This window comes from Staurois parvus, unplaced genomic scaffold (assembly GCF_062004578.1).
Source record: "Staurois parvus isolate SC_StPar_1 unplaced genomic scaffold, SC_StPar_1.0 ptg000618l, whole genome shotgun sequence".
NCBI lineage: Eukaryota > Metazoa > Chordata > Amphibia > Anura > Ranidae > Staurois > Staurois parvus.
This window is the reverse complement of record NW_028318414.1, coordinates 191,006-335,184: the sequence shown is the minus strand read 5'-3', so window position 1 is coordinate 335,184 and position 144,179 is coordinate 191,006. Positions and strand designations below refer to the sequence as shown.

Sequence of the window (144,179 nt, the reverse complement as noted above, 5' to 3'; positions counted from 1 at the left end):
GATCCAACACTAAGATGTAAAGTGATACTAAAAGCTTATTTTATTCTTTTTTAATAAAAGGAATGTTATACTCTGCAAGGGCTTTGTACAGGACAGCCCCAACCCTCCTATTTCTCGGGTCCCCCTCCAACGCTTCTGGCTCTCCTTCCTTTTTAGTGCCTCCATAGCAAGCAGCTGCGCTGGTGCTTCTGGCCCCTCCCTCCTGCCTAGTGCCCCCATAGCAAGCAGATTGCTATGTGGGCACCCAAGCAGGCTTGCTCCCGAGCTGATGCTCTGTGTGTCTGTTCGCACACAGAATATAAGTGTACAATCCAAACGCACACATTCCTGTGTTAAAAATGGCTGTGTGTGTATAAGTGGGTGCTGCAGCGAACAGAATCTGCAAGGGAGAATGTCACCAGCACACCAAGGATCATCAATATGGGTCCAAGAGTTTTAATGAACGATCTCATAGTTAGAGCAAGGCAACGTGACCTGATGAAGGGGTCCTGCGAGATTCCGAAACATTGCCTTGCTGTAACTATGTGACCGTTCATTAAAACTCTTGGACCCATATTGGTGATCCTCGGTGTGCTGGTGACATTCTCATTCGCACATAGAGCCACGGCTTGACCTTGCCCCCTTTCTCATTAGCTCAGTGGCTGTGATTGATAGCTGTGGGAGCCAATGGCTACTGCTGCTGCCTCAGCCAATGAGGTGGGAGAGTGTCTCCAGACAGCCGAGGCTCTAGTGCTCTTCGCTGGATTGCGATGGGGCTCAAGTAAGTATTGGGCTGCTGCACACACAAGATTTTTTTACCTTCATGCATTGAATGCATGAAGGTAAAAAAACTTTTAGCCTTTACATCTACTTGTGTCTTTTATATCTGCCTGGAGTTCATGTAAATATAGCTCTATAATCATTAATGTGTTTATTAAATGTAATTTTGAAATGTGAGCACCTGAATTTAACATGATACCAGCCTCCTGCAGTCCATGTACAGCAAGGCTCATAGAGGGGAGGGAGAAGCAGCACAAGTAGCTAACCAGTTGTGTTTTAGCATGTTGGTAGGAGGAGAAAGCAAAGAGATGAGCTCATTGGTGTACTGTTTTTTCCTTTCAATGTCCAGTCACAGGCTAAGGGAGGGACAAGACTAGTGAGTGTTGCTTAACTGCAGCAGAGAAATATCAGGTCTCCACCTCTGCCACACAGGGCAGTGCTGTGTGGTGGAGCTGTGTAAATGTTAGGACTGGATAGAAAGAAATACAAATCCTTTCTGAGGTAAACAGTTCATCTGTGTGTTTAGCTGTTTGCTTCGAGTTTAGCTTTATAACTTTTCTGTATAGGTATGGAAATTTCCAACAGGCCAGAAGGTGTCCTTTATTTGATAATGCAAAATTAACAGGTGGCAGCACGCCAAAAGTGCCAAGTTGTAGAGCTTTTACCAACACAGCATATCCGTATAGCACCCAGCCTTCTGTTTGGGACTGATTCGTGGTTGAGCAGGGTGGGCATTTTTTGAGATGCATTAGATGTGATGATCACATTGCTGTACCTGTGCATGGCATGAATGTTAGGTGATATTTAGATTGTTTGCCTTTAATTGCCCTGTGTATTGGTGGGCAAAGTATTATCAATGCTCAGTGTAAAGTCAGTCTAGAAGTAAAAGTTCTGTAAGGGCTTTCCCACTTGGAGGATTGGGAGGGGGGTGGCAAAAACAGGCAACTGTGCTGCAGTTTTACCGTCACCCTGAATTCTAATATTACAGCCTAACAGGGATGTACACATGCTTCTATGGGCAGTGATATTTTGCAACTGTGGCAATTTTATCTAAGGTTGACAGGCAATGTAAAATTGCTGTTCAGGGAGGCCTATTGCTGCCTCCAGATACCTATTTTGTTGCTATACTGCCCCCTGAAAAGCGGTCCACTGCAGATCAGTTTTCAGAGGGCAGTAAGCCTTACCACCAGAGTGAACCCAAACTGGCGAGAAAGAGGAGGCATTCACTGAGGAGAGGCATTCAGTGCTTTCATCCATTTTTAAAGACTCACTGTTCTTATAAATTATATAAGGATTTGTTAATCTATGGCCGATTTACAGATACAGAAGGACAGTTTGGCAGTTTACTAACTTTTTGTATTAAAATAAATATATAATATTTATTTTTTAATTGTTTTGAGTGATTTGATTCCTGATGAACATTTATGTGTAGTGGTATGATCTAGGCTCAGTTTACCATAACCTTTGAAGGATCTACAAAACAGTATATATTTTTTCTATAAATGTTCTTTAAAGTGTAAATCCACACTAAATGCTTGTTTTCACAATTTTTGCCTTTGTGTAGAAGGGTTAGAACCTTTTCCAGGTGTTCCTGTTGCTAACAGAGGTTCTAACTCATTCAATTGCTTTTGTAGTTGTGTCCACATTCTAGAGATTCTGCTGACTTGATGACTACACAGGAAATGATCAGAAATGTCCCCAGCTCTGGAGCATATTGTACTTGACGTGTATTATATATGTGGACACCTCATGTATTGAGTGCAGCAACATCAAGTCATGGATTGACAAGTTTCGTTAGGAGGAACTTGAAAGGCCTGACCTTAGCCCTACTGAACACCTTTGCATTGATTGAAACTCCAGTTGTGAGCAAAATCTTTTGTACATAACCACCTGACTTCACAAACACTTTTTTGGATGAATGGGTACAAATTCCCACAGACCCATTCCAAAATATTATGTTTGCTTGGTGGCTGTTAAAGTGCCGAAGGAAAAGGGAGGTCAGCTCCACATTGTTTTTGGAATGGGATGTCAGACACGGTTATTAGGGGTTACTAAACCCATAACCGTAAAACCAGTCTGTAGATGCAGTAAAGCATGCTTGTTATACTCGCTGTGGAACCTAAGGTGTTAATCTTCTGCATTGTGTAAAAAGACTGTTTGATCTTGTCTTCTCTGATCCTCCCTTTGTTAGCGTTTTTTTTTGCTGTGGGGGAGGGTCAGTGTTATCAGCACTGTCCAGACAGAGGTTCAGGGTCATGCAGCCTCATAGGACAGTCAGAGGAGAATGAAAATTCCTCCTACAAGATTAACCAGTGCTCATCCGGCAACTGATAGAAGTCACATGACTGCTTTATACTGCTAAGAAAAGGTGTTTAGCAGTTTATATTTACTAAAGTAATTGCATTTCCATGTACATTGTAGGAGACCGGATATAGTGACTGCAGAGTCCTGGGTTTAGTAACAGTTTAAGGTGCGATGATCATGTGTCCATAAACATTTGGTTTCCATAATCCCAAATTTCATAGAAGGTTGACCACATTTTTGCAGTGTTACTGTAAAAATGTTTTCCTTCAGATCGGGTTCACTTTGATTCTGGTTGTTTGAAAATGAATCTAACAGAGTGTTAAAACTGGTTTCTGATCTGATTTACTTGAAGTATCACCCATACCAGCCAGTCAGATACATGAGTTTGTTTTTGAGCATTGACAGCTTGATTCTCACATTGGTTACTGTCAGTTTCATTTTACTTTTGATGCCAGATTCATGATTTAATAAATCTGGCATAAAATAAATTTTTATTATGCATACTGAAATAATTTAAGGGTAGCTCCATTAAAGTGAACCTTCACCCCTTTTCTAATGTTCCCCTTTCCTGCCTCTTTCCCCCTTTTAATATAACACAATTGCCAAAAAAAAAAAGTAAATTCTTTTTTCTTTTTTTCCCTAAAGTCCAGGTCAGTAATCCTTGTTTAGGAAAAGATGATGTACCTGGACCCTGCACATGTGCTGGAACGCCATAGGTCACTCCAGGATCCTTTGCGTGGTTTCTGTGCAATCATGCAGTCTCATGAACTGTACCCGTGAACATCCTGGATGGCCGCTTGCAGGATGTCAGGAATGCACAGAAACGGCAGCCCACAGCGTTTCTGCATATACGCAGGGGGTCCAGTTAATGCACAGACAAGCCCTGGGGATCTGTAGAAGCCGGATCTCAATTTAAGATGGCAATGCCAAATAGTAGCAGTGTAGGGAAAGTTCCCTTATAAACAAGGCAACGCTGGACACGAGCTAGTAAGTATATTTTCCCCTACATTTAATCAGGGACACGTTTTAGGATTTAATCATTTTGAATTTTTTCATAGTAACAGTGGAGTTCTTATTTAAATTGGTAGAAGAAGGGAATCAATTTTAGTGATTTGGACACAAGTCTCCTGAACCACACTTAAGATCCAATTCACACCTGAGAGTTTTGTACCTGAATGATCCTAGTAACAAGCATCCATTAACTAAAAATAACAAAAGAAAAAACGCTCAAAAACTCCTGTACAGATAATCAAAAACATATTTTCAGATGCTCAGCTCAAGTGTGAATGCAGACTAATTTTGTGGAGTTCTCCTTTAACCTTTTACTCAAGTTGTTTGGTATTTTTAAGTAACAGTGTTTTTATATTATGTTTTTCAGCAAGCTTGCACAAATGTCTGGAGGAGGGTCATCATCAGTAACAAGATCCAAAGGCAGGGCAGCAAACATCCATGCTGCGCACTATGATCAGGTACCAGCAGAGCCCAGTGCAGCAGGCGGTAATCTCCAAACCCTGCAGGATTGTGAATTGGCTCTGAGCGCCGATCCTTTACCTCCACCTCCACTACCACTTCATCCTCCATTTGGGCCAGAGTTCTACCCAAGCGATAGTGAGGATCCAGTAGCTCCACATGAACTCAGACCTGTAAGAAGGTTTATTCCAGATTCCTGGAAAAAATTTTTTAAGGGAAAAAAAGAGACGGCATGGGAAGAACCCATATCGGAACTTAACTACATCTCTGGGGGGGCACGTTGCTCTCCTCCACGATCACCATCTCTACCTGCATCTTTAGCACATGGAAAAAATTCAGGCACAAATTCCAAGGCTGCTGGTAGCTCCTACAGAGATCCATATGGAGGTTCTGGCGGTAGCTACAACTCAAGGAAAGAGGTGGAAGCTATGATTCCTGATGACCCATATGGCTCTTTGGGTCGCCATACACAAACTGTGAAGACCTACACTGAGATGGTTGAAGAGTACAATTTGCGGTACTCTTACATGAAGTCTTGGGCTGGATTGCTCAGGATCCTGGGTGTGGTTGAACTTTTGCTTGGCGCTGGTGTTTTTGCCTGCGTGACGGCTTACATCCATAAAGACAATGAGTGGTACAACATGTTTGGCTACTCACAGCCATATTCCTACACTGCAAGTTTACAAGGGGGATACTATTATTCAGGACCCAAAACTCCTTTTGTACTTGTGGTGGCTGGTTTGGCATGGTTAGCAACTATAATTATCCTAGTCTTAGGTATGTCCATGTACTATAGGACCATCCTTCTAGATTCTCACTGGTGGCCTTTAACAGAATTTGGGATCAACATCTGTCTCTTTATATTATACATGGCTGGAGCTATTGTTTATGTGAATGATACAAACCGAGGAGGACTGTGCTACTACTCATTCTTTAACAATCCGCTATACTCTACGTTCTGCCGAGTGGAAGGAGGGCAAACAGCAGCCATCATTTTTTTGTTTGTCACCATGCTTGTCTACCTCGTTGGTGCAATTGTTTCTTTGAAGCTCTGGCGGCATGAAAGTGCTAGAAAGAGACGGGAATATCTTGAGCAGGAGGTAAGGATTATGTTTTGTACTATTGTCGGGTCATCATATATGGTTAAGGGTTTTTGTGGTGTTTTCTGATGTAAGTTGTTTGGGACACAAGGGGTTAACAGTTCTATAACCTGTGAATATCAATTGGTATACCACACATGAAGGAAAATCTAAGTTTACAATGGCTCCTTCTGTAATGTAACATAGATTGTATACCTGTATCCAGCCCCATCCCCAATCATATCCCTACCTTTCAAACAGTTAATTTCAAAGCAAAGAATAGGTCAATTCTTGCCAGTGGTTTTAAATGCTGCCTGCATACAACCAGCAGAAGCTGTCAGATTTGTACCCTTTCCATGTACAGATTTATGTGGTGTTGTTTCCCACCCCCTTTGCAGTTCTTTCAGCCTCCACTCCATTCCTAAAAGATGTTGGAGTGTGTCTGTCTAGGGGAACTTGTGCCCATTCAGCCATGGAGCAATTTGTGAGCTCAGGTACCTATGTTGGGTAAGAAGTCCTGCCTTGCATTTGGTGTTCATTCATCTCAAAGGTGTTAGTGTTTAATTAGAGTTCTGTGCAGGACACTCAAATGTGTCCACGTTAAGCTTGTCAAACCATTTCTTAATGGAGCTGGGAACAGTCATGCTGGAATTGGAAATTGCCCCAAAACTGTTTCCACAAGATTGGAAGTACACCATTGTCTCAAATAGCTTTTGTATGCTCTAGCACTAATAGTGCCCTGCACTGATGGCAACTGAACACAATTATTTTTTAGGTGTGTACACAGGTTAGGTATGATGGTCAGGTGTCCTTTGACTATATAGTGTATGTCTGTGGTGCTACCATAGACTTTGGAGCAGCATTTCACTTCATCTTTAGGTTTCCAGAGCAAAGGGTTCAAAACCACATCAGGGCACATTTACACCAGTGTGGTGCTTTAAACCCATGCACATTAATGCAATATGCATTAAGACAACCCATTCATTTTAATGTGCTATTTAACGCACCACAATGGACCAAAGATTGTGCAGGCAGCATTTTTTGCAGCACACCGCAACACACTGTAAAGCATCATTGCATGTTGCACTCTGTGGCAACACAGGTGCACTCAGAAACTATGTTGGGTTGACATTCAGAATGGATTGTACTGCAGCGCTTCGACATGTTACCCCTACCACAGTGCTATAAATGGGCCTTCTAATAGGACTGTTAGATCTGATGAGTATTATTGCTGTTTTATGCTTTTCAAATTGTATTTCTATAGCTTAAAGCACAGTCCTTTTTAGCTCTTTTATTTGTTCAGCTCTTTACTTTGTCATGAAACTATCTTTAAAGATACCATATAGTTTGTCAACCAAAGAATGTCTGACTAATCTGACATATTTTTTCTGTTTCGTAGATGAAGTCACAAGGCTCGCACATGAATCCACCAAAAGTCATGGTGAGTAATCTTTACACTCAGTAGCTGCTGTGTTGTTAATTATTTTCTTTTTATAGCGCCTATATATTCTATAAAAATAAAACCAGCTATTTAGGGTAAAGGGAAGTGTGGGAATACAAAAAACAAAGATCTATAATCCTCTCGCTGCTGCAGCTGACACTCGCAGGCTCTAAGCCCAAGAACTGTGCACTCACCTGACTGCTGATCCATCAGTTCTCTGTGCGCTCTGAGCAGAGAGCAGTGACTGTCAGTCACCGGCTCTAAGCTCTGCCCCTTCAGCACTTACTGGAGCGTCAGGCTGTGGAGGGGGTGAGAGCAGCTGGCTCAGTCTGTCAGCAGTGGGCTGGCTACCAATCAGGCATCCCGGTGGATCTCAACATTGTCGGGATCCTTCCAGAGCCTAGAGTGGCTCTGTGACGTCAGCCGACGGCAGGCTTTAGTCCACTGTTGGTTGGGTCACAGAAGAGCACAGGTAAGTGCACTCCTGTGATCCACAAGAGAAGTATGGCCAAAAAAGCTTTGGCCATACTTCTTTTTTTTTAAAGACCCATTACACCCAGAACTGATATTCCAGTTGTATTGCTGCTGTTAAGTAGTTTCATTGCCTTTCTTTCTTTGTATCTTTGTGGTTCTCTAATATGCATAGATCTGTACCTAAAATGTCTAATTCTACCTAAAGTTCCTATACACTAATATATATTTGAATTATTTGTTCATTCAAACGTTTGTATGAAAATTCTTAGAATTATATTAGATGATTTGATGAATGTCATTTGAAAATTTTGTTTGCCTTCAACAGTCAATTTTGCTATAATGTTATTTCCTGAACAAAAAACACATTCACTGTTAGAAATTTGTTTGTTCGATTTAAGATTTTGCATTCTGTCTCTTTTTGAATTTTCTTGTCACTGCTGTTGAAAATGAAAGTCAGTTCAACCCCTCTAACAATTAATAAATTGAATGTACATTCCTAAAGTTTTCAAGTGCGATTCATCTAGCGTATGGCCTTGCCTGATACATAGACTGATTATACCTGAACTACAGGTGCAAAAACTTCCATTTAAAGATATTCAGTAGCCACAGAGGATAAAAATTCACTTTGTGTACACTAAACTGCTTTGCAAATCCAGATATTGCTTTGTGAAAGTAGCAGGGACATTATCACTGTGCTGCATGTAGCCAGTGCAGAGAGCTTAGCTGTTGGAGGGTTTCAGCAGGCCCACACACTACAGCCTTCCTGCAAAACAATTCCAGAAGGGGGCGAATACAAGACCAGTCACCCTGTACAAATGGAGAAAGAAGCAATGACTCCTCTCAATACAGGAGTCTCTTGTACAGCGGTAAAGTTTTTCACTCTGGATTACTGCACAAGAATATACTGTACATGTTGTGACGGGCGCGGCGTCAGACCCCAGTCCTTCTCACCAACTTGTGACCAAAGGACTAGCCAGCCTAAAACCGCGCTGCCACTTGTGTAACAATGCCCCTCTCCGCTGCATCCTGCACAAAGATTTTCCAGCTCACTGGACCACAATCTATGTGCCAACAGCCTGAGAGTGATTGTTACTGGGTCAGGTTAATTACGCAATTAACCCTTTACACTGCCACCACCACCTTTTTACAGAGGAGGAAACTCACAAATCTTAGCAGTAACACTATGATGTTTGAATAAGCATCTGTATACACACTGTCACCACAGACAGATGTATCCAGAGGTTTTAAAACACACAGTAGTAATCTTCTGAGACAGGGATTCTTAGTTTGCATTAAAGAGCTTTAGAAACGGTTCAACACTTTTCAGAAAATAGGATTTATTACTAAAAAGGGTCAAAATGGTGCAATAAAAATATTTACAGAAAAGATGTAACCTATATACAGTATATATAAATAGAGAGAGCAATAACACAACAGAAAGATAACAAAAGTTTAAGAAGGTAGAATACTTGTAGAAGTCCTGGTTTAAACAGAATAAAAGTGTCCTGAACAAAAGGGTACCTTTTCTTCCCAAGTTGGTTTCTGATGTTAAAAGGGAGAATCTCTAAAACTCTCTCTCTCCAGGCATGACAGCCTGTTTTCTAGGAACCCAGCAGGGTGTCTCCTTAAAGCAGAGAACCAATCTCCTCATTTGGGGAGGGGTGTTTAGGTGGGGACTCGGGCTATGACCAAATTCCTCGCACATTTATACCGTGGCCAATAACCTTCACTAGGTACATGTAGCAGCCTAGCCACTGGTAGATTAATATGCAGAATGATATTCCGAACGTCCAGAAACCAAATATGACCTATCTTGCTATTCCAGATAGAACTATATGGCTTTCTACTCTCGTGTAGGTGCCACATAGGTATCAGGTGACTCGTATTAAACTGACCTATCTGAATATATGCTTTGTTTTATTGTACCTTGTTCCTGCCGGGATTTATGAAATTGTATTAAAAAGTGGTTTCAAGTGGGATGTATGTTTTACTGCCATTCTGGAATACTTTTCATGTCCAGTGACTGACTGGTTTGTAGCTTTACGACCAGGCCAAGGCATGGGTCTGACAGACATCATGGAACCAGCTAATTTGGTTTAATAATAAGGGATCCTCCTGCGCTCATGGGAATAATTGACAAAATACAGCTGCTGTCACTTAGCTGATACCAATAAGTGCAAAATAAAATTAAAAATTAGTGAAGCGCTTGTATCACATGAATACAATCATGTATCTCCATATAGTGTAATTATAAATCAAAGTGACCACTATATATAATAAATGTGTGTTGACTCCCTCTAGTGAAAAGAAAAAATAGTGTCAACCAAAATAGCTAAATAACACACATTAGGAAACTAAATATATAGTGCATAAATCAAATATAATGAACAGAATATATATACGTGAAAACAGAATATTGGCCACATACAATGGTGTCTAAATTATACATAAATGATATATGCCATAGGTGAACAAGACAATATCAAAGGTGAAAAAAATATTCCATGCATGTGACTGTGCTTTAAGCTGGAACACACACGTGATCTCCACTTCTAAGTGCAAGTACTCTCCTTCAAATGGCAGCAATGCCTGCTCACCTCCCTTCCTCGACCCACACAGGGCCTCAAAGCAGTTACCACCTCAGTGGTGTATTCCTCTGGCAGACTCCTTATTCCTCCTCCTCTCTTATGCAACTCATAAAAAGACAAGAAAGCCTTCCATAGTGTAGTAAATTTAATAGGCAAAGTTAAAAATTACAAAGTTAATTAAAGTGCGTTAAAGTGCGTTAATTAAAGTGCGTCGTGACTTCATCAGGCCTGATGAAGTCACGACGCACGTGACGCTACGCGTCGGTTTGTCTACTTCCTGGTGACGTATGTCTGGACACAGTGGCCATATTGGATTCCCCCAGGTGCATGCATATCTACCCACAGGCTGGGAAAAACGCTTTTTTATGGAAAGGAGCATGTGAGTGGAAAACTTTGTAATTTTTAACTTTGCCTATTAAATTTACTACACTATGGAAGGCTTTCTTGTCTTTTTATGAGTTGCATAAGAGAGGAGGAGGAATAAGGAGTCTGCCAGAGGAATACACCACTGAGGTGGTAACTGCTTTGAGGCCCTGTGTGGGTCGAGGAAGGGAGGTGAGCAGGCATTGCTGCCATTTGAAGGAGAGTACTTGCACTTAGAAGTGGAGATCACGTGTGTGTTCCAGCTTAAAGCACAGTCACATGCATGGAATATTTTTTTCACCTTTGATATTGTCTTGTTCACCTATGGCATATATCATTTATGTATAATTTAGACACCATTGTATGTGGCCAATATTCTGTTTTCACGTATATATATTCTGTTCATTATATTTGATTTATGCACTATATATTTAGTTTCCTAATGTGTGTTATTTAGCTATTTTGGTTGACACTATTTTTTCTTTTCACTAGAGGGAGTCAACACACATTTATTATATATAGTGGTCACTTTGATTTATAATTACACTATATGGAGATACATGATTGTAAGCTAATTTGGTTTACAACCATGAAGTGTATCCAGCTGTGCCCGATGCCCTTGTGACCCCAACATACACATCACATGCCATTCAAAAAAATGGGAGGGGGACTGATTTGGAGTGAGAATGACATTTGCAGAATATGATTCAAATTATGGTTGTCATTGTCCATATCTGTGCGCACAATTATCACACATGTCCCTTGTAATTGGAGAATATTTGCTTATCTTGGAGTTCAGCTTTACAGTATAAGTTCACCTTTTCAGAAACAAAAGGAGAACTAACGCCCTACACCTCCCCTACATCCTTGGTCCATGCTTCACTAACCTGGCGAGATGCTGGCACATGACCACTGTGACCAATTAGAATCGCTCTGATCTGTCCGAGAAGCCCTATGGAAAGAAGGAGGCAAAGAGTGAGGCTGTCAGATCCCTGGACCACTCAGGGACCAGGGTGGGGTGTAGTGTGTTCACCTTTTTAATTTTTGTGAAAAAGAGAACTTGCACTTAAAGATTTCTGGATGTATTCTTCAAAATGTGGAATACATTATTATTATTATTATTATTATACAGTATTTATAAAGCGCCAATAGTTCGCTCAGCGCTGTACATTACAAAGGGGGACAGAACATGTGACAGAACAATACCAATACAATGCAAAACATGAGGGGATTGAGGGCCCTGCTCTTTCGAGCTTACAATCTAGGAGATTGCTGTGGGGGATGGAGTGGTAGGAAGAGTGGAGGAGGTCGGCAAGTTAGCAGGGGGTGGGGTAGGCTTCCCTGAAGAGATGGGCTTTCAGGGTGCGCCTAAAAGAGAGGAGAGTAGGTGATAATCTGATAGGTTGGGGCAGGGAGTTCCAGAGGATGGGTGACACCCTGGAGAAGTCCTGGAGGCGGGCATGGGAGGAGGGGACCAGGGAACTAGAGAGAAGGAGGTCTTGTGAGGAGCGGAGTGTGCGTGCTGGGCGGTACTTGGATATTAGGTCAGTGATGTAGTTCGGGGCAGTATGGTGGACAGCTTTGTACATCAGTGTTAGGATTTTGAATTTGACCCGTTGCGCAATCGGAAGCCAGTGGAGGGATTGGCAGAGGGGGGTGGCGGAGACGGAGAGGTTGGAAAGGTGAATGAGTCTGGCAGCCATATTTAGGATCGACTGAAGCGGGGATAGCCAGCGGCGAGGCAGGCCAGTGAGGAGGGAGTTGCAGTAGTCGAGTCGTGATATGATGAGGGAGTGGATGAGCTGTTTAGTGGTTTCTGGAGTTAGGAACGTGCGTATTTTGGCGATGAGGTGGAGTCTGCGCGAGTTTGTTAAAGATTGGACTTGGGGCTGGAAGGATAGGTTGGAGTCCAGAATGACACCAAGTACTCTGGCCTGCGGGGCGGGTTTGATGGTGGCGTTGTTGGATGTGATGGAGAAGTCAATGGGGGGTGGTGTCCGGGCTGGGGGGAAGACTAACTCGGTTTTGGAGAGGTTTAGTTTAAGGAAGTGGAGCGACATCCAGTCTGTCGCTCAGCAGGTGCGTGATTCGGGCGGAGACCGAGGGGGTGAGGTGGGGGGTTGAGAGATAGATTTGTGTGTCGTCGGCATAGAGGTGGTAGTTGAAGCCGTGAGAGTGTATGAGTTGGCCAAGGGAGGAGGTGTAGATGGAGAAGAGAAGGGGCCCAAGGACAGAGCCTTGAGTGACCCCAACAGAGAGGGGGAGTGAGAGGGAGGTGTAGCATTATAGGTAACGCTGAAAGAGCGTTGTGACAGGTAGGATGAGAGCCAGGAGAGAGCAGAATCTCTGAAGCCAAGGGAGTGTAGTTTTTTGAGGAGGAGGGGGTGGTCGACTGTGTCGAAGGCCGCAGAGAGGTCAAGGAGTAGGAGCACTGAATAGTGGCCATTAGCTTTGGCGGTTAGCAGGTCGTTGGAGAGTTTGAGTAAGGCAGTTTCGGTGGAGTGTAGGGGACGGAAGCCAGACTGTAGGGGATCGAGGAGGTTGTTGTCGTTGAGGTGAGAGCATAGGCGGGTGTAGACTAGGCTCTCGAGGAGTTTAGATGTAAATGGGAGCAGGGAGATGGGTCTGAGGTTGTTCGGGTCATTGGGGTCCAGGGAGGGCTTTTTAAGTATGGGGTGATGTGTGCATGTTTCAGAGGGGAGGGGAAAGTGCCGGAGGAGAGGGAGAGATTGAAGATGTAGGTGAGGGAGCGTAGGATGGAGGGGGAGGGAGGTTGTAGGAGTTGTGAGGGGATAGGGTCGAGGGGGCAGGTGGTGAGGCGGGCATCAGAGAGGATCTTGGAGACTTCCTCGATGGTAGTAAGGTCAAAGGTGCGGAGTGTTGGGGGCGCTTCAGTATGAGGAATGTAGGGTGGGGTGGAAGAGGAGGTCAGAGCAGTGGTGGGGCCGTGAGAGAGGGGTGATGAGGGGGAAGGGGGTTGGAGGGAGTTTGAGAAGCGACGAAGTCCCTGCGGGTTATGTCGAGGGGGAGGGGGGATGAGGGGGTAGCTGTGTGAGAGGGGACGGGTTGAGAGGGCGTGTGAGTTGCGGCGATGTCCTTGCGAATTGTGTCATAAATAATTGGGGCACCCAAATTAAAAATTTATAATATGTAGAGAGAAGAGCTACAACCCTCCTTTTTTGCATTTCAAAAACCGATTTCGATATTTTCTAAGGCACTTTGTTTCTAAATCAACCCAGAAGGATCCACAAAGGTTTGGATATGTGAGTTGATTTAGAGCTTGTTAACCTTCTGAGACCCCTTACAGTTACCAGTTTAGGATGATTCATTAATAAACAATGTATCCTTCCCACCCTAGCCATATGGTGTATAGCACAGCTCACTTCATTTTCTGCTGACAGATCTTGGTGTATGGCTTATGCTGGGTTTTTCTAATATTCCCCAAAGCTCTGACAATGTCTTGTATAGCAAGTACTGAGGCTGTTGACTCAACTGTTCTGTACAATGCAAATCAAAAATCTTGTGCCTGCCAAAACAGGACAGGTGCAATCTGCATTTTGTAAAATGCACCAAGTCCGCACAAAGATAAAGGACTCTTCGTGGCAGTCTTGTCTTCAAGGAGAGCAGAACGGATAATAGCTTTTCCCATGGACAACCAGATCGGAGCACCTGGAGTAATCCATGACCGCGACTGTCAATAAATGCACACTGGCTTTGTCACCCTCTTGTGTACAGGGACACCAAACTAGAAATTAAAAATAGGAAGAGGGCGCATCAGCCTAGTGCATTACCGTATAAAACTTTTAATAAATATTGCTAAAATAATACATTATACCCACAAAGCAAGAATAATGGCAAGCATAGAGCACAATCCACACTGGATGCATGTCAGTTTGATAGGTGTAGCTGACACCTTTCAAGGGACATGCCCTCTTCCTCAGAACTCATATGTTCCAACTGCATTTTGGTTGCTTTGAATTGTACTCCTGTGAAATTTTAAAGAAACTATTTTATGGTTGCACAGATCAAGGACCAGTTGTTTCTCAAATGGCTCACATGCAGTTTATTTGGTTGTTCTGTAACAAGTTGTGTAACAGTTAAACTAAAACTGCTATATACTTTGTATAACACACCATTTGCACAAGTTCTTGGTTAGTCCAGCCTTGTGAGCAGGATATGCAAAGGAGGAATTGTGGTAATTACCTGATAAATAGGGGGATTACAGTGTGTAAGATCCCACAATGCACTACAACATGGTTGAAAAGGGAGAACTGTAAATTAAAATGAGCGAACATTTATTTGTAAAGCCTATCTTATTGGCAGCAGCTAACTCCTAAAGTGCATCAACCTTCAAAAATGTTGGTAGTTTATTGCTGATAGGATTTTCTAATCAATTATCTTTTAATAAAAAAATTTATATTTTAAGTTCTCGGTAAACATGGTGCATACAGTTGGACATTAGTACTGTTTTAATCCTGCACTGTGATGACACCAGTAAAAGGTTAAAGGGCAGTTCAAAGTGCAAAAAGTCGTCCTTAAAGTGACACTAAACTCTGGTTTAAAGAAAATGCCCAAAATGTAAAAATTATCTTTTTTGCTGAAGTGATCTAACATCCTGGTAGAGAGTGGCTATGTTCATTTTCCATGGTCCTACTGTATGTTGAAATGTAGCCATCCTCTCTTATTTGCTCCTAATATGGACTCGGGACTATGAACTATGGGATTTATAGTGTGTTTTAAGCAGTGCATGGGATCGCAAACTTGCATGCACTGCTTATGCCAAGCAAACAGACGTGCGAGGGAAAAGGAGAGGTTTGGAATTGACAGAAGATGTTACAAGGAGGCTGAAAAACACAAACAATTTAATGAATAATAGACTACAGAACCATTAAGTAGTAGATATATATGGATTATTTTGGGAGAATAGGCTATTGTTTAGTGTCACCTTTAAAGCTGGCCATATAGTTTGTTAGTTTTTCTTCATTCAGTTAGGGAGCTAAACAAACAAGATTCCTTCTTCCACACAAGGTGAGGTGAAAGGAGGAAACTTCCCCTCTGGGACATTGAATTTTTACAGTGGGACCTGCCTTGTCAGAATACACTGATCAGAGGCTGCAACTGTTGATTTAGAGACACTTTTTCCAATATGTCTCTTTTGTCCGAAGTCAATCAAATGATCAACTTCTTTTGTTGTGCAGGGATGGACACACTGATAGCAATCTGGCTGCTTCCTGCTGAGCCAGACTAATTATGATCAACATATGGACAGCTTTTATTTTTCATTTGGAAGATATATTAGCTGTTCACATTATGTGGAAGCATAATTGTTCATTATATATAGTTTTTTAATGCGGTATGGAAATCTTTTGATCCTTGTAATATGTTATGTAAATTGTTAATTTAGCTGTCCATTACTAATAAAAAAAAAAAAAGTGTTTGGAAAGTACGGAATGCTGGATAGAGTGCAAAGTGCTCTGTCCTTTGTATTCTGTATGTCCTTCCTGTTCCACATTATTATTCAGGAGCAGATTATTACTCAGAACTTGCCTAGAGTTATGCCTTTGTTTGTACCTTTCATTTGGTACTCGAGCACCTGATGTGTAGTACAGGTTTTTTTTTTTTTTTTTTTTTTTTTTTCTTACTTGTAGAGAGATGGGTCCAGACATGCTGTGCGTGGTCTGAGCTGATCATAAATTATTCATTATAATATTTTTATCAAACTAGACAAACGTGTTTTCTATCTATCTATTTTTTTAGGTTTGTTTCGCTTAGCAGCTGCCTAGTGTATTCTAAACACAATGAGGGCTCTTAGTGTAGTATAGACACTGTGAATGGTCATTTTTAAATGAACTTTTTCAAATTGATATATAGAGGACAGGATGTTGGCAGATCATGTTGAAAATATGCAACCAGTTACTTATCTATGCTAACATGAAAACCCAGTAGTATGCTCACAGGTCGAATAAGCCCAAACATGTGATTTTAAATATTCTGTGCAAATACAGGAGAAGCTGAAAGTGAAGAGCAACTATTCTGAACCAAGGTTCCATGGAATCCTAGGGTTTCTCCAGACATTACAAAGGGTTCCTTGCGATGTGGCTGATTGACCTCACATTTGATGATGCCTGCATAGTTCTCGGGCTCATTCTGACCACCTCTGTAAGTGGGGGGGGGGGGATTTTTTTTTTTTTTTATGCTGCCATCACAATATCTTAAGCTATATTTTATACTGACAGACATTCAGTATGATCGTTCTTTTTTAGTTTAGAGAACAAAAATGGTTATTCAGTAGGCTCATCTATATACCACTGATAAAATGTGTACAGTCAGGTCCATACATATTGGGACATTGACACAATTCTAACATTTTTGGCTCTGTACACCACCACAATGGATTTGAAATGAAACGAACAAGATGTGCTTTAACTGCAGACTGTCAGCTTTAATTTGAAGGTATTTACATCCAAATCAGGTGAACAGTGTAGGAATTACAACAGTTTGCATATGTGCTTCCCACTTGTTAAGGGACCAAAAGTAATGGGACAATTGGCTTCTCAGCTGTTCCATGGCCAGGTGTGTGTTATTCCCTCATTATCCCAATTACAATGAGCAGATAAAAGGTCCAGAGTTCATTTCAAGTGTGCTATTTGCATTTGGAATCTGTTGCTGTCAACTCTGAAGATGAGATCCAAAGAGCTGTCACTATCAGTGAAGCAAGTCATCATTCGGCTGAAAAAACAAACCCATCAGAAAGATAGCATAAACATTAGGCGTGGACAGAACAACTGTTTGGAACATTCTTAAAAAGAAGGAACGCATCGGTGAGCTCAGCAACACCAAAAGACCCGGAAGACCACGGAAAACAACTGTGGTTGGTGACCGAAGTTTTTTTTTTCCCTGGTGAAGAAAACACCCTTCACAACAGTTGGCCAGATCAAGAACACTCTCCAGGAGGTAGGTGTATGTGTGTCAAAGTCAACAATCAAGAGAAGACTTCACCAAAGTAATTACAGAGGGTTCACCACAAGATGTAAACCATTGGTGAGCCTCAAAAACAGGAAGGCCAGATTGTCGTTTGCCAAACGACATCTAAAAAAGCCTTCACAGTTCTGGAACAACATCCTATGGACAGATGAGACCAAGATCAACTTGTACCAGAGTGATAGGAAGAGAAGAGTATGGAGAAGGAAAGGAACTGCTCATGACCCTAAGCATACCACCTCATCAGTGAAGCATGGTGGTGGTAGTGTCATGGCGTGGGCATGTATGGCTGCCAATGGAACTGGTTCTCTTGTATTTATTGATGATGTGACTGCTGACAAAAGCAGCAGGATGAATTTCTTTAGTGTTTCGGGCAATATTGTCTGCTCATATTCAGCCAAATGCTTCAGAACTCATTGGACGCCGCTTCACAGTGCAGAAGGACAATGACCTAAAGCATACTGCAAAAGCAACCAAAGGGTTTTTTTAAGGGAAAGAAGTGGAATGTTATGCAATGGCCAAGTCAATCACCTGACCTGAATCCGATTGAGCATGCATTTCACTTGCTGAAGACAAAACTGAAGGGAAAATGCCCCAAGAACAAGCAGGAACTGAAGACAGTTGCAGTAGAGGCCTGGCAGAGCATCACCAGGGATGAACCCAGCGTCTGGTGATGTCTGTGTTCCAGACTTCAGGCTGTAATTGACTGCAAAGGATTTGCAACCAAGTATTAAAAAGTGAAAGTTTGATTTATGATTATTATTCCGTCCCATTACTTTTGGTCCCTTAACAAGTAGGAGGCACATATGCAAACTGTTGTAATTCCTACACCGTTCACCTGATTTGGATGTAAATACCCTCAAATTAAAGCTGACAGTCTGCAGTTAAAGCACATCTTGTTCATTTCATTTCAAATCCATTGTGGTGGTGTATAGAGCCAAAAATGTTAGAATTGTGTCGATGTCCCAATATTTATGAACCTGACTGTATGTAGGTGACTTGAACTGTATCACGTTGACAATACAATGAGCTGAATTTGTGGACCCTATGTGCACAGTTGATGACAGTAAATTTACTAATCTGATGGATTTTTGGCATAGCCTGTCATTGTACAGGGGAGCAATCCCTTTCACACATAAGCATACTTATAATACTCCTATCAATGCTGGATCTTCCTACCAGAAGCTGACCAGAAACCATGTAATGGCACGTAAACTGATTGTGTATAAGCATATTTAAATGTGTATATATCCATACAGTGTCTAGAAGCATATAATTCTTCATCCACTAGAATACAGGCATACAGTATGCCAACATAGCCATCTTGACCAATGGTTTTTAGATTTTTGTTTTTTTTTTGTTTACACCACTGAACACTGCTCTAAATTGGTGCTGAACTCTGCTATGTGCATGGACGTATTGGCTATAATGGTGCTGTGCTCAGTTCTGTTAAAAAAAAAAAAAATACAGATCTGTGCATTTTTTGTGCTTCTTTGCATGACCTTCTTTATAAACTTATCTTCAGTACTGTGGTAAAAACATTTTGCAATAGATGTAGTTGAACAATGCTGATTATAATCAATAAAATGTTAGGTTAAGCATGTCGGCATGCATATATGATGTATGCTCCTGCTAATCATGTAATTTATTTATTTATTTTTTTTGCGTTTTATTGCCTTTGTGCAAATAAATCTAATGTACAAGTAGAATCTACAAGTCTTTAAATGCTTTGGGTGACTGGTTGGTGTCTTGGGTAGGTGATTTTAGAGTGTGTCAGAACCTGAACATGGACTGAGCTGTAATATGAGGGATGTTATACAAAGACGGTAATGATCAGTGAACAATCCTGCAGCTTTTAGTCTGGACTGTATATACCTGGAACATGAGAATGGTAATTACTCCCAGGAATGTGTGACACATCAATGCAGGAGGAGATGGGCTTACTAAGGAATGTCATATTGTCAGTGCTAAACTTGTTCCTTCTTGTAGAGCACTTGCCTGCTGATTAGTTGGGTCTGTAACTCATGCACAACTACTTATAGGATTCCTCAGCATTCATTGCATGGTCATAAAGGGCAAGGTTCCCTGGTCACCTGATCATGATCAACCAAACCTGCAGTGTGTGTTAACACTGTTGCTCCTGGCAAACAAAAGATAGGGAAGTCTTTCAATGGTTGTCATTTATGGTGATTGATGTGTGGTGGTGTTTGTGTTTTTTTTTTTTTTTTTTTTTTTTTTAATCAGTCTGGGAAGGTAAAAAAAAAATATATGCCGAACGACATTGATGGGTTAGTATCATTACAGTAAGAAAATACTTGATATACAGTAGGACAATTCATGATCCATGTTAAAGTTAGCCTTTTGGTATTAGAATATCAGGTGGTGATGAAGCATTAGCCATGACAAAGATTAAAATGCATGTTAAACTTAGAACTTTTATCTCATTATAGATAGAATGGGAAAGGATAAGAACTACTATTGGGTTTTTACTGCTGTCCCAGGCAGGGAGATTGTAGAGAAGTCAGTCTACTGATCGACTTCTCTACAACCAACCTGTCAGGTTTTCCTTGCTCAATACTGTAGGCTATAGTCAGTATTCTGACGGCGGGAAAATCTCCCCACTATCAGCATACAAAGGCTCAGCAGAGAGGAATCCCCTATCCACCTCGAGTGTGTGGATGGTGAAATCTTTTTTTTTTTTTTTTTTTTTTTTTTTTTTTTTCATTCAGGACAGTGGTTGAACAAAAAAATGACTCTTTTTGGGTCGGTAATTTACTCTTGTAGCCTGTGCCACATTTAGGTGCATAATTGATTTGAGCCCAACTGGCCCAAAGTAAGTATATAAAGTAATCCTATTCCTGGAGTCCTTCTTTTATCCTACTTCCTCTCCTGCTGACAATGGTTTCACTAGACAGAAAATGAGAGAAAATCTGCAGCAGGAACACAAACTGAAAGAGAAAAACAACTTTCTTTCTAGTAAAACCAAAGAAAATAAATCGGCATAAGTTGAACTCTCCATAGTTCTATTTTATGAGACAAACTTTTGAGGTTATGTAGCAATGTATGTCAATCTTATAATAAATCCTCAGATTTTACCTTTTTTGTTTACTATAAAGTTTTTTGTTTTTTTTTCTATGACCCACAATCAAACACTGTATACTGTATTAGCAAAATGTAAATTAATTAGATAATTTGTACTGAAGTTGGCCATACATGGATCGAAATTTGACCAGTGCAGCAGGGACCAGACATATTTCAATCCATGTATGGGCTGGCTGGTTGTACACAAGTCAAGATTTCGATTGACTGACTTGTGTACAACCAGCCTGCTGTTTTTTTCCGGAGCGGTCACTGCCATCAGCTATAGCCGGCAACACTAATCATTGTGTTCTGCTAGCTGCTTACATCAGGAAGGAATTTTTTACTCTGCAGGAGCAAATTGGATCATGCTTTGCAGGGGGTTTTTTTTGCCTTCCTCTGGATCAACTGTGGGTATAGGATTATAACTTTTTTTTTTTTTTTTTTTTGTTATGGTTGCACTAGATGGACTTTTGTCTTTTTTCAGCCAGGCTAACTATGTAACTATACTAATGATCAGTAGTCAGCAGCGACTCCCACTTATGTGCCCACTGTGACAGCCAATCATAGTGGTCACGTGATCGGCTGATCCTTCCTACCCCTGGGCATACAGACCCTTCCGGTAAAGGTCTGTAGAAACCCTTATTATTGTGTACAGTGCATTGTGCAAAGAGTAATATTTTACACCTTTTTAATGGATTATATCACTGGATTCAATGGATTATATCCTCCCAGATCTGGACCAGGGCATCACTGAGCTTCCGGACAGTCTGAGGTGCAACCTGGTGGCGTTTGCATGGACCAAAACATGATATCCCAGAGGTGTTCTATGGGATTTAGGTTAGGCGAGCGTGGGGGCCATTCAATGATATTAATTCCTTCATCCTCCAGGAACTGCCTGCATACTCTCACTACATGATACCAGGCATTGTCATGCATCAGAAGGAACCCAGGACCCGCTGGACCAGCGTAGGGTCTGACAATGGGTTGAAGGATTTCATCCCGATACCTAATGGCAGTTGGTGCCATTGTCTAGCCTGTACAGATCTGTGCATTCCTCCATGGACAAGCCTCCCCAGACCATCACTGGCCCACCACCAAAACCGTCATGCTGAATGATGTTACAGGCAGCATAACGTTCTCCATGGCTTCTCCAGACCCTTTCACGTCTGTCACATGTGCTCAGGGTGAACCCGCTTTCATCTGTGAAAAGCACAGGGTGCCAGAGGCGACCGTGCCAATTCTGGTGTACAATGGCAAATTCCAATCGAGTTCTATGGTACCAGGCAGAGAGCACAGGGCTCACTAGAGGACATCGGGCCATCAGGCCACCCTCATGAATCCTGTTTCTGATTATTTGGTCAGAGACATTCACACCAGTGGCCTGCTGGAAGTCATTTTGTAGAACTCTGTACAAGGAGGAACAGGCTGAGCAGTGCGAAAGGAGCAGATACTGGTCCTGCTGATGGGTTAAGGACCTTCTATGGCCCTGTCCAACTCTCCTAGAGTAACTGCCTGTGTCTTGGAATCTCCTCCATGCTCTTGAGACTGTGCTGGGAGACACAGCAAACCTTCTGGCAATGGCACGTATTGATGTACCATCCTGGAGGAGTTGGACTGCCTGTGCAACCTCTGTAGTGTCCAGGTATCGCCTCATGCTACCAGTAGTGACACTGACCCTAGTCAAATGCAAAACTAGTGAAAAACAGTCAGAAAAGATGAGTAGGGAAAAAAATGCCAATGGCCTCCATCTGTAAATTCTTTCCTGTTTTGGGGGTCGCCTCATTGTTCCCCATCTAGTGCATCTGTTGTTAATTTCATTAATACAAAAGCAGCTGAAACTGATTAACAACCTCCTCTGCTAGTTAACTGACCAGATCCGTCTCCCAGGAGTTTGACTTGTTGCTATACTCTGATTAAAAAGTGTTCCTTTTATTTTTTTGAGCATTGTATATACTGCTGATTTTGTTGGTAATTTTACTTCTGATAAGCATATAGAGCTTGAAAAGCCTAGTATTGCCACCCATAAATTGTGGCTTTGAGAACCACATGTTTTTTTCCTACCTTTGCAGCAACTTTGTTTTTCTGTGGCAGAGGTGGATACAGAATCACCAGCTTGAGTAGCTACTTATGTTACACATTGTCACTGCTGCTTCTCATGTGCTGCTAACCTTTGTGGTTACATATAATTGTATTCAGCTAAATCAGATCTTGTTACTGGAGTTTCCAAGAACTGAAAGAAGCAAGAATGCTGCTTGATTCAAATCGAAAAGTTTGATTTAAAGGCCCATTGATCATCTACATCAGTGTATGTTTAGCATCTAATGGTGTTTTATTCTGTATTTTAGCGTGATGTATCTGCGGGTAATGACCATATGGTACAAGATGGCCCAGTGCAACAACGAGCTAATAAAGTTGGTGATGTGCGGCCTGAGTTGATTAGCGGATATATTCCAGCAGGACATATACCAAAGCCCATTGTCATGCCGGATTATGTGGCGTAAGTATTGTCTATTGATGGAGGCCTTTTTACTAAACCAGATTGTATGTGCCTGATGTCTTTAATTTGTGTGTTTGCATGCGCTGTCCTCTAACTGAAACATTGTTAAAATTTGTGTAAAATTAGAGCTCAAACCATATTACATCTTAGCCACATCACCAGGAATCCCTTGAAGGTGTTGTTGAGGACTAGTTAATATCTGTGCAGTTTATTTATTTACTTTTTTTTTTTTTTTTTGGTGCGTTGCATTTTGGACGTGTTTTAGGCTTGCTACCATTGGTTTTATAAAATGTGTGTTCTGATAATATAACAAAGTTGCTTCCATTTTGTTATAATACCACTAACCGATGACCATGGAATATTTAGTAGCAAGGAAATTTAACGGATGGACTTATTGCACAGGTGGCAACCTATCACGGTACCACACTTGAATTCACTGAGCTCCTGAGAGCGACCCATTCTTTCACAAATGTTTGTAGAAGCAGTTTGCATGCTTAGGTGCTTGATTTTATACGCCTGAATCCAGTGATTTGGAAGGGTGTCCCAATACTTTTGGCAATGTAGTGTATGCTATTCTATATAGGTAAATGAGCCTCTGCAGGACAAAGCAAAAGGTTTAATTAAAGCATATCATAATGGTTTAATAATGTTCTTTAACAAAAGAACTTACATTCCACATTAATAATTATGCTATCAAAATTAGAGTGTGCTGTAAATTGCCCCAAACATTGCTCTGGTTTCTTCTTGCTGGAGGGTGCCATCTTGTTGAAGCCCAGAGCAGTCCCTTCTTTACTGAAATCTCTCCCCCTCTCCTTGGTCTCAAAAATTGTCATGTTCTGTAATTAAGAGGTTTGCATTTCCAGCCTTGATTGTATGTCTTGGCTCAGCAAGAGAGGAAAGCTAACAGAAGCTTTACAGTGCTGAAGTTCATAGGCTGCTGCTGAGGGACAGAGGAGAGAATATTAAGGAGTTAAGACACTATCCATGTAAGTTTTTAACTCTTTTGTGTCTCCCTGGCAGCAGAGTTTGGCCCTGTACACACAATGAGAATATCGGACGAATGATCGTCTTTGTTTTTTTGCATGCTAGTCTCATATCGAAAGTGAAGAGGTTACTAAAGTTACCAATATTCTTGTATAACAGAATAAAATTGCGGAAGTGATGTATTGTATTTTTGGATGTAAACTGTACCGATCAAACGAAAATCATATGATCTGGTATTGTATGGGAATCATTTTCGTGCTTGACCCTTCAATTAATTTCAGATGAAAGCTGTGTACTAACAATCAGATTATCGTATGATCGATTCGAAAGCGCTATTTTTTTCCTACGTTTTTTTTGATCGTGTGTACTAGGCTTTTGTCATGACACCTCTCCTGCTTTTCTTTTCTCCCTCCCTAATCTGTGTTCCCTTGGCACAGTCTGTGTCATTCTCTACAGCAGTGAACAGAACATGGAAATGCAATTATTTTAGTAAATATAAACTGCTAAATAGCTTATCTCATCAGCAATTAGAGCAGTCTTGTGACTTCTATCAGTGTCCAGCAGAGCACTGGTTAAAGCTTGTAGGAGGAGTTTATTTTCCCCCTGATTGTCCTGTGAGGCTGCTTAACCCCTGACGCTCTGTCTGGATGGTGCTGATTGGTCCTGTGCTGATCACGTGCACTCTCCCAAGATCAAAAAAACTTTCAAGCAGTACAAACCAAACTGCGCATGGGCAGCTTGCCTCCAGTGCTCTGTTGGTAGGATTAGAGAAGACAGGATCAAACATCTTTTTTACACCATGTGGAGGATTAACCCTTTAGTTTCCATAGTGAGTATAAAAAGTATGCTTTACTGCATATACAGACTGATTTTACTTTTGCGGGTTTAGTAACACTTTAAGTATATATGGAGGAGCTTCGGCTTGGGTTATGGTGTTAGTTTACCATAGCGTTAGCCACAGGCTTACTTTAAAGATTGTTTTTACCTGACCATAGCTCCATAAAATAACTCTTCATACCTCCAAACAGTATTTGAAAATATTTATTTCCCCACTTCCCAAGAGCTCCACTGGGACCATCTATGGGTTTTACAGTTATTTCTTGGCTGTTAAAGGTGTTTTGCAGAAACATGAATTTACATACAGATTTATAGCAGAGATTGCACCCCTCTGTTTGCCTTTGTGTCTGAACCTGGGGTGTTGAGTGAGGCCTTTCTTTATTCTTGGTGTGAATAGACATGCTGCATAGGAGCTCCCACATTTTTTTTTCTGTTTTTATCCTTACCTTGTGTTGGGCTTACTGCTTTGCAACTGGATCACAAGAGGGATGACTAAGAGATAGATGGTGAGGATGCCACTTAAAGGGTAACTCCAGTTTCATTGCAGAAAAAAAGACAAGTAAAACAAAATAATATAGGGTATACAACGGCGACACAATTCATATTTAATTGAATGTTATTAAAAATGACCTCTTTGCTTTTCAGTCCGCAGTGCTGTAATTTTCTGTAAAATGCAATATTGCACCCTAGAGGTGTTTTGTACACAGATGGTGTACAGAACGCTCCTCAGAAACGTAATTTTCTGCTTTTGCAATTTGCTTACTGGTTATCCCAAAAGTCTGCACTAAGATACAAGTCAGATTTTGGGCATCCCCTGCAACAAAAATATCCTTTTTGGTGAGATATTCCCAAAAGGCAATCCCATCTACAGGGACAACCCTACCACTCTCCTCATTAGAACCTGCAAAAAAAAATCACTCCCATACAGATTCGCTCTGCACACAAATGGCTATTTCTTCAGAATAACAAAAAGGTAGGAATCTGCAGCTAAGTTTGTTAAAATCCTTGCAGTATATATAGATCATCCAACAAAAGTGCAGTTACTCTTTTCAAAGCGGCGTTCCAGTTGAAAAAAAAAAAAAGTCAGCAGCTACAAAAACTGTAGCTGCTGACTTTTAAAATGCACACACTTGCCTGTCCTCAGTCCAGCGGTGTCCTCACCATGGCTAGTTTCACCGGCCCTCTTCTCTCCCCGGCGCCATCATCTTCAGTGTGGGCACCCAGCTGTTTCAGTTTGTGGCATCACAGCCTGGTGCCCTCTGCGCATGTGTGAGAAGTGCTGCGGTTTGTGAATGGCCCCGTAGTCTTCTGGAACCTGTCGGGTGTCCCAGAAGATTACATGATGGAGAGGGAGGACAACTTCCTCTTCCGATCGCCTTAGGCGATTACAGCGGAAGTGGGAGCACGTACCTTTCAAATTCGGGTACCCGCTCCCCAAAGGTACCAATCCTTAATGGGGGAGTGGGGGACAGAGACTTAAAGCGGAACATTCCCCTTGTGGGTGTAGCTCCCCTTTAAGCTGGTGACAGATTTTTCTGCAAAATGTAGCAGTCCCAGTGTCATAGAGCACATGATAATTTTAATTTAATAATTCTCTTCGTAACCTAACAGAGAAGGTTCAGTGTATTGTAAAGGAAGTCTTTATGGAACACAATATATAAGATTCAGAGAAAGGAACCTTTCATCTGTTGTGGAAGACATGACCGCTAAAAGATGCTCTAAGCACTACAAAACGGGATAATATGGTAGCTTTGTAGACCCCTTCCTGTAACCCTGACTCAGTGGAGGACCCAGGGAACAGGTTTAGGCACAGGAATATCAAGATTGTTTGCCCTACAGAACAAATGAAAGAAAAAGGCTTCACATATGTTGAAAACAGGTTCTTTCTAGTAAGGAGTTTGCTCTAAAAAGCTTTCATTTGGTCTCTACTCGTCTGCTTCAACAGGGTAATCTGCAAAAGTCAACCTTGTGGAATTATATTGGGCTACGTTCACACCGATGACTAGGGTCATTGTGTATTGTAGCCGCAGAAATCTTTTGTTTACAGCTGCAGATGAGTGTGGCTAGGTGCAGCTTCCAGCCCTGTTCACTGTAACGACAGGTCACTGGCGGCCGCAGCTATTCAAGGCTCTTTGCAGCCAGTAATTACTTGGCGTGATCGCTGCTGGTCGCACACAAAGTGTGTCCTACAGCAATCAGCGCAAATAATTGCTGGCATTGCCAAGTGCCATGAATAGCTGCAGCCGCCGGTGATAGTGACCGAGGCTGGAAGCTGCACCTAGCCACTCATCTGCAGCTGTAAACAAAAGATTTTTGCCACTCCAATTCGCACCAGCCTTAATTATTGCTGTGAATGTAGCCTTCTATAATTCCACAAGGTTACCTTGGCTTTTGCAGATTACCCAGTTGAAGCAGAAGCGTAGAGGCCAAACTAAATCTCTGAATGTAACCTTAGGCTGACCATACATTTTTTACAATTTTCTGCCCAATTTCCTTTAGATTTATCTTCAACTATATAGTGCAGGGGCCTACTTAATTGGATACAATTGAAAGAGTTTAGGTTTGACCTCATATTATATGGTTTTTGGTAAATCTAAAGTAAAATTCTCAAGAAAATTGTATAATGTATGGCCAGCCTTACTATGACTGATGTTTTGTGTGTGTGTGGTGTGTTTTTTTTTTTTTTTTTTGTTTTACAAAAAACGGCTACATTTCGGAATGCAACATGCAACATCTGTAAAACCTATACTTCTATATCACAACACTTAAACCTATAATATCCCAGAAAAGTGATCTACCTTCACCCTTGAAGGCCAGCTTAACAATATATATGTGACTTTTCTATGAGCAGATACATCAAATTAAATGAAATAAAACCAAAAATTATAAAAATTATATATAAAAAATTATATATAAAAATTATGTCCAAAGTCCCACCGTGTCCAAAAATAAAATCAAAAAATCCCAAAAATAATCCTCACAAGTGAAACACAAAAACTTAAACTTTTTCTTCTTCTTTCATCACCAAAACCTTCTTAATACCCGCACATCCTGATATTCGTGCACCTCAAAAAGGAAAAAAAACTCGGCATAGTGTCATACCTTAAATAATAAAACACACGTGCCACTCACTGTGCAGCATGCAAAATAAACGTGTATACTCAAACCAAGTGTCAAAACACCTAAGTGAAATGACAATATGAGTGAAAGCACATTCACATAGGAAAAGCAATGCAATGTGTGAAAACCACTCCACAGATAATACTGCCAGTGTATAACACCACACCCAAAAATATATATAAAAGGTGATAACCAAAGCCCAGATCACCACTCTCCAATTCTAATAAGGATGGGTAATTACCCTAAAGCAGAAACAGCAGGGCAGATTAACCACTCTGGGTTACACTCTCCTCTCATCAATTTTCTCCAAAGACTAGGGTCACTTCCTCCACTTTTCTCCAGAAAACCAGTCACAATATAAAAGATATTCTTCTTTATTGGTAACTCACATAAAAATTCCGTGGTAACAGCTCCTCCTCACAAGCAGTGTACACATGGACAGGTTCAGGGAAACATAAACCGCATGTTCCTACTTCCAAGATGGCCGCGATCGCACTTCCGGTCAACGTCGATGCGTATGACGTCACGTGTCTCTGACGCGTTTCGTCACTTCCTTTGACTTTTTCAGAAGGGTAAGGACGTCTGCGCAACGACTCCTTATGTACCGCCCTTCATTCAGTCGCAGACATGGGTTCTGCACACTCTGAACTCATGAGTTCAGAATGCGCAGAACCCATGTCTGCGACTGAATGAAGGGCGGTACATAAGGAGTCGATGCGCAGACGTCCTTACCCTTTTGAAAAAGTCAAAGGAAGTGACGAAACGCGTCAGCAACACGTGACGTCATACGCATCGACGTTGACCGGAAGTGCGATCGCGGCCATCTTGGAAGTGGGAACATGCGGTTTATGTTTCCCTGAACCTGTCCATGTGTACACTGCTTGTGAGGAGGAGCTGTTACCACGGAATTTTTATGTGAGTTACCAATAAAGAAGAATATCTTTTATATTGTGACTGGTTTTCTGGAGAAAAGTGGAGGAAGTGACCCTAGTCTTTGGAGAAAATTGATGAGAGGAGAGTGTAACCCAGAGTGGTTAATCTGCCCTGCTGTTTCTGCTTTAGGGTAATTACCCATCCTTATTAGAATTGGAGAGTGGTGATCTGGGCTTTGGTTATCACCTTTTATATATATTTTTGGGTGTGGTGTTATACACTGGCAGTATTATCTGTGGAGTGGTTTTCACACATTGCATTGCTTTTCCTATGTGAATGTGCTTTCACTCATATTGTCATTTCACTTAGGTGTTTTGACACTTGGTTTGAGTATACACGTTTATTTTGCATGCTGCACAGTGAGTGGCACGTGTGTTTTATTATTTAAGGTATGACACTATGTCGAGTTTTTTTTCCTTTTTGAGGTGCACGAATATCAGGATGTGTGGGTATTAAGAAGGTTTTGGTGATGAAAGAAGAAGAAAAAGTTTAAGTTTTTGTGTTTCACTTGTGAGGATTATTTTTGGGATTTTTTGATTTTATTTTTGGACACGGTGGGACTTTGGACATAATTTTTATATATAATTTTTTATATATAATTTTTATAATTTTTGGTTTTATTTCATTTAATTTGATGTATCTGCTCATAGAAAAGTCACATATATATTAATCTGTAAAACCTAGACCTTTTTATGCTGTGCACACTGTATGAGCACTTTCTTAAGGGGTTCAGACATTGTCAGCCTTAAACCAATTAAGTGGAGTTCAGATGACAAGTTTTTCTGCATTCTTTGGTAGATGGATTACCCTTAATGAGGTGAACTTTCCATCAAAAGTTCTGTCTAGGAGTTTATTTTATATTAAGTGTTACAAAGTACTGATAATATTTAATAAACCTATTCTTTAACATGCTGTAAAAAAAGTTACCTGTATTGTACACTTTATAATCTACTTGCAATGTACCTGCAGTTCTGTGTCAGGATGTGCCTACTTATTATTATGATTATTATTATTCAGGATTTATAGCGCCAATAGTTTTCGCAGTGCTTTACAATATAACGGGGACAATACAATTAAAATACAGTTTGATGCAGAAGTAATTGGAGGGCCTTGCTCATGGAGCTTACAATCTAAAGGGTGGGGGAGGTGGTACAAAAGGTAATAGGTGCAGGGGATGATCTGATGGAGGTGACACAAGTACACTTCTTAGGTGGAGGTGGGGTAGACTTCCCTGAATAAATGAGTTTTTTCATGGATTGTCTAAAGATGTACCGGGTAGGAGGTAACCGGATATACTGGGGCAGGGAGTTCCAGAGGATTGGAGAGACTCTGGAGAAGTCTTGTAGGCGAGTGTGGGAAGAAGGAACCAGGGAGCTAGAGAGCAGGAGGTCTTGGGAGGATCGGAGAGGACAGTTTGGGCAATATCTGCAGATGAGGTTGGTGATGTAGCTGGGGGGTGATGATGGCCTTGTATTTTGTGGTTTAGTATTTTGAAATTTTATACATTTGGGCTAGTGGAAGCCAGTGAAGAGATTAGCAGAGAGGGGCAGCAGTCATGGATCAGTTAGTAAGGTGTATTAGTCTAGCAGCCACATTCATAATAGACTGAAGGGGGCATAGCCTGTGTAAGGGTAGGCCAGTGAGGAGGGAGTTCTAGTTGTCAAGGTTAAAAATAACTAGAGAGTGAATAAGTTGTTTAGTGGTGTTAGGCTGTCCATACATTTATACAATTTTCTTGAGAATTTTGCTTTAGATTTACCAAAAAACATATAAAATGAAGTCAAACCTAAACAACACTTTAATTGTATCCAATTAAGCACTACATAGTTGAAAGTAAATCTAAAGAAAATTGGGCAGAAAATTGTATAGTGTAGGGCCAGGGACGGATTCTGGAAATGTTGCGGAGTTTGAGGTGGCAAGATTTAGCCAGTGATTGGATGTGGGGGCTGAAGGAGAGGTCAGAATCTAGGATTACACCTAGCACCCTGGCATGTGGAGGAGGGACCAATGGTTGTGCCATTGATCTCAGTGGTAAAGTTATGGGGAGGGGATCGGGGAGGAGGAAATATAACAAGCTTGGTTTTAGAAAGATTGAGTTTGAGGAATTGGTGTGACATTCACACGTATATGTTGCTCAGTAAATTTGTGATATATAATGAGATTGAGGGGGGTTAGTTAAGAGATCTGGGTGTCATCAGCATAGAGGTGGTATTGGAAACCATGTCATCAATGCCTTTTATCTGCAATATAGCATCTCTCATACAACCATGTTCATACTTCTCTATTCAGTTGAAAACTATTGCTTCCTTCAAATCACTAATAGCACTCATCTTATTTCCTGGCATGTGAGGGCATTGGAAGATGCCATTATTTAACCTTTTCTGTGGAAAATGCTAGTTGACTGGCTGTGATGCAGATCCAGTGTTCCAGTACTTTGTGTCACTGACCTGTAACAAGCATTTTCAGACATTCTTGTCTTAATCTGACTTTGCTTGCTGCATGCTTATTCCAGTGTATGTGTAAAGTACATATTTTACACATTGATTATTTTTGGGTTGCATTATTTAATGGAAGATATCTATATTAGCCCCCGTACTCTAAATAAATACTAGAATTGTTAAATTCATATTTATTAAGCATTTTATTTCCTTGATTGCTATGGGAGACTCTAATGTTATCTCTCTGATTTCTTAATTTTCTTGTGCTGCTGCTCTTCTCATCTTGGGAGAAGAGGCTCCCTTTGGCATCATGGCCTTGCGTGCTATAGGATCTTTTTCCAGTATTTGTTTTCTGTGTACTGACACAGAGTGGGCAAATTATTTCACCCTGTTATACCATAATTATAAAGAAACCAAGGCTAGGATAAGTATTGATGTAAAGTAAGGCCTCATTTACAACTTTTTGAAAGTGCTTGCATTGATGTGTTGCCATGCCTACATAATAACAATATGATGTATATAATTATTTAAAATATCATACAACTTAGGCAAAAAAAAATCCCTTTTTCATTACAGAAAATACCAGGCAATAAAATCGGATGATGAGCGAGATCGTTATAAGGCGGTTTTTAATGACCAGTTCTCTGAGTACAAAGAACTGTCGGCTGAAGTCCAGGCTGTCCTAAAGAAATTTAGTGAACTGGATGCCATTATGAGTAAATTACCTAGGAACCCAGAGAATGAACATGTGAGTATCATACTGACTGACTACCTCCTATTTGTATAAATTTTTCTTCAGTGCCCACAATCCTCTTCACATACATATACTGATGACCTGATGTGCATATTCCTTCCAGGTATTTAAGTCACAGAATTGGCATGATGGTCAGTCCGCTATAATTTTCAGACGGACTTCAGCAGTGATAGCCTTCGTATTTCATGACAGTTTTTTTTATTTAATTGGCCTTTGCTGGCACTTCAGCTGTGAACCAGAGTTCACATTTCATCTTGTATGCAGACTGATATGATAATAAAGTATAAGGAAGAATTACAAATAAAATGGTCCACCTTCTCTTTTTTATTAAAATTTTTTTTTTTATTTTCATGAAGTAATTGTGTATTTTTTGGCTTTTTCTGTATGCCCATGGATGATTATATACTGATCAGCCATAACTTTATGATTACTGACAGGTAAAGTGAATGATTTTGATTCTCATTACAATGACATCTGAAAGTTGGTGGGATATATTAGGCAGCTAGTAAACATGTTGTCCTTGAACTGTTGAAAGTAGAAAAAAATTGACAAGCAAAAAGATTTGAGTGAAATTGACAAGGGCAAAATTGTAATGGCTAGATGACTGGGTTAGAGCAACTCAAACACTGTTACTGTTGTGGGATGTTCCTGGTCTGCAGTGGTCAAGACCTAAAAATCCAGTAGAAGAGCTACTGTAGCTCAAATTGCTGAAAAGTTGCAGGTTCTGATAGAACACACAGTGCATTGCAGTTTGTTGCTTATGGGGCTGTGTAGCCGCAGGCAGGCCAGGGTGCCTTTGCTGACCTGTGGCCATGGCCAAAAGTACCTACAATAGGCACATTAGTATCAGACCTGAACCACAAACCAGTAGAAGGTGGCCTGGTCTGATGAATCACAAGATGGCACCAGGATGCACTATGGGAAGAAGGCAAGCCGGAGGAGGCAGTGTGATGTTTCGAGCAATGATCTATTGCGAAACCAAGTGTCCTGTCATTTATGTGGATGTTACTGTGAGACTCATCACCTACCTAAACATTTTTGATGACCAAGTATACCCAATCATGGAAATAGTGTTCTCTGATGACAGTGGGTTCTTTCAGCAGGATAATGCGCCCTGTCTCACTGCAAAAAGGGTTCAAGAATGGATTAAGGGACACAACGATGAGTTTAAGGTATTGACATAGCTTCCATATTCTCCAGATCTCAATCCAATCAAGCACCTGTGGTATGTGCTAGAAAAACATCTGATCCATTGGGGACCACCTTGCAACTTAAAGAATCTGCTACTGATGGCTTGGGGCCGGGTACCACAGTATACCTTCAGAGGTCTAATTGAGTCCATGCTTTGATGGGTTAGGGCTGTTTTGAGAGCAAAAGGGGAACTACTCAATATTAGATGAGTGGTCATAAAGTTATGGCCGATCGGTGTATAATTGTCATTAAATGAGAAGTACAGCCAAAGGTCATACAGCGGTGGATCACAGGAGTGCAGTTAGTTCTGCACTCCTGTGACCCTTTTTCAGCCGGCTGACATCAAAGAGACGGTTCAGGCTGGGGAAAGATCCCGACCATATGATCTACCCAGGAGTATGAGCGAGCCGCTCCCGCAGCCCTGCTGTCCACTTAGTGTTGGGGGAGGCAGAGCAGAGAGCCCAGAGATTGACGGTCCATCTCTGCTCAGAGTGGCAAGAAGAACTAAGTGATCAGCAGTGTTTGTTTGCTCAGTTCTCAGCCTTAAACCTGGCGGGGGACAGATGCAGCATGGGATCAATGCTGCATTCACCTAAGTATGATTTAAAAAAAAAAATCAAATTCTTCTTTCAAATGTGTGTTTTTTAGTTTTATCTTTTTACAGTTTCATCTTACATTTTAATAGGGTTTTATAGTCTGTATTATATCTCGTATAATTACAGTTCAGTGGAGTCTTATCCAAAAGAATTTTGAAAACGAATAAATGTATATTGCATCATCATACTTCTATGTAATGAACACCAACTTTTTAATTTTCATAAATTCTCTCCTCTCAAAATTTTTAGAAAGAATGAGAGAACATATTATGTATCCGTGTGTTGATATCATAGGGCGTGGGTATGCGTAGTACATTGTTGATTCCAAAATAGAAGCACAGTTACCTAAACAGTAATTCCTAGTGATTATACCACGGATTTGATTGCAGCAGGAGTACTGTAAGCTTGGATTGCCATAGGACGTTAACACTTAAGCTGGGCATAGACGGATCAAATTTTGGCTCTTCAGCCAGTGAGAAACAGAAAAAGTCACTTCATTCCCCAATAAGTTTCGACCTGACTCAGTTGATTTTAAAGTGGTACTTGGAGAACCACCCATGAATCAAATTTCACCCGATTCAAAAGAAATTTGCTGGAATTTGAGCCATCTATAGGGTTCTTTAAGCTGGCCAATCACCGATACATATTTCTCCATCCAAGCTATACAGTTTAGATGGACAGACTCCCAGTGTGACTGTAGCATTCTGGCAGATGGTACCACCAGCTTTCAGAATACCTGAACCGAGCCTGCATCTGATTGGATCAATTTTCTGCTTGGCTCCTTCAATTTTGTTGGGTAGAGTGATGCCGACATGGCCACCCATTGATCGAATTTTGTTCAGTGTATGCTCAGCATTAGTCAGATTCTTATTCGTTGTTCTCACTACACTAAACATGACATTTGCCATGCTAGCTTAATCAGGGCTTTCCATACAGCCACAAACTATTTATCACTTAGGCTGATGAGCCTGCAGCGCAGTTTTTTGTAATTACCAGCACATGCTCCTCTGTGTGATTTTAGTTTTTTGGGGTTTTTTTAATACAGGGTAAAGCTTGATTTAACCTGTACAGCAGTGTTAATACATACCCCTTTTTGTATTACATCTGCTTACTATTAAAATAAATGAAACAAAATTGTACATTTGTTGTATTTTTGCAGGAATACCAGCGGATTGCAAAGGTTATGCAAGAATATCAAAAGAAAAAGAATGTGAGTATATTCAATTGTATTTAACAAATATAGAGGTTTTATGTAGTATAGGTTAAATATAGTTTGTGCGTAGCAATAACACAAAGTAGGAACAAACTGCTTCCTGCATAACTGAACAATTAAAAGCTTTTTTAATTCTTAAACTTTTAAAGCCTTTTTCGTTTGTACAGAGCATAAGTCAAATCCATAAAAACGATATAATTTCACTGATAATGGAACAATTCATTACAAACAATGGGTTGAACAAGTAAAATGACAATGTAGATACAATGGGATGAAAACGTATGTGAACTTCTTGGAATTAACTGGTTTTCTGCATTAATTTGCAATAAAATATGATCTGATCCTTTTTTATGTCACAACAAAAGACAAACACAACATGTTTAAAGGAGAAGTACAGCCAAATCTGTTTTGGCTGTACTTTTCCTGTGGATCATGAGAGTGCAGTTTGTTCTGCAATCTTGTGACCTGTTTTCAGCTGACAGCGGTCTGAAGCCGGCTGTCAGCTGACGTCACTCAGCCAGTCCAGCCTGGGGAAAGATCTCATCTTTAAATTTGGGATCCACCCCGGAGTTTGGAGCGGTACCTGGCTCAGCCTCTCAGCGATCTGCTGAGAGCCTGAGCCAGCCACTCCCTCCCCCTCCACAGCCCAGTGCTCCAGTGAGCGGCAGCAGAGCAGACAACGGCGACTGTCCGTGCTGCATCCACCTAGGTAAGTATGATTTTAAAACAAAGAAATGCCATGCTTCTTTTTTGAAACTGATAACTCTAAGAATTATTTTTTAATAAAGACACAAAAAAATTGAATTGTTTGTGTTAACAGTTTTTATTTTTAATGCCAGCAGTGGGATACAAGTTGTTGAACCTTCTTTTGGCAACAATGATAAGCTAGTGCTTTTGGAAGGTCTGGATCAGAGCTGTATAATGTTCAGGAGGAATTTTTGACCTTCCTCTTTATAAAACTGCTTCAGCTGAGACACATTTGTCGGATGTCTGGTGTGGATGGCTCTCTTGAGGTCATTCCACAGCATATCTATGGGGTTAAAGTTTGGGTTCTCACTGGGCTCTTCCAAAAGGTGCATTTTAATTTTTCTGAGGCCAGTGTGGTGGATTTACTTCCATGCTTAGCGCCATTGTCTTGCTGCATCTCACAAATTCCAATAAGCTTCAGCGGGCAGATGGCCACACAAACATTATCATAAGGATATTTTGGTCATCTTCATTTTCCCTTTCATAATTGCAAGTGGTCAAGGCCCTGAGGCAGTGAATCAGTACCAATTCATGATGCTCCCTACATCTAACCTACTTTAGAAAACCAGTTAATTTCAAGGGGTTCACATTTTTTTAGGCCACTGTATATAATCTGCATATGCAGAACTGGTGTACACACTTGTATCGAATAAGGGCAAGGTAAAGGGATAGGAGAGACTTAATAGGGGGTGTACATGGGGTGAGATTTTTGAGGTAACGCCACCAATCTACAAAGAAGAATTGGCGGAGAGGTAATCTGAAACTATAGTGCATTTCATTGCAATCCACATCAGCATTATGACTTCTTTCAAGACTATATAATTGTATCTGCTCTTTTTATCATATGTAATAATTGCCTAATTGGTGTAGATGGGGTGGAATTTTTTGAGCTAAAGGCCTGATGTATAAAGAATTGGCGGAGAGGTAATCTGAACCTCTAGTGCAGGGATGTCAAACTCCATTTCATCACGGCCTGCATTAGGATTGCCCTCAACACTATATAAATGTATCTGCTCTTTATAAGAATTGCCTTCTGCATTTGATTATTATTGTTTTAGTAATAACTTAAGAATTAAGCTGTGAAGAGCAGGTGGAGACTGGCATGGAACCCACTCACACTTCTGTAGCAGATGATGCAGGTCTGAAAAAGGAGGGTTGCACACTGCTGATATCATTCGCAAGAAACTTTATCGGAGACTGCTCAGATGGAACATGGTTCTGCTATGATGTTCTGTCTGAGCAATCTCTAGTAAAGTTTCTTGTGGATGATACCAGCAGTGTGTGACCCTCCTTGTCAACTGGCATAGTGCTGTATTATTTTCATAATCCTTATAAGCAGATGTACAGAGCACCCCACCTTGCATCAGATGTCAAGAGTCCCACCACTATCAAAAGTCAAGCACCCCCCCTCCCCCCTTACCTTGTGCTGCTGGGGGTGGAGATGGGAAGCAGAAAGTGCAGGGTCTGGAGGAGGACCAAAGGAGGGCTGGAGTCAGCTGTAGAGGGTACAGGATCTGTAGGAGGAGTTCTGTCTGCTGCTGGTGCTCATCTTCTATGTTATTTCATAACCGTACAGCAGGACCAAACAACCCCTAGCCTTTTCAGTTCTCAAATTGGGTAGTTAGTCGCGTGTAAATATTTCTGGAATATTTAGCACATCTCTAACTCCCCCACTGAAAGTTCCCCAGAAGGCAGAAAACGTTTGATTAAAGGTTGATGTATCAATACAAGTACTGTCTCTTACATTAGAATTCTTATACTGTCTGCAGCAATTCTGAAGGATTTTCCATGCTCTGGTTCCTCTCTGAAGTAGCTGTAGGTTTTTATCCATCATTAGAGAATACTGTTGTGATAGTGCCTCTTTAAATCTGAATGGACTTGTTTTGTTGTGGAGAATGAGCAATGGTTTCACAAGTAGAAATTACATCATGTTTTTTTGTAACAGGACCCAACATTTCTGGAGAAGAAGGAGCGATGCGAGTACCTGAAGAACAAGCTGTCACACATCAAGCAGAGAATTCAGGAATATGATAAAGTTATGAATTGGAATGATGGATTTAATTAATTCGTACCAATAGATTTTTTTTTTTGGGGGGGGTGCCTTAATGCTCTTTTTAAACCCCGATTCCCTCCATACCTTTTTAAATCTTTCAGCCTACTTTTATATTGAGCATTTTTCATTGTAAATACTATACTATCCAGTGGTAAAAATTGGATATCTTGTGTGTAATAATAAGATTGTTTCTTCTCTTCAAAATAGTTTGCTAATTATACTTGAAGGAGATGCTGTCGCATTTAGGATGTGCTGCCCGTTCCATGGACAGTAAGGTGAATTTAATAACAAAAAAAAATTGATTCTTTTGCGCACAGCATCCAATCACATTTCTGTTTTTACATTCCTTCTAGCACTTGCTATGGGAAACACACAGATCTTTCCTGTTAAAATAAACTGGCCCCAATACTCTCAGCAAATATTTTCTAGTACCAAGACAGATTTTATATATTGTTTTAGAGATGCATTACCAAAAAAATAAATGTATTTGTTTCTTAGTACATTTTGTTTCTTTTCTGTGAAGAATTTAGCAATTTGTTGTCCTGTATTTAAACTTAATGAGGACTGCACAATTTTCTATTTTATTTTGAGTGCTATGGGAGTTTTGAAACCCTGGAGCGCTGTTATGCAAAAAAAAAGAGCTGCTAGCAGGTAACCCCAGTAGCATTTATTCCTCCATGCCTCAGTGCTGTGCTCAGACTTCAGGCAGTATTTAACAGGCTAAGCAGTGCCCACATTCCTACCATGTTGGCTAGTAGGAAGTGTAGAGACATGAGCAAGTGGGTAGCTCTATCAGTGATAGACTGGGGCAGCATTTGGTCAATGCAGAAATCTTTCCTGGAAGTTTTTTTTTTCTTCTAATAAAGTACTAGTCCCTTTTGTAAGGACAAATGTTGGTGAAGAAAAATATGTAGTATATAATTACAGCAAAATAGTAAACACTGTGTGCTAATAGGGAAAGTTCTTTTAGGAATAAGAGGTGTTGAAGTCACTTAACACTGTCTGTTTATATGGAAATCCAGTCAAATTAAAAAAAAAAAAACAAAAAAAAAAACACCCTTGAGTTCAGTTGCGCATTCATACACATATAGGGAAAATCCTTACTGATAGGTGTTGTCATCAGGACAAAATTGTAAAGCTACTCTAACCAAAACTAGAATAAAATCTTTGGATGGTGGTTTTTTTTTTTGTTTTTTTTGTTTTTTGCATCAAAAATTGAGTTTATTAGGAATTGTAAGATGCACAATACCAAAACAAAAATTCAATAACAGAGTACATGACATACAAGCAATACTCAATTCATATTGAAAAATATTGATACACTGCCAAAAAAAAAAAAACATAATATGGGACCAATTAGTGGCAATGTAGTGGACATCATTGAGGTTACAGGCATCAAATAGACAAAGACCCATAATAATTTAGATGAGATGTCCAGGGATCTGTCCTCGATACATAGAAAAATGTGGCCGTACAAAAGTATAGTGTAGCGTAGAACTAAAGAAGCTCTATTAAAAAAAAACACCCCCATTGTCAATAGGCAGCTCAGCATTTCAGATATCCGCGGTGGAGTATGGTAGGTGGTCACGTGCAGGTCCCGGAGTTGGCCAACCACCTGTCCTAAATCCTATTTGGATGGACAGCCCCTGTGTTCATATATTCGCTTTTTATAATGGAGTGTAGTATTGACATCCCATAATCGGGACTCTAGCAGGCAGTGCTTACATCCAATTCTGCGCTATGAATATTTAATGTAAAAATATAATTTATCAATGTTGGGGTCTGGAAAAGACCAAGCAAACATTGCTTGGGGGCCAGGGATATTGGGAAGTCCATGTCATCATGCAAGATGTATCCAAAATAGTTGAATAACTGGGCATGCCCAAATAAGGTGGTAAAAAGGTACCGGGAGCAGCAGGACAGAGAGGACAAGATACAAATGTACATTTTACATAGCATGTCAGCCGATCAGAGACCTTTAGGGAAACTAGCTTATAATTGTCCAGAACTTCTTCCCAGTCTGCATACTCAATAGTATAAGATCTGCTTCCCATCTAGCCTTCACTCGATGCATTAATTTTGTAGCAGATGGAACATGTATGATAGTATACAAGGAAGATGTCAGTTTAGTGGGATCTGCTCCCATTATCACTTCCAATAAGGGTACTGTGGTCAAGGATGGATAGAAATCTGGGAACTGGGCCCATAGAGCATTGTAGATATCTAAGAATAGGTGGTTCAGAAGGGAGAACGCATGCTTAAGTGCCTGAAAGGTTTTTGGCCCAGCAGTGGTCAGAACCTGATGAGAAAACACCATGAGAGGACAGGGGGAGGATGCTGTCGTGGAGTTGATCACCTGCAGACTGGAGGGGGGCAGGGTTAAGGTTGTAGAGGTTACGGCTGGTAGTAGTGTGACATTTGGAGGGGTAGGCGTTGGAGGATGAGGAGATAGAGAAGGTAATCAGGTTGTGGTCAGAGAGAGGGAAGGGGGTGTTAGTGAGGTTGTGGCGAGCGCAGCGGTTGGAGAAGACAAGATCAAGGATATTACTGTCTGAGTGGGTGGTGGATTGTATGCACTGTGCAAGTGCAAAGGAGGAGGTTAAGTGGAGGAGATGGGATGTGGCCGGGTTGTCGAGGTTGACAGGGATGTTGAAATCACACACACTCACACACACACACCTACCTCCCTCCCTGGACCCCAATAACCCGAACAACCTCAGACCCATCTCCCTGCTCCCATTTACATCCAAACTCCTCGAGCACCAAGTCTACACCCGCCTAAGCTCTCACCTCAATGACAACAACCTCCGCGATCCCCTACAGTCCGGCTTCCGTTCCCTACACGCCACCGAAACTGCCTTACTTAAACTCTCCAACGACCTGCTAACCGCCAAAGCTAATGGCCACTATTCAGTGCTCCTACTCCTTGACCTCTCTGCGGCCTTCGACACAGTCGACCACCCCCTCCTCCTCAAACTACACTCCCTCGGCCTCAGAGATTCTGCTCTCTCCTGGCTCTCATCCTACCTGTCACAACGCTCTTTCAGCGTTACCTATGATGCTATCACCTCCCCCTCTCTGTTGGGGTCCCTCAAGGATCCGTCCTCGGGCCCCTTCTCTTCTCCATCTACACCTCCTCCCTTGGCCAACTCATACACTCTCACGGCTTCAACTACCACCTCTATGCCGACGACACACAAATCTATCTCTCAATCCCCCACCTCAGTCTCCGCTCGAATCACACACCTACTGAGCGACATATCAGACTGGATGTCGCTCCACTTCCTTAAACTGAACCTCTCCAAAACAGAGTTTCTTGTCTTCCCCCCCCCAGCCCAGACACCACCCCCCCATTGACTTTTCCGTCACATCCAACAACGCCACCATCAAACCCGCCCCGCAGGCCAGAGTACTTGGTGTCATTCTGGACTCCAACCTATCCTTCCAGTCCCAATCTTTAACAAACTCGTGCAGACTCCACCTCCGCAACATCGCCAAAATACGCACGTTCCTAACCCCAGAAATACTTAACAGCTCATCCACTCCATCATATCACGACTCGATTACTGCAACTCCCTCCTCACTGGCCTGCCTCGCCGCTGGCTATCCCCGCTTCAGTCGATCCTGAATACGGCTGCCAGACTCATTCACCTTTCCAACCGCTCTGTCTCCGCCACCCCCCTCTGCCAATCCCTCCACTGGCTTCCGATTGCGCAACGGATCAAATTAAAAATCTTAACGCTGACGTACAAAGCCGTCCACCATACTGCCCCGAACTACATCACTGACCTAATATCCAAGTACCACCCAGCACGCACACTCCGCTCCTCACAAGACCTCCTTCTCTCTAGTTCCCTGGTCTCCTCCTCCCATGCCCGCCTCCAGGACTTCTCCAGGGTGTCACCCATCCTCTGGAACTCCCTGCCCCAACCCATCAGATTATCACCTACTCTCCTCTCCTTTAGGCGCACCCTGAAAACCCACCTCTTCAGGGAAGCCTACCCCACCCCCTGCTAACTTGCCAACCTCCTCCACTCTTCCTACCACCCCATCCCCCACAGCTATCTCCTCCTGTGCCAACATCCCCTCCCTCCTAGATTGTAAGCTCGAAAGAGCAGGGCCCTCGATCCCCTCGTGTTTTGCATTGTATTGTTGTTGTTCTGTCACATGTTCTGTCCCCCTTTGTAATGTACAGCGCTGAGCGAACTATTGGCGCTTCATAAATACTGTATATTAATAATGACTAGTTGCGGTAAATGAGTGTTATACCACAAAGGGGTGGATGGTGTTCCACTTCAATCCTGTTAATGTAAATAAGAATTTGTTAGTCATTTTAACATTGAACTCTAGGCTGGAACAAAAAATACCCTTGCAGTGTCCCCTCATCCCTTCAAATGATCTATATTTATGAAATGGATACTCTGAAAGAGGCTAGGTACATGGTATTTTGAAAATTAAATCTGAAATTTTCCTTTAAAACAAAAATGTAATATAGGATGGATTAGGCTTCAAAATAGCTGGATATATAGATACATACTTACCTATCCATTCTTCTAGAAGCCATTACAGCCTGATCTATGATCAAATTTTCAAGATTTCCATTGCCTGCTAGGGGCTGGGTTCCCTGCAATTCAGTGCCTGGCTAAAGAGAACCGCCTGGCATTCTCTATGTAAGGGCACTAGGAGAAGAGCAGGCCCTTAATTTCCAGTGTTTGCTGCCAGTGAATGTGTATTTGCACAGACCTGCTAGCTGCAAAGAAGGTGAAATAGTGCCTAGCCTTTTGGAGGGATACACTACATGACAGTCAAACAACAGGAGAGGTCAACAAAGGCATTCTTTGCTTTTTGCTGGAGGTTTATTAAGTGACAAGACTTAACATAAAATGTACTTTATACTCTAAAATAAGGCTTGCCATAGAGGGCTCAAATATTCAGATTCTTGCTATATCAGCCAAAATTGGAGCAGAGAGTAGCCCTGCAAGCACCAACCAACTGAGCTTGGTGAAAAATTTATCACCTGAACAAAGATTGGAGATTTCTCCATTAAGCCCTGGTTCACACGGGATGTAACTTGGCAAGCGATATGCATGCCCTGCGACTTTCAAATTGCATGCCAAGTTGCACCCTATTGTCTGCAATTGGAGCGGTCATATCGGTGCAGTTCCGACTTGGTTGGAGCCGCACAGATTTCAAAAGTAGTACATGCACTACTTTTGGTGCGATTTGCATAGACATCGTTACCAGATGTCTTGCAAATCGCACCTGAAATCGACGGGTCCCCAGACTTTGAATCGTGCGACTTGAAGTCGCACGATTCAAAGTCGGGCCTGATGTGAACGGAGAGCTAATTTCCCCATCTTTGCCAACAGCTTGGATGATTCTCTCATTCAGCCCATAGGGTGAACGAGAGAACATCAAGCCATGTATGGCTACCTTAAAGTTTCAAATGTCTAGGTATGAATCATATTGCATAGTTACACTGGTTCAGCTTAGATAAATGCAAGTATGCATATCTCATATCTGAGCAATCGCTGTGGAAGGTGACAATACCTGTGTTAGTCGGCACTGCTACAGTGATTGCCGCTATGTTCCATGTCCTGTGCTGAGCGGCAACCCTTCTGCATGGTGACCACAGGGGGTTATTTACTATGTACTGCATCCATTCACATGATACCTTTTTATTTTTTCAAGAAGTACAAGGTGTTCTCTGACCGAACAAGGTGATCATGCAGGGCAGCTGCTCAGCAGAAGACGCTGAATACTGCAACAAGCCCCGTAGTAGAGCCGACTACTACAGTGATTGTCCCCTTTCACAGCAGTGAAATGTGGACCTTCATTGGTCCAAGCTGGACAAATTTTATGCAATAAAAAATCCTGCCTAGATTTCAGCTTTAATTGTGTGATTTAGCAGAGATGGTATGCCTAACTGTTCTAATGATTTTATTCTCTTTAGCACAATATACAATTTGATGTACAGTGTCACATTAGCAATATAATGTATGTTAATATACAATGTCTGCTTAAAGGTGTTCCATTTGTGCTATCAGAAAAACAAATATTTCGTATCAGCTCCTAATTTACTCTTGATAAGTACTGTAAATAGAAGTGTACTTCTATTTTATCAAGTTAACAGCCTATTTAAATGGAAAGTTATCTGATCTATATCACCAAAACAAATGTGTACACAGTGTGGGTGGCCTTCTCTATGATTTCTCCTTACGTGTAATATTCTAATGGGAGACTGAAAGATCTCTATAGAGGACAGAACTCCAAGACATCCTGGAGTAAAACTTAGTTGTTATTGACTGAAATACATGCAGAAGCCATGGGCGCACAGGGGGTGGACTGACAACTCATGGGGCCTCCGGGCAATAAAAGATAATAGGGCCCCCTATGTCTCTGCCTACACTCAAGCCAAAGCCACACCCACATAGTGCAGCTCAGCTGCATAGAAAGGGCATTAAAAATCATTTTAAAATAATAAAACGTCATGGGGTCCCCCTCCATTCATACCAAGACCTTTGGGTCTTGTATGGGTTTTGAGGGGGGCCTCCGGGCAATAAAAGATAATAGGGCCCCCTATGTCTCCGCCTACACTCGAGCTAAAACCACACACACCCACAACACCCCACCCTACATATTGCAGCTCAGCTGCATAGAAAGGGCATTAAAAATAATTTTAAAAAATAAAACGTCACGGGGTCCCCCCTCCATTCATACCAAGACCTCAGAGTCTGGTATGGGTTTTGAGGAGAACCCCTATGCCAAAATTAAAAAAAAAAATAAACTACCCCCCCCCCCCCCCCCGAACCATACCAGGCCACATGCCCTCAATATGGGGGGTTGATAGGGACAAGGGACTCTTCCCCACAGCCCTGGCTATACCCCTGCTGTTCCATCAGAGCTCTGTGCCGCAGCCGAAAGCATGTGATGTCATCGTGGCTCGCCCAATCAAGCAGCCAGAGCGCGCGCACGAACCCATAAGGAAGACCGGGCGAAGATGGAAGCCCTGTCAGTGGTGACAGCGGTCCGCTGGAGGGCTTTGTTCTAAGGTACGTCTTTCTTAATGTGCTAGTATGTGATGTATACTAGTACATTATGACATTATTTTGCAGGGGAATTTATTTTTTGTATTAAAAGCAAACCGTAAAGGTACAGGAATATGATCTAGTATCTGCCTCCGGCAGTCTCCCTGTACTGCAGAGCTTGGAGGGAATGAGGGAGAAGCAGCAAAAGTAGGCATCAGTTGTCCTGTAGTGCTCATGATTAAATAAGGAACATGCTGCGAGAGCAGAGATACTGTATGTGTTCATTAGTGTGTTGCTTCTCACAGTCTGGGCAAGGTACAAAACCTGTAAGGGCTCATGTACACTGCAGCTGCTAAACTGACGTTCAGGAGCTGTTTGGCGGTTTTCAGCAGCCCCTGAACTATCCCTAATGTTTTCCTATGTGTCCATGTACACAGTTGTTTACAGGCAGTTGAGTTTACAGTCTTTTTTTTTTTTTAAACGCACCAAACTTGTGTTCAGGAGTAGATTTTACCAGCATTTCAAACGCACGTAAACACGGTTAACCATGTTTTATAAGCGTTTTCTATATCCAGATGCTGTCCAGATCCTTTTTTTCCTCATCAGAAATGCATGCAAAGCGTTTTCCATGTATTCAAATGGACCTAGTAAACTAATGCAGTCAGTTCCAGGTTTTGCGTGAAGGAAAAAAATGGTAGAACGTGCTGCATTATGCTAATGATGGGATCCATAGTGTATACAACCAGAAAAAAACGGTAATCTCAGCACATACTGCTCTCTCTATTTCTTTCAATGTCTGAAATAGTTAATTTTTTACTATTTTTCAGTGTATTCTGGGCATTTGGGAAGGTCTCTTGAGGTTATCTTTAAAAAACGCTTCTAAATGCAAATGCGGTATTCAAATGTGGCTAAACAGACGTTTTTTAACCTATGTTTTCCATCAGTCAGAAGAGTTTTTCAAACGCCCTGCGTACATGAGCTCTAAGTGTTACTTGAATGCAGCAGAGAAAAATTAGGTCTCCTGCCCTGCCAGACAGAACTATGGTGACAGATATGCAAATCTAACGACTGGTTAGACAAATACAAACCCTATGGAAGGAAAAGCAGCTCTCATGTATTTTGTATGTGAATATAGATGTTGAACTGGGGTTCAGCTTTAGAGCTAAAAGTTATTCCACTTAAATGCAACTAATACTATTTTTTACCTATTTAGAAAAGGTGTTTTTGCACAAACTTTCACAGCTCTCATCCTGATCTTGGACGATCAACATCTTCCTCCGCATATTCCATGGGAATTGGATTAATGTACCTGAGTGCCCTGTATGCCTTACACATGGTGGGGTATGCTCTTGACATTCAATGTAACTGAAGAAGCAGTTTGGATAACATAACAGAACAAGTTCAGTTGAATGTGACTAGCTACACAATTTATGCCATAAACCTGGATAAATTAGAACCTTTACATACACCTACTCTGTGTGCATTAAAAAGTACCTGCCCATAGAGGCTGAGGTTTATAATGTACTTTTCCTATCTTATTGTCAGCCAGCAAAGGTTTGAACCCAATAAGAGATGGCACAACCAAGAATAGGTCAGCATGCATATAGTTACATATCTACAGATCCAAGTAAGAGGGCAATCTTTCCATCTCTCCAAGTACATCAAATGTGGCAATGATGTCCACTTGCAAATGGTGTCAAAGAAATATACTAGCACTTAGAATAGTCTTTGGATACCACGGTAGCTGTAGAAAGTGGAGGTTTACTTATTTCTCTATGACACCAGAAGAGCATGCTATAATGAATATACGTGTTGTAAATGTATTCTTTAATAATTCACTGCTAATTGCAGGAACCATCATTTAGGCCACTGTTTCTTGACTAAAATAAGTACCCCTTGTAGCCTCCTTGAGCCTAAAATGTTTTCCACTGTTTCAAAATATCCTTGCCAGACTCTGGGTATGGTCCCACAAGAAACCTTATTGCTTCAGTTGCATTGCTTTATTCAAGATGTAAATCATTCCTTTATTATTTTGTAACAAATAATCTTTATTCTCAACAGCTTTTTCCATACCCTACACTTACAAAGAAATGAAGAGTCTATAATTTTTATCATAGGTGTATTTTAAATGATAGAGACAGAATATCAACCAAAAATCCAGCAAAACAAAAAACAAACACGATACCAGTGTTATAAATTGAGTTGCAGTTCAGTGAGTAACATAAGTATTTGATCCCCTACCAACCAACAATAATTCTGGCTCCCACAGATTGGCTATGTGCTCATGTGGTACACAGATTAGTCCTGTCAATTTAGGAAGGTGCTCCTAATGTTATGTGTATAAAAGACACTTGTCCACAGAATCTTTCTTCCATTCAAACCTCAGCATCATAGGGAAATTATCAAAGGATGTCAGGGACAAGATTTGTAGACCTGCACAAAGCTGGAATGGGCTACAAGACCATCAATGAGAAGCTTGGTGAAAAGGAGACAACTGTTGGAGTGATTATTTGCAAATGGAAGAAATACAAAATAGCCTTCAAATTGCCCTTGGTCTGGGACGCCATGCAAGATTTTGCATCATGGGGGAGATCTCTGATGGGGGGCACAGTCTCTGATGGGAGTGCTGCTTCAGATTGAGTGCGGCTTAGAAGGAGTGCATAGAAGAAGCAGTTAAACACAGCAATCTAATTGTGCCTTCTCTACTTTCACAGGTAAATGCACCTTTCTCCTACCTCCACTCTTAACTCCAAAACGCATTGACTCCTGCTGCCTTCCTCCTGGGTAAATGCACCTTTCTCCTACCTCCACTCTTAACTCCAAAACGCATTGACTCCTGCTATATTCAGAACAAATGGTGTATTTATATTTGTGTATGTTGACCAGTGCTCACCTCTAGCTGCACCCGTTTTACGATTGTTGTCTGTTTCCTGAGAATCATCCCCCACTATTCATGTGATCCTTATCAGCTTCTAATTGGGGTGGAGTTGAATGCTCATTTGAGCATCTCCCTATAAATTTAGATCAGCTCATGGGGGAGATCTCTGATGGGGGGCACAGTCTCTGATGGGGGTGCTGCTTCAGATTGAGTGCGGCTTAGGAGTGCATAGAAGAAGCAGTTAAACACAGCAGTTGAACTAAAGCAGGAGAACTTAAGCAGCAGGAAGACACAACAGCAAGAAGCTCTACTGCATGCTGGAAGACTGCAAGCAAACACCCTGGGAAACCTCTTACATGCCTGAGACCCACTCTGTGTACCTTTATATAATACGCCCCTCTTCTCCTTATCATATTACTATCCTCTGTTCCCAAATCTCATTTCTTTACCCCTCTGCTCCACCCCACAACCTGTACATCTCCCCCTCACTGCTATCATCTCCCTACTATTGCTCTCTTCACCTCCCCAAAATGCCTCTTCCACTCCTCCTCATTTTCCTCTCCTCCATTCCCAAAATCCATTCACTATATCCCTCTGCCCCTCACAAACAATTGTATATTGTGTCCTCACTGCTTCCTTCGCCCCTCTATGGCACCCACCACCTCCTCCTATTACTCCACTCTCCCACTGACCCCAACACCTCCACTAGTAGTTTCTCACGCTCCTGCACATCCCGCTCCCATGCCACCTTTCTCACCCTTCTCCTCCTCCTAGCCGCGGGGGACATCTCCCCGAATCCTGGCCCTCCACCTCCCTCACCCGCTCAACACCCTCCCACCTCCACGTCCTACTGCAACCCCCACAACTTAGTATCTGTCCTCCTGCTCCCTAAAATCTCCCCCCCATTTTCATGTGCACTCCTGAACGCCCGATCGGTGTGCAACAAGCTTACCGCCATCCACGACCTCTTTGTTTCCCGCTCCCTCAACCTCCTAGCGATCACGGAAACCTGGATCCAGCCCACTGACTCTACCTCCCCTGCTGCACTCTCCTACGGAGGTCTCACCTGGACCCACTCACCCAGGCCTAACGGTCGTAAAGGTGGTGAGGTTGGTCTGCTCCTGTCACCGCAGAGCACCTTCCGAGTCTTCCCAAACGCCCCCTCCCTATCCTTTTCCTCCTTCGAGGCCCACTGCGTCCGACTATTCTCCCCAACCCCCCTGAAGATTGCTGTGATATACCGGCCTCCTGGATCCATACCCCGCTTCCTGGATGACTTCTCCTCCTGGCTACCCTTCTTCCTCTCCTCTGAGCTACCCACCATCATCCTTGGGGATTTCAACATCCCTGTCAACCTCGACAACCCAGACACAGCCCGTCTCCTCCACCTAACCTCCTCCTTTGCACTTGCACAGTGCATACAATCCACCACCCACTCCGACGGAAATATCCTGGACCTTGTCTTCTCCAACCGCTGCGCTCCCCACAACCTCACTAACACCCCCTTCCCTCTCTCTGACCACAACCTGATCACCTTCTCTAGCTCCTCGTCCTCCAACGCCTACCCCTCCAAATGTCACACTACTACCAGCCGTAACCTCCGCAACCTTAACCCTACCTCCCTCCACTCTGCAGCTGATCAACTTCACGACAGCATCCTCCCCCTGTCCTGCCCTGACTTGGCTTTGACCGCCTACAACAGCCCTTGACTCACTAGCGCCTTTAACCACACGCAACATCAGACCCCGACCGCTCCAGCCCTGGCAGACTGATCACACCAAAACCCTCAAACGACAAAGTCGTGCCCTGGAGCGAATATGGCGCAAAACCAAATCCCAACAAGCCTTCACCCGTTACAAATCTGCCTTCCACACCTACACCTCCTCCCTCCATGCTGCCAAACAGGCCTACTTCTTGACCCTCATCAAGGCCCTCTCCTCCAATCCTCGCCGACTCTTCTCTGCCTTCAACTCTCTACTCTCTCCACCCCCACCTCCACCCAGCACCTCACTCACTGCCCTTGAGATTGCCAATCACTTCAAAAACAAGATTGACACAATTCGCAAGGACATTGCTGCAACTCACACACCCTTTCAAACCGTCCCCTCTCACACAGCTACCCCCTTATCCCCCCTCCCCCTCGACATAACCCGCAGGGACTTCGTCGCTGCTAAAACTCTCTCCAACCCCCTTCACCCTCACTCAGCTACCCCCTCATCACCCCTCTCCCACGGCCCCACCACTGCTCTGACCTCCTCTTCCACCCCACCCTACATTCCTCATACTGAAGCTCCCCCCACACTCCGCACCTTTGACCTTACTACCATCGAGGAAGTCTCCAAGATCCTCTCTGATGCCCGCCTCACCACCTGCCCCCTCGACCCTATCCCCTCACAACTCCTACGACCTTCCTCCTCCTCCATCCTACGCTCCCTCACCCACATCTTCAATCTCTCCCTCTCCTCAGGCACTTTCCCCTCCCCTCTGAAACATGCACACATCACCCCCATACTTAAAAAGCCCTCCCTGGACCCCAATGACCCAAACAACCTCAGACCCATCTCCCTGCTCCCATTTACATCTAAACTCCTCGAGCGCCTAGTCTACACCCGCCTATGCTCTCACCTCAACGACAACAACCTCCTCGATCCCCTACAGTCCGTCTTCCGTCCCCTACACTCCACCGAAACTGCCTTACTCAAACTCTCCAACGACCTGCTAACCGCCAAAGCTAATGGCCACTATTCAGTGCTCCTACTCCTTGACCTCTCTGCGGCCTTTGACACAGTCGACCACCCCCTCCTCCTCAAAAAAATACACTCCCTCGGCCTCAGAGATTCTGCTCTCTCCTGGCTCTCATCCAACCTGTCACAACGCTCCTTCAGCGTTACCTATAATGCTACCACCTCCCCCTCACTCCCCCTCTCTGTTGGGGTCCCTCAAGGCTCTGTCCTTGGGCCCCTTCTCTTCTCCATCTATACCTCCTCCCTTGGCCAACTCATACACTCTCACGGCTTCAACTACCACCTCTATGCCGACGACACACAAATCTATCTCTCAACCCCCCACCTCACCCCCTTGGTCTCAGCCCGAATCACACACCTACTGAGCAACATATCAGACTGGATGTCGCTCCACTTCCTTAAATTGAACCTCTCCAAAACCGAGTTTCTTGTCTTCCCCCCAGCCCGGACACCACCCCCCATTGATTTCTCCGTCACATTCAACAACGCTACCATCAAACCCGCCCTGCAGGCCAGAGTACTGGGTGTCATTCTGGACTCCAACCTATCCTTCCAGCCCCAAGTCCAATCTTTAACAAACTCGTGCAGACTCCACCTCCGCAACATCGCCAAAATCCGCATGTTCCTAACCCCAGAAACCACTAAACAGCTCATCCACTCTCTCATAATATCACGACTCGACTACTGCAACTCCCTCCTCACTGGCCTGCCTCGCCGCTGGCTATCCCCGCTTCAGTCGATCCTGAATATGGCTGCCAGACTCATTCACCTTTCCAACCGCTCTGTCTCCGCCACCCCCCTCTGCCAATCCCTCCACTGGCTTCCGATTGTGCAACGGATCAAATTCAAAATCCTAACGCTGACGTACAAAGCTGTCCACCATACTGCCCCGAACTACATCACTGACCTAATATCCAAGTACCGCCCAGCACGCACACTCCGATCCTCACAAGACCTCCTTCTCTCTAGTTCCCTGGTCTCCTCCTCCCATGCCCGCCTCCAGGACTTCTCCAGGGTGTCACCCATCCTCTGGAACTCCCTGCCCCAACCCATCAGATTATCACCTACTCTCCTCTCCTTTAGGCGCACCCTGAAAACCCATCTCTTCAGGGAAGCCTACCCCACCCCCTGATAACTTGCCGACCTCCTCCACTCTTCCTACCACTCCATCCCCCACAGCTATCTCCTCCTGTGCCACCATCCCCTCCCTCCTAGATTGTAAGCTCGAAAGAGCAGGGCCCTCAAACCCCTCGTGTATCACATTGTATTGGTATTGTTCTGTCACATGTTCTGTCCCCCTTTGTAATGTACAGCGCTGAGCGAACTATTGGCACTTTATAAATACTGTATAATAATAATAATCATGGGGCAAGGATGATCATTGTAAAGTGAAGAATCAGCCCAGAACTACATGAGAGGAGCTTGTGAATGATCTCAAGGCAGTTGGGACCACAGTCACCAAACAAATCATTTGTTTGGCACGCAAGGCCCCCCTCCTCAAGAAGGCACATGTACAGGCCCATCTAAAGTTTGCCAATGAACATCTAAATGATTCAGAGAAGGATAGGGAGAATGTGCTGTGGTCAGATGAGACCAAAATTGAGCCCTTTGTCATTAACTCGAGGAAGAAAAATGCTGACTATGACCCTAAGAACACCATTCCCACAGACAGGCACAGAGGTGGAAACATTATGGTTTAGGGCTGTTTCTCTGCTAAAGGTACAGGCCAACTTTTCAGGACCAATGGATGGGATCATGTATTGTAAAATCTTGGATGAGAACCTTCTTCCCTCAGCCAAAACACTAAAGATGGGTCTTCCAGCATGAAATACCACCAAGACAACAAAGGAGTGGCTCAAGAAGAAGCACATTAAGGTCATAGAGTGGCCTAGCCAGTCTCCAGACCTTAATCCTATAGAAAACTTATGGAGGGAGCTGTAACTTCAAGTTGCCAAGCAACAGCCAAGAAACCGTAAAGATTTAGAAAAGATCTGTAAAGAAGAATGGACCAAAAGCCCACCTAAGATGTGTGCAAACCCGGTAACCAACTAAAAGAAATGTCTTACCTCTGTGCTTGCCAAGAAGAGTATCTCCACCAAGTACTAAGTCCTGTTGGCTTGGGGATCAAATACGTATTTTACTTACTGAACTGCAATTCAATTTATAACATTTGTCTCGTATTTTTTTTGGTTGATATTTTGTCTCTATCAATTTAAAATACACCTATGATAAAAATTATAGACCCTTCATTTCCTTGTAAGTGGACAAACTTACAAAATCTGCAGGGGATCAAAATATTTTCCCCACTGTACCAGCATGAAAACAAACGGAGTTGCAATCGGAAAGCAACCCTATTCTGCTGACCTCCCTCCAATGGGTACAACTTCTTATTTGTATCTGCCTCTCTGCATTTTTTATTAGAATCCCTCTCAGTTAAAGTGGAACTACATGGCATCTGAGCACCACACTCTAAAAACACTATTTAATTCATTTTTATTATTAAAAGCAAACTCCCCCACCTGTCCATGTCTCCATGGTTTATTTTGTTAAGAAATCACTTTGGAAAACACTCCCCTCACATTTTTTGGCATGGCCATTTTGAGTAAGGCATGTGATATTTATTTGAGACTCTGTTCTCAAACATCAACAGATATCTTCCTTTGTCAGACCTATTATCCCCATTATGGGACAGCCTTAGTTTCCACCAATACTATCCCCCCTTCCTGCCTCAATTAGACACATAGATATTCCTCCCCGATCTCTGGAGCCCCACAATCGAACCTCAAACCTTTTTTTCCACACTCAACTATAATCTACACCCTGCCCTCCCAGCTTCAATATTTTCAGTTACAAGGAATCCAGACACATCTGAGACATAGAGGACTGACCTCGAGGGACTTGCCCCCCTTTAAATTTCTCTGCTCACAGGACTTACAACCCTCACATTACACAACTAAATGACATTTTTCTGCACCACAGCTATTCCCCTACACCAGGGGTCTGCAACCTTTAAGACATAAAGAGCCACTTGGACCCGTTTCCGAGAGGGAAAAAAAGACTGGGAGCCGCAAAACCATTGCAACATTTAAAACAAATCCGACACTGCATATATTGCAAAAAGCGCTCTGGTCATGAAGGGGGTTTAGGGGCCCAGTAAGCAAAGGGTTAATCAGGGCCACAGTGCATCGTCATAATCACAATCATAGCCTTAGGTCAGTGGTGGGCAACCTTTTTTTTCAACTGAGCCAAATCTCGCCAAAACCACGATTGAAATTTATTTTGAGAGCCACATTTTTAAAACTGAAAATACATCCCCATATAGTAATTCATCCCCCATATAGTAATTCATCCCCCATAGTAATTCATCCCCCACATAGTAATTCATCCCCCATAGTAATTAATCCCCCATATAGTAATTCATCCCCCATAGAAATTCATCCCCCACATAGTAATTCATCCCCCATAGTAATTCATCCCCCATATAGTAATTCATTCCCCATAGTAACTCATCCCCTCTATAGTAATTCATCCCCCTTATAGTAATTCATTCCCCATATTGTGTCAATTCACTTACCTTTGCTCCGCGCGTTCCTCTCGCCGTGTTCCCGCGCCGTTCCGGTCTTCAGGGCGGACTGTGAGAGGAGAGGAGTTCGTCACGCTGCCCCGCCTACATCCTGACAGCCAATGTTTGCAACGCTCCGTGGGCCGGATTAAAAGGTCCGCCGGGCCGTAGTTTGCCCATTGCTGGGCTAGCTGCAGAGTCCTGACTTTTGGGGCGGCCGCCCGAGAGGAGGGAGGGGAGCGGGCGCCCGGCACACAGAAGACCCTATTGCCTATCACCTGGTGGGCAGTGTGCTCCGGAGCCGCAGCCAAGGTGAAAAAGAGCCGCATGCTGCTCTGGAGCCGTGGGTTGCCGACACCCGCCCTACACCTTACTACATCTTGGTGTAGGAGAGAGACCTATGTTTCCAATTTCAGGAGGAAAACCTGAAAAATATTCGCACGTAGAACGTCCAAAGGTTCTCAACCGATTAAAATACAAAAAAAAAAGGAAGGGGAAATGTGAACTGTAAACTGAACACACAAAAGGTAGAGTTTCGCTCACTGCCTTTATAAGACCAAAACTAAGAACAATAAACCACTGTCAATCAGTATCAGCAAAATATAGAACAAGAGCCAGAGAAATATGTAAACTCCTCTAACAAACTGTACACAAAGAAATCATTGTAACAATAGTTACGTAAATAGAGATTGGGACAAAGCAAATATTTTTAAAAAAATGTTACTCTGGGTGATCAATGTACAAGATTTTTAAAAACTTTGTAGCAGATTCCTACTGTTTTTTTTTTTCTGAAGAAATAGCTGTCTGTCTGTGTCCATGTACAAAGTGAACATGAATGGGAGTGTCTTTTTTATTAGTGATCAGCTGCTGCACTTGCAGCGCTCTAATGAGGAAAGTTGCAGGGTCTGAATATCTTTGGACATGATTAACCTGTTGGAGTATCTCACCAAAACTGAAATGTTTGTTGCACAGGATGTGAGGATACCCAAAATCGGACTTACCCTAGGTTCACACCTATGCAGGTTGCGTTTGAGGCGTTTCTGCATTGCGTTTTGTGTTGTTTTTGATGCGTTTTGCATTTTTAAAATTTTTCTTGTTGCTAGGCAGATTTAAATTGCAAAACACATAAAGAACGCAGCAAAAATGCAAAACATGCTTTTCTGCAGCATTCCCGTTGAAGTCAACGTTTTGCGTTCAAAAAAGTCCCTGACCCTTTCCAAAAAACGCACCAGGTTAAAACGCGGAGATGTAAACCTGTCCCATAGGAAATCCTGTTAAATCGACTGAACTGCATTTCTGCAAAATGCAGCAGAAAATACATAGGTGTGAACCTAGGGTAAGTGCAGACTTCTGGGAAAATAACAACCAATCACACAAGCAAGAAATTACATTTCTAGGGGGCATTTCATACACCATCTATGTACATAATGCCTCCAGGTTGCCATAGTACTTTGCATTTTAACCACTTGCCGACCGCCCTATAGCAGAAATACAGCTACAGGGGGGCAGCGGTGTGCAAAATCACGTGTGTATATATACGTGATTTTGCATTTCCAGGCAGGGGGCGTGCGCGAATTGAATGCGTGCACTACCCATGCCGCCATTCGCGGCCGTCAATCACCGGGCCCCAGCTGGTAATTACTTGCTGGTGCCCGCTGATTTCCAAGGATCTCCGATGGGGAGGAGGACTGTTTAGTTTACTAACAGTCCGCCTCCCTGTCAGCTCGGGCACACTGCTGTGGATGGCTGTGCCATTTGTAAACGCCATTTGTAAACGGTATAACTTTCACGCAAACCAATTAATTTACACATATTGGGATTTTTCTTTTCAGCAAAGACATGTCGCAGAATACATTTTGGCCTACATTTATGACGAAATTTGATTTTTAAATTTTTTTTACTGAACATGTTTAATAGCAAAAAGTCAAAAATTATTTTTTTTCTCAAAATTGTCGGGCTTTTTTTTTTTTATAATGTAAAAATAAAAACCACACAGGCGATCAAATACCACTGAAAGAAAGCTCAATTCATGGGGAAAAAAAGAACACAAATTTAATTTGGGTGTAGCGTTGCATGACCGCACAATTGTCAGTTAAAGTAATGCAGCGCCGTGACGCAAAAAATGACCTGGTCAGGAAGGGGGGTAAATCCTCAGGAGGGCCAGTGGTTAATAGTACTTTAAGCTCCTCCCATCCGCCATATTAGGAAATGATGCATGGCCGCTCTCTCATTCTGGGAGGATGTCATATGACGTCCTCCCACTCTAACTGCGCATGCGCCCCCCGATGTAGCGAAGAGCAGCGATCAGTGGTGCGCTGTATCCCTGGGACACAGCGGATCACTGATCACAGTAAAGAACCGATGACACAGGCTCTACCATGTGATCAGCTGTGTCCAATCACAGCTGATCCCATGTAAACAAGGAAATGCCGGCTATCATGAAGAGAGGAGAGCCGGTAAGCGGCATTCCTCAGATGGGACATCTACATTGATCATCAGGGCACAGATTATCAGTGCCATGATGATCAGTGCCACCTGTCAGTGCCCATCAATTCCACCTGTCAGTGCCTACCAGTGCACATCAATGCCACATATCAATGCCCATCAGAGCTACCTTTCAGTGCTACAATGCCACCTATCAGTGCCCATCAGTGCTGCCTATAAGTGCCCGTCAGTGCCGCCTAACAGTTCCAATCCTGGCAGCACTAGGATTGCCAGTTCAAATCCCAACCATGGCTCTTCGTGCCTGGAGTTTGCATGTTCTCCCTGTGCCTACGTGGGTTTCCTCCGAATAGTCCGGTTTCCTCTCATACTCCAAAGACATGCTGGTAGGTTAATTGGTTCCTGTCTAAACTGGCCCTAGCATTTATGAATATGAGTTAGGGACCTTAGATTGTAAGCTCCTTGAAAGCAGGGATTGATGTGAATGTACAATATATGTGTGTAAAGTGTTGCATAAATTGGCAGTGCTATATAATTACTTGTAATCAGGGCTTTTTTTCAGCGGGAATGCAATTCTGGCACCTCCAGCACTGAAAGCCTGTAATGGTAAGGGGTGCTGGGGTGTGCTGGATGATCTGTTATTGCTGGCTGCTGGGGGATCTATTGTCACTGAAGGGGATTTATTTTGTGTAGTGGTCTATTGTTGCTGGGGAGGCCTATTGTTGCTGGTGGGGGATCTATTGTTGATGAGGGTCAGTTGTTGCTGGAAGGGATCTACTGTAGAGAGAGGTTACTATTGTCTATTGTTGCTGGCTGCTAGAGAGTCTATTGATGCTGGATGCTGGGAGAACTGTTGTAGCTGCTGGGGGTCTATTGTTGCCAGGATGGTAATTTGTTTTGGGGGTCCATTGTTGCTGGAGGAATTTATTGATGCTGGAGGGGTCTAATGCTGCTGGCTGCGGGTGACCTATTTTTCTGCTTTTCTTGTTATCATTAACAAATGCCATACAAATTACTTAGCCCCACAAAATCATACTTTGGTTTTGTATTCTCTAAAAGGAGTGGTACTGGGAAGTGGGTAGAGGGTGGAACCAAGTGAAGGTTTTTGAGAAAAAAAGACCTGTCTGTAATAAATTTAAGTGCCTATACCAGGGGTAGGCAACCTGCGGCTCTCCAGCTGTTGCAGGACTACAAGTTTCATCATGCCTCTGCAAGTCATAGCTGTAACTGTCAGTTTTGTAATGTTTCAATGCCTCATGGGAAATGTAGTTCCACAACAGCTGGAGAGCCGCAGGTTGCCTACCTCTGGCCTATACTGTTTAAAATCCAGTAATATTCTGTCTCACCCTGCTCTGCACATGCTCAGTTGCTCTCTATATTTAGGCACTGCCAAATTTCTAGATGCCGATCTGCTGACAGCCTTAACACAGAATTAAAAACTCCTACGCATTACAGCCAAGTTAGCTGCTTCTGTTTGATCTGCAGCTGCCATGGGGCTGCACATGTGATCATTATGACACCAGTCATTTGATGGTTTGACAGTTTGGTTGAGAGCTCAAGCAATTGTCCTAGATTGTAAGTTCTAAGGATCAGGGCTCTCTTATTCCTCTTGTACCAGATTGGATTGTAACTGTTTTGTCTACCTTCATTTTGTAAAGCACTGAGCAAACTGTTGGCACTATATAAATTCTGTATAATAATAATGTGAGTTTGCAATCCCGACATTCCAGGAATGGAACTGATTTTTGAAACCGTTAATTGAATGGTTTTAGACAAGAGTGTATTTAGAATTTGTGTTACCCTAGGCAATACAAAAAATCTGCCGCCCCTGGCCCCCACTGCCGCCCACCAGCCTCCCACCTGCGACCCACTTGCACACCATGGCCCCGCGACTCCCCCTCTCCCCTTCCCACTGGAGAGAGACTCACCATCACAGCAGCTCTGTTCCCTGAGTTTCACGGCTGCTCCCATGGCTCCCCTCACTTCGCTCTGCTGCCCAGGAGCACCAGTGGCCATTCTTCCAGGGGGGGCGGCATTCCCTTTGCTCCGTTCTGCTGCCCAGGAGAACCAGTGGCCATTCTTCCAGGGGGGTGCACACCTTTTTGCTCCGTTCTGCTGCCCAAGGGAACCAGCGGCCGTTCTCCCTTTGCTCTGTTCTGCTGCCTAGGGGAACCAGCGGCCGTTCTTCTGGGGGGCAGCACTCCCTTCGCTCTGCACTGCTGCCCAGGAGAACCAGTGGGCATTCTTCCAGGGGGTGGCACTCCCTTCTGCTGCCCAGGAGAACCAGTGGCCATTCTTCTGCGAGGCGGCGCTACCTTCGCTCCGTTCTGCTGCCCAGGAGAACCAGTGGCCATTCTTGTGCGGGGCGGTGCTCCCTTCACTTGCTCTGCTGCCCAGGAGAACCAGCGCCCATTCTTGTGTGGGGTGGTGCTCCCTTCACTCCGCTCTGCTGCCCAGGAGAACCAGCGGCCATTCTTCTGCGGGACGGCGCTCTCGTCACTCCGCTCTGCTGCCCAGGAGAACCAGAGGCTGTTCTTCGGGGGGAGGGGGGGCAAAACTGGCATTGCTCCGCTCTGCTGCCCAGGAGAACCAGCGGCTGTTCTTCTATGGGGCAGTGCTCCCTTCACTCCGTTCTGCTGCTCAGCCCCGGTGATGAGGAGAACCAGTAGCCTTTCGCCTGGGGGGCGAAAAATGCCACCCAAGGCAAATACCTTGTTTGCCTCGTGACAAATACACCCCTGGATTTAGTTTCGCTTTATGATTTCTTGCTGTTCAGGGGCTCTAGGCTTCAGCAAAATGGAAACCTTCAGCAAGAAGAAACCTGAGTAATGCTGAAAGCAATTTACAACGCACACTCATTTTGATAGCAGACTTATTCATGTGGAATGTATGTTCCTTGCTAAAGAACATTATTTTTTATCAAGTTGGTATGGGTAAAGTTCCACTTTAATAATTCACATGTCTCTATTTTGCTTCTTTGAGTGATCTGGGTTGAATAGACAGTGAAATGTGTTCTATAGACAAATAGATCCCAAACAGCATTAAACATTTAAAGTGAAACAAAACTTGAAGTTAGGCTTTAACCTTAGGTCTCGATGAACTGTACTCATGGTGGCCACAAGTCATCCAGCGGAGTACAGTCCATGCAGGGGCAGACTGACCATTCCAGCGTCAGGCACTGCTCGAGGGCCTGGGGTCAGTGGGGGGCCCCATGAAATGCCCCTGGTACCTTTTTTATAGGCTTTTTTGGGTGTGCTTTGAGTGTGGGCAAGGACACAGGGGCCCCATGATCCCCTATTGCCCAGGGGCCCCATGAGTTGTCAGTCCATCTCTGAGTCCATGCATAGGGTCACAACACATTGTGTCTATTACTGTGCATGCTGGAATATGAGGAATGTGTCGCCTATCTTCAGTTATGGATATTGAAGTTTACCGCTGTATTGCGGACTCATGCAATTTTGAAGCTTGGCATATGTGGTTTCTATTTTTATGTCACAATTAATTGATTGTGTTTAACAAAACAAATGAAGATTATATTGTGTTTGTGTACACTAAAATGAATGATATATTATTACGGGTTTGATAAACAGATGCGCAAACATCATGTGACAGAAACATTTTTCCTACAGGTCCTCTACTCTGCATGTTTTTTTTTAGGCTTTTGTTCTCTTTGTATTAACCTGGTGATCTGCCAGAAACTTCCTGTGTAAAGCCCCTTTCACATTGGGTGGAATTTGATTTGCTCAGTGGGGGATCTGTTCCCTGATCCCCTGCTAGAGCAGAGGGGGCGGATGACAGGTCCGTGTCCACTTAGTTTATGCAGAGTGGACATGGAAAGAGCCCACTCTGCTTTATTGGTGGCTGGGTGTAAATGGACCTGCTGTCACCCGACTGCTCTTTGATCTGCCTACATGGAGGGGGATGGATTGTGTACCGGATCAGATTGGAGTTAGGCAGGTGTAAGCGTGCACAAGTCTGTTTACACTCACTGGTCCGTAGGGATACATGGACCATCCGATCAGGTCTGCCTGAAAAACTGACAGGCAGACCTGATTGGATCACCTGCGTGAAAGAGCCCCTCGGGTAGCTGTACTCACATCCTCGTCAACGTTTCTATGGAGGAGGAGAGAAGCCACCTTTTGGAAGCAGTATTGTCAACCTATGGAGGGGGTAGTGTTAGAGAGACTAGTAGATTTAGATGGACTTTAGAGTGGTAGTAAAGTCCTTTTATTGATTTATACCTTCAGGTAAGCTTATAAGGTTTACCTGTAGGTACAGCAAATATCTCCTAACCGCGCACCGGTGATGTCACGGCTGTGACTCCCGAGTGCATGCGCAGGGGTTACGTCATCGCGGTTTAGGGATTTAAGTGGCTGGAGCCCGTGAACACGGAAAGAAGACCTGTTGTAAATGGAAGCCCTATGAGCGGTGACAGCGTGTCACTGGAGGGCTTCTTTTTAAGCTAAGTTTTTCATAATGTGCTAGTATGCGATGCATACATGCTCTTGCAGGGAGTTTTTTTTTTTTTTGGTTTACTACCTTTTTTTTTTTTTTTAATCCAAACAAAGTTTGCTACCACTTTATGTGACTAACAAATTCAAGCTGAAATCCAACAAAAATCTTTTAACCATTTTTTTTCCCCCATTCAGGATAAAGGTTTTAGGGCTTGTTCAGACATAGGGCAACCCTTGCCACCCCCAAGCAGTGATCTGTTGTGGATTGGGGTTGACATGTGGCTGAGCGGTGATATGCCACTCTTCACTGCCTATTTTAATGCCGCCATTGTGGGCTTTGCATGCAGTTGCAGGACGGTTGTGTTGTGGCCCCATTAACCTAAATGGGTTATGCTCAGCAGCAGTAATGCCTGCAGGACAAGACAGAGGGTATAATTGTTTCAGTCCCCCTGGCTGTGCTTCTCAACATGCCCTAACATACATTAGCAACCCCATCAGTGGTAAATGGGTTGTCTCATTGTCCTAAGGCACAGTGGAAGTCAGGCCATCTCTCAACAAACCGGAAACTGAGTGGCCAGACAAGTATGATCTCTTTTCTACCAGAAACAGGCAAGGTTAGTTTCTATACTTGCTACCTACGCTACACATATTTCTTAAGTGAGGCTATCATATTTTTCTGATGTATACATCCTTGAGTCAGTGACGTGATTTTTTTCTGCCTTCTCCAGAAGTCAAATTTGTATTGCTTTGCGACTTTTTCTGCATATTCTGAAAACGAAAAATAAAGAATTAAAAAAATGGTTTGTCTTATCCTTCTGCTACTTTTTCTGGACAGCTTCGTCTGTTAGCCATTTCCCAACCAGGGAGCTGTGCAAAATCACGTATATACACACACAAATATATATATATATATATGATTTTGTATTTACGGGTAGGGGGCGACTTCAGCTGTTGATCACCAGGTCCTGGCTGGAGATTCACCTGCCAGCACCAGGCGATCGCCAAGTATCACTGACGGGAGAGAGGTCTATATGAATACAATACAGATCTCCCCCTGTCAGCTCCAACAAGCTGATTTGTATTGCTCTGCTTTGATCACCCCAGACGTTAACCCCTTCCTGCCCAGTGTCATTAGTACAGTGTTAGTGCTTTTTATAAGCGTCACTGGCGTTGTCAGTGGCAGTTAGTCAGTTCCCACCCAGTGTCACAATGCCCGCCACAGTCCCGCTATAAGTCCCTGATCGCCGCCATTACTTTTATAAAAAAAATAAAAAATTCCAGTATATATACCGCCATTTGTAGATGCTATAACTTTCACATAAACCAATTAATTTACACGTATTGGGATTTTTTTTTAGCAAAGACATGTAGAAGAATACATTTTGGCCTAAATTGTTTTTTTTACTGGACATGTTTAATAGCAAAAAATTAAAAAATACAGTTTTTTCTACCAAAATTGTTGATCTTTTTTTGTTTATAGGGCAAAATATAAAAAACGCAGAGGCGATCAAATACCACCGAAAGATAGCTCCATTTGCGGGAAAAAAAGGGCATAAATTTCATTTGGGTGCAGTGTTGCATGACCGTGCAATTGTCAGTTAAAGTAACGCAGTGCCGTATTGCAAAAAATGGCCTGGTCAGGAAGGGGGGTAAATCCTCTGGAGGGCGAGTGGTTAAAGGAAGCTGAAATATAAACAGCCTTACTGGCCATACACTGTTAAAGTATATGTAAATTCTCACCTTGTAAAACAACACATTCAGAAATTAAAGACAAAACATTTGTATATAGATATAAAAAAGAAAAAAATGTTTTGGGTTTTTTTATATAAGTGATCACATACCTACACAGAACTTCCTAGTTTAGCTAGAGAACTGACCACAGTGTGCTCTCATGTCTAGTGTAGTCAGTTTTTGATAGGAAAGCAGAGGGACTGGCAGGAACACCAGGGATTTAACACTAAGGAAGCAATACAAAGAGAACAGGATACTTTTTCATACAAGTATATCTTACAGTGTACACATATCAGGAATGAGAAATGTTGGGTTTACATACGCTTTACATCTAACAGATTCCGCTATCCATGCTATATAGTGTGGATGGACAAATTTCTTGCTGTGCTTATTGAATTCTTACAGCCACTGCAAATGGTCAGAATACATGAACAGGGCTTCACCTGATTGGATGCAGCCACTGTTTGGCCAAAAACCTTCCACTGGGCTGCTTTGGTTTATTTTTTTTACAGAAGAGTGTTGGGTGTAAGGGGGTTGACAGGGCAACCCATATAGTGATATGGGAGGATTCCTCAGGAACAAGCTAAATTCACATTCAGTGTATGGCCAATTTTACATTGGGGTCAACAAATTATAAAGTTGTTGGGGGAAGCTTGGAAAACAAACAATGTTGTATTAAGGCACAACTAAACCCAGAAATTTAAGGTGACATTATAATTATACGCTTGTTCTCCGAAATTAATCCATACACATTAACTACTTCACGACCCTGTAAACGTAGGTGTGTGCAGCCTGTTGCATTAGAGCAGCCTACCGATCACTCACTGTGTTCATTCAGAAAAGGAGGGGGGGTAAATTAAATATTTACCGACCCCTGCTCCGCTCTCCATCCTGAAACAACACCCACAGTAGGAGGAATCTGCACCACACAGGGCGATTATGGTTTGCCTGCATACACACCTCTGCCTGCAAACTATTTTTCATTAAATTGTTACTTACTGTCTTTTTCTACTTCCTTGTTAATGTCTTCTGTGAGCTCCCAAACCTCTCCCCCCCCCCCTTACTTCCATCTGTTAGAAATTAGCAGGGAACGTTAGTTGTGATCATGTACACAATCTTGGGACCGAGCAAGAGAGGGTGGCTACATTCTTGCATACAGTGGTACCATAGAGAACAAACATAGCTGCCCTCTAACAGAAAGTCAGATCACAGCAGCAAAAAAAAGAATTTGGAAGCTTGGAGGAGGCTGAGAACAAAGGAAGGTACGATTGGAAGTTAAGAATCCATACCTTAGCTACTTTTTTTTTTAAATCAGTTTAGTGTCACTATTTCCCAAAACATTTTACATTCAAGGTATGGCACAAATTCTAACTGTCACTGTTGCTTGTGCACTCAACCCATACCTCCCAACTGTCCCTGATTTCGAGGGATTGTCCCTGATTTGGAACAAAGTCCTTCTGTCCCTCTTTCCTCCTCATTTGCCCATCATTTTGGTCTGATCTATATAGTTGTATATAAAATGCACTATTTATCTTTCAAAAAGTGTTTCACAGTGCTAAACCTTTCATCCAATTTCTAAATTGTTGCATTTGTAAATCTGATAAGCCAGCAGAAAGAAATAGTAGTGGTAAAAAAAAAGTACTTGTTACTAAACCCACAACAGTCTGTATATGCAGTAAAGCATACTTGTTATACTCACTGTGGAACCTAGGGGGTTAATCCTCTGCATTGTGTAAAAAGGCTGTTTGATCCTGTCTTCTCTGATCCTCCCCTTCTTTTACTGTCCCCAATCCATCTGCTGATAGAACAGAGCCCTGGTGGCAAGCTGCACATGCTCAGTTTGGTGTGTACTGCTAGAGTTTTTTTTTCTTGGGAGAGTCCATGTGATCAGAGCAGGCCAATCAGCACTGTCCAGACAGAGGTCAGGGGTCCTGCATCCTCCTAGAGCAAAATGAAAACTCCTCCTACAAGCTTTAACCAGTGCTCTGTTGGACACTGATAGAAGTCCCAAGACTGCTATATACTGCTGATGAGAAAAGGTATTTAGCAGTTTATATTTACTAAGATAATTGCATTTCCATATTCTGTGTACTGTGGGAGACCAGATATAGTGAATGCAGGGTCCTGGGTTTAGTAACATTTCAACTAATCTTTTTTTTGTGGGGGCTTGGCAGGGTGTGTGTCCTATGTCTACATGCATTTGCTAATAGCTGTCCCTCATTCCCATCTCAAAAAGTTGGGAAGTATGCTCAACCAAACTGTCAAGCCAGCAAATGACTGGTACCACAACAGTTATCAAGCCTTGAATGGAAATGTTTTGGAAAATAGTGACTCTAAACCGATTAAAAAAAATAATTTCCCACTAGTTCACTTGGTGTGGTGGTCACTTCAGATCAAACAGGCTACGATGGCAGCTTCCTTGGTTACAAAGGATAGGAGGGTTTAGTTCCTCTTCAATGCTTATGACAGACAACATGATATATTTCATTTTTTATTTTGCCCATAGTTACATTTAGTTCACTTTTAGTATAAAAAATTACATTTTAGCATGTGTGTGAAAGATGGAAAAAGAGTTCTGACATCAAAAGGATTACAGGACAACTTCACTACAAATAGTGGCAGCACAGTGGCTAAATGATTAGCACTTCCACCTGGCAGTACTAGAGTCGTCAATTCGAATCCCAACCATGGCACCACCTGCCTGAAGTTTGCATGTTCTTCCTGTGCCTGCGTGGGTTCCTCCATGTACTCCAGTTTCCTTCCACTCTCCAAAGATATGCTGGTAGGTTAATTGGCTCCTGTCTAAATTGTCCCTAGTATGTGTATGTATGAATGTGAGTTAGGGACCTTAGATTGTACACCCCTTGAGGGTTAGGGACTGATGTGAATGTAATACTATATATATATATGTTTAAACAGGGATGGATTTAGTCTGATTTGGGGGTGCAGTAAAAATATCAAGGGGCAGAGGATGCAAGGTCAGCAGGGCAGTGTATAAGAGGCAGTAGAGCAGGGGTCAGCAGTGCAGAAGACGGGTTGGCAGGATACAGGAGTCAGCATGGCGGAAGCCAGTGGTCAGTAGTGTTGAGGACAGGGTCACTGCTGGCAGGACACTTAAGAGATCTCCTCATCCCCACACAACCCATAGCAGAGATTGGTATCCCTCCACACAGGGAGGTGGCACCTGGCCTGGGGGGGGGAACAACTGAATCTGGGAGGGCACAGCCCACCCCAGCACCCCTCTAGATCCGGCAATGTGTGTAAAGCGGTGTAAACTGACGGCACTATATAAGTACCAATAATAAATAAAGTAGGGCAGCACAGTGGCTAAATGGTTAGCACTTACACCTGGCAGTACTAGGGTTTGAATCCCACCTACGGCACCACCTGCCTGGAGTTTGCATGTTCTCCCTGTGCCTGCGTGGGTTTCCTCCAGGTACTCCGGTTTCCTCCCACACTCCAAAGACATTCTGGTAGGTTAAATTGATGGCGCTATATAAGGACCTGTAATAAATAATAAAGTAGAGCTCTCCTTTAAATCATGCTGAGCCCCCTGGCAGCGTTCTAGCTCCTCCCAGCCCAGTCACTCTTGACAGGTTAACCTTTAAATAAATAAATGCAGGAGACAGTAACAGGCAATTCACATACAGAATGTCACCATTAGCTGAGATCATCCCACAGATCCTCACTATACATCGTGATAATGAGACTGTAACTGATCGCCTCCCTCCTATAATCATGTCACCTTTCCCAGTGATTGCTCTGGAACAGATCAAAGATCAGCACACATTGAGCAATAGACAGTCCCGATCCTGCCGATCCCCGTACAGTGTATGTACAGCACACAGAGCACTCGGGTTACAGAACACTGAGGACACACAAACCTGTTCTTCCTAGTTTCAGGTGTTCTGCCTGCTGGGCCACGCCCGGATCCCCGGGGGAGTGGGGGAGGGGCAGGCAAGAAGGAAAGGGGGAGGGGCTTAGGAGGCTCGCAATCCCGAGAGTTCGTCCTACCCAGATCAGACTGGCTGTGGTTTGGGAAAGACGTACAGGAGTCTTACTGTCGGCTGTGCAGGTGGAAGACTGAGGAGCACACACAGGTGAGTACCTGTCTTCTTCAATGCCTGCTCTCTAAACGTCCCCTCATACCTGTCCTTTAACTCCCCTGTCATACCCATACCTAGAATTACCGAAACGACCTTCCCCAATACTAGTCCTTTAACTCCCCTGTCCTCTCCCATATCTGTCCCCTCTCATACCTAGATTTACCGCAACTATCCTCCCCTCATACCTGTCCTCTCCGGTATATGCCCCCTACCTCCTCTCCCATACCTAGATTTACCCCAACTATCCTCCCCTCATACCTGTCCTCTCCGGTATATGCCCCCTACCTCCTCTCCCATACCTAGATTTACCCCAACTATCCTCCCCTCATACCTGTCCTCTCCGGTATATGCCACCTACCTCCTCTCCCATACCTAGATTTACCCCAACTATCCTCCCCTCATACCTGTCCTCTCCGGTATATGCCCCCTACCTCCTCTCCCATACCTAGATTTACCCCAACTATCCTCCCCTCATACCTGTCCTCTCCGGTATATGCCACCTACCTCCTCTCCCATACCTAGATTTACCCCAACTATCCTCCCCTCATACCTGTCCTCTCCGGTATATGCCACCTACCTCCTCTCCCATACCTAGATTTACCCCAACTATCCTCCCCTCATACCTGTCCTCTCCGGTATATGCCACCTACCTCCTCTCCCATACCTAGATTTACCCCAACTATCCTCCCCTCATACCTGTCCTCTCCGGTATATGCCCCCTACCTCCTCTCCCATACCTAGATTTACCCCAACTATCCTCCCCTCATACCTGTCCTCTCCGGTATATGCCACCTACCTCCTCTCCCATACCTAGATTTACCCCAACTATCCTCCCCTCATACCTGTCCTCTCTGGTATATGCCCCCTACCTCCTCTCCCATACCTAGATTTACCCGAACTATCCTCCCCATACCTGTCCTCTCCGGTATATGCCCCCCTACCTCCTCTCCCATACCTAGATTTACCCCAACTATCCTCCCCTCATACCTGTCCTCTCCGGTATATGCCCCCTACCTCCTCTCCCATACCTAGATTTACCCCAACTATCCTTCTAGATTTACCTAAACTGTCCTCTCCAATATCTGTCCCCTACCTCACCTGTCCTCTACATTTCCTCCCCTATACCTGTCCTTTACCTCCCCGGTCCCCAATCATAACACTTGTACCTTCTCAGCCTGGGCTAATCTACCTGATGATCAGAGTGTCCCCGCTGTGTACTGCTTGCAGCTGTAAAACTGGGATAACCTGTAGGGTTTCCCCTAATGCAGGTTTATTAGAGGAATTTGTTTATAAACTGTATATGTATAAAGAAAAAACAGTCTATTTCTGATCAGCCTGTGTAATGTTTGCCTGTCAGCATCACACTGTTTAGAAACAAAGTATTCCTTCATTTTAATAGAATATGTACTGTGGTCGTAGAGGTTGCCCACTATAGTCCAGTGCTGTTGGGCTTGGTTTTTTTTGCCTGTTGGGAGTTTGTTCTTGGGAGAAATTTCACTGTCTGGGGTGGAAAGATTTAGGCAGCCCCCTTTTATTCTGCCTGCTCAGTGTGTGTATATAAAGTGTGCTATGGATCTCTAAGGCAGACCATTGTGCGTTCTTTTTCATTCAACCAGTGGATCGCACAAAAGAAAATGCCGCAATTCCTTCATTCACACATTAAATGTGGATGGGGGTATCCCTCCTTCTGTAGTATTGCATTCTGACAGTGGGGAGCCTTCCCTGCCGTCAGAATTCAATGGTCAGTGTTGCTGGAGGAACTGATCATTGGGGGAAACCCCAATAGGCTGGTTGTACACAAGTCAATTGCTAGGTCAACATGTGTACAACCAGTCTGCCCATACATAGGACTGAAATTTGTGTGGTCCCTGCTGAACTGGCTGAGTTTCAATCCATGCGTGACTGGCTTAAGGGTGCACTTACACTGGCAGTTTTACTGTTCCTGGGCACAGTTCAACCCCTTGGTACAATTCATTTGTGTAGTGTGAGTGATCCAAACTGTGCCTGGGCATGGTTCATTCCATTGGTTCAGTTCAAATGTGTTGTGTGACTGATCCAAACTGTGCCTGGGCACGGTTCATTCTATTGGTTCAGTTCATGTAGTGTGAGTGATCCAAAGTGTACCTGGGTATAGTTCACCCCCTTGATCCAGTTAATTTGCATAGTGTGTGTGATCCAAACTGTGCCTGGGCACATTTCACCCCCTTGGTCTTGTTCTTTTTTGTAATGAGTGCTCCAATCTAAGGGCAGTTAAGTGTACTGTGCCCAGGACCAGTTGGAAGAGGTGGACCTGGGCATGGTTCACTTGTGGTCCAGTACAATTTGTTTTGTTGTGAGGGCAAACAGTGCCTGAGCACAGAACTCTTCATAGCTGACTGAGCACAGAAGCAGGGATCACTATGGTCTGGTTGGCAGAGGTGATAATGCAAGCGTGTCCAGGTACTCTAGCCTATAGCCTAATGTGAGTGCAGATCAGTGGAGATGGGAAGGGACTATTGAAATCGGGCACAATTTAGTTCAGCCATGCCAGTGTGAGTGCAGATTAAGGTTCTTTCATAGGTCGCCAGGGGTTTCTTGGCAATGTCTTCCTCTCAAAAACCAATGAGCTTGTAAGAGTGGTCTTCTTGCCAGTGACCACCAGTGTGAGGAGCCTTTTTTTTTTCCCTTTTGCACTCTCAATCTCTTTATAAGTCTAGATATCTTCTCTTTTTGTCTGGAAGAGAATTGGAGAAAAGTGTCCTCTAGGATTACTGTAACCTCTGTCTAGACTAAAAGAACACTAGGGTTCCTCCTGAGGCTGCTAGGAGTTCCTTTTGCAGTGAACAATGGGAAATTGATCTCTCACCTACAGTTACTGCCTATGCAAGGTGGCAATTTTCCACTGACCACCAGTGGAGAGTGGGAGGTAATTTTCCATGACCACCAATACAACGGGTCACTTTTACACTGGCCAATTCTTTAATGATCCCCCACCAACAATGACCACCAATGAAAGGCGGCAGTTTTCCAGTAACCACCAATGGAGGGGTCACTTGTACTTGGTACACTGTACCACCACAGTTTTTCTAGTCTGTTTTTTATATATTCTATTCCAAGATTATTACTGAAAAGAATTCTCATGTTACCCCTTCCACTTCCACCTCCAAGCGGCCCTTTAAGTGAGCTTTAATGCCCAAAGGCAGAGCAGCTTCCCAATCACCTGATTGGGAGAATGTCCCGATGGCTGATCACAAAGTTTGACCAAGAGCTGTTAGAGACCTGCAATGAGAGCACTCTCAGCAATGCGGATCACTTTTCAGAGGGGCAGTAGTTCAGATGCTAGTCTAAAGTTAGCCTTGCTTTTAAAAGGTGTACTGTACAACCTTTCACTAGGTGTATTTTTATTGGTTTCAAGGAATCTATTTTAATAAGTGTTGACTCCACCTTGGCAGCACGTGGACCTGTTTACGCTGTACCTGTTCTAATTAAAGCTGGTTTTCCAGTCTAGCCCAGAATCAGGGAAACTACTGTAGAAAGTTTGCTGGCTGTATACTTTCCAATTTGGTTATTGGTTTTGTAGTGTTCTATTGATCATATACTACCTGATTTTCACTTGTTTTCCCATTTTGAGTGACCAGATATTTCATTTAATTCAGAAATGCCTTTGGACTAGTGTTACATTGGCCTTGATTGGTTTGCAATGCATTTTTTAAAAATAATTTTGTATAAAGTAAATGTGCATGTAGTGAATAGCTGCAGCTGAAAGGTGATGGAAAAAAATTAAAAAATGGCTTGTCATGCTTCTGACAACTCCGGTCACCTCTACTAACACAAATGACAAATGGTGTCTGGCAACTTGCCACCAATGGCTCAGTTGGAAGACTTGTTTTCAGTCCAGTTGCTAGAAACTTTGTGTGTGGCCAGCATTGGGATTTCATCCACTTAGCAATCATGGTAAAGATGGGCATGTTTGTAGCTTGTAACTTCTGCCTGGCGTAGTGAGCGTGAATTGTTTAAATACTATTTTCCCTTTAATACGCAAAATCTCAGTAAAACTGAACTTCAAGCAAACAGCTACACAGATGAAATAACTATAGCCCCCATTAATACCTGAAAGACAGAGGTTGCGCAGTTCCCAAAAGCGTGAAAATGCTCAAGATGAATTCTTTCAGTGTGCCTGTTCATACCTGAGCCCCTATAGGCTTTAATGGAAGCACCTGAAAATGTGTTTTTCATATGCTCCCATTTTTAAATAGTCTTTGGGGCTAAAAATTTGCAATTTTCCTTCTGTACTGCAAGCCATGTGTAAAGATGTACAAAATCCTCTAAAACATGTGGCTGGGCACATGCTCAAATATGAATAGAGGCTGAGGAACTGATTTACCTGCTCAGGGACTTGTAATTCTGTCCATCCTATTCTGAGTTTTACACAACTCTACCATATCACTGTCCTGCTTGTGCGGCAGGGGAGGGGACCTGATTTTTCCCTGCTGCAGTTTCATTTACACTTACAGGTCTCCTCACTACCTCCACCCTTTGGTGGCTGGGTGCAGCCTATTTGAAAAATTGGGATGCACAGGAACTTGTACAGTACTATGCAGGGGCAGACTGACCATTTGGAAACTTGGGCACTGCCTGAGGGCCTGGGGTCAGTAGGGGGCCCCATGAGATGCCCCTAGTACCTTTTTCATAGGCTTTTTTGAGTTTGGGCAAGGACACAGGGGCCCTATGATCCCCTATTGCCTGGGGCCCCATGAATTGTCAGTCCGCCCCTGGTACTACATGTTACTTATCGGATCTCCTGCTGATGGAGACCGTTTGTGTGAAAGGACCATAATGGATTATATTGTAAGATGTGGTTAGCTTATTCCGTCCTCGGACCCCTGGGTCAGTGCAATGTCCTGCAGTGCCATGGGTTCAGAGGTGGAATCCCAAAGTGCAGCTAGGGAGCTCAGGCACCCTACACTCCCTAAATTGTCAAACGCTGCAGATTCTTACGGATGTGGGAGACGTGGTCATCCTAACCCTGCTTTAACTACTAAGGGGATTAGTGACCCAGTTTCCCGTCCAGCCACTGTGCCTGTCATACAGACCGGTGCAGTGGCCATAGCATTGTGCTCAGTGCCGCCGCATCTGCAGTTGTAACAGGCTCACCATTTCTGAAGAGGCTCAGTTGCTGTACTTGCCTGTGTGACAGGTGCAGCAGTACAAAAACTGGCTACTGCCCCAGTCTATAACTAGCCTTCATAGCAAGGAACACATGGAAGGGAGACGCGTGTCAAACAACAAAAGAGAAAAATTCCCAGATCAGCTTGCCAGCCAGCCTGCAAACAAACCAAATTAACTTGTCTAACAGTATGCGTTAAAAACAGGAGTTTAGCTAGCACACATTTACAAATACATACGTAAGCCACAGAGCCACATCACGGCACCCCGATATTCTGTAGTCCTAACTCTCTAAAAATTTTGAGAGCCCCCATAGTAGAGGAACGTGTATTTAAAATGGAGATCCACCCAAAAGGGGAAGTTCCGCTTTAAGGACTGCTCCCCATTAAGGATTGGCACCTTTGGGGAGCGGGGGGGGGGGGAGCGGGTACAGCGATTTTGACAGGTACCCGCTCCCACTTCTGGTCCGATCGTCTAGCGGAAGGTGTCCTCCCTCTCTGTAGTCTTTTGGGACACGTGACAGGTCCCAGAAGACTACAGGACCATTCATGAAGTGCAGCACTACTCATGCATGCGCAGTGGGTACCCGGCTGTGAAGCCACAAGCTGTTACAGCCGGGTGCCCACACTGAAGATGCCGGCCTCCTGGAATACAGGACGGCTGGTGAAACAGGCTGCGGGGGACACACCACGGGACAGGTAAGTGACTGTTTTTTTAAAAGTCAGCAGCTACTGTTTTTGTAACTGCTGACTTTTATTTTGTGACAGGGTGAGTGGAACTCCGCTTTAATGGACAGACCAAGGGCAGGTGAACCTGAGGGAGCCCACCCCTCCTTAAAGGTACAGGAGCACACAGGGGCACCCAGCATGTAGCACACTGGCAGCTAGGGTAGCCACTGTCTGCCATGGACACTGTCCTCTGTGCTGCTCCCTACTGTGCCTCCATATGTGTCGCCTGCAACCTCAGTTGGCCTCATGGGTGACATGGCTCTACCAAAAGCTATGTAGTATGAGGTCCTGCTTGACTAGATACAAATTGCATGAATAGTTTAGGTTTTTCCTCTGGTTGTATAGTTTTGGTAAATCTAAAGAAGATTACAGAAATTTTGCAGATTGCATAGTGTGTGGCCAGCTTTTATTAGATCTGTTTCGTTTATTAAGCTACTATCTGTTCTTTCATTTGAGGCTAATATTTGCAAGTAGGAAAAGGGTTAGGTCACATGAAGCTTTGTAAATAAGCCCAAAAATGTATTTGATGTGAGGAAACTCCCTGTGAATAGGCCTCTCCTGCTTCCTCCCTGTATTATGCATTCTTTGTTCCAAATGATTTGGCTGTCATGCACAGCAGGATTCTTGGTGTGTTCCTGTAGAAAAACAGTACAGCGTCTCAAACATGAGCTTTCACCGCTGCACTTGGTCCTCCGTGCTATCGTCAGCAGAGCCATTGTCTGGAAGGGAGTCACGAGGTGGATGAAGGAAATTCGGACATGGTCTCTGCTCCAGACTTTTCTTGTATACCAGAAGGTTGCCAACATTGCTACTCATTGGATTGAGGTTTAGGTCAGATCATGGGGGGAAAAAAATACATCCTGTAGTATCAGTAAACTCTTGTAAAGGTCCTTTTCATCATTTTTCGTTATTTAAAGATTGCAGAATAGGGAAGATTGTAGAATGGGACTGTGTGACTTTACTGAAAATAAGGCAAATCCCTACTAATTAGAGTAGTATTAATACTAGTGCAACTTGAGAATACTTTTATTTCTATAGCCAAAGCTTTTTCTATTTTTTATTTGGTTTTGGACATTTGCCATTTGGACTAAAAGTAAAGGATAACATAAAATGCTACAGAGGGAAGTTTTCTAATGCATTCAGAGCACAGAAAGAGAAGGGAAATCTCTCGTGGGAAACAGGTGTCCTGATGGTATTTAACTATAATCTATAGAGTGTGTGTGTGTGTATGTGTGTGTGTGTGTATGTGTGTGTGTGTGTGTGTGTATGTATGTATGTATATATATATATATATATAATAAATGGAATTCCATGTAAACTGATATCATAGGTAAGAAATGATCCCAGTGCCACCTTCACAGCCTTGGCCAGTGATCCTTGTCTGAGCCTACTTGCTGGGATGGGCTTTCTCAGCTGATCACAATTGTTTCCCCCAAGGTTACTAGTGCTTGGGATGGTTCTCTTTTGTAGGCACAAACACTCAGAATTGCATATTTAAAGAAAGAGCTTTTATTAAAAAGTTCCTTCAGCAGGGAGGTTGTGATTGCAAGGGAAGCTGCTTTCTATTTTCTAAAAAAAAAACTTTGGGCCTAGGTGTAGATATTCTCGTTGTAGGTATGACACCCAGAAGGCTTCCATGCATTGTTTGTTCATCATGTGCCTGGGTAAGCTGAAGAATGGCATATGGAAACCCCTAGACCCTAGAGAGTCCCTCTACTTTTCCATTAGGGCTGCAACTAAAGATTATTTTCATAATTGATTAGTTGGCTGATTTTTTTTTTTTTCCAATTTAATCAGATAAACTAAAAAGAAAAAAAAAAAATGTATTATTTAGTTAATATCTGAAGTTTAAAAAAAAAAGTTTATTCTTGAATACCTATATTCAGTGGTAAATATAAATAACCACCTATATGCTTGGGGAACAAAATATCTAATCCACTCTCAGAATAACAGACAGAAGAGATATTTATACTATTAGAGGTTGAATCTGGTACATATCATCAGACTCTGAGATCAAAATTTTTATTCAAAGAAAAAGATTTAAAAAGACTTAAAACACTGTTTTGCAGATTTACAGACAGGATTGTAATATAATATTTTGCATGACAGACACCCTGGTCATAGGCAGGAAGCTTGACACAAGCTACCTGCACTTGCTGTCATTTATGCTGGCCATGCACTAACATTTTTTCCTTTTGAAAATTTTTGTTTTAAAAATGTTTGTTCACTTTCCTAATCAATAGTGGGGGTCAAATCAACATTCGTTTTCAACCACAGTGACGGGAACATTTGAAGGAGAAGAGTAGAAAACTTTTATCGATCAAACAAATTTTCTAACTTGTAGGTTATTGTTCAGAAATGACATTCATTTTAAAATTGAATGTTAAAAAGCAAGTGACATTTTCGAATGACATTCGTCCATTCATCAAATGTACAAATAATTTTAGTATGAATATTCTTGTCTGAAAATTGATGCATGAGGCTATGCCGTTTGATCAGTTTCTACAGTGTGTTTTGCGTTTTTGCTTTTTTGTTTGTTTTACTTTTTGCTAGGCACAGTAAAACGCAGGAAAAACACACTACGTTTTTATGCAGCATCTCGATTGAAGTCTACAGAACCAAAAACGCAATGTTTTGCGTTTAAAAAGTCCCTGACCCTTTCCAAAAAATGCACTGGGTAAAAACACGGAGATGTGAACCTGTCCCATAGGAAATAATGTTAAATGGACAGAAAAGGCTTAGGTGTGAACCTACACTAATGCAGGCCATAGACGAGTCGTTTATCAGCCGAAGTTTCGTCCACACGAAAAATTGGCTGATATGCACGCTGGTAGTGGGGCAATGCTGTCGGCCTTTTTTCGTGGATCTTCTCGTTTCTTTTTATCGGTCATGCTGGAAAATCCACGAAAAACGTCCGTTTTTTTTGTAGACATTGGTGGCGGCAACGACTGATTTTTCGTTTATCGGCCGACAATTCAGCCTATAAACGGCCCGTCTATGGCCAGCCTGAGACCAGCATAAGATATTTAGTAGAAGCAGCATGCTTTTTTTTAATCACCTGTCATGATGGGGGTAAAAAACAAAACAAAAAATAGCCCTTTATGGTACAAAATCAGCAGATAATCACTACTATAAGGGGTTAGTTTATACTGTACAAAAATGAAAGTTAAAAAAAAAAAATAAATATATATATATATACACACACACACTATTTTCTATTTAATTGTAATGCCTTATATTACCTAGGGTCTGTTAGCCTCCAGCTTCTCTGGGTTCAGATGCGGGTCATCCCTGTACAGAGTCCTTAAAGTGATTGTAGAATTTTTTTTTTTATTTTAAACTACAAACTTGTCATACTTACACTGCTCAGTGGAATGGTTTTTCAGACTGACCCTGATTCTCCTCTTCTGGGGTCCCCCACAGGCACTTCTGGCTCCTCCTGCCTTCAGAGTGCCCCTATAGCAAGGTAAAACGAATGCCTTTTAGAATCACGTCCTTCTCCTGGCCAGAACTACATGTCTCACAAGGCATTGGTCCTCACACAGTTACATTCACAAGTTCTCAGGCTGTTTCTGACATGTATGGATGGAATACTGAGCTATATGTGTACTGCACTGTGTATACTGACATGTATGAACTGTGTACTGAGCTGTATGGGTCCTGCACTGTATTTTCTGATGTAAACAAATGTATTCTGTATGCAGGCCAACTAATCATCTGATCAACTAATCGATTATGAAAATAGATGGCAACTATTATTATAATCGATTGTCAATTAGTTATTTCAGCCCTATTTTCCACAGACTGGTGACTGCAATTCTTGTGTCCTAAGTAGAACCACTACTTAAAGTATAACTAAAGGTAGAACGTTTTTTTTTATGTTTTGGATAGAGTACAGAGGGAATAGAAGACCTATCAGTTTTTGTTGTCTGGTCCCTCGTTAAAGCGGAGTTCCACTCACCCTGTCAAAAAATAAGTCAGCAGCTACAAAAACTTTGGCTGTTGACTTTTAAAAAACAGCCACTTACCTGTCCCTCGGCCCCACGGTGTGTCCCCTGCAGCCCGTTTCACCGGTCGTCCTGTATTCCAGGAGGCCGGCATCTTCAGTGTGGGCACCCGGCTGTGATAGCTTGCAGCTTCACAGCCAGTTACCCACTGTGCATGCGCGGGTAGCGCTGCGCTTCGTGAATGTTCCTGTAGTCTTCTGTCTCGTGTCCCAAAAGACTACAGGAAGGGAGGGAGGACACCTTCCGATCACCTAGGCGATCGGAAGTGGGAGCGGGTACTCTCAAATTTGGGTACCCGCTCCCCCGCCCCCCAAAGGTACCAATCCCTTAATGGGGAGCGGGGGAGCAGTCCTTAAAGCGGAACTTCCCCTTTTGGGTGGCGCTCCGCTTTAAGGAGATTCACTCTTTCTAGTTGCCCTGTTTACCATTGGAAGTGAGAGAAAATGCCAAATTTTGGGTTGTCCCTAGAAAAGTAATAGAGGGGAAATCTTCCAATGGGGGACACAAATTCTGGTGACCTGGGGTCCCCAAGAAATTTCCTTCATTTGCACGGATTTCATCTCCCTACTTCTTTGGCTATAGGACAGGAAGTGAATGGAGAGCTCTGCAATGGGACACAGATAGCAAAAAAAAACCTGATGAGGGTTATAACCCTCCAGCAGGGGCGAACTGACCATTCGAGCACTCAGCACTGTCCGGGGTCAGTATGAGATGCCCCTGGTACCTTTCCTTGGCTTTTTCATAGGCTTTTTTGGGTGTGGGCAAGGACATAGGGGCCCCATGATCCCCTATTGCCCGGGGGCCCCATGAGTTGTCAGTCCACCCCTGCCCTCCAGTACCCTATCCAAAATGGAAAGAAAAAGTTTTGCCTGTAGGTTACTTTAATAAAAACTATCATTGCCTTGAAGTTTTATATTAAAAGAAAAAAAACATACCTTCCAGGGACCCCATTCTTTACCAAGAAAGTCCTTGGTTTAGGCCCCAAAAATGATCTGGATCATCAAAAAGGCATGTTTGTCTTTTAGTCCTCATGCACACTGGACGTTTTTACAGCTGGTGTGTTTGACTTTGTTTTTTTTTTTTTTGTTTTTCTTTTCTACAGCCAGTAAACTCCCCAGCATGTTATCCTATGTGTTCATGCACTCATACACTGCAATCGGCATTTTTTGGCATGGGTGTTTTTTGGCTGGCAAAAACCCCAGAATTAATGGTTTTCTAGGGGAGTTTTTTTAGCTGTAAAAACACTTAACGCTCTTTTGGACTTATATTTTTGCTAAGAAAAAAATAATTTTTTGTTAAATGCTAAACTCAAAACATGGCTAAACGCTAATGCAAAAAACACTGAAAAACTCGCTTTTTTAACGTGACTTTACACAGCTAACGCTACTAGCGTTCTTAAAATGCCCAGTGTGCATGGAGCCTTAGAGGCAGCAGGATTTTGTTTTATGATCCATACGGTGAAGAATGCATCAGCAATAAAAATAGTTTTTATTACACACTGCTTTGCAATTTAACTAGGAAGAAATCCATATAGGTGTGTGCTGCTTACGTTTACAAAAATAGTACCTTTTAAACATAAGAACACTAATTGGCTCTGTGCACCCAACAGGAAATTTATTGGATTTGAAAAACATCATTTTCAAAGGATGTACTCTTCTAAATCTTATCCCTTTAATCCTTTGTGATGGCAGTGTGTAATTTATAGGACGGAGGAATTTCAATGTCACAAGTAGTTGTTGATGGACTCTGTTGTATCCGTTATGCTAGTGCTATATATTCACAAAACGGTCATTACACCAGGTAACTAAGGAGGCTTGTTTTTGTAATATATGCCTCGGTGAGCTTCCATTAATAAGCCCATTGTCATCTACAGTCTGGCACAGGACACAGGGAATCGGTGACTGTGATTACTGAATAATGCATCTCTTTGTTTCTTATGATTATACCAGCTATTATACCAAAAGGCTGTTCTCAGGCCTATACTTAAGGATCCGTCATTTGTGTTCTAGTAGGATTCATTTTTATTAAAGTTCTGAGTAGCTGATATGGAAAGAACATGCTCATTAATCCACATTTTTTACTTTTAGGTTCCTTCTCTGACCAGCGTCAAAAATGTCTTCCAAACCATTTGAAAGTCCTCCTCCGTACCGGCCTGATGAGTAGTACGTATCTGTCTTTCTTTATGATCAAATAAACATTTGATAAGAAATATAAACTAGGTGCGGCCTATTGCACTGAGCATATGTGATAAGCAGGTGATAGTGTCCAACTTGTATGTATACTTGTAAGTTGATTAGCCAGTAAAAGAATTTATAATGCTTCTGGCAACGAAAGAACTCTTCATTCTCCAAAGCTTGGTTTTACATTCTGTACTCCTAACTAAATGCTGAAAACATCAAAGTGCTCATAAACAAGTTAGAAGGACTAAATGAATATATACAATCTGTGGTATCCAATTTTTGTGCATGTTACGTTGTTTTTGTGTACAATACATTTTTTTAATGTAATTTGTTTTAATTTTTATTTTACTGATGTTTGAAAAACAGTTGCACAAATATCCTGTAAAATAAATGAATGGCAACCACCTCCGTTTTATTCAACAGGACCTCTGTTTTTAGAAAATATATATTTATGGGTTTTACATTTTTTAGCAAAAATGTGAAATAAAAAAATTGCTCTGCAAGCAAAGTGGTTAATCATGGTCTGAGGGAAAAGTTAGGCATAGACTGTTACTGGGCTAGGAAAAAAAAAATGATTTGAGGTGGATGGAGGAATCTTCCCTTACTTTCCGCTGCTGGCACATTGTAATCGGACAGTGGCAAGCACTGACCAGTGACTGCGGCCGCCGCTCCACAAACGTTTTGCAGCGTGTCCATTCATCAGGAGTTGATGAAACGATTCAACTTCTGTTGAATATAGAGGGCCACATACGGATTGAAACTTGGCCGGTTCCTGCTGAACTAGTCAAATTTTGACCTGTCTATGCCCAGCTTTTTTTTTGGCGAGTTGAATGTGTACCATTTTTAGTTTTGGTAGGGGAGAGGATTGGGTTGTTGGAACTGTCCACATAGAGAAGGCTTGCAGCTAGAATAAAAAAGAATATAACGAGATCTCAAGATCCAGTGGCTGGAGGTGTGGTGTTTTTTTTTTTTTTTTTTTTTTTTGTGTTTTTGTTTTTTTTTAAATCATTTTGAAAGTCCTTACCTCTTATATTTTTACACTGCAAACTGTATGGCAGCAGGTTCATATAATAAAGTGCAATTATCCATAGAGCCAAATTGGCAGTCAAATTTCATTATGAGTGAATGGTGAAATTTCCTTTCTAAACAGCTAGCCATTGTTGCATTGTACAGCTAAACAAGCATTATAGTGGTAGTGCCTGTTCTAACCTGCAAGGTGAAAATGATGTACTTCTGTTTGTGTCTATGTTGTTAAAGCACTAGTCAGAAGTGCAGATTCTTGGTGGTTTAGATTTTTGCCCTTTGCTAGTGTTCAGAATTACAGACTGAGTTGTAGGCTTTTTTTGTTTTTTTTGTTTTTTCCTGCTGATCTGTCAATTATATTTAGGCTGGGTTCACACTTGTGCTGTATATCGCATGTTATTGGCACAGGAACTGCACCGCATTCCTGTGCAAGTCGCATGTGAATTGTGTGCGATGCGATTTCCAATCGCACCACGTCCGCACCAAAAAGGTGCAGAACCTTTTTTTGGTCCGTACTAGAATCTGATTGTATGGGTATTCACACCCATGTGATCCGATTCTGCACATCGCACTGCGTTTTGCGGACCGATTTTGGGGTATTAACTTTAAATGCACACCCACAGCGGTTCGCATGAACGAGGTGCGATTGTGATGTGGTGCGGAATTCACACAGAAAACGCTGCGAATTCTGCACCGCATCAGTGAACCCAGGCTAAATGTTGAGTTGACCTGAATGTGAAAGAATTTATAATGACTTTATAGAAACCTTATTCTGTTTTAAAGCCCTTTCCCATGAGGAAAGTTAGTAGATTGTTTTCCCAAGTGAGTCCAATGAGAGCTTAGCATATTATGTGCCTTTTTTGGAAGTTTTAAATGTTTTTTATTAAACTATTTAAAGCTGAAATCTGGACACAAAAATGTTAATTTTTAAATATATTCCCTAACTCCAAACGATATACATTTTGGTTTGGGTTCACCAAATGTCTTTGCAAACCCAGCTTGTTGCCTTGTAAAAGTAATGGTGGCATCATCACTGTGCTGTAGATAGCCTGTGCAAAGAGCAGATCTGTGGAAGGGACCCAGCAGGCCCCACCCACTACATGCTGCCTGCAGAAAAACTTCAGTAGGGGGTGGATACAAGAATAGTCAGTCTGAACTTATGCAGGCCATACATGGGTCGAATTCCGAATGAATTTTCTTTAGAAAATTGGAAACTTCATGCATTTTGTAAAGCGATGGTGCCACCATTGATTTCAAAATTCAATCAACCAAGCCTTCAATTTCACTCACCTCATGTTGCTACAGAAAATAATTTTCATGGCCAAAAATGTTCTTTTCTTTCCAGGTCACAGCTTTATATTTCTTGCGCGATTCTCCCATCACTGATTCAGAATTCGTTTGTTTTTAAAAATTTCCAATATGCCCGATCACTCAATTTCGATAGTCATATGAAAATCAGCCATTTCTGTGACCCACTAATGGTGCGCAATTCTAACAAAAATTCTTAGAAAAGGTTTTCAAAAGAAAATTATTTCGGAATTCGACCCATGTATGGCCGGCTAAAGAGAGAGAGCAGCAGTAATTGGTCTTTATTAAATGAAGCTCCTGCTCAGAGGCAAGTTTCACATTAGGTTACTACACAGATCTGGAAGAAATACACAAAGCACACCAAGATTGAAGGAAGCATGCAAATGCCTCTTATATTTAGACCGGATTTGCGTATTCTGAACTTTACCTTTTTTATTATCCTTTTACTTTGTATAAAATCCTTATTATACAAATCTAATGCAAGGTGCACCAATGTTTCAGGTCCTCTTCACTTTTGTCTGGTTTGCTGCTGTAAAATTCATGCATTATATTGCATTCAAGTAGAAATATGCATCTCTTATAAAATAGGTATTTGCATTGTTTTAGATTTACCCAACTACAAATATTTCGAAAAATAATCTCCTTATTCCTGAACATAAGAGATATATGGCAAACACTCATCTACCTTTTAGTAAAGTGTTGAGTAATGTGAATAGTACTTCACTCCCACTCATTCATGGTCCTCATCTACAGTGCTAATAAGATTGGATGGTCAGGCCCAGGAATAATATGTGGAGCACTGGGCATGTCCTGGCAAAAAATGGGCTTATCTAAATTGCACTGAATATTGGCTGTGGTTTAAACGGGTAAGCCCAGCTATCATTGGGAGGTACAATCCCCCTGGTTTGGTGGGCATTGGATTAGACAGAGCCCCAATCGGTGGTGGTTTAGTGTTGAAAATATATACAAATGTATACACTGTGTGCATAATTTATTATCAAACATGAATACTGTGTGTGTGTGCGACTGCATGTATGTGTTCTAGAAAATAATATATAGTGTGGAAAAATAAAAACAAAAAATAGGGGAAAAAATGCCCGTAAGTCTGTGCTGTCCAGACAAATTGCAGTTCCTCTCCCCTTCAGACCTCTGTTCAATGCAGTGCCCACACAAGACTAGGTAGGTCTTTATACCAGACTTGCCTTTTTGGTTGTGTGTCAATAACTGGGTTTGGACATTGCCACTTGGCTGATCAGGCATTTTTACAGCCATTGGGTACTGGGACATGGGGTGAACCTGCTGGATCCTTGGATTTTGTTAAAAGCACAGGCCACAGTCCTGGGTCAAATGTGGGCATGCTGAAATTTGTCAATGTAGAATGGTTTTATTCATAAAAAAAAATCTTGCCTATTTAGCTCATGTTTGCTTGTTTGTGCTTTATACCAGAACTGTAAGTCAATAAGACAATCTAAAAAAGCACAAAAATAATTAAAAGATGACATTGTTGCTGACTCCCTAATATACTGTACTTCGCTACATAATATCTTTCCCATGTTCCTTTCAAAATGACTAGAGAACTTCCATGCAAAAGTATCCTTTTACAGCCTATTGTTTCTTGCAGAATGTTTTTTTCCTGGAGGACATAATCCTTTTATTATTCACAAACATCTTATTTATTTATGAACACATTTTTGGTTAAGAGATCCTGGTGGAAATTATTTCTGAGAACATGTTTAATGCATAGCTATGTTTGTAATTTCTTGCTTGCTAATATTTGTATTTTATGTTTTTGTTCTATAAATTTGACCATGTTCTGCCTTGTGCAGAATGCTTCTATAAGGCTATTACATACACAAATAGTTACATTTGTTAAATGCTTACTCGATTTGGGAATGTACAGTTGGTAGTGGTATGACTTCTGTAATAGTGTTCATAACTCTAGCAAAGTGAAAGACTTGATATGTTGTGCGTAAATTTTCTTATAGCACACAACTTTCTATAATGCAGGAAAGGTCCCTCCCACTGTTAAACAAATGGTTGAGATTATATTTTTATGTGCTATGTAGATCCTTGGCCCATAGGCAAAAATTATGGAAGGTGAAGAGAGTGCAGATAATTATTTATATTACATGTGAAAAACAAATGTCACATTCAAAAGAGGAATTGAAAGTGGGCCTTGTAGATGGGCCCTCAGGTCACACTCATCCTGTCCATGGTCCATTGCCAGTCTCAGGGCTATATGTAAGATGCAGCAGGTGCTGTCCTTTAGAGCAAGCAGAGGTCCCATTTGGAGCTGGTGTATGCAATGACCTTGGGGAAGAGGTAGCGTCTGCTTCTTTTTGACAAGCATTTTGGGTTCCCTTTCCCTTTTGTCAAGCCTAGTGATACTCTGTACAGGGAGTTTTTATTGTAGCTGTAGAAGTGCAAATAGGCTGCGGTGCTTTATAATGTACCATGTGCTTAGTTTAAAATGAGTATATATAACTGAAAAATGATAAATGGATTTCTTAATCTGAAGAGAGCCCAAGGTTGCTCATGTCTATGTATTTGAATCTCCTCCACTGTATATGCAAACATGTAATGCACAGGGACACACATGTAATTGGACATGGGACACGGATATAGTCTGGTATAGGAATACATGTCTTTTTTTCTGAAGGATTATTTTATGAGCTGAAGTAATTATTTAGATAATATATTAAAATCTAGGCTTCTGCCTTTGTGATTTTGCTACTGTCTAAGAAAAGATATTTGTTCTCTTCCCCATTTTTATTATCATGTAATTGTTTCTCCCTTTTTATTGTAGCCGACCTTCTAACTATGCCCCAAGTCGAGATATGTATGGAGGAGAGATTCACTCACAGCCAGCTTACTCTTACTATCCTGATGATGAGGTCCCTACAACCCAGCATTTCTACAAATGGAGCTCTCCACCTGGCATCATCAAGATTATGGCTATCCTTATTGTTGTCATGTGTGTTGGCATTTTTGCTTGTGTAGCTTCCACATTACCATGGGATTTGGATATCACCGGACAATCCATGGGTTACGGCATGGGAGGATATTCTGGATACTCTGGGGGATACACTGGCTATGGATTTGGTTCATCTCAGATGGGCTTGGGTTTTGCTTATGGAGGAAATTATACTGACCCAAGAGCTGCCAAAGGATTCATCCTCGCCATGGCGGCTATTTGCTTTATTATTAGTATGGTGGTGTTTGTGATGCTTGTAACAAGGACCCAAATTTCCACTACCAGGCGGTTCTACCTGATTGTTATCATTGTCAGTGCGATTATCGGAGGATTGGTCTTTATTGCAACGATCGTGTACACCATAGGAGTGAATCCTGTAGCACAGGCATCTGGATCTGCTTTTTACACACAGATTGTGTCCATATGCAACCAGTTCTATGCACCGGTCACAACTGGAGTTTTTGTGAATCAGTACCTTTACCACTACTGTGTAGTTGAGCCACAAGAGGTAAGCTTGTCTTTAATTAAAATCTACATACAAAAACTGATTGGGAGTGATTATAAACCATTGGCCCTTTTAATATTGTCAGACAAATGTGCAAATTGAAGTGTATCTAAAGCAAAAATCTTGTTAGTTTGAGGGGTTAGAACTCCTGTCTGGTTTATATTGCTGTCTGTGTCCAGTAATGGAGACTGTTCTGAGAACCACTGTCACTGGATGGTAGCTGACAGACCATCTAAAGTTTGGAGTTGTCACCAGAAGAAGGGAGACCTTTTCCAATGTGGACAGTTGTTCTGGTGAAAACTGTCTAAAAAGATCTTCTACTCTTTGGAGAGATTTCTTCACTACTTCATGTGCCTATATGAAAATTTTCCCAATGGGACACAGCACAAATGAGAAAACCATACGATAAACTTTTACCTTTTGTAGGCATCCTGTCAGAACGCTAAGTTTTAAATAGATATGAGGACGTAGAAAGCATTTATGTCGAAGGTGCAATTAAGTCATGAACTAGTGTATATTATATTGAAATATTTGTCGGTACTACCCTGGACAAATCTTTCCAAAGTCTAGGTGCCAAATTCAAAAAGGTAATACCAATCAAAAATAAAAGAACTAACTGGGGGATCATGTGAGTTTGGGAAGGTTGGAGGTTAGTAGTTGTGATGTGCAGAACCTCTATTATTATTATTATTTTTTTTAACTTCTGGATGACAAGCCATGCAAGTGTTAGCTCTCTCTCAAGAGCAAGTGAGGAGGAAAGAGACTGTGGAATGAGAGAAGAAGGCGGGAGGAAATGGCAATAGTTGGTACTTCTTTCTCCCCAGAAACCATGTATAAAATATACACTCACTGGCCAGTTGAGTGTATACGTTACTTTTCCCATCTTTACTGCTTGGTAGCCTTAAATATCTACGGACTTTTTACTGAGCACATTAATTCTTTACCCTCTCTCCTCCCCTTTAGCCTGCTTTTTGAGATAGTAATGGCAGCTTCACTTCAGCAGGCAGAAGGGCAGATTTGGAGCTATAGGTGTTGGAAAGAAATAGCTTGTTTTTGCCTTCCAAATATGTAAGGTCAACACTGATCACTTTATGTATAGCTGCTCTATTATAAGGTACTGCTTTGCGTGGGCTCAGGAAATCATTTGCTTTAGCTTAATGGTACTGGTATAGGATGATCAATGCAATGGGGAGGGGTTGTCTCTTATGAGTTGGTAACTTTTATGATCCTGTATACTTTATGATCCTTACACTTGCTGAATGCCCCTATTACCTTGGTGACGTGGATTTGTCATGCCCTGTTCAGTGTAAAATATATAAATATTCATATGAAAGAAATGCATTCTGTCCAACCCGTGCCAGGCCCAATAAATGTATTGTTTGCTAGGTAGTCCACCATTCCAGTTGTTACAGCATGTAACACTATTGGTAAACAAGTGCTTAGAAGTTTCAAATTATTATTATACAGGACTTGTATAGCGCCAACAGTTTGCTCAGTGCTTTACATTATGGAGGTAGACAGTGCAGTAACAATACAGTTCAATACAAGAGGGATTAGAGGGCCCTGCTCCTTGGAGCTTACAATCTAGGAGGGAGGGGATAGTGGTACAAGAGGTAATTTAGCTGTGGGGGATGGAGTGGTAGGAGTGGATTCCAGTATTAGCTGGGGGCGGGGTAGGCTTCCCTGAAGAGATGGGTTTTCAGAGTGCGCCTAAAGGTGAGCAGAGTAGGCAGAGGTGAAGTCTACTTGAGTTTGTCAGTGATTGGACCTGGGGCTGAAAGGACAGATTGGAGTCTAGGATTAGATTGCAGAATTCATCTTTACCAGTCATTTTCAGGATTTGCTCTTTTATGTTCTGTAAAGCTGTTACTTTTTTCACAATACCTGTGCTGCCTACAATTGTCCTATACAGTGTTTTTATGTAATAATGACCACATTTTACGCTGGTAATTTAATGTCATGGTTTTCCCTTCTAGGCCATTGCCATTGTTCTGGGTTTCTTGATAGTGGTGGCATTTGCCATTATCATATTTTTTGCTGTGAAAACAAGGAGAAAAATTAGCGAATGTGGAAAAATGAACATTCTTTGGAAAAAAGAAAAGTTTGAGGGAGAGGGAGATCCTAACGTGGAAGAATGGGTGAGTCTGAACTATGAGAATACTTTTCTAGTTGTCAGTTACGGTACCTTTTTATTCTCCCTTACCATAAAATTCCATTTCAGCATCTTTCAAAGGAACCGTTCGGTAGACCATAGCCATGATTTGAGGCACCACAAGGTGCCTATTTGTACTGCTGCCACGTAATATTTCCTCTCTGAGTTGATGGGGTTGCCCATTCTGTTAATGGACTAACAGCAAGTTGGGAAGGGCAGAGTGTGATGGAGCGTAGGCAGGGCAGAACACACAGAGAAGATGACGAACACTCAAAGCTTTATTGAATTATGACAATCACTCAATTTGAGTCTGGGGGTAGCGTCCAAGTCTCTGGAGCAGGGGAGGAGCAGGGAACGGCCAAAATAACTGTAATCCAGCCCCAGGGAGGGCGAACTTAGAGTCTCTGGTAAATTATACTCCAGGCCGGGAAGAGTAAGGGGGGAAAGTTCACGGACAGTCCGTACAGGGGGAAAACAGGGGCAAATGACACTCACAGTTCTGGCAGGGGTTCTCCTGGCTCACAGCAGCCGACAGCAGGAAGCGATACTTATCAGCACACAGCAGAGGATCCAAACAGCGGGTATTTCCAGCACACAGCAGCACAGGCAATCCTGGCCCCACAGTTTCAGGCAGTATAGCAGCGGGAACTCCTCCTGTGCCCCAAGTATTAGCAGAGTGTACAGCGGGTAATAATCTTGAGTCTCCCAGAGTATTAGGCCGAGTGGCAGCGGGTACTCCCGACCCAGAGTATTAGGCAGAGTGGCAGCGGGGTTGGCTGCGGGAGTCTGGCCTCAGTGCAGACCTCCCAGCAGCTTTGGCAGTGGATGAACAACCCAGAAAGTCCTGCGCTGGCCTTCTTAAAGCAAGGCAGACCGCTCCTGGTTGCCTTGGCAACGTCTGGCCCAGAGCTGTGTTGCCAGGCAACAAGGCACGCCCCCTCGACACGGCCTGCGCTCTCAAGAGCGTGGCCTTTGTCTCCGGCAGTTGCAGGGCGCGGGAAGCCTCGTGACTATGCTGCCCCCGCCGGGGGGTGCGCAGCAAAACAGGTTGGCGGGGCGCGCCGGAATTCCCCAGCGGGGGTCACCCCTCTCCTGGCTATATGGCCGTAGAGGTGTGAGAACCACCGCATTGGTCACTTCCTCCCATCCTGCGCAGCCTGTCTTCAAAGGGCTGAAGAGGAGCAGGCACTCTGTGACACAGAGTTTAACTTTTTATGGTAAAGATTGGTCAAGATTTAAATATAAATCCAGTTGCTGATACCTTTGCCATGCTGTTTTCACTGATGGTGACCGGTTTTTAATACTGAATTTCCTAGGTTTGCTTTAGTATTGTGTAGGAGCAGAGGCACAAATCTTTGCTGGCATGAGGAATATATTTATTTTAATATTTGATGGTCACATTTACTGATGTCTCCTAGATTGCTTTCGTTCCTTGTGCATTACTTTGTACTGTGAACTTTCTTTTTTGTTGTGGGTAGAGAACTTGTTTGACAAAGTTGAAAAAAAAATGTTGGGGGAGGGAATGCAATAGCTGGAACATTAAGCAAAGGGTTTTCAAAGAAAGGTTCACATCACAGCCATCAAACAAATGCTGGTGTTTATTGCAGTAGTTAATTGTACTTTAGAATAGCAAAGAGTCTGCACAACTTGTAGGTTTTAGGGCTCATTCACACAACTATATTTTAGCATGTGCCATAACACATGCTATAGTAACTTAGAGCAGTGCACTTTTATATCTATGTGGCTATTTGCCATTTATCGTCAATTGCACTTAAAAGCTTGCTGCTTTGCAGATGCTTAGTGATTGTAGTGCTCTGGATTAAAAAAAAATTTATGTGGGGTAACAGCCCTTTCAAAATGAATGGCTTTTTAATTCTTCCTAAAACTGCCATTTTAGTTTTACACAGCTGCTGGCAAGTTGAAGTAATTGCTGCTTCCACTATTAGAGATATCCAATGGGGGTTGGGGATCTCTCAACCAGAATTCCCAATCCAATCCAACTATTGAAACTGTTACAAGAGGAATCATTCTGGTGTATTCCCTGGATGGATGTGGAGCCAGCCTGTGACTGAAGAGAGATTTCATACAACCATGAGAGCAAATCTAGTCTCCAATTTAGAGCAGTTTGTCACAGACCAATGTCAAGAGCTTCAACCCTATACAGTCCATTGGCTTCTGTTCAGAGGTGGTATTTTATTCAAAATGAAGGGTGCCAACCTTGCTGATTGTTTATGATTTGCTGGGCAAAGTCATTTCTTCAGATTCTATGCATGTTCCACAATCCTATAATCTGTGGTTTCCTCTAAAGTGTGTGTATTCATTTGAAAATACAAAAAAGTTTACTATGTAGATAGATATGTTTTAACTAGAACTGTGTTTCCTAATTAGACGTTTTGTCCTCTGACTCGTATGTGAAAAGGTATGCTGCCTATAGGAGGACAGAAGAGGTTTACTAATGGTGATGGTTACCAAGCACTAGAGGAGCAGAAGACTCCAAATATTGGTTTGAAGTGTCCACTACTTTTGGATTAAGTGGACATTTTGAAAAAATATCTTTTATGGCTTTCTGAGAAGGTAGATGGGCAAGACAAAAGTCTACTTCAGGGAAAAAAAAGAGACTCTACAGAGATATAAGCAGCAATGAGGATACCTGATATTACACCATATATATTATGGTTAAATGTCTGGTCCCTCCCCCAGGCTGTGACTGGACTGCATTTTTAATTTATGAATTAATTGAAACTGTAGTGTTTTTTTCTTCAATAGCTGTGTAAGCTCTGCTGAGAGCTTCTAAATACAGCAGGAGCTGCCATTTCCATTGCTGCATCATTTGCAAAGCACAGTGATGATGTCGCAGCTGTACTTTGTGAATGGCACCTCAGGGGCAATAAGCTGAAGGCATAACACCATGGATTGATGTCTATAGTAGGACCCTATTCTGATGCAGCATAGATCCAGAAGTGCAGCACACATTGCAGGTCTGTAGATCTACTGCTCTAATCAAAGTTTACAGATGTAAAAACGACAGTAGTTTTAAAGCTTGTGGGTTTTTTTTTGGTTTTTTTTTGTCTTACAATGGTACAGCTTGGTTACATCCAATTCTTCATATCTTGCATCTGGAAGGACACTGTAGATCCATACATTCACTATACTTATCTCTTCTGGGTGCCGCTTAAGCAACCTGCCACCTGTATACTGAATACGATGGGTCGCCTGTTTAGCATTTTGACCATCAAGGTGTTCTCTGATCAGATGCCGTGGAGAGTAGGGGCAGATAATTTCACAATCTCTGCCTAGTCCAGTCAGAAAATGCTTGTACACAATGGGGAAAAAAGCAGGACATTCTCTGAATCCCAAAAGTGTTGAGCAAGCAACCCCCTCTGTTCAGTATAAAGACTCGCTCCAGCAGCAACTGGAAAAAACTAGCGCCGACTATGTAGCAGTTTACTACTGTGAATTTTTGCATCCCCTTCGGCCCTCCGAACATGAGATATGAGGGAGTAGATGTAACCAAGCTGGACAATTTTATGTATTTAAAGCTTTAACTCAAGGAATTTTTTATTTTTTTGTTTTTAAAGATTTAAAAAACGTAGTAATCTAATCGTGAGTGACCAATTCTCCCACCAAAATAAGCCAATGTCAGAAGTCTCCATCCATAATACCTGCACACTGGATTTAGACTTTGAGATGTAAACAGCTAGGTTTTCACATCAAATTGATGTTATGCCTACATCGGGACCTATGGCCACTCCTTTTCGAACTCCTCTGTATAGTCAAAACCTCTTTTAATGCACTGCCTATCATTGTCCTACTCCATGCTGACCTCTGACTCAATCACGAGAGTTTACTTTTATTTAGAAAACAGGAAATATGACTTATGGACCTCATTTGTGCATGCCCCAAAAAGATTCTCCTTTTTGCACATAAGGCGTCGTCTATGGGATTTGTGGGCGAAAGTCAAAGCTACTATTCATGGGGTGACAGATGTCTCTCTTGCAGATGACCTGGTGGCCTGTTCATTCCATGTCACTTAGATGTCAGTTAAGTGCTACAAAAAACTCTCTTAAGCATCCCCTCAGTGCAGCCAGGGTCTGCATACCTGCCACGTGGAAAAAGCTCTCTCCACGCTCTGAGTGTCTGACATCAAGTTAATGGAGCAAATAATAGCTGACTTTGAAAAACATTTCAAAATCTGGACCTCCTGGTTCCTATATAGAGATTTTGAAAATGACATGGCCAGCTTGGAGTTGGGGCACTGAGGCGGTAAGCTCCTCTCTCTTTCTTGCTTTCCACCCACTCCCACTACCATTTTCCCCTGGTCATTCCACTGCATTTTTTTGCCTCTCCCACAGATAATGGAAGAAAATGGGAAAGAGAGCAGTGGTTACTTCTACGTTTTTCAGTTTGTAGCTTACGGTCTGCGGACCTGACTGTACCCTCAATGTTTACAAATGGAGGGATAAAACTAATCTATAGTCCTTGCATTCACAAATCACAAATGTTCCACTTTGTTGGTGCTTTAAGTAAAAAAAATGTATGTAAAGATTTAAAAAACATAAAGGCAGCTGTGTCTAAGGTCGGGCTTTTTACATCTGTTTGGAGTTTGGCTATTATTAAATATGGAAAAGGTTGGAATATTTGCACACAACTGACCAGGTAAGCAATGTAGTATAACCATGAGAAGAGTATTTCCTTGGCTATAAAAAATTGTCATTAAAGCGTTTCAGAATTTTGCATTTCATATATTTATAAGGGCTAATATTGACAATCAGGATTGACAAAGGTATACCGGTATTGCTGCCTTGTATGCCTGCCAGGTTAGCATTCTCTGTCAAAGATGAGGGTGCTGATAAGTCTGTTGGTTGCTCAGAGATGATGTAAGATGATGTCTCACGATAGGGAAGTGTTTGTAATGAGAGACTTTAGTTTCTGGGAGGGGACTGCAGTTTCATTACATTGACAACTTGTTTGTTCTGGCTCCATGCTGAGATCTACAACAGTTCATGCAGTACTGTCTGTGTCCTGCTTTCATTGCTCACCTTTTAAAGCACATTTACACTGCAAAGTGAAAGGGAAATCGTGTTGGACGTATAGCAATTTATACCTTCCAGGTATCATTGGAAGTAGAATTATACAGTTTTTTTATGACTTTTTTTGGACAAAATTTTTTGCTTTTGTATGGACAAAATACTAAATAGAAATATAATGCTAGCCTACCATTTTTGTGTTCTGGCCATCAAAGTGCATGTGAGCTGACCTAGGAACCTGAGACAAATTTTCAATACCAACTTAATGATCTCATGATGGGTCCACATTATTGCTGAGCAGGTTGAATGACTACATCTTGAAAACAAATGGCTATATATACTGCCTTCTAGACTAATGCTATAAATAATGGACTTTGGTTACAATGGTATTTTATGCCCTTTGGATTGGTCAGAAAATGTAAACCTGGCTATTTAGCCTTTTATATACTGAGGACATCAGGCTGAGAATGTTGAATGATATCAACCTAATCTGACAATTGGTAACAAAATGGATTAAAAATCTATTGTAAAGTGCTGAGCAAACTGTTGATGCTATATAAATCCTGTCTAATATAATAATAATAATAATTGTGTTTTGAAGTGCCCCAGTAAACGTGATGTGTTTCTGACCTATTGCATAAGTAACCTTTTTTTATGCTTATTAATAAGAATTTTCCTACTGGCAACAATCCAATATTATTATTTATTATTATTATTCTTATACAGGACTTGTATAGCACCGACAGTTTGCTCAGCGCTTTACATTATGGAGGGAGACAGTACAGTAACAATACAGTTCAATACAAGAGGGATTAGAGGGCCCTGCTCCTTGGAGCTTACAATCTAGGAGGGAGGGGATATTTAACGACTGGAGTACAATAAATTGTATTTATGGTCATCTTGCCATAGGTGTAGGTATTACTATATATTTTCTTACAGATGATCTGATGTTTAGTTTTACCGACTCCTTTAATAAATCAGGAACCATGTGTGATGACTCTATAAGGTGCCATAATGTTTCAAATAACAATCACTTCCTAGTGTTTTAAGTAGAATAATGTAATTTTTTTCATAATTTCTTTGAAAAGGACATTTCAACTACCTTTCCTTGACTGGATAAAATACGAAGAGTAGTAAAGAATTGTTTGTCTAGGCTATCGGTATTGTGTTTTGTCCATTTAAGTGAATGAGATCTCCTAGGTACCCTAGACAAATTTTTATATTTCAATGGTTTTAATCATTTTTAAACAGTGTAAAACAGAGGCAACACAACACGCCCACGCAGAGGCTATCAATCGCATAGATAAAAAAAAATGCAAAATAAAAAAACAAAACAAAAACAGTGCTCTAACGCCAACAGGGCAAAAGGTGCAGGGGCTATCAATGGCACATAAGTTACAAAACATTAATGTAACTGACTATAACCACTAAAGGCAGCTGTCCACTGTCATGCCAAAAACAGAGAAAGGAAGAAAAAACAAAAAAAACCCCAAAGAGCAGGGGTCCAAGAGCGCCAATACCAAACGCCATTACATCCCCAGACTAGCCGGGGGGAGCGTGGGAAAGGCATATTGCAACCACGGCTCCCATATTTTCAAAAATTTACGAGTCGTTGCAAATACTCGACATCTGTTCGTTGAGCATCATAGTGGTCATCCGATCTCGCACCCCCTGAAGAAGGACAAACGGACTCCTCCAGGCCTGAGCAATTGTTCTAGTGGCCGATAAAAACAACTAGACAAATTTTTGATACCAACTTCTTTTGACATCATGATTGGCCAAAATACAGTGGGCATGTTGAATAACCACATTATAAATGTGTATATAAAACCTCTCCTTTTTATATGGTGATGTATTTACCCATTAGAATTTCTTTAACTGGTTGGATTACAATAAAGTGAAATATAGTTGATCTGGATCTCTCCACAGTGCGCGATAAGCTCCGATCTGCATAGTGATTTTAGGTGAAATGTTGTTTGTCCAGATTTTACTACAAGAGGTGTGTAAATTAAGTAAAAATGTATCCATGGCAATAACATTTTAAATTCCAGAGACATGCAGTAAAGGTTATGATAAAAGAGAATGTTTGATGTAGGGCTTATCCAGTTGGAAAAGCGTTAAAGGCAATCAACTGAGACAGGCATACGATGCCAACAATGTAAACTCTTTGCTAGGAAAAAAAATGTTTGGAGAGTTAAAGATAATAGAGGATTAATTGGGTAACAGCAGCCTAACCAACATTAGATTGATATGGGCCATAGCCAGGAACAGTTCAGATTTTAATATCTTTACTTTCATCCACTATCTGGATGAAAAGTAAAACACACACACTCAAAAGTTTGCGTACCCTGGCAGAAATAATGAAATTTTGGCATTTATATTGAAAATATGACTGATCATGACAAAACTGTTTAAGGATAGTGATCATATGAACCATTTATTATCACATAGTTGTTTGGCTTTTTTTTACATCATAACAGAAATCACCCAAATGGCCCTGTTTGAAAGTTTGCATACCCTGGAATTAGGGATGCACCAAAACCAAACACTGGTATTGGCGCTGATACCCTGTATTTTCACAAGTACTAGTGAAAATGCTCCCAATACCAGAAACGGATACTTTGCAGTGCGATTTGCGTCAATACAAATTGCACCACAGAGATTAGCATGCGATTTGCACAGTAATACGATTCCTATGCAAATCGCATGTGGTTTCCCCTTTTCTCCTGTGTGGACCCCAGATTGTCATAGCCTGATTTCACACAGGAGCCGTGCAGGAACCCTTGCAGGGATCCATTGCTGAGCAGAGAGTGGGAGTGTGGGGATGTATACTATGAAGTTAGATGCTCCCATATTCTCAGCAATAGGAGAGAAGGCAGCGGGGATTTTAAATCCCCGCCGTTTTCTCTCCTCTCCTTGGAAAGGATGACAGTTTGGGCTAGAGGGCATCTGATTGGTCAGCACAGTCCATGTGATGATGCTGACCAATCAGATGCCTAGCCGTCTAGCCTGTACTGTCATCGCTGCAAGGAGAGTTGCTTCACAGGTCTGGGGATTTCAAATCCTCGTGGCTTTCTCTCCTCCTTGCAGCGATGAGTACAGGCTAGAGGGTATCTGATTCGTCAGCACCGTCAATGTGGCGGTGCTGAGCAATCAAAAGCCCTCTAGCTTGAACTGTCATCCCTGCAAGGAGAGGAGACAAAGTGTTGGGAATTGCAAATCCCTGCCGCTTTGTCTCTTCTCCTATCGCTGAGAATATGGAGCATCTGCCACTGTGGTATATATCCCCACTCTCCTACTCTCTGCTGTGGGAAACCTCCCTGCACCGCTCCTGTGTGAACTCAAGTTATGACAGCCTGGGTCTACACAGGAGCAGTGGGGAAACCGCATGCGATTTGGACAGCAATATTCTTTCTGGTACAGTTTGTGTCCATACATTTTTTGTCTGGACTCAAATCGCACCGCAAAGTATCAGTACTTGACAAAGTATTGGTACTAGCTGTTTTTTCTTTTTATATTTACTTATTTTTTTCATTTTTTTTTTTTAAGGGGGGGGATTGATGCATTTCCTACCTGGAATGTTTTGGTCTTGGTACAGGTGCACAAGGTGACACACACAGGTTAAAATGGTAATGTAAAGGGTAATTTCCCACATCTGTGACTTTTTAAATTGCAATTATTTGTGTATAGCGGTTGAGTTTGTTAGCTGTCACGTGAATGCAGTGAGCAGGCTAGATACTGAGCCATGGGGAGCAGAAAGGAACTGTCAAAAGTCCTGTGTAATAAGGTAATAGAACTTTATAAAGATGGAAAAGGATATAAAAAGATGTCCAAAGCCTTGAGTATGTCAGTCAGTACTGTTCAAATCCCTGATTAGGAAGTGGAATGTTCGGGGATCTCTTGATACCAAGACAAAGTCAGGTAGATTAAAAGCAATTTCAGCCCAAAAAAATGCCAGAAGTATTGAACAGAAAGAAGCCTTTATTATTCCAAAGAGCCTGGTGAAGTGTCAAGATGGTGTTGGGCATATTGTTTTTTTTTTGCTTTTTTTTCCTCCCCCCTCTGTGTCTGGTTTGCTACCTGTAATTCTTGGTTGTTCTGTAGTTCTTGTACTTTGGAACTGTTGTGTGTGTTGTGTGTTTTTTTTTTTTTTTTTTTTTTTTTTTAATATCCTTTTGTGAAGGTAATACAAGCAAGAAAAACTTGTTTTTCTCCTTTCTGTTTATATTTAAAATGCTGGAATGACTTGTATATGTGTATAGTCATGCTAACGGACAAAGAGAGGCATTTCCTGAAGTGGTAGAAAGGGTTGTATTTTTGAGGTTTTTGAACTTTTAGTGGTTGTTACACTGAAGTTAGCTCATGAACCTAGTTCTTAATAGAGAATGGTGATCTTTTCTTGGCCTCAAGATGCAACACAGAAGAGAATAAATCCAAGATACCTATGTACACAGGGTCTTGTCCTGCTGCCATGGAAAGTTTTTAAAAGTTATGGGTTTATTTAATAACCTACTGCAAACAGTTGTATTGCACAATAAACCATAGTAACAAGCCTTGTGAATGCTGATGTGTTGCTGTAGATTACTGTGAAAGAATGGAAAACTGTTGTGAACTACATAAGCTGTCATTGTTGGCCACCTCCTGAAAATGCTAGTTACCTGGCTGTCATGCTGTTGCAGAGGCATTAACACTTTGAGCCACTGATCGAAAACAGATATGCAGTAACTGAAGTCAGAGTTCCTAAATGTCTCTATCTGGAGCATACTTATTTAAAAATAACTTTTTTTATATAAAGTTAGATGACACCCCCATGTGACCATTGCTTGGGCCTGGTGGTTGGCTGCTCAGGTATCAATCAATGAATTCACTTCGTATCTGGGAGGAAGTATATGTTTAGATTTGTACCCTACTTAAAAATACTGGAATTCTCACTAGGCTTTGTCTGCAAGTTGGGGGAGCACATTCTACTTAATGGTGCTGGCTATACAGTGTCAGTCTACTTGTGCATGAAAAAATAATTAACATATTGCTGTATTTACTCAAATATAGGTAAAAACTGTATCGGCCAATCCTGAAGCCATACCTGCAATGTCAGAATACAACGAGAAGGTCAATGGATCCGTTATGGATTATAGAAGTGTGAATGGTGGGCAACCCTATTCTGATCACAACACTGGATCACGCGTGTAAGTATAATCCTTTACATTACTAACGAATTAATATTCGGAATCTATTGCATATAAAAAGCATTTTTTTTTGGTATGTGATATGTAGATTTGTCAACGGCTTTGATTATCATTGATGGTTTTAAACTACCACAGTGATGTTTTTTTCCTAACGGCTGTTGACATGAAGTAACATGTTGGGTTATGCATGTTAGGTATGTAATGTGTCTGGCTTATCAACTGCAGCCTGAGAAAATTTTTACATACAAACATTGTATAGTTACAGACCAAAAAGGAGCAAATAAGAAACAATCAATATTGAGGATAATCTGTCCTTTTTTTTTTTTTTAAAGCAGAGCTCCAGTCAAAATGTAAAAAAAAAAAGTCAGCAGCCACAAAAACTAGCTGCTGATATTTAAAAGGCACTCGCCTGTCCCTCGATCCAGCAGTGTCCTCACTGCAGCCAGTTTCATGAGCCGTCCTCTCTCCCTGGTGCCGGCATCTTAAGTTTGGACACCCAGCTGTATGACAGCTTGCGGCTTCAAAGCCAGGTGCCCACTGTGCATGCCCGAATAGCACTGCGCTTTTTGAATGGTCCCATAGTTTTCTGGGACCTGTAAAGTCCCAGAAGACTACAAGAAGGGAGGACAACTTCCACTTTCTATCGCCTAGGCAGAAGTGGAATCAGATACCTGTCAAAATTGTGTACCCGCTCCCCACCCTACTCAAAGGTGCCAATCCTTAACAGGGAGCAGGGGATGAGGCCTTAAAGTGGAACTTCCCCTTTTGGGTGAAAGTCTGCATTAAGAATAGTAAGAATAACAGTTTGACTGCTGTTCAAGAATGATGCTTGAAATGTGTGCTTCATACCTGCCAACTTTTGAACTTGACAATGAGGGACACTTTAAGAAGTATGCATGCGTAACATGGGTTTATTTGGTGTTTTGGGTATGGACCAGGAGATGATTTCAAGGGAAAGAGTTTGCAGATAGAACAAACTTGGTGGTCTGCAAGGGTGCACCATAACTTAAAGACATGTTACATTGGGTAGTGTCAAAGGTGGTTCAAACTGATTCTATCCAGGGACTGTCCACAGTCTGTCTGCCATTGCAACTCTGGTAACTCTATGCAGCCTTGAGCAAAGATGATTGCAGGGTTATGCTAATATCTTAAAACACATGATGGTGTCATTAAAGTACCAGGAAGTGTGAGTACTTGGTGTTAGTAATCTGAAGAACAATGGCTTTTTGGTTTTAAGAGGAATAATTTTATTTCTCTGCACTTTTCTCCCTATTAGGATCCCAGAAGAAGTACTTCCAGTAAGGAATGAGTATGGATTTTCTCCAAATGCTTACAGCAGCAGCTCAGATGCAAGTAAGAAAGCTCCACCTCGCCATAAAAGACCAGGAAGAGCCAGGAGATCTCCCAATGAGAATTTTGACACGGACTATAACACAGGAGGAGAATCTGGAGAGGAGCTGGAGGATGACGACTGGGACAGGTATTATAAGCAATGTGTTTAGTTTGCGCTTGTAAACACTGCTCTGAGGAATGCTGGACTTATTGTATCCAACCCTAGGACCAAATTGTAACCCAAGAAAATAATCCAAAGCTTTCCAGTCCTCAGATGCAGTGACTACAATCCTTTTTTCTTTTTCAGGCATTTAGTTTTTTGCCAGGTGATTCTGCCAGGTGTCTTAGGGTGACAACACTCGCCAACTACTATATCTATGAGGGTGCAGTTCTATCACTCTAGGATAAGACTACAGAACACCTTCCACGCTCTCTTTGTACGTTCTTTGCCCTTTTTTTTTCTCTCTTCTCTGTAATGTAGATAGGTAGCCCGCTGAGATAGCTGAGAAAAACTTTAACTACAGTGCATTCAGAGAGTATTCTGACCTCCTTTCACTTTTTGTCAATTTTGTTATGTTGCAGCCTGATACTACAGTTGTTTAAATAATTTTTTTTTTTTCCAGTCATCTTCCAGGACAGCACACCTGAGAGAGATGGATAGTTCCACCTGACTGGAAACCCAATCAAAAATTGACAGTTTAAATCCCTCACCCTTTCCTTCCCTCCTCAGTTTTTGATTGTTTCCTGGCAGCGAAACGTTTATTTTTTTTTTTCTGACCAAAGGCCTGGGGCCGGAGTGTCCCCCCTGGGGGGTGAACAGCTGATCTGGAGAGGGCAGGCTGCACCCAGGGTCACTTGCCCACTCCAGGGGTTTTCCCAACACAGGGAACTTCTCAGACACCATGAAGGAGTGCCTGGAGTTCCCGGAACAAACGTCCTTCCTCCCTCTCCTTCAGGACAGCGGTAAGGTCTGTCCAAGAGAGGACTGGGCCGTTAGGTCACTATCGCGGGTATAGGATTGTGGCCGGCATTGCTGGTTTACGCCTGGGAGCTCACTCGAAATCTCGGCGGCTATAAAGTGGCGTCTGGGTAGCTGAGGACAGGGCGACAGCAGATCCAAGGTGGGCAGAAGGGATCAGCTCCCTGAGTCTTCTGGATGGTGTAGGACAGGAAGTAGGAGCGGGGCTGCATTCCAAGCCTCGCTCTGTTACTTCTGGTGGGGACAGGACTTCCGCCCTAAAGATGGTGGTGCTATCCTTCCTGATGAGGACGGTGAAGAGCCTCAGGAATTTACCCCTGGAAACGGGTCCAGGGCCCGGTGAAGGCAACACAGTCCCAAAGGAGCCCTGCTGTGATGGAGGAAAAGGCAGTAGTCCTCACCCACTCCCCTACAGTGTGCTTTTTAAATGGCCCCGTTCATATCTCCACGTAGTGAAAACTCACATTCCCACATGCGTTTGTTTTGGGTGTTTTGGAGCATTTTCACTTGAATGGGCTGACCTACACTCATCAATCGCCCCAGAGAAGCTCCAGGACTTTTTTTTGGAGCGGAGCACAGTGCATTATCAGTCTTTGGTGCGTTTGCTGCACTTAGGATGCTTTTTAACGTGTAATGACAACACAAACGCGATGCACATTTGCAGTGTGTTTCTGAAACGGAAGTAAAGCATGCATTTTCTGTGCAGATTGGCATGCGTTTGTCAACGCAAAGATGTGAATGAAGCTACATTGTTCTTGTGTGAACAAACAAATTTCACTTTCAGGGCCCATTCATGCCTAGAGTAGTGGGAGCATGTTTTTTTTAGCTTGAGTGACACTAATAGGGCAGCCCATTGATTTCAATGGGCTGCTCTACATGTGGCAAATAAGCTTTATGGGACATTCTGGCTTGATGTGGGTTGCATGGTTTTTACTGTGCACTTTGCTGCATTTGTCACTTTTTTTTTTTTCACGTGGAAAAATGTATGCTTTGTTTCTGTGTTTTGGTGTGCCATTAACAATGGTGAAAACGTAACTAGTTAATTTTAGGTGTATAAATCTGATTGTACAATCTCCTTTTATTTCACCAAAACTATATCATAGGAGGACACGCCATCTATCCAATCATTGTGTATCTGACAGGTCCTTGCACCACATAGACGATGGTACAGTTGTGGCCAAAATTATTCAACCCCCACTGAAATTGAGTGTTTTGGCCAGTTTGACATTGCTTTTGATCATTCAGTCATCTTGCTTACATTTACATTAAAGAGGCACTTGTAGGTCAGACAAATATAACATAACAGTTATAATGAAATAACCACAAATGTCTTTTCTGTGCTCACAGCATTATCAGTTTTATTCAACCCCCAAGTGACATTCAATCTTAGTACTTAGTACAGCATCCTTTTACAGTTATAACAGCTTTTAAACGTGAAGCATAGCTTGACACAAGTGTCTTGCAGCGATCTACGGGTATCTTCGCCCATTCTTCATGGGCAAAGGCCTCCAGTTCAGTCACATTCTTAGGCTTGCGCACTGCAACTGCTTTCTTTAAGTCCCACCAGAGGTTCTCAATCGGATTTAAGTCTGGTGACTGCGATGGCCACTCCAAAATGTTCCAGCCTTTCCTCTGCAACCATGCTCTAGTGGACTTGGAGGTATGCTTGGGATCATTGTCCTGTTGAAAGGTCCAACGTCTCCCAAGCCTCAGGTGTGTGACGGACTGCATCACGTTTCCATCCAATATCTCCTGGTACTGAAGAGAATTCATGGTACCTTGCACACGCTGAAGCTTCCCTGTACCTGCAGAAGCAAAACAGCCCCAAAGCATGATTGACCCTCCACCATGCTTCACAGTAGGCAAGGTGTTCTTTTCATCATAGGCCTTGTTCTTCCTCCTCCAAACATAGCGTTGATCCATGGGCCCAAACAGTTCTAATTTTGTTTCATCAGTCCACAGAACACTATCCCACAACTTTTGTGGTTTGTCCACATGGCTTTTGGCATACTGCAGTCGACTCTTCTTATTCTTTGGAGACAGCAAGGGGGTACGCCTGGGAGTTCTGGCACGGAGGCCTTCATTACGCAGTGTGCGTCTTATTGTCTGGGCTGAAACTTCTGTACCCACATCTGACAAATCTTTTCTCAGTTCCTCAGCAGTCACACGGGGACTTCTCTCCACTCTACGCTTCAGGTAGCGCACAGCAGTCGAAGTCAGCATCTTCTTTCTGCCACGACCAGGTAGCGTTTCAACAGTGCCCTTTGCCTTGAATTTGCGAATGATGCTTCCTAAGGTGTCTCTTGGTATGTTTAACATCTTTGCAATCTTCTTATAGCCATTGCCCTTCCTGTGAAGAGAAATCACCTCTTCTCTTGTCTTCCTGGACCATTCTCTTGCCTTCACCATGTTTGTAACCACACCAGTAAATGTCTAGAAGGAGCTGAGTATCACAGTCATTTTAAAGCTGCCTAATTGGTGCTTATTATGCTTGATTGCTGCTCGGTGACATCCACAGGTGTTTTCAATACCTGATGGAAAGCACCTGTATGAACCTCTGTTCTTCAGAGTGGTAGTCTTTAAGGGGTTGAATAATTGTGGCAATGAAGAAACCACATAAGAACCATTTACTACTGTATTACATAAACAATTGATGTCATTTTAGTTGCATTTGGGTAGTTACAACGTCCTTGTAGGATTTGATTCTGAATACAATTCCAAATGTACACTATAGTCCCTAAACCCCTTTACAGCATTGGGGGTTGAATAATTTTGGCCACAACTGTAGATCTAAAGGAGATTATATGGTGAGCTTTACAGAACCCAGGCTTCACTCCTGGTTTTAGTACTACAGCTCTATCCATGTAGGCTGTTATCTGATCGCTCATCTCCTGCGCACGCTGCTAAATGAATGATCTGTGCAAAATGAAATTAAGTCTGGCCATACATTATATAATTTACTTATTCAATTTTCTTTAGCTTTACCTTCAACTATGTAGTGCAAGGGCCTGCCTGATTGCTTACAAATTTGAAAGTGTTAGGTTTGACCTCATTTTATATGGTTTGGTAAATTTAAAGACATAATACAGGAGGTGTGTTACTGGCGAGATCTCCAGGGTAAAAAAAGCCTAAAAACTAATAACTAATGCAACTACCACATATGATTTGGTACGGGGCAAATTAAATTTTGGGTTTTAATAACACTTTTAAAGTTAGATAATTCAGGCAGTTGTATCGTTGTGCATTGGCCCATGTGACCAATGGCTTGCAGACGTTTGCTAACCACAATTTTTTTTTTCTTTTTTTTTTATACAGTGAATATCCTCCTATTACTGCAGAACCACAGAGACAAGAGTACAAGAGAGACTTTGATTCAGGCCTGCAGGAATACAAGAAGCTACAAAGTGAACTAGATGATGTCAATAAATCCCTATCCAGGCTGGACAGAGAATTGGACGAACATCCAGAGGGGAGCCAGTCATACAGGGTATATTTTAATGTAGTTATGCACCAGAGACTTTATAGCAAATTTCTATTGTATTTTTGTAGCGATTTCATATATGTACCGTATATACTCGAGTATAAGCCGACCCGAATATAAGCCGAGGTACCTAATTTTACCACAAAAAACTGGGAAAAACTATTGACTCGAGTATAAGCCCCATCATTAGTATCAGTGGGAGGAATAGTGCCCCATCATTGGTGTCAGAGGGAGGAATAGTGCCCCATCATTGGTATCAGTAGGAGGAATAGTGCCCCATCATTGGTGTCAGTGGGAGGAATAGTGCCCCATCATTGGTGTCAGTGGGAGGAATAGTGCCCCATCATTGGTGTCAGTGGGAGGAATAGTGCCCCATCATTGGTGTCAGTGGGAGGAATAGTGCCCCATCATTGGTGTCAGTGGGAGGAATAGTGCCCCATCATTGGTGTCAGTGGGAGGAATAGTGCCCCATCATGGTGTCAGTGGGAGGAATAATGCCCCATCATTCGTATCGGTGACACCAATGATGCGGCACTATTCCTCCCACTGTCACTTGCTGACCCCTGTTGCAGTATGGTGGTATATGGCATATGTGGCATATGTGGTTGCAGCAGCACCTCTGCACTGCACACTTACCGGCTTTTCCCTCACTCGATTTTCGCGGGTCCGCTCGGCTCCGCCTCCTCGCCCGTGATTGGCCGCCTGTGTACCTTTCCTGAGCTACAGTTCTGGCGGCCAATCACCGGTGAGGAGGCGGAGCCGAGCGGCAGGAGTGAGGGAGTGGCCGGAGTGACGGAAGGAGCAGCGCTTCCTGGATGGATCATCGTGGGAGCCAGGTAAGAGACAGCAGCCCTCTGCCCACCCCTGTACGCGCCCCCCTTGACGGAGCCTCGCGCCCCCCAGGGGGCGCGCCCCACTATTTGAGAAGCACTGGCTTTAGAAGCAGCGCCCCCTGCTAGACATCTGCAGACGTTGACTCGAGTATAAGCCGAGGGGGCCGTTTTTCAGCACAAAAAATGTGCTGAAAAACTCGGCTTATACTCGAGTATATACGGTAGATGTAATGCTCTGAGTGTATTTTCACCACTCACATGCGTTACTTTTATGCCTGCAAGCTGTGTCCAAAAAGCAGTCGTATAACATGCACACACTTAAAGCGGAGCTCCACCCAAAAGGGGAAGTTACGGACTGTCTCCCTGCTCCGCATTAAGGAATTTCACCTTGGGGGAGCGGGTACTCGAATTTGACAGGTACCCGCTCCCACTTCCGGTCCGATCGCCTAGGTGATTGGAAATGGAAGGTGTCCTCCCTCCCTGTAGTCTTTTGGGACACGTGACGGGTCCCAGAAGACTACAGTACCATTCACAAAGAGCAGTACTACTCGCTCATGCGCAGTGGGTACCCGGCTGTGAAGCCGGAAGCTATCACAGCAGGGTGCCCACACTGAAGATGTCAGCCTCCTGGAATATAGGACGGCTGATGAAACGCGCTGTGGGGGACAAACCACGGGACCAAGTGACAGGTAAGTGGCTGTCTTTTAAAAGTCAGCAGCTACAGTTTTTATAGCTGCTGACTTTTATTTTTTGATAGGTCGAGTGGAACTTTTAATGGCAGCCTCCATTCAGTTGCTGGTATGGTTTTGCAATGTAGAAGGCAACTAGAACAACCAAACAGAATCCACACAAAACAATCCGACTTCATGCAAATGGGAACCTAGTAGGATTTTTACTCAGGACCTCAACCCTGTAAGCCAGTGTACAGCCAGACTCCCAAAATCATGTAAACTCTTTGCAGGGGCAAGAGACCCAACATGGTTGGACCTCTTGTTTACTGACTGGCCCAAATAGTCACAGGCCCTTTGAGGTTACAGCGCTCAATGTACAGTTCCTTATATGTGAATGCCTCTAGTATGCACAAAGCCATCATGAATAATCTGTACAATTTGCCTAATATGTTAATTTCCTATGGTCAGTAGCTCCATACATTGGCCATCATTGGCAGCATTTTCCTGAAATACATCAATTAGAAGAATAACGCATTATGATGACTAGGTAGAGTGGAGGAGCATGGGAAATTAACATTAGGCAAACTATGGTGAATATTTGGAAGAAGAGGAGACATTCCTACTGCAAATGTTATCAATAGAGCCCCAAATGTTCTGCAATTCAAGTACTAAATATTTTTTTTAATGTGAACTTATGTTTTTAAAGTGAAAATGCGCATTTAGTGGGTCCTGATGCCCTTCTGCAAACCTTCTGTCAGAGGACACTCTTATCTATCCCACACTGCTCGGATCTCTGTCCAGCATTGCACAAGTAGGGTCCTGCATATCCTGTGCATGTACTGTATGTTGCCTACTTTATTCATTCCATTAGGATGTCTGTATACCACTTGCAAGAGAGACCTAAAACTGAAGAGGGCAAAATCTTGTGCAGCTGTGCTCTCGCCTCCAGAGTCCACCTTGTCTATGGAGTAAGTTTCAGCTTTCTGCTGCTGCGGTGGCAGGTTGGCATGGGGCAGACAAGTAACAGACTGCTTACAGTGCCACTTATACACTAATCTGCCACATTATTATGACCACTGACAGGTAAAGTGAATAACATTGACTGTCTCATTACATTGGACCCTGAAAGTGGGTGGGAAATATTAGGCAGCAAGTGAACATGTTGTCCCTGAAGTTGATGTGTTGAAAGCAGAAAAAATGGTGTAAAGATATGGGTAACTTTGACAAGGGCCAAATTGTAATGGCCAGATGACTGGGTCGGAGCTTATTTAAAACTGCAGTTCTTGTGGGATGTTCCCAGTGTGCAGTGGTCAGGGTCTATCACAAATGGTCAAAGAAAAAAAAAACTGGCGCAATGGTGACAGGGTGGCCAAGGCTCACTGATGCACATGGAGAGGAATGGCTGGCCTATGTAGTTTTATCCAAGAGCTCAAATTGCTGAAAAAGTTTACACTGGTTCTGAAAAAAAGGGTGTCAGAACACACTGCAAATCGCAATTTGTTACAGACCGGTCAGGGTGCTAATGTTCACTCATCTCCACGGCCAAAAGTATCTACAATGGTTATGTGAGCATCAGGACTGGACTTACAGGGCAATGGAAGAAGGTGACCTGGTCTGAATTCAAGAATGGTTTAAGGAACACAACAATGCGATTGAGCTGTTGGCCTCCAAATTCTTCAGATTTTGATTCAATCGAGCAACCGTACAATGTGCTGGAAAAACATGTCCAATCGATGGAGGTCCCAGCAGCAACTTAGAATCATAATGTTATGGCTGATAGGTATAAAGCTTACCTGTCACCTTGTATAGTATGTCTAAAGTACAGGTTGCAGCAAGGAAAAAAACATTGTTTTCTCTCCTAAGGTCCTCTTCTTGTCAGGAGACTGTCGCAGAATAGATGATATACTTTGATAAGTGGGAAAAGATTACTGTGCTCTGACTGTCAGTCAATCATTTAATTTCTACTTTAATACTTTAATCTTTTGTTACAGGCTGTTGCTGATGAATACAACCGTCTAAAGGACATTAAATCGGTAAGTATAATTACAGTTTGAAGACATCTAATAATTTACTGTGGTTGTGGCCCTGTCCTACTTTGATCTGTTTTTTAAACCATTTTTATTTAAGTGGATGAGAGGATACATAAAGACAGCCGTAAGAATAAATGACCTGGGGAGTCTTGGCCCTTTTGATGCCAGAGCTGTTTTTGTGCATGTCATTTTTCGGAAAATTAAAAAATTAAAAAAATTACTTTCACTTTTTTTTTTTTTTTACATACTGTCACCAGTGCAGTACAGCATCATCATATAACTGGCATGGCAGTGATCAGGGACACTGACTGGTGACAGTATGAAAAAAAAAATATATTATTTTTTAAGAATTTTGTATTAGTTTTAGATTTTTTTTCCTATTTCTTTTTTTTTTTTTTTTGAGGTTTTTTTTCTTTTTTTTTAAGATTTTTTTTTTTTTTTCATATTTCACTATGACCAAAGTAGTATAATGTTACCATAGTAACATTGTACTACTTTGGGGAAGTGATCAGTGTGACGGGCGCGGCGTCAGAACCCAGCCCTTCTCACCAAACCCGTGACCGAAGGATTAGTCAATCTAACAATGCCACGCCCAGCTGCACCCTGCACAAAGATTTTCCAGCGAATTGGACCACAATCTATGTACCGGCAGCCTGGGAGCAATTGTTACTGGGTCAGGTTAATTACGCAATTAACCCTTCACACTGCCACCACCTCCTTTTTATACAGAGAAAGAGGAAACTCTGCAATACACTAGGATGATTGGTTAATCGACAGTATACCGCTATCTCTACAGACCGGTTATACAGAGGGTTAAACACTCATAGCGTTCTTCAGCGGCAGGGACTCGTAAGTTACATTCAGGAGCTATAGAAACAGTTCAACACTTTTAGAAAGTAAGATTTATTACTAAAAGGTCAAAAGGGCGCAGTAGAAATATTTACAGTAAGATGTTGTTTTTATATATATATACATTTATATATACATACATACATACATACCACAGATAACAGAAGTTTAGGTAAATAAGTACTTGCCAAATAAATGCCTGGGGTTAAGCAGTTTCAAGTCTGATGAGCTGAAAAGGGATTTCTGGTCTTGCACTCGGTTTCATTGTTGCAGCGAGATTCTCCTTTGCTTTCTGTCCGATAGCTGTTATATCGCAGATGGTCCTCACTTCTCTGACTACACACAAAACATAACAGCTTCTTTTTCTACACAAAATCAACTGGTATCTTCCTATCACGGACAAGCCAATACCTTATTTGGCAAAAGAATTGTTAGGTAGGGCTCAGCATCATATGCTGCTTGCATTCCTGAGGGAGGGGGAATGAGGGGATAACGTCTGCTCTAGTACAAAAATGCAGAAGTTTGGGGTAAAATGGAGAACCGCACTTCTCTCTGTGAGCAGGATTGTGACAATCGGTATTTATTTTTTTACACAATTTGCTTATAGCAAAGAATTACTTTGCTATAAGCAAGCATTTACCTGAATGACATCGATTCATTCAGGGTTTTTTTTTTTTGTGCTTAGCTGTGATTTGGCCACGGTTAATCACATGACACAGCTGGGCTGTGATTGGCCCAGCTTGTGCATGTGATCGCTGTGACCATTCACAGCTAGACACACTAGTATACAATGGATGGCATGAAAGGAAGCCATCCATTGTATACAACTGACATGTGACCTGCTGTGATTGGTCACAGCAGGTCACATGGTACTGGCAACGGGGCCGGTACTCAGATCTGTCATCGGCCGTGTCCGAGGTACACGCCCGGTGACAGATTGCGCTGCTGCGCAGCTCTGCAGGCATGCAAACTGCGCATGCCTGAAAGGACGCCATATGGCGTCCACCCGGAGGGACGAGGGGTTTTGCAGGCCGCCATCTGGCTATAGGCCGGGCGGGAACCTGTTAACTTTAAGGCACACAAATCCATTACCCAATTTTTAGGTAAAACATAAAAGATGAGGTTGTGCAGAGTAAATGGATACCCAACATATTAATCCCTAAGACTGTGCGCCCATGAAACAGCAACAAACTTCCATATCCTAAATTTTCAATAGGCGACGCTTTAAAAACCTGTACAGGTCACCAGTTTAGCGTTGATCATGAACAAGCTAGCTTAGAATTATTGTTCTTACTCTTATTTGCATGGAAATATGTAATGTGTATTGCAAGCAATATTTGTGTGTAGGCACCCCTGGTGGGTACATTTTTTTATTTTTAACGTGCGTATTTACATGGAAACAAACATTTTTTGAGGGGTTTAAGTGCTTGGGTGTAACTTTGAGGGTTTTTTTCACTAAAACTTTATATCGCAGAGGGGATTGAAAGGCTCTTTTTGCAATGTCATGTTGTGGCAAGTTCTGCAATGTCATGTTGTGGCAAGAGACCTCCCCTGATGTTCTCATCTGCCCTCTTAAAGCTAGTGGAGTGCAGATTCTGATAGGAACATCAGAAACTGCGAGTGACGTTTAAACATGTTGCTTTGGGATCTTACTAGTTATTAAGATCAGCGAATGGAATACATGGCAGGTTGGTGTTGACATGGCGCACGTCCAGGCTTCTATGAAAGTGATCAGATGGAAGTAGAGACCATGTATATTTCTTTTAGTAGGTATTTCCTTTAAATATTTATCCTAGAGAGGTGTCCTGTTAATAGGAACCTGCTACAAAAATGGAAGCTGCCATTATTGACTTGTTTGCAAATGTAGAAGGTCCAGGGCTGATGGCCCTATGCTCCTTCTTTATTGAATGTGTCACTGACTCAGGTAAGTATGTTCATCTCAGGAGTTCTAAGGCTACGTTCACACTTGCGTTGTGTGCAGGCGGCAGAGAGGCGTTTGGGAAGCGTTTTTACCGCTTCCCAAATGCCTCTGCCAATTCTGAACATTACAGCACATGGTGCTGTTCTAACGGGAGCGTTTGCTTCGCGTTGCGTCGCAGCAAAACGGACGCCTCTGGTCGAGTCAGGAGGCGTTGAAGCCTCCTATTCTCGTCTATGGTGCTGCTCCGCAAACTCCCGGCCGGCGTTTGCGGGGCGTTTGTGGAGCGGTAACACCACTCAAACTGCATTGTATGCGTTTGTGGGGCGTTAACGATCGGCAAACGCTTAGCAACCGCCGCTAAACCTTGCATGCGGCGTTTGCCGAGCGTTAAAAACGCTCCGCAAACGCTGGACCAACGCTTGCCAAACGCTATAGGAGCATTTGGCAAGCGTTGGTAAAACAGCCAAGTGGGAACGAGCCCTAACTCTCCATTGGCTGGAAAATGCTCTTGTATTAGAGGCTTACTATGTAGTAAGGCAAGAAATAGAGTTTCAGAGGATAGCTTCCATCACAAACTGCTCTATACATTCATCCTAAAAGGTTTTTTTAAATATGAAAGTTTAGCTACTCATATAAACCCTGTTGTTTATTTAAAAAATGCACTGTATACAATATTACATCCCTGTCATTAATATGAAACACAGATCTGATTTTTTTTTTTTTTTTTTTTTTTTTTTTTCTTATCCAGTCCTGGCATGGTTCCAGTGCCTAGAACTGTTTGTCTTGGAATGTTTTCCAGGCACATGTTGTTATAGTCGGTGTTCTCCTGACATCAGGAATGTTGTCCACACCTTACTGCAACAATACAAAATATCATGTATCTGTTACAAATCTTTAGTACATGAAAATGTTCTCATACTTTAAACCTGCAACCTGTTTTCTTGCTGTCTAATTCTTCTTAAAGTCAGTGACTGAATTGCTAGAAGGGCACAAAAGTTTAAGGGCTCGTTCACATGGGCGTACTTAAGAGTGTACTCTGTGCATGAAGGTAAAAAAAAAAAACCTACCCGAGTTCCATCTCCCACCTCCCATCGATGTGCATGAGAGCAGCGGCTCTCCCTGGTGTCGCTCTCTCCTCATTGGCTCACACAGAAGTGGGAGCCATTGACTCCTGCTGTCAATCACAGCCAATGAGAAGAAATTAGCTTTTAATGTGTTTGTTTTTTTTTTTTTTTTTTCCTTGATATTTTGCATTTGATAAACTGTCGTGCAAATATTGTGTAACTTAAAAAAATCTGAACTATCCATATTTATTCTCGAGGGTCTCTGCTTTCAGAACATATATAATTTTGGGGGGTTTTAACTAATCTTCAGGCCTAAAATGATTTTTAAACGTGCATAAAAACACAGAAAAGGTTTTAGCAGCTTAATGGTTAAACTGTCAGTCTACAGAATTCAACAGGCATTTTTGAATGTCTTTGTTCTAGTTAAGGACCGAGTGCCTAAACACAGTCCTCCCCATATCCAGATGCAAACAGGAGAGAAGTCATCGTAGGCCTGAGCAGGGGCGGACTGACAACTCATGGGGCCCCCGGGCAATAGGGGATCATGGGGCCCCTGTGTCCTTGCCCACACTCAAAAAAGCCTATAAAAAAGGTACCAGGGGCATTTCATGGGGCCTCCTATTGACCCCGGGCCCTCGGGCAGTGCCAGAGTGCTCAAATGGTCAGTCCGCCCCTGGGCCTGAGTCATATTAGAGGAAGGGCCCTGGGGTCACTGTATCCCCTGGCCATCTGTTTTAATCAGCTCTGAATGTAAAGGGCAGCTCCAGTGGCAACCAAATAGCATCCATTTACTGTAGTCATAGAAGTACATATAGTACATCTCGTTTCTGTAGGTTATTGCATTGTGTTTGTAGTAATCAAAGGCTGTTGTTGCTAAGAATTACCATGTATGCAGTGTGTCCTAAAAATGAGAATGCTACACTGTTAATCAATAAAAAGAGGATGCGCTAATCATATTTATGGGAAAACATTTTTTAAGAAATAGAGGTTTACTAATTACAGTTGGAATCTTTTGGTTACGATGCAATAAGCCTTTTTTTTTTTCCTTCCAGTCTTCAGATTTCAAGAACAAACGGAACCGCTGCAGACAGCTCAAGACCAAACTAAACCACATCAAAAGTATGGTCAGCGACTTTGACAGCAACAAATAGCCACCTGGACTTTCATGCTGACAACACAAGCCAAACTTTTTTTAGCCTAGGCTATCAAATTTTTGTATTAATGTGGTTGAGCCACGTGTGGGATTTGGTAATGGCTCAGGCGTGTCACAAATAGATTTCATATGTTTCTATGAATAAGCTTTAGATCTATTTTCTCTTTTAAACTTTTATGTTCCATTTTTAAAAAATATAAATGTGCATTTATAAGTCCTATGTAATATCTGAGCTTCCATTTATGGGTGCAGAACATCTCTAAACTGGCATCATATTTGGTCTCCTAAAACCACAATGAGCCAACTGTGCATATCTTTTTATAGTTGTTAAAATGCATGTACTCATTGGGGTTAATTTACTAAAATTGGAGAGTGCAAAATCTGGTGCAGCTGTGCATAGTAGCCAATCCGCTTCCAGGTTAAAGCTTAAGGCCTCTTTCACACGAGCAGACCGACCTTTGTCCATGTTACATGTGCCTGCATCCGATCCGGTCTAAAAACAGATGGTTGGGGATCTGTTCCCCGTCCGTCTGACAGATCGGATTGGATGACATTCGGATGGAAACACAGGCAGCCCGTTTCCATCTGACAGCCCATAGAAGACAGTGGGCTGTGTCTATGTCCATTATGTATAAGCGGAGCAGACATAGACCTGTCATCTGCTTGCTCAGTGGGCAGATCCACTGACTGATCTGCCCCATGTGAAAGGGGCCTTACTGAACAAGCTAAAGTTAGAAGCTGATTGGCTACCATGCACAGCTGCACCAGATTTTACACTCTCCAGTTTTCGCCATTTTCAACTTGCACTGTCCCATTTCAAGTAAGAATGTGTGTAAATATATATTTTGCATTGAGGACAAACCTTTAGAATGTGGATGAATAAAGCATAAAGCAAAATGTTTTATAATTTAAGGTATGCTACACAATCTGAGGGATAGCAATTTTAGATGGCATCTAACGTTTTTTTTTTTTTTTTTTGCCAAGATATGGCAGCCAGTGTCTCAGTGCATTCTAGACTATAGCTGTACAACTTGGACTTTTTTTTAAATTCTGCCTACTGTACAAACTGTTGGGGATTTTTGTTCACTGTGTTTGCATACTTGATTGTATGAGGAAATCCATAGCTGCATTCTGTTGGTTGGAATAAGTAGTTCATGATGCATGTGCTGTCAGATGTGTGTGTCAAAACAAAAGCTAAATTTAAAAATCAAAAGGTGTGGTTAAGGAATTAGCAGAGATGGGTAACACAGAGAGCAATCAGAATTTGCGTTGACTACTAGTTTGAAATATGGTTCCCATATTATAATCCTGACATCACCTTCCAGAATAAGCCAGGCGGTGACCACATGTACTGCAGTAGTGTCTGTGTGCCATCAAGCCATTGTGCTTGTTATCATGGTTATACCTAAAATTCACAAATGCAATGTTCATTACAGGAGTATTTAATTTTGTTATATAGTAAAGGGCTAAAATATATGAATGTTTCCTATCATTTTAATAGTTGTCTATTTGGTTTTGTGAATTATGACTTAGCCCAAAATAATATGTATTATTTTTTTCTCTTTTGTACTTTGCTAGGTGTAAGTCACTGAAATCAGTTTGACAGCTATGCTATAATGAATGTAAAGACAACTGTTTTTTTTGTTTTGTATATACGGATTTTAGATTTGTAGGTTTTTAAGTTTTTTTTGTTTTTTTTTTAATGTGTGTATATATATGTTTTTTCTTTGCAGTGTTCTTTTATTGTGGTGATTCAACATACCATAGGATTGTTACAGATATAAAGAATGTGTATTACTACTTCAGTTATGATACAATGTTATAACCTTTTCAAATGCAGACCATGGATGTGTATCTTATGTGAACTGTGATAATAAATGTTTATAATAAGATTCTATTTCAAATGTGGTGATTGTTTTTAATTTGATTTATTTTATTTAAACATGTTTATGTATGTTCTTAACTTTGCATGCCTTTTTTTTTTTTGTTTTTACACACCATTGTTTTTATTTAATAAAAATATAAAAGGCAGCCTGTTAACATAATTCTAAACATGAATATGATCAAGAGTACAGATCCAATGGAAGCAAGTACAATCCTGTAACTAAACCATTGTAGCAACCAAAAGCTAGCCGATCTTCATGAAGCCCATGACCAGCATTTTCATCTCATTGTTTTCTTGCCATGGAGAGATTTATTATAGCTTTAAGAGAGGGGATGCAAAATCTATTTAGTTGGATATGAAAACAGTCTGAGGTAGAAAGGAAAGGTCCAATATAAAATAAAATAAAAAAAGATGAGAGGGGAGGCTAAAAAAGGATGGATGGGGGAGATAGGATTGGTAAGAGGATCCCATGTTCAGGCTAAAAGACTACAATGTGCTAATGTTTTATAAAGGCAGTGGAAGATAAGGCCATGCGATTCACCTCAAGGCTCAGAACTTCTCTTCCCCATGAAAGCAATCTATGGGATCCATCTATCCCGAAAGGTTTCTTATGTGTACTGCTGGTGAGCGATCAGTCAGAAAGACGTTGGTGTACCAGTGTCTAGGGCAGCAATGGGCAAACTACGGCCCGCGGGCCGTATACGTCCCGACGGACCTTTTAATCCGACCCGCGGAGCTAGGCTCCCGCTAGGCTCCTCTCACAGTCCGCCCTGAAGACCGGTGTAGCATGAAAATCTGTCTCCTATGAGGATCTGTCCCCCTCGACGTATCTGCGCATGTGCCGGAGATCGCCGATCGGCTGCTAATGCCTGAAACTGGCACATGCGCAGATACGTCGAGGGGGACAGATCCTCATAGGAGACAGATTTTCATGCTACACCGGAACGGCGCGGGAACACGGCGAGAGGAACGCGCGGAGCAAAGGTAAGTGAATTGACACGGGGGACTTGGAGACTTAATATGGGGGATGAATTAATATGGGGAATGAATTACTATAGGGGGGATGAATTACTATGGGGGATGAATTACTATATGGGGGATGAATTACTATAGGGGGGATGAATTACTATAGGGGGGATGAATTACTATAGGGGGAATGAATTACTATGGGGAATGAATTACTATAGGGGGGATGAATTACTATGCTTACTATGGGGGAATATTACTATACTTACTATGGATGACACATACACATCATTCATCTACTCTTGGTCCGGCCCCCGGGTCCAATATATGAACCCATTGCGGCCCTCAAGTCAAAAAGTTTGTCCACCCCTGGTCTAGGGATAAGGGCTCTGGACTTTATATAGAGATTTCTTTGCACAAGATTTTGACCCTGAGAATCTTGAAAGTATAACTAAGGTAAACATTTAATGGTGAGAAAGTTACTGGTGTATGGATCTGGGCATTTTTTTCCAAGAAAGGTTTCAATAAGGGGCAGTTCCACCAATTTGAGAGTACCAATTTAATTTTAATGGTGCCAACAACTGTTGGATTTGTGTAGGTATATGTGGTTTAGTTTACCAGGAGAAAGATGCCAACAGGTTTGCGCTGAATGTTTGAAGTCTACCCACATATGTAGATTTTATTTTCTTGAAGTAGTTGGTAATTTTTTTTAGTGTTTTTTTTTTTTTTTTTTTTCCCCGCCATAGCCAACCTCTTTAAAGCAGCGTTCCACCCAAAAGGAAAGTAAAGGGACTGACCGGAATACCAGGGATTTCGCATAAAACCAGCAATACAAATGGAATAGGATAATTGTTTCATACGAGTGCATGGTACAGCGGACACACATCAGGAGTAAATATTGGGTTTACAAATTTTTTTAATACTGACTTCACATGAAGGACAGTGATGATAATCACAATACTTGTATCTTGATCTATTTTTAATTGCTGTAAAAAGAATTTTTTTTAAAGTCTCTCAACGTGGCCAAAAAAAGCTCAGCTCCTAAAAATAACAATGATTTGAGCAATTTATTGCATGACTAAAAATTCTCAAAATAGGCTGCTAATTAACTTCCCTATTTAATTCTATAGTGTTTGCTAGACAATTGCATCTTTGATTATCTGCACTTTGTGATTTTGAAATGTACCAATTATTCATGATTAGTGGTAGCAAAAGTCTCTGCCTGATGAATATTGTAATTGTTCTTAAAGTGAGTGGATGCAGTTAAAGGATAAGTTCATCTTTAGAACTTGTTACACCCGTATTTGGGGTGTAACATATTCTAGCATTCCCCCACCTCCTGAAGTGACAGCAAGCAGGGGTTCCTGTCCTCCACAGCAGCTGTCACTTTTAGGCCTCATGCGAACTGGACTTTTTTTTTTTTTTTTTAATCATTCCAGCAGCATGATAGGAAGGCAGTGCTCCTCTATGTAGGCTCACTAATCCAACACCCCACACTTCTTCGTGTGTGCTGACCCAGTTCACAAATCTGTGGCAAAGGAAAATCCTGAAAGTCACACTGAAATACATGTCCACTTTATAGTTCTAGAAACAGCATAAAAACACCATGCAATATACCACTGGCAACGTCTGATGTCACTGTCTGATGTTACCTTAGATGCATTTCGTCATCACGGCTTTCACAAATAAATTGCTGAGGAACTGAACTGAGATTGATATCCTTTGATAAAGTCAGTGAGGCAGGTGAAGTTTGCTAGTGGTGGTCTTCACCACTAGCAAACTTCATCTGCGTCGCTGAGGAACTGATCTGAGATTGATATCCTTTGATAAAGTAGTGATGATGAAATGCGTCAGCTGTTTCTAGAGGTGTAGTGGTGGCAATTTTGGATGAGGTCTGGTCTTAGAATACATTGTGATGAAGATACGGTTTAAGGAACACACAAATGCTGATGTTTACTCTGCATTCTGTAAGCACTTTTCTATTAATAAACTAAGAGCTTAAAGTTGGTACGTGACAATTGCTTAGTCTTTTTCCAGGCATACACTATCATTGTCATTGAAGAATTGAAAGCCACAGTTCTTGGAGCGGAGCTTATTTGATCAAAGCCTCTGTCCCCTGTCATTCTGGTAAGGTGCATGGATTGACAGGTGTTGGATCACTCGGCTGTTTCACTGGTTGGTGATTACTGGTGTGGAGTGTTAAAGCACTGATACACATGATATGATGATTGTGTTGACAATATTACACTATATTTGATTTACATTTCTTGGAGGGTCTGGTTTTATTGGGAACAGGGTAGGACTGACAACTCATGGGGCCCCTGTGTCCTTGTCCAAACTCAAAAAAGCCTATGAAAAAGGTATTAGGGGCATCTCATGGGCCCCCCTACTGTCCTCGGCAGTGCCCGAGTTTCCAAATGGTCAATCCGCCCCTGATTGGGAAGAATATCTGAAGAAAAATTTCACTTGTCAAGAATTCATGTAAAGCAAGTTATTCATCTAAGGAGGGTAAGAGTAGGAATTACGGTCACTGGAATGACACTTGGTTATTTTGGGCATGTTTTGAACACTGATGCGAGTCCACTATAATTTTTTCAGTTCTGTAACAAGGGTAATGCGTAGTTTATCTCTTTGAGGCAAAAAGAGGAAGAGGAGGAATTTTCTTTGAAGAATATTGAAAGCTATTAAGAAGCATGAAGATTTCATTAGATTGCATGGGAATATATTGAGACTTTGCTGGACGCTATTGAACATATTTTTGGTTTTGGGCTTCCTGAGTGGAAGGGTTATCTTGGCGGCCAGGGGTGCACTATTGTTGAATATTTAATTTTTAGTAGGGTGTTGTGTTTCATTTACAGAGCTACAAAAGTAGCTGCAAAACTTTTTTGAGCTTCAGGTGACTTGGAAGGGCGATGTGAACCATCTCCATAGAGTAATATTGACTTTTTTTTTTTTGTTTTCCCCCTCCATGAGCAGTTTGGAGCTTCATGCTACAAAACACTCAGGTGGGAACGGGGCCATACTAATAACATATGGCAGAGATATCCATGTAGTCAAATATATAGAGGTGAACGGCCCAATTTGCATTAAACAGCTGGACCTGATCAATGAACTCTTACGACTACGCTCCCAGTGGTGTATTTTGGTTTTGTGCTGCCCTAGGCAACACTAAAATTGGGCACCCCCCCCCCTCATCTAAATTTCTCACACCCATTCCTGTTTAAGATCCACCACTTCATCTGTAATCCTCAACCCTTCCTCTTTAGGCTCCAACTCTTCCTATTAGAGCTCTGCCCACTGACAAAGATGGGGCGCTATTCCTCCCACTGACACCAACGGTGGGACACTATTCCCACTGACACAAACGTTGGGGCACTATTCCTCCCACTGACATAAACGATGGTGCCCCATCATTAGTGTCAGTGTGGGAGCAATAGTGCCCCATCGGTGGTGTCAGTGTGGGAGCAATAGTGCCCCATCGGTGGTGTCAGTGTGGGAGCAATAGTGCCCCATCGGTGGTGTCAGTGTGGGAGCAATAGTGCCCCATCGGTGGTGTCAGTGTGGGAGCAATAGTGCCCCATCGGTGGTGTCAGTGTGGGAGCAATAGTGCCCCATTGGTGTCAGTGTGGGAGCAATAGTGCCCCATTGGTGGTGTCAGTGTGGGAGCAATAGTGCCCCATCGGTGGTGTCAGTGTGGGAGCAATAGTGCCCCATCGGTGGTGTCAGTGTGGGAGCAATAGTGCCCCATCGGTGGTGTCGGTGTGGGAGCAATAGTGCCCCATCGGTGGTGTCGGTGTGGGAGCAATAGTGCCCCATCGGTGGTGTCAGTGTGGGAGCAATAGTGCCCCATCGGTGGTGTCAGTGACACCAACGATGGGGCACTATTCTTCCCACACTGACACTGATGCCTACATTGCTGACCCCTGATCCAGCCTGGGCTTCCTCTCTCTCCCATCCACAGCCAGCATACCTGGATGCAGCAGCACATTCTGCTCTGCCTACATCCCGGCTGCACAGACACTTACCTTACCGATCAGCTGTCTTCCTTCTCCGGCCACTCACCTCCTCTTCACGGGCTCTGGCTGGTCCCTCACTCGATCTTTTGATCTTTGCGCTGCAGCTCGGTTCCTCCTATCCCAGCTCCTCCTCCTCGCTGGTGATTGGCCGCCTGTGTGCCTTTCCATTTTTCCAAAACCTTTTAAGGGGCTAAATCCCCTTTTGGATAAACCAATAGTTGCGGGCATAGGATCCCTAAACGAGCATATTGGTCAGTGGTTTGATGACCGACTTCAGACCCTAGTGGTCCAACTCCCTACTTACCTCTGTGACACCAAGCACCTCCTCAATATTTTTCAAGACTTTTAGTGGTCTGAGGGGGTGTGTTTGGATCACGTGATGTCTCCAGCCTCTACTCATCCATCCCCCATGGACTGGGTTTGGGAACTGTTTCTTTCCACCTAGATCGTTTTGGTGGATACTCCACAGGGAGTACATTGTAGAGCAAAGGTGTCAAACTGGCAGCCCTCCAACTGTTGCACAACTACAAGTCCCATGAGGCATTGCAAGACTGACAATTACAAGCATGACTCCCACAGGCAGAGGCATGATGGGATTTGTAGCTGGAGGGCCATCAGTTTGACACTTCTGTTGTAGAGTGTCTACTGTATCTACTTACAACTATTTCTCCTTTGATGAAGATTTTTTTCTCCAGAGGTGTGGGGAAGTAATTGGTGCCCATTCTTCACCCTAACATGTACATGGGTTGGTGGGAGAGGGTGTACATTTTTGGAGATGACAATCCTTTCCATTCACACATTCAACTGTTTTATCAATATATATATAGACAATCTGATTTTTGTTCCTGTCCTATCTTAATGGTGATACCCTCAATATTGAGATTTACTGGACAGATTAGTAGTGAGTCTATCTGTTTTAGGGGTATCAATCTGATTGGACGAGGAACACTGGTTTATACAGGAAGCCCATGTTAGGCAATGATACTGTATCTTAAGAGCGGAATCACCTTAAACGCACAATTGGGGCATTTCTGTGGGACAGATGCTTAGACTGAAAAGAATTTGTAGGGATGAGGAGGACTTTGAAAGAGAACTGGGTGTGATGTATTACCATTTCCTCCAGCAGGGATATCCACAGCCCTTTTTAAGAAGGGTGGTATCTATAGCTAGAGAGACTCCAAGAAGTAAATTACTGAGTCAGAAAAGTAGGAATGTTACAAGTAGATCCCTGTTTTTTCTACACTGTTTAGCCTTGAGCTTAAAAAGAGGGATACTGGAACATAATTGCCATCACTTTACAATGATCACAAATCTGCTCGCATTCTGTCAGGGGGCATTCGAGTGGTATCCCATCTTTGGGTAGTACCTTGCCCCAGAGCTAGGTAATTTCAGATGCGGAGGTGTTGATTTCCCTTGTTGTTCATTTATCATAAGCGGGGATAAATTTATACTGTAAATAGTGAATACTTGTGAGCTATTATGAATGAGGCATTCAGTGGGTAATATATAATTATCTACTAATATAATGTGCTTGGTGCGCTGGCACTTACACAGACTCACTTACTAGTGTATATACAGTAATATAAATAAATTTATAGTGCCGCGCTCCTATTTAATTATATATATAACTTAATCCTTAGGATACATGAATTGATATCTGAAACAATACATAAATCACTGTGACTAGTGAATAAAAAAAAATCAATAATAATAAATCAATTGTGAATCACTGTGACTGGTAAATCAATTAAAAATAGATAAATTTAAATATAAATAAATCAAAAACCTTCATTAGTGTGACTGATATCAATCAATCAGAAAATCCTTAATTAAATGTGACTGTTAAAAGGATGAAACTAGGATAAGTAAAAATCCTAAATCTGTGCCACTCTAATCTGATGTGATCACTCCATCTATATTGTGCTAAAGCATATATAAATGTGCAGGTGCAATCAATAAAGTTCATAAATAAAAAGTCTTTCAAATAAGTGCAATGTGCAGGTGAATTCCTTATTCCCTCTCGCCGGGTACTTAGTGGTCTCCCTTGGTATTTGCCTAAATTAATTCAGGCAAATAAGCTTTTAATCCTTCCAGAATTGATGGGATGATACTCTTGTGTAAGATGTTCCAAAAAAATGGGTGTGGATCTATAGGGATCCTCCTGTACTCTCCTCTTTCTCCTTGTGCAGCTGCTCATAGATGGGTATTTTGACCAGCTCTCTAGGAATCTCCTAATTCCCCTCCTGGGGTCACCTCCTTCTCAGGTCCTCCTTTCACCAGCATGGGGAATGTGGGTCAAATGAAGGAAAGAAGAAAAAAGACCATGGTGCCTTATCCTTTTATGTAAAGGAAATTTATTACTGCCAGTTGCAGTATTACACAGCGGTATATGGCTCTTATGTGATCCAGGACAGCATAGGTGATATCGGTCAGTAGTGAGTGAGTAATACTCTGCCTCTGTCTTGCTGCCTGCCTCTGTCTGCACTGGAATCACCGAGCCTCTCCGATGCAACATCGTGATGTCAGAGCCCCTCCCCTACGCGGTGCGTCACAGGGTCATGTGACTTCATCAGGGGGAAATGATTGGATGCCACGACTTGCCCATTCACCTATATATATCCCTCGGCCGCCATTTTCATGAAGCCCACATGGGAGCGGCCATTTTCCCAGTGATTTTCTTTAGCTATATTGAAACCCAGTGCTTATCCATGTAGATCCACACGAGTGCAAGAATGTATCTGTCTGTCAGACGTTGCTAATCGGGTCAGCTGTGTTCCATCTCTCATATTGCAGTTTATACATAATAGCAAATGCCTATAACTTATATATTGCTGAGTGTATACCCTTCGGCAGACTACCTAAAAACCTTAAACAATCTTTATTATTATGAAATTAAAAATACATATTGAATCATAAAAATAAAATAAAATTAAATTTAAAAATTAAAATAAATTAGAAGATAAAAAGATTTATACTGATGCATATAAAAATAATAGCATCAATTATGGACACCATACATATCGTTTTTTATCTGGCCTGATATTATCAATTTTATATTATGATTAATATCTCACATCATCTTAAGCAAATCCTTTTGTACCCTTATTATTGAAGGGATGCTTGATTAGATTAAATTTATTAAATTATTTAGAATTTATACCATATTTATAAGCTCTATACATATTATGAATGTGTTAATATGCTCGCATTTTTTAAACAGCTAAAATATATCTAAAATAATTATTAAAAATTATTAAAAATTATTAGAACCAACCCTAAGCTATGAATAGTTGATGGACCTCAAAGTATGATTACATGCTATCTCCGTCTACATACTTATTTATTACTGATAAAACATGCAAGGTCAAACTCCTTGTTTAACCCATTGGGAGCTAGACAACCCATTTCATAGATCCACTTCGATTCCTTCTTGCTGATTTCCCTTATCAGGTTGTCACCCCTCCAGTGTTGTACATGTTTTTCTATACCCCAGAACTCTAATTTCCTTGCATCTTTATTATGGTATTTCTTAAAGTGCTGTGATAAGTGGTGATATTTATATCCCCTGTTTATATTGTATACATGTTCTTTTATTCGTTCTCTTAGCATCCTTTTAGTGCAACCAATATATATCAGGTTGCATGGGCATTTCAGAGCATAGATAACCCCTCTTGTATCACATGATATAAATTGCTGGATTCTATATTCTTTTCCACTCATGGGGTTCTGAAATGTGAATCTTCTCCTGGGGTTATTTACCAATCTGGTGCAACTATAGCATCTACCGCAAGTATAGAACCCCTTTCCCTGGAAAAAACTTATTTGATGATTTTTAGTAGGTGGTGCTATTATACTTTTGACAACATTATCTCTAATGTTGGGAGCTTTTTTGTATATAAACCTTGGTATTTCCGGGATATTATTTTTCAAGTGCTTATCTAATGTTAGAAACTTCCAGTGTTTCTTTATTATGCTTTGTACTGATTTGTACTGTGTGTTATATTGTAACACTACTGATAGTTCCTCCTTTTCAGTATTCTCTTTTTGTTTGTCTGCTATCAGTTTATTACGATCCATAAAGCCTACTTTCTCCCTTTCCTCTTGTATTATTTCTTTTTTGTAACCTTTGTTTATAAATCTTTCTGATATCATTCCACTTTGTTCTACATAGTCCTTCATTTTTGTACAGTTCCTTTTCAGCCTAATAAATTGGCCTCTGGGGATATTTGTTAACCACGCTTTGTGATGGCAGCTGTCTATAGGGATGTATGCATTTCTATCAACTGATTTAAATTTTTTTTTGTGCATAATTGTATTCCCTCTTTAAAAGAATATAGAATCCAGCAATTTATATCATGTGATACAAGAGGGGTTATCTATGCTCTGAAATGCCCATGCAACCTGATATATATTGGTCGCACTAAAAGGATGCTAAGAGAACGAATAGAAGAACATGTATACAATATAAACAGGGGATATAAATATCACCACTTATCACAGCACTTTAAGAAATACCATAATAAAGATGCAAGGAAATTAGAGTTCTGGGGTATAGAAAAACATGTACAACACTGGAGGGGTGACAACCTGATAAGGGAAATCGGCAAGAAGGAATCGAAGTGGATCTATGAAATGGGTTGTCTAGCTCCCAATGGGTTAAACAAGGAGTTTGACCTTGCATGTTTTATCAGTAATAAATAAGTATGTAGACGGAGATAGCATGTAATCATACTTTGAGGTCCATCAACTATTCATAGCTTAGGGTTGGTTCTAATAATTTTTAATAATTTTTAATAATTATTTTAGACATATTTTAGCTGTTTAAAAAATGCGAGCATATTAACACATTCATAATATGTATAGAGCTTATAAATATGGTATAAATTCTAAATAATTTAATAAATTTAATCTAATCAAGCATCCCTTCAATAATAAGGGTACAAAAGGATTTGCTTAAGATGATGTGAGATATTAATCATAATATAACATTGATAATATCAGGCCAGATAAAAAACGATATGTATGGTGTCCATAATTGATGCTATTATTTTTATATGCATCAGTATAAATATTTTTATCTTCTAATTTATTTTAATTTTTAAATTTAATTTTATTTTTATGATTCAATATGTATTTTTAATTTCATAATAAAGATTGTTTAAGGTTTTTAGGTAGTCTGCCGAAGGGTATACACTCAGCAATATATAAGTTATAGGCATTTGCTATTATGTATAAACTGCAATATGAGAGATGGAATACAGCTGACCCGATTAGCGACGTCTGACAGACAGATACATTCTTGCACTCGTGTGGATCTACATGGATAAGCACTGGGTTTCAATATAGCTAAAGAAAATCACTGGGAAAATGGCCGCGCCCATGTGGGCTTTAATGAAAATGGCGGCCGAGGGATATATATAGGTGAATGGGCAAGTCGTGGCATCCAATCATTTCCTCCTGATGACGTCACGTGACCCTGTGACGCAACGCGTAGGGGAGGGGCTCTGACGTCACGACGTTGCATCGGAGAGGCTCGGTGATTCCAGTGCAGACAGAGGCAGGCAGCAAGACAGAGGCAGAGGCAGAGTATTACTCACTACTGACCGATATCACCTATGCTGTCCTGGATCACATAAGAGCCATATACCGCTGTGTAATACCGCAACTGGCAATAATAAATTTCCTTTACATAAAAGGATAAGGCACCATGGTCTTTTTTTCTTCTTTCCTTCATTTGACCCACATTCCCCATGCTGGTGAAACGAGGACCTGAGAAGGAGGTGACCCCAGGAGGGGAATTAGGAGATTCCTAGAGAGCTGGTCAAAATACCCATCTATGAGCAGCTGCACAAGGAGAAAGAGGAGAGTACAGGAGGATCCCTATAGATCCACACCCATTTTTTTGGAACATCTTACACAAGAGTATCATCCCATCAATCCTGGAAGGATTAAAAGCTTATTTGCCTGAATTAATTTAGGCAAATACCAAGGTGAACGCATAGGGAGACCACTAAGCACCCGGCGAGAGGGAATAAGGAATTCACCTGCACATTGCACTTATTTGAAAGACTTTTTATTTATGAACTTTATTGATTGCACCTGCACATTTATATATGCTTTAGCACAATATAGATGGAGTGATCACATCAGATTAGAGTGGCACAGATTTAGGATTTTTACTTATCCTAGTTTCATCCTTTTAACAGTCACATTTAATTAAGGATTTTCTGATTGATTGATATCAGTCACACTAATGGGGGATAAATTTACATTCACAGTGAATGAGAAAGAATATAACATAGAAGGTTTAGCAACTAGAATACCACTCGGTGTACTTGATTACCTGTGACATTTGTTCTGTACAGTATGTGGGCAGGACCACTAGCAAGCTGCGTGATTGCCTCCATGATCATATCTATGATATTAAAAAATGTCATTCGACTAATGTTGCTCATCATTTCAATGAGCATCATGAGGGCCACCACACAGCTTTACGGATTCATGGTATTGAAAAGGTGGTCCCCAAAACAGTGGGTAACATCTTTGGACTTTTGTGCAAAAAGGTCTATTGGATTTTCCACCTGCAGACATGTATCCCCAAGGGGTTAAATTCTGAATGGGACCTCATGTTTATGTGGCTGTGTATGCAGGGCCAGATTTCCCATTAGTGACTGTAGGCATGTGCCTATAGGTGCCCTTCATAGAGGGGCACCTGTCGAGAGAGAGAGTTTAGCTATGCTACTGTTGCTGGTTTTGGCAGCTCCCATGTGGTCTGAATGGCCCCTTCAGTATATTCACAAGGGCCCAGGACCTGCGCTTCAGAATTCTCTAGTACAAAAAATGGCCGCTGCCCCAGTCTATAATTGGCCTTCACAGCAAGGAGCACATGGAAGGGCAACGCATGTTAAACAACAACATGTTGTTTGACATGCGTCCCCTTCCATGTGCTCCTTGCTGTGAAGGCCAGTTCTAGACTGGACGGCGGCCATTTTTTGTACTGTTGAATCGTTGGTGAGGGGGCACACTGGACACCTTAGCTGCCATTGTGCTACATGCTGGGTGTCCTGTGCACTCCTGTACCTGTACCTTTTAAGGAGGGGTGGGCTCCCTCAGGTCCACCTGCCCTTGGCCTATCCATTAAATACATGTGCCTCTACTATGGGGGCTCTCAAAATTTGTAGAGTTAGGAACTACAGAATATGGGGGTGCCGTGATAAGGCTCTGTAGCTTACGCATGTATTTGCAAACGTGCTAACTAAGCCCCTGTTTTTAATGCATACTGTTAGGTTAATTCGGTTTTCTTGCAGACTGGTTGGCAAGTTGAGCTGGGAATTTTTCTCTTTTGTTTTTTGACTTCAGAATTCTCTGCCTATGGGCTCCTGAGATGTAAATCTGGCCCTGTGTGTGTGATCAACTGACTATTTGTTTTGACCGTTTTTGCATACAGTACACATATATTTAGTGGTTAGTGGTGTTGCTTCAGGGAAAGGTACTCCCAGGTTCTTCAAATAATTTTGGAGTGTCTATTAGTTTTGACCAGTACTTTATATACAGTACCTTGAAAAAGTATTCATACCCCTTAAACTTTCCACATTTTGTCATGTTACAACCAAAAATGTAAATATATTTTTTTGGGATTTTATGTGATAGACCAACACAAATTGGCACATAATTGTGAAGTGGAAGGAAAATGATAAATGGTTTTCAAAATGTTTTACAAATAAATATCTGAAAAGTGTGGAGTGCATTTGTATTCATCCTTTTACTCTGATACCCCTAACTAAAATCGTGTGGAACCAATTGCCTTCAGAAGTTACCTAATTAGTAAATAGAGTCCACCTGTGTGTAATTTTAATCTCGGTATAAAAACAGCTGTTCTGTGAAGCCCTTAGAGGTTTGTTAGAGAACATTAGTGAACAAACAGCCTCATGAAGGCCAAGGAACACACCAGATAGGTCAGGGATAAAGTTGTGGAGACGTTTAAAGCAGGGTTAGGTTATAAAAAAATATCCCAAGCTTTGAACTTCTCACAGAGCACTGTTCAATCCATCATCCAAAAATGGAAAGAGTATGGCACAACTGCAAACCTACCAAGACATGGCTGTCCATCTAAACTGACAGGCCGAGCAAGGAGAGCATTAATCAGAGAAGCAGGCGAGGGGCCAATGGTAACTCGGGAGGAGCTGCAGAGATCCGCAGCTCAGGTGGGAGAATCTCTCCACAGGACAACTGTTGTGCACTCCACAAATCTGGCCTTTATGGAAGAGTGGCAAGAACAAAGCCATTGTTGAAAGCCATAAGAAGTCCTGTTTGCAGTTTGTGAGAAGCCATGTGGTGGACACAGCAAACATGTGGAAGAAGGTGCTCTGGTCAGAAGAGACCAAAATTGAACTTTTTAGCCTAAAAGAAAAACACTATGTGTGACGGAAAACAAACACTGCACATCACCCTGAACACACTGTGAAACATGGTGGTGGCAGCATCATGTTGTGGGGATGCTTTTCTTCAGCAGGGACAGGGAAGCTGGTCATAGCCCTGCAATCACTCGCACGAGTCCACTGTCTAAACCCTAAAAAGAAAAGGAAATTTTTCCAAACTCATACATTTCTTCCTCTGTCCTCTCCTGCCTCTATGCATGCTGCTCTGGTCCAGTCGGCCTCCATGCCAGTAATTCCAGTGCCGCCTGTCATGACTCCAGCTGCTTTGGTCCAGCCTACCACGATGTCAGCTGTTCTGTTCCCTCCTGCCACAATGCCAGCTGCTCTGTTCCAGCCTGCCACGATGTCAGCTGCTCTGTTCCCGCCTCCCATGACTACAGCTGTTCTGCTCCCGCCTGCCATGACTCCAGCTGCTCTGTTCCCTCCTGCCACTATGCCAGCTGCACTGGTCCCACTTGCCATGACACCAGCTGCTCTGTTCCCGCTTGCCATAATGCCAGCTGCTCTGTTCCCACCTGCCACGACACCAGCTGCTCGGTTTTCGCCGGCCATGATGCCAGCTGCTCTGTTCTCACCGGTCGTGACACCAGCTGCTCTGTACCCACCTGTCATGATGCCAACTACTCTGTTCTGCACCTGCCACGACACCAGCTGCTCTGTACCCACTTGTCATGATGCCAACTACTCTGTTCTGCACCTGCCACGACACCAGATGCTCTGGTGTGTGCCTGCTGCCCAGCCTGATGGTGCCATGTCTACTGGCCAGCCTGATGGTTCTCTGCCTCCTGCCCAGCCTGATGGTGCCATGCCTACTGGCCAGCCTGGTAGCTGCCTGCAAGCTACCCGTTCAGTCTAAGATCCCGATTGCTACACCTCCTGAGTTCCCATTGCAGCCATTTGTTGCACCAAGGCCCGGTAGCAGAGGCCTTCTGGGAAAGGGCAGAGTTCTTTCTGAACCTTGCCCTGATCTAGGTGGTATCTCTGCAATCCCAGGTGCATTAGGGAACTCTTGCTGGGTAACCAATGCTTTGGGTAGACCCAGGGGCAGACTAACAACTCATGGGGCCCCCGGGCAATAGGGGATCATGGGGCCCCTGTCTCCTCACCCACACTCAAACCACACCCAAAAAAGCCTATGAAAAGGTACTAGGGGCATCTCATGGGGCCCCCTACTGACCCTGGGCTCTCGGGCAGTGCCCGAGAGCCCAAATGGTCAGTCCGCCCCTGGGTAGACCTGTGTAACTGTTAGACGGTGGAGCAGTTTCTGTCAAACCAGGTGTGGAAGGTTCAGTTGCCATGGGACACTCTGGCGTCAGGGTAATTGCATGGACCAGGGATTCAGGTATTGGGCCTTCAGCTGGCCTTTGGGGTCCCAGCGTTGGGACATGTGCTGCATTGGGTGCATGGAGACTTCAGATGTTGCACCTCTTTAGGGATCTGACTTGTGGGGAACCCAGACAGCTTTTGGACCCCGGCGGCGGGGTAGAGCTTGGTGGAGGGGCGCACGACCAATTACCAGACTCAGGTGGCACACCTTCCAGCGGGTTAAAAGATTCTGGCCTGAAGAGTACAAGCGAGTCTTTTTGGTCTTTTCCTGCACCCACATGAACCTTTGGGTTAAAGGCAGAGGCCGCTCCTCAAGTGAGGGGGCCGCTCCTCAAGTGAGGGGGGGGGGGGAACTGTCAGGACCTGTATCATTACTTGAGTCACCTGCTGGTGGCACTGTTGTTCCTGGAATTGAAGGCTGTAATTCCAGGGGCCACCATCAGGTGTCTCCCAGCAGCTGGACTGTAAAGGTAATTTGGCTGCACCTGATATGTACTGCTGGGAGTTATATAAGCCCACCTATAACTGAGTTTCATTGCTTCAGGATTCTCCTGCAAGCCGTGTCCCTGCCTTAGCCTGATCTTTGTTCCTGTACTTGACCCTGAGACCTGTTCCTGTGACCTGCTCTCTGTACCTTGCATCCAGCTCTTCCTGTACCCTAAATCCTGCTCTCCCAGTAGCTTGCCCTCTGCTTCTCTTGTTTCCTGTCTTAGTCCTGACCTTGCCCTGCTTGTGTGCTCCCTCCATTTGTATATAGTTAGGTTATCGTTTGGTTTGTTGCACTTTCACATTTATTTTGTCACTTTACATTGTTTTGATTTATTTGTGTTGATGTTGGTATTGCAAGAGTAATATTTATGTTAATAAACTCGTTTAACCTTACTTAGCCTGCTTCCTGATTTTCTAAGGTACAGCCCACTGATCTGGTCATCCTTTCTGGATGCTTGCATCCCTGATAGGTGCACTGGAGATGAATGAATAGGAAGTGATCTGAGGTTTCCTGTTCATTCACAAACTGAAGCACAGTTAACACAGTTTATTATGCTTCAGTTTTAAATGAACACATTACTTGATCAGTACTGATCATTCACTGTTCTCATTCAGGGAAAGAAGGGGCCAGTAAATATGATATATTTTCTGGCTGCTATGCTTTCTTTCCTTGAACAGCCTCCCTGTGTGACTCACAGGAGCTCAAGTCCTCAATGACCTTTCTAACTACTTGTAATTAATTCTCAATGTTCACAACAAAAACTCTAATGCTGAATTCAGACTTGTGCAGTGTGTAAATGCATGCGTGTTTTGTTAAGGTGACCTATTGATTATGAATGAGCTGTCAACAAACCCAGTTGCATGCAGCTGCATCCAAGCCTTACAGCACCAAGTGCAATGCAAAGCATCAGATGCAGTGGTGTAAAGTGTAAGGGAAAATGGAGCAGCCATTTCTAGATATAAATATTGATTTAGTTCTTTTATCTCTCTCTATCCTTGTCTTGGTCTTCACAATGACACAGTTGCAATGAATAGAGCTTTATACAGCTGTGTGATTGTTTTAGGGCTTTATGCATAGATGCATGTACTCCTCTCAAACTTTTTAATGCCCATGACCAGACTTCTTTGACATCCTGTTAAACCCAAAGGACAATGGAAGTAACAATAACATGTGTTAACTATTCGCATCTCAATGAGTTACACCAAAGATACAGATGACTCTTCAAAGAAAGATCAGATAGCTAGGTACCACCCACTGTAGAGCATATAAATTGTATTAGAAAGCCCTAGATAGATAGATAGAGCATTTCTTTGAATCCAACACCATGTATTGTTCTGCTCTCCCTGCATGGAGGTCTAGCTACATGCTTGTATAATAAACATCTACTTTTCAATCCGGCTTCAGCAGTCAAAATGTTACTGAAACCCATGAGTTTTGGGTTTCCCCGTCAATTTGGTCCTTGGAGCCGGAAAGGGAAACTCTACAGACATCGTTTAGACACAGAAGGACAGCACAACCTGGGAAGTCATCTCTGCTGGCATTGGTAAGCTAACTTTCTGCTTACTATGATTTCCCCTTGTGCTGTGCCTTTTTCTGTAAAGTCGATGTTGTGGAAAAGTACCCTTTCCAAGAACCTTGACTGTTGAATTTTTTTCTTTTCTTTTTTTTTTTACTTTCCATACTATGTTACTTATTACTGTCCTTTTGCATGAATGTGTTCTGCTGAACGATTTGCCCTATTTCAGGTGCAATGTGTGGTTAGGTAGGATCTCTGCAGTTCCTGTTACCGGGCGACTGGGCAGGTCAGGGATCGGGTCTTCTGACTCAAAATATCTTAAGGTGTGATTGATAAGGTACTAAGTGTGGTGGGGCCATGTGGTCCATTACCATGGGTGACAGGCTGCTTAAAAAACAGCACTGCTTGAAACATTAGTACCAGTTTTGATTGATGAAGCTTTCTTCTTTTTTCTCTTCTGCGTGGCTCTCCATAAAGTCACACCATAAGTAGAGGAACTGTCTTTTCTATTCTACAGCAGTGTCTATAAACTGATGTGGAAGACTTTTTAGGGAAACAGAGCTGTCAGATAGTATACTTTCTCTAAAAAGTTCTATAATCTTTTCCTATTGAAATTTTGGTTGTACTGTATTGATCTCTTTATGCGCTGCCATGTGTTTTACATATAAGTGGACTGTCTCTCTTTTTGTAGAAAGAAGTACTTTTTTTTTTTTTTTTTTTACATTCCTGAATTGTTTTACTCTGTATAACCGAATCCCCTCAGCCTATGTGACTGAGGTGTCCCTGTTCGGTCTGTGTGGCTGATTTATGCATAGTATAGTCTGGTATATATCCTTGGCCAGGATTGGGGGCCAGATATACGGTTCCTGCTATTATCTAGGTATATCCTATCTTTGCATATGATCGTGGGGGCCTAGTAATAGATGAATTCTGACATTATCTAGGTATATCGTATCTTGCATTTGATCGTGGGGGCTTAGTAATAGATTAATTCTTGAGGAAGTCTCACCACCGTGTGAGATGGGGAATTGTACCACCGTGTACACCCCAAATGGGTATCTGTGTGATACCACCGGGAGTTCCTCCTGGATTGCCAAAGATTATATAACTTTGGAACAGGAGTGGCTGAATCCCTCAAGGAATGGAACCAAGGCACACAGGGGTTTAGTACCCCTAGAAGGGAAATTTCACCTTAAACTCTTGAAAGAATGTAAAAAAAAAAAAAAAAAATAGTACTACCCAGATACTTTCAAAGATAAGACAATTGAACAATTGTGAGTGAACAATGTGAACAAAATTGTTGAAAAAGGAAATAAAAGAGACTTATAGTCCTATATAAGAACAAGAACCTGAAAATATTGCCAAATAACTGTAAGCACATGATAGCTTATACTACCGCCCTGCCTACTTACAATGACCTAACTAGAGGCATGGGTTACAGCCTACTGTAAGTATGAACACCAGATAAAAAAAAAAAAAAAAAAAAAAGGGAAATAATGAGATCTATATATATATTTGAGGTACAGTCCAGAAAAAAATATAAGAGAGAGAATGCAGCCTCATTAGAGAAATGTGCTCATATTTGTGTCTAGAATTTAAGCAAGCTAATTGTGAGAGTATGTTGTTGTGTTAAGATGTGTGAGATCCATGGATTGTATGTTGTATTGTCTGGGATGACTGTATTAATGTGCCTAAAGTGCCCTGTCAGCAAAATATTTGACAATACTGATTCAATATCAGTGGCATAATGTTTTATGTTTGTTACTTATGTTTTAAGGTGATGTGATGTTGCAAGTAAAGGTAACGAGTCAATTCCATGTTGGTCATGGCAACATCTAGAAGATAAACACATTTTGACCTTAAAATTACTAAATTTTGATTTTTGACTTTTAGAAGTTTAAACAAATTGAGACATGATTGGGGTAACTAATCACTTAAAATCGTAAAGCTATAAGTGTAATATGCAGAAGTTTTGCACTTTCCAATTTAGGAATGTGATAAATTTAATGTAGGGAAAAAAAAAAAAAAAAAAACATGTAAAATATACTGCTCATTCTAAAAAAATTAATCTAAGAAAATTGTAAGTTGAAAATTGTGAAACACTTGCTGGGGTAACTATTGGTTTGGACATTTAAGCCGCACCCACTGCCGTTATTAAAATTGATAAAAAGTCAAGGGGAATGTTAAAAGAATTAGTGACATGTAAAAAGCATTTTCACTGATCTTATTTAAAGTTTAAAAATCAGGAGTGCTGTCTCATATGTTTAAGGTGCTGACAGCCCACCGAGTGCTGACCCCCCTTTTTCTTTAACACAGGTTAATTGCATGGTTTGTGAATGAGAACAGCTGTATTGTCATGCAAATTTACTGAGCCAAGTGAACTCTAAAAGGAAATCAGATGTTAATAGTGAATTGTTATGTGTATTCACTATCTTGTGTTTGTTTGTTTTTTTAGAAGATACAGTTTTGGAAGTTTCCAATGTGTTCAGTACGGTGAAGTATAACTCTTGCACACAAATGGTAGCTTACTAAAAGGTTTACATTGAGCTGCTCATTTTTAACCATGGTGTATAATAATAATAATTTTTTTCTTAATGGTATACCATAAACAAAATCCACGTGGTAATAATTAATTTGACGTCAATTTTTGGTATTAGAAAAGTGCACTCTTAGAACTAAGAGAGAAAATTTTAAAAGTATGTACTGTATGTTTTGTTGTTAGATCTTTAACCATTGGTTTATTAGGAGGAAAGTGTCATGTTTGTTACTAAATGTAATTGATGCTTATTCATCAGATTAGATCAATGCCTTGGACTTCTTTCAGGCTTTCAGAACGGAAGATCACAGCCTTCATAAAAAAAATCAACCAATGGAAGTATTCCAAATTGTTTTCTTCCTTGTTTTAATAGTCTGTTTTCTTTTGTAAATACTGAAATGTTTCACCCCCAGTAGCTGATATTGGTGTAGTTGGTTAAGTTTGTACCTTCTTTGGAAGTTCCTAGTTGCCTATTTATTGGGTGTTAGATCTTCTTTGTTGTGTGTTCTGATCTAACATGTATGGGCTCTGGTATTAACGAGTTCAACAATCTAAGAGTGGTCCCCAAACGAACCAGCAAGGCCAGAAATCCCCTGATACCAGTGACAATAGAACTGAGCGTTTTCTATCTTATAAAGATTTTATATTATTGTGAAAGTTTGACTATTGAGTTGAATAATTGTTTCTCTATTTTAACACCTATAATATCCTAAGAAATATAATTAATGTATGTTAGTGTTACTATATTGATTGTCAAGCTTAGTTAGATATTGTCAGGGTCTTCAGCTTTTCTTCAGATCTGTCTCCTCTATTTCCAAAGAGCAACAGGTATGCTGGTACATGTAGTTCCATGACTTTAAATTATAAGGTTCTGCTGTTGCCTATTGTCCCACAGGACTTGTGTTTAAGGCTGCTTAACCTCCTGCTGATTATTTAATGAACCCAGCCAGGCCATCTCTTCTCATTCTAATGTGGCTCATTGCCTCAGGCTTTACACCTTAAAGGTCCTAGCAGATTGTCTCTGTGCCTCTGAATGTGTTTCAATCCTGTTTCCTGTTTGGTGTCACCGTACATCTCTATCGGCTCTTAAGAGACCCCTGTTTGTTTGCTTGCTTTACTACCTACTCCTAGTTTTCTGTTCCCAGTGTCTGTCAGTTTGAACTGAGCTCCCTACTGTCCAGTGATCCCTGTGCCTCATCACTGCAAGGGGTTCTTATTTATCAGTTAGTAATTCCCAGTAGCTTCCTGCCAGGGTGAGTACGAGGACCGCAACCTAGGGACTGTCTGCAGCAAACCCATCTCTACCTTCAAGAGCTCTGGAGAAGACAAGGCAGTTCCTTAGACTCTGCGCCTCGGCCCTTACAAGGGCCCTCGCCTTTGTTACATGTGCGGACATGCTGCGTTCTCCCCAGATGATACTGTTGGGTATCCTTCCTGTCTTAGAATCCTTGATATATCAGCTGTATCCTGTGTGCCTGCATTCCCTGTGAGCCCTGATCCCCAGTGCTACAAGTGTTTCTTACTAGCATTTTGTGTCCTGCTTGATTTTAAGACCAGTGCCCCAGTGCTGAACTGTCCTGCCATTCTTCTAAGTCCTGTATTCTGTGCTCTCCAAGTCTCCTGTCTCTGTGCTTACATGTTCCTGGTCACTGATCCCAGCCATACATGATAGGCCCTTTTTAAGATGGCCGATTGTTTATGATTGAATTATGAATAGTGTAGTTAAGTTTGGATGATGACTGAGTAACACATTATACAAAGTGAGAGTGGTTTCTCCTCATATTAAGATGTATTTTTTTTTTTTTTCTAGGTCTTATTGTCTCTATAACACAGATTTACTTCGGCAGAAAAATAAAAACGCCATGGCTTCATGGGCATTTTTGTTAAATACCTAATGTTGGACTAGCAATCTGAATGACGCCATCTTCAAAAATATCCTCCCTTATTCCTGGACTTCTTGACATCAGCCACAAACAACAGTGATGGAGAAAAGTGGTTTCAAAACTTTTGAGTATCTGAAGAACATTTCCACTTATCATTTCAGCTGTCCATGAATAGAAGTCAAAGCTCAATTTGCTATAATTGCAGCAGATCTGCACACCTAACGGAAGTTTCTTGTCATGTGGACTGCGATGGTCCTGAAGAAAATATTATGTATGAACATTGTACGAGTTCTTAGGTGTTGCAGTACAGTCTTATGGAGGACTAGCTGTCAAGGATACATTGGAGGAATCAACTACAGACTTGGCGTTCATAAACAGTTAGCCCAACACACAGTTTTTTTAGACTTTTTGATTTTTAATTTTTTTTTTTTTTTGTTTAATGTTTTGCATTTTTTAGCCTTTGTGAAGCAAAATTAGATTTTTCTGCAGAAGTAAATTGGATGTATATATCAGGAGAAATATGAACTAGAAAGAAATATTAGGCAAACAAAGTGAGATGTATGAGAATTTAAAGGAGGGGAGGAATTGTAAAGTAAATATGTTTCTCAAATTTCTTTTTATGAAGGGATAATTGTTTGGACAATATGATGTCCAAGAGGAGGGATTGTAAGGGAAAATGGAGCAGCCATTTCTAGATATAAATATTGATTTAGTTCTTTTATCTCTCTCTATCCTTGTCTTGGTCTTCACAATGACACAGTTGCAATGAATAGAGCTTTATACAGCTGTGTGATTGTTTTAGGGCTTTATGCATAGATGCATGTACTCCTCTCAAACTTTTTAATGCCCATGACCAGACTTCTTTGACATCCTGTTAAACCCAAAGGACAATGGAAGTAACAATAACATGTGTTAACTATTCGCATCTCAATGAGTTACACCAAAGATACAGATGACTCTTCAAAGAAAGATCAGATAGCTAGGTACCACCCACTGTAGAGCATATAAATTGTATTAGAAAGCCCTAGATAGATAGATAGAGCATTTCTTTGAATCCAACACCATGTATTGTTCTGCTCTCCCTGCATGGAGGTCTAGCTACATGCTTGTATAATAAACATCTACTTTTCAATCCGGCTTCAGCAGTCAAAATGTTACTGAAACCCATGAGTTTTGGGTTTCCCCGTCAAAAGTATGCTACAACTGGACTGTAGAGCAGTGGAGACATGTTCTCTGGAGTGATAAATCTTCTCTGTCTGGCAATCCGATGGACGTTTCTGGGTCTGGCGGTTGCCAGGAGAAATGTACTTGCCGGACTGCATTGTGTGCCAAATGTAAAGTTTGGTGGAGGGGGGATTGTGGTGTGGGTTATTTTCCAGGGGGGGGGGGGGGGTCCAGTATCACACCATGATTTTTGATGCTGATAAGCTGCCTTCCAGGCTGGTCAGACAAATGCTGGAGCATCTCCACATCATCACTGCTCTTGTCTTCATGTCTTCTGCATCAAGACAGACGTTGCATCACAATCATCCTCAGAAGCCTCTGCAACTGAACTTTGATGCAACATTCATCTGGAGGTATCTTTATTAATGGCTATTTATGCCTGTGTAAATGCACTAAATTTCACCAGGATGCATGCAGGGCCTTTTGTTGATATTACCTGTTTGTACATTGGATATACAATTGTGTTCAAAATAATAGCAGTCAGACATCTCTAACCTGATCAATCACTGTTTTTGGTAGAAATGATATTTCTACATGGCAAATAATTTACTAGCAGGTGTAGTAGAGTAATAGAAATCCAACAGACCCAACAGTCGTGACATGCATGCTGCTGATTCTGTGTAATTGAATCACTAATTGAAAGGGGCATATTCAAAATAATAGCAGTGTGGAGTTCTGTTAGTGAGGTCATTCATTCTTTGAAAAACAGGTGGCAATTATTGCTCTTATTTAAGGAAGGAAGGCAGCAAATGTTGTATATGCTGGTTACAGTGCATTTCTCTCTGAAATTCTGAGGAAAATGGGTCGTTCCAGACATTGTTCAGAAGAACAGCGTACCTTGATTAAAAAGTTGATTGGAGAGGGGAAAACATATAAAGAAGTGCAGCAAATGATAGGCTGCTCAGCTAAAATGATCGCAAATGCTTTAAAATGGCAACCAAAACCTGAAAGACGTGGAAGAAAGCGAAAAACTACCATTGGAATGGATAGAAGAATAGCCAAAATGGCAAGGACTCAGCCAACAATCAGCTCCAGGAAGATCAAAGAAGGTCTAAAGTTACCTGTGAGTACTGTTACAATTAGAAGACGCCTATGTGAAGCCAAGCTATCTGCAAGAAGCCCCCGCAAAGTCCCACTGTTGAAAAAAAGACATGTGCTGAGGAGGTTACAATCTGCTAAAGAGCACATTGACTGGTCTAAAGAGAAATGGCGCAACATTTTGTGGACTGATGAAAGTAAGATTGTTCTTTTTGGGTCTAGTGGCCGGAGACAGTTTGTCAGACGACCCCCAAACACTGAATTCAAGCCACAGTACACTGTGAAGACAGTGAAGCATGGTTGCGCAAGCATCATGATATGGGGATGTTTCTCATACTACGGTGTTGGGCCTATTTATCGCATACCAGGGATCATGGATCAGTTTGAATACATCAGAATACTTGAAGAGGTCCTGCTGCCTTATGCTGAAGAGGAAATGCCCTTGAAATGGGTGTTCCAACAAGACAACGACCCCAAACACACCAGTAAACGTGCAACATCTTGGTTCCAGACAAACAAGATTGACGTTATGGAGTGGCCAGCCCAATCCCCGGATCTTAATCCAATAGAAAACTTGTGGGGTGACATCAAAAATGCAGTTTCTGAGGCAAAACCAAGAAATAGAGAAGAACTGTGGAATGTAGTCCAATCATCCTGGGCTGGAATACCTGTTCACAGGTGCCAGAAGTTGGTTGACTCCATGCAACACAGATGTACAGCAGTTCTCAGAAACAGTGCTTATACAACTAAATATTAATTAAGTGATTCAAAGGAAAGCAAAATCTTCAAACATTTTTCAGTTTATATAGTGAATGTTTGAGTTTGTAAAGAAGAATACAAACACTGCTATTTTTTTGAACAGTCTAATATTCACTTTTCTTAAATTTTTTTAGAGGAATAACACAAATTTGATATATTTTTCTTCATGCTTTGATTTGGAATAGAATGTGTAGTGTTCCCAATGCATTTGTGTGTATGGAAATAAAAGCTATTAGAAGGATTTTGAGCTTTATTCACTTTTTTCAACACACTGCTATTATTTTGAACACAGCTGTATGTACTGTTAATAATCTTTAATTATATAAAATATATGCTGGTTGCAGTAGTTTCTCTGCTTCCAATTATTTTGTTTAGATTACAGTTTTATTTACCAGGAAGGAATCACAGAGGCCATGTCCTGGGTGGAGGCACTGCCAACTTTATTCACCAAACCCACTCTTCCATTTAGCAAAGGTTCTGGGTCTCTTATTTACCTACAGGTTTAGCGCAATATCCTGTTTGGGGAGGCCGTTTCTCATAACCCCCCACAACGGGGATACACAGACTAAAACTTCCTTGTTGACAATCTTCTGGAAAACAACCTGTAAAAATGAGAACTACATTAGAGATTACATTTTTGTGTGGTGTGGCTCTTCATAATTCATGATCGGTGCTTACTGTATTGAACAAAACTGAGGTTCCTCCTTCTTCTAATTCCTCCTTCTTCTTGAATAGCCTTTCTCAACCACCCTGAGGTGCCTTCAGGCTTTTTTAGGGGTGCCTTGGCAAAATGCTCATCGGTTGCATGTATATCATCCTTGTTTGGCCCTCCCCTGCCCGTCTCCTTCAGCACTGGGGTCAGATTACCAGAGTGAGGGAGAGAAAATGAGAGAGACACACTGGAATACTAGTCAGTAACAGTGTGCAAGGGTATATTTGCTTCGGGATAAAAAAAAGTCACGTCTAATGTTGGGTGTACTGGAGGTGTGTACAATAGGTTTTTACATTTTAGATTTGGGTGATTTGAGATTGTGCAGGATTTTAAAGAGTGCCTTGGCTGAAAAAAGGTTGAGAAACACTGTTCTAGAATAATAGAAATATTGTCAGACTGATTTAGAAACTGTCTGCTGTGTGCGTAGGGTTTATCGGTGGTTAGTTCACATTCCAGTCATTTTTTTCTTTCTCTCATATGAATGTTACTTAGTCCACTTTGTATAAAACTATAAAAAAAAATGAGTCTGAAACAAATGGCCAGTTGGTCTGGTTTGTTTTTGTTTACTAGCCACTGCCCAGTGTAAAATCTGTTAAAATGTTAAAATAAATGCATCCTTCTTAGCTTCGGAATTTGGAAAAGAGGGACACATTTTGGGTAGATGAGGTAACCTGTCTGAAAAGTGGACATTACTTTTTGTTCTTATTATTATACCTTATTTCTAACAGTTTGCAGGGTGCCTAATATAAAGGGAGATGGGAGCAAAAATTCTAGGGCCATGATTCATGGTTAACTCTAAACCAGCGGTTCTCAACCTGGGGGTCGCGACCCCTTTGGGGGTCGAACGACCATTTCCCAGGGGTCGCCTAAGACCATCGGAAAACACATATTTCCGATGGTCTTAGGAACCGAGACACTGCTGCTGTCTCCGGCGATGTGTGGGCGGGATGATATGCTGCCCCTGTCACCGCCTCCTCGCCGCTGATTGGCCACCGGAACTGTAGCTCAGGAGAGGCACACAGGCGGCCAATCACCGGCAAGAAGGTGGAGCTTGGAGAGGAAGAGCCAAGCGGCAGCGCGCGGAGATCGAAGAAGATCGAGGGAGCTGCAGGAACGAGTGAAGAGAGAGGCCAGAGAAGGAAGACAGCTGACAGGTAAGTGCAAATTTTGCTGCTGCAGCCAGGTATGCAGGCTGTAGATGGGAGAGAGCGAGCCCAGGCTGGAGCAGGAGTCAGCAAGGTAAGTATCATTGGTGTCAGTGGGAGGAATAGTGACCCATCATTTGTGTCACTAATACCAACGATGGGGCACTATTCCTCCCCCCACTGACACCAACGATGGGGCACTATTCCTCCCCTCACTGACACCAACGATGGGGCACTATTCCTCCCCTCACTGACACCAACGATGGGGCACTATTCCTCCCCCCACTGACACCAACGATGAGACAGTATTCCTCCCCCCACTGACACCAACGATGGGGCACTATTCCTCCCCCCACTGACACCAACGATGGGGCACTATTCCTCCCCCCACTGACACCAACGATGGGGCACTATTCCTCCCCCCACTGACACCAACGATGGGGCACTATTCCTCCCCCCACTGACACCAACGATGGGGCACTATTCCTCCCCCCACTGACACCAACGATGGGGCACTATTCCTCCCCCCACTGACACCAACGATGGGGCACTATTCCTCCCCCCACTGACACCAACGATGGGGCACTATTCCTCCCCCCACTGACACCAACGATGGGGCACTATTCCTCCCCCCACTGACACCAACGATGGGGCACTATTCCTCCCCCCACTGACACCAACGATGGGGCACTATTCCTCCCCCCACTGACACCAACGATGGGGCACTATTCCTCCCCCCACTGACACCAACGATGGGGCACTATTCCTCCCCCCACTGACACCAACGATGGGGCACTATTCCTCCCACTAACGCCAATGATGGGGCACTATTCCTCCCACTGATACCAACGATGGGGCACTATTCCTCCCACTGATACCAATGATGGGGCACTATTCCTCCCACTGACACCAATGATGGCTGGAGCAGGAGTCAGCAAGGTAAGTATCATTGGTGTCAGTGGGAGGAATAGTGACCCATCATTTGTGTCACTAATACCAACGATGGGGCACTATTCCTCCCCCCACTGACACCAACGATGGGGCACTATTCCTCCCCCCACTGACACCAACGATGGGGCACTATTCCTCCCACTGACACCAATGATGGGGCACTATTCCTCCCACTGACACCAATGATGGGGCACTATTCCTCCCACTGACACCAATGATGGGGCACTATTCCTCCCACTGATACCAACGATGGGACACTATTCATCCCACTGACATCAGTGATGGGGCGCTAGTCCTCCCACTGCAAAATTACAGTTATGAAGTAGCAACGAAAATAATTTTATGGTTGGGGGTCACCACAACATGAGGAACTGTATTAAGGGGTCGCGGCATTAGAAAGGTTGAGAACCACTGCTCTAAACTGATAATCTGTAAAGAAAATTTTGTACAGTGTTTTGTTTTTTTTTGCAAATTAACATGTGCGTGTAATTTAAAAGTGTCCCTTCACCTTTACAGAAATAATGTAAAGGTGATCTAACACTGTACAACCTCCCCAGCCCTTTGGTCCCTGCTGTACTTACCTGGGATGCTGTGTTGTCTGCTTCCGGGATGGATCGGAGTAAGGTTCTGTGACAGGTCTGACCAATCAGCATCACTCTGATCCACCCCAGAAGTACCATTCAGAGAAGAAAGAGAAGAGTGGGGATTTCAAATCCTCACACTGCTGAACCAGCTGCTTGGGCACTGACCGCTCATCACCCACAGAGGTAAGTACAGCAGGGAGAGTGGGTTGGGGAGGATGTATAGTGTTAATGAACTTTTATATATTTTCTGTAAAGGTGAACTAACACTTTAACCACTTTCCCTCCTGAGGATTTACTCCCCTTCATGACCAGGCCATTTTTTGCCTTACAGCGCTGCATTACTTTAACTGACAATTGCACGGTCATGCAACGCTGCACCCAAATGAAATTTACTTCCTTTTTTGGTGATATTTGATCGCCTGTGCGGTTTTTATCTTTTGCGCTATAAGCAAAAAAAGACCGATAATTTTGAGAAAAAAAACAATATATTGGACTTTTTGCTATTAAAAATGTCCAGTAAAAAAAATTTAAAAATCAAATTTGGGCATAAATTTAGGCCAAAATATATTCTGCGACATGTCTTTGCAAAAAAAATCCCAATACGTGTAAATTAATTGGTTTACGTGAAAATTATAGTGTTTACAAATGGCGGTATAGATAATGAGATTTCGCTTTTTCTACTAGTAATGGCAATCAGCGACTTTTAGCGGGACTGCGGCGGACATTCTGACACTGGGGGGAACTAACTTGGTGTCACTGACACCCCAGTGACACCTATACAGTGATCAGTGATAAGAAAAAAAGCACTGACACTGTACTAATGGCACTGGGCAGGAAGGGGTTAATGTGAGGGGCACTCAAAGGGTTAACTGTGTGCTGGGAGTGTTATACTAGGGGGTGGGGGTGTTCTTCACTGTAAGCACTCTGATCGGGATGGCTGTACTGTGCACAGCCATCCCGAACAGTGTGCTCGAGTTGATAAGGAAGAAGATTGTTTGTAAACAAAACAATCTTCCTCCTTGTTGGAGATGCTCGGCAAGCAGCGGGCTCCGGCAGGTAATTACCGGCCAGGACCCAGTGATTGACATCTGCAGCTGCGAATGGCGGCGCAGGTAGGGTGCGTGGCTCGCACGCGCCCCCTACCTGGAAATGCAACATGACATATACATATGTGATTCTGCGCATAAGTGCTGCCCTGTAGCAGTATATCTGCTATAGAGCGGTCTTTAAGCAGTTAAGACTTGACATGTTTGGTATCTATTTACTTTATGTATAATTTAATTTAATAAAATTGGGTACACTATTTTGTTTGTACTAAAAACTTACTTTTGTTATATTTTCTCCTGAAAATACAGGGGTTTGACAAAAATATGGACACATTACATAGTTTACAATTTTACACTTCCGCGCTATATTAATTAAATGACACATAAAAATGAATAGCAAAAAAAGCAGGCAACACAGTATTGCAGGCAACAACACATAGACATATAGAACAAATGGAATTTATTTGACAATCATATAATTTATTACAGAGGCATTTATATTTTTTTTATTTATGCTGGACATTATTGGACTTTTATTAATTTATCTGTAGTGGCGCACCTTTGTACACTGCATAATTTGCAGCTGTGAAAGTGACATGTTTTGCGTTGAAAGTAGAAGTGATGTAACATTCTTTTGCTTTCGCTGTGTGATGAGACACCTAGCTAACAGGTGGGAAGCCTCACTTTTATAATTTACTGTGTGTCCTGCTAGTACTACAAAGTTGTGTCAGAGCTTTCTGAGCTTCAAAGTGTGCAAAGAGACAAAAGGACATTGCACAGCATTGTGACCCGGAATATGAAAACAACTTCTGAAAAAGTGACTGCAGAGTTCAATCTCAGTCTTCCAAAGCCTGTGTCCACAAAAACTGTTTGGAGGGAACATCATAAGCAAAACATTCACAGGCTAACTGCAATTACCAAACCACTAGTGACCAATATTAATGCTCAGAAGAGGAGAGAGTGGTTCAACATCCATAAATCGTGGACTATCCATCAATGGAAGACTGTAATATGGTCTGATGAATTGAGCTTCACACTGTTCCCCACCACTGTTATGTGTTTACGTGTGGCAAACACTGTCTCAAGCTTACAACCAAGACTGTCTTCCAATGGTAAAGCATGGTGGCGGCACAATCATAATTTGGGCAGCCATATCTTGGTATTCTGCAGGGCCCATCATCACCTCGAAAGGTAGAGTCACTGCCAGCGACTGTCCAAATTTTGGCCGACCATGTGCACCCCATGGTGCAGACATTGTTTCCCGAAGACAGTGTCATTTACCAAGACATAATGCTCCGATTCACACAGCTAGTGTTGTCAAACTGCGCTTTGACAAGTATGCAGACAAATGCAGGCCATACACGGGTCGATTTCCAAACAAATTTTCTTTAGAAAATCTGACATTTCGTGCATTTTGTAATCCAATGGTGCCACCCTTGATTTCAAAATTCGACCAACCAAGCCTTTAATTTCACCTCATGTTGCTAAAGAGAAGAATTTTCATGGCCAAGAATTTTCTTCTTTTTCCAGGTCACAGCTCATGCTCCATTCTTTTTTGATTACATTTCTCCCATGACTTTCCCATCATCGATTAGAAATTCGTTCATTTTTAAAAAAATTTCCAACATGCCCGATCACTCAAATTTGATGGTTGTTCAAAAATCAGCTGTTGCTGTGGCCCACTAATGGTGCAAAATTTGAACGAAAATTATTTTGGAATTCGACCCGTGTATGTCCGGCTAAAGTCTTGCACCTTCCCTGGGTGCTGCAGTTGCCAAACCTCAATATCCTAGAGCCACTATGGTAAATTTTGGAAAACGAGGTTCAGTCTCATTTTCCGCCTCTGCGAGAACTGCGGTTGCCACCTCATCTCTTTAAACCCCAACGCATTTTAAGTACTCAGGTTCTGAGGCTAATTTAATGCAGATAAGGCACTAGGTGAGTTTTATTACCACCTTAGTCAGCCCCAGAACCTGTGTAATTAATATATGTTCAGTTTTAAAGGGATGAGGTGGCAACCCTAGCGAGAACGGGAACGATTTTCGCATGAAGAGTGGTATCAGATTCCACTATCCCCCATTCAAGATGTACATTTGTAAACTCCCAGGAGAATTCAGAGCGTCTTGGATGCAAAAGGCGGTCCATTGCCATATTAGGTAACAATTTTGTTCTTTTCATGGTGTTTCCATATTTAATTTCCAATCCGTGTTTGATAAATAGCTGCACAAATATTATATGACATAAAAAAATCACCACGCGTTTATTCTC

At 42.2% G+C, this 144,179-nt stretch overlaps 2 protein-coding genes across 2 annotated transcripts in view; both read left to right on the top strand.

Moving 5' to 3' along the window:
* Window positions 1-38,403, top strand: part of MARVELD2 (MARVEL domain containing 2) — a 39,352-nt gene extending 949 nt beyond the window's left edge. The window contains exons 2-7 of the mRNA XM_089693208.1: window positions 4,442-5,633; window positions 7,012-7,053; window positions 22,886-23,037; window positions 31,926-32,097; window positions 35,050-35,100; window positions 37,796-38,403. Coding sequence (XP_089549334.1) covers window positions 4,455-5,633; window positions 7,012-7,053; window positions 22,886-23,037; window positions 31,926-32,097; window positions 35,050-35,100; window positions 37,796-37,915 — 1,716 coding nt within the window. The 5' untranslated portion in view covers window positions 4,442-4,454 and the 3' untranslated portion in view covers window positions 37,916-38,403. The remainder of the gene's footprint in view (window positions 1-4,441; window positions 5,634-7,011; window positions 7,054-22,885; window positions 23,038-31,925; window positions 32,098-35,049; window positions 35,101-37,795) is intronic.
* A 28,330-nt stretch (window positions 38,404-66,733) lies between these two features.
* Window positions 66,734-113,293, top strand: OCLN (occludin). The gene is made up of 9 exons (XM_089693207.1): window positions 66,734-66,842; window positions 78,816-78,890; window positions 84,046-84,721; window positions 86,695-86,856; window positions 96,947-97,083; window positions 98,360-98,563; window positions 102,710-102,881; window positions 106,371-106,412; window positions 111,296-113,293. Exons 2-9 carry the CDS (start codon window positions 78,841-78,843, stop codon window positions 111,392-111,394), a joined length of 1,542 nt encoding a protein of 513 aa, XP_089549333.1. The 5' UTR covers window positions 66,734-66,842; window positions 78,816-78,840; the 3' UTR covers window positions 111,395-113,293.
* Window positions 113,294-144,179: the final 30,886 nt, after the last annotated feature.

What these genes read in the sequence shown, in the direction of transcription:
- OCLN (XM_089693207.1), top strand. Translation starts at nt 78,841, where the DNA reads ATGTCTTCCAAACCATTTGAAAGTCCTCCTCCGTACCGGCCTGATGAG. An exon ending in GTGTAGTTGAGCCACAAGAG is followed by an intron (nt 84,722 to 86,694) that starts GTAAGCTTGTCT and finishes TTTCCCTTCTAG; the next exon opens with GCCATTGCCATTGTTCTGGG. An exon ending in ATCCTAACGTGGAAGAATGG is followed by an intron (nt 86,857 to 96,946) that starts GTGAGTCTGAAC and finishes ACTCAAATATAG; the next exon opens with GTAAAAACTGTATCGGCCAA.